A 144,179-nucleotide genomic window follows, 5' to 3' on the forward strand; every position below is an offset into this window, starting at 1 on the left:
TTTTTCTTCCCAATCCATTCCATTTGCTCTTCTTTTCACATAACTGCATGCTAATCGCAGCCATCCAGCAATTGGATAGTGCCCCAATAATTTACCACAGATCGAAAATAGCTCCCGCCTACTAATTTCTCCTCCCATCTCTGGGATCTCGTTGCCTCTCCTGAACATTAGTACACCCATCTTATTTTTCATAAGCTTAAGGCCCAGTGCCGCTCCTCCGTCCAAGGATTCCGGAGATTTTGCTGCTAACCCAAGCCCCTTCAAATGTTCCACAACTTCCTGTGTCGATATTTTCCTTACGTCTACCATTATATCATCAATGTATGAATCAGTGGCCTCTTTCGTCCTACTTCCTTTCTTTAATACTGTTTTTAAAATGGCTGCCATAATCTTTGGTGCGACATTAAGTCCGAATCCTAATCGTGTTAGGCAATAGGTTTTTCCTTTATAACAGACCAGCTGGTACTGCCATAGTTCCTTTGCCACATGTAGTTGCAGGTAGGCAGACTTAAGGTCCACTATTGCGGTCCCTCCTACCAACTGTCTCCACTTTCTTATCTTTTCATCACACACATCTATTATGTCGCTCCCTGTATGACACGCCACAAAACGGTTCAACTCACGAAAGTCGAACACTGGCCTAACTTTCCCTTTTGTGGCCTGAAATACTGCCATCAATGGCAACACGCCTTTTCTTTCTCCTTTCCATGGTAACAGAATATCATCCGATATCCATCTTTCCACCTCTTTCTCGAATTCTAATTTCTTATCGCCTTCCAGAGAGTTTTTATAATATTGGACTTGTTCTGCAATACTGGAGGCTCTCCCTTCCATGTCCATCTTACTGTCCATTTATCTCCATCGAAGTTTGCTTCAAAGTCTTTATCCTCGATTTTGCAAACATTCAGCTGATGGGCAGCCACGGCACTTTGTATATCTCCAAACTTCACTTTGGCTTTCTTTATAGTTACACCTCCCAGCTCATTAATCACGTCCATTCCAATTATGATGTCGATCCCATCAACGATGTGATTCATCAAGATTGACCTCACCTTTACGTGCATTCCACAGACTTTTATCTCCACTTGTCTGGCTCCTTTACATTCTATATTCCTCCCATCAACTGCTTTCACTGTACCGCTCCTTCCATATCCCTTCAAAAGTTTGGAATTGATTAAAGTAGTGGTGCACCCAGTATCGACAAGTGCAGTCATTACAGAATCATTCACCTCTACTTCTATTATAGGAAGAGGCCAGTATCGCGCCTTCATTTCATTGCTAGGGTAGCTTGCGGCGCAGAAGCTCCCCCTGCCCGTTTCCCTGAATCTGAGGACAATATCTCGCAATGTGGCCAAATTTTCCACAATTGTAGCATGTTGCCCTGGCCCTAGGGATCTCTGTGCAATTTTTTTTTAGGTGCGGTCCTTGACATCTAAAGCACTGAAGGCTTGATTCTTTCTTTCCCTTATTAGTCTCATTAGTTTGCGCACTTGTGGCCAATGTCCGAGTTTCTACGACCCTTTTGCTGACTAAAGCTGACACCCTCTCTCCCAAATACAGGCTTTTTATAGGACAAAACCGTCCAAAGTTATTTGCATACTCTTCCCATGATCTCTAGTCTATAAATAGACGCAGTGGCCATTCTCTTCTTCTTCTTTCTTCTTTCACTCTCTGAAGCGGGCGTTGCCAGTGGTAAAAGGTTTGCACGATTTTTTTTTTTTTTACTAGTAAGAAATTTGAAACAAAACAGAATAAACTTCTCATTAAAATGGAAAATATTAAGAAAATCCAAATCCTACAGCCCAGACTCTAAATACTGCCTGCTCTGCTCTGTAACGCAGAGGCGACCGAGATTATAACGGCACCTAATAAATTAAATACCCTCAACTCTAAACCAAAAATAATTTGCTGTTACAATTTCAAATACGGAAATACAAAATGTGGGGCGACTAGAATATAAACAAAGGGCAGATAACTTCTCTCTTAAAAGCACTTGGGAAGTGAAAAGAAAGAAGAAAAAATACCACAGAATAGCTTATAAAAAAATTAATAAATCAACAATATTTAATATATATATATATATATATATATATATATATATATATATATATATATATATATATATATATATATATGGTACTTGTACAGTTTTATCAAGACATTCAAAAATTAAAATACCGAAAAAAGATTATATTGTGCGTATCTGTTTTGGATTGAAGATCTCCGAAAAATATTTCATTTAATTTGATCGAGTAATTTTTTTTTTACAGCGGAAAAAGACGTTTTTATGAGAGCGCGTTGAAGTCAGCCATTATGGAATATTTTTTAACATGCCACGGGGAGGTAACTCAATGTAAAGCGCCAGCACTCTCTCCCATCTTTATTACTAGCTTTTCTTCCTAAAAATCAAACCTTTTGCTCGGTATCATAAAAAATTGTTTCTTCGCTGTAAAGTAAAAGCTACTAGATGAAATTAAGTATTTTTGTTCGAACTTTGTTCGATAATGGATATGTACAATATAACCTTTTTTTCGATATTTTCATTTTTTAATGTCTTGATTAAACTGTACAAATAGCATATATATATATGTGTGTGTGTGTGTGTGTGTGTGTATGAAAAAGGCATCTTAAAAGTTCTCCCCTTACAAGAAAATGGAATTTAGAAAAATGTACAATTACTTACAGGATTCTCTCTAATGCAAAATATCTTAGGATGAAATGACCCTGTATCCCTCAGTGTATATTTTTTGCGTTTTTTCGCCTGACGAAATTAAAAATGAAAAAAAACATTGTTTCAGATTTTTAATAGATATTGTCTTAAAATGATTTCTGATCTGTATTTTTATTTTTCTCAAGAAAGTCTAAAAGAAAGAAAACTTTTGAAACAAAACTATATTTCTGGAGTCATATTTCTCTCTACTGAAAACTCTTCATTTTAAAAGTCAATTAGTTTTTCTATATACCTGTCCAGCAATATCAGATTGAAAATTTTTAGGAATTCATTACTTTGAATTTTTATTGGCTTACATTTATTATAAAATTTAATGCTCTTAAATTATTATAAGTAGATACTATTATTAGTACTACTAATATGTATATATATATATATATATATATATATATATATATATATATATATATATAGCAGTGCAGTCAGGCACTATGTCTTGTTTATAGCTTGTCCTATGTGTGAATACCCTTTATGTAAAATTTCAAATGTTTAGACCAAATATTGTCTGAGTAATTTGGTAGAGACCGCAGAGGTAAAATTTTAACTTTGGCTCCAATTTTAGCATCTTAACATTTATCGTTTTGGTCCAAATCAAAATAAAACATTTCACCTATGTCCAACTTACCTACATCTAAAGTTTCAATTGTTTAGACCCAAAATTGGCAGAGGAGTTTGGTAGAATCTGCAAAGGTCAAGCCTTTCAACTTTGATCTTTTGGCAGCAAAATGTTCACCCCCCCCCCAAACTGATTAAAATGCCTGTTGCATGTCTGAATACCCTTTATGTAAAATTTCAAATGTTTAGATCAGAAATTGGCTTTATATATATATATATATATATATATATATATATATATATATATATATATATATATATTTATATATAAAAGTGAGAGTATCCGTCTGTCTGTCTGTCTGTCTGTCTGTGTACATTTCCTTACACAATAACTCTGTCAATTTTCAGCCTACTGACTCGAAATTTGATATACAGGGTAGTGAGATTTGGGAAAATCTTTGTACTTGGTTTTAGGACAGAAATTTGGCTGTTAAGCGGTCAAAGTTCAACGATATAACCTTTGAAAACTCTACCAAACTCCTCCGCCAATTTTGGGTCTAAACACTTGAAATTTTATATATAGGTTCCTTTGACATGGATCTAACTTAATAACTTGATTCGAGCGTAAAACAATAAGGCGACGGAATTTCACAAGATCAGCATCGTTTTGAAGCTCGCCCCTTCAGACGACAAATACCGAAAAATTGGCTAAAAACATTAATTTCTTCACCGTCAACTGGGCACTTTTCTACAGGGAGGGGTCGCCTTTTCGCCGATATTTTCGAAAGTCATACCCTCTTTTCGATTGTCTAGCCTTAATTTAAACCTACGTCACTTCCGGTTTGGCGATGTTCGTAACAGCAAAGACGTCATGTTTTTTTCCCATTATTTTCCTCCTTCGCGGTACGGGTTCGAGCCTGCCTTCCTACTACCACTTTGTTTTTTTGTTTTTTTGCTCAACACACACCTCCAAACACCCGGGCAATGCCGGCACCCTTGCTAGTATATATATAAAGTTTAACAAAAAGAGAACCATATACGTTCACTTTCACAATTGTCATAAAATTTATAGAAAATATCCAAATTTGCCTACATTTATATGTATAGTGTCTTAGCAAATCAGCTTTAGTTTAGCTGCTTTGGGATAAATTTTGCTTTTTTTTTTTTTTTTTGCTTAGTTGTCTCCCCTATGGCCTTGCCAGGCCAGTAATATGTATATCTATCTATTCTCCTATAAATTCGTTTTTCTTCGGTGTGTATTGATATTCATATTAAAAACCCTCTTTTCTATTTAATGTATTTATTTGCTTCCCCACCAAAGCAAATTAGGCACAAAGCCGTTTTTAATGTGGGATAAAAACCAGCTCCCCTAAAAGTAGGCAAAAAGGGAGCACTCTGGTTACCAAAATTAATAATTGTCCCAGTACAGAGGTCTTCCCCTCCATTGACTGGTACAAACTACCTCAAGGGCAGCACCTGCAGAACAGATACTACACTTTGATCCCAGCCCGAGGGCCAAGAACAACAGAAAAAAAGGGTGTTTATTTGCTCCCCTACCGAGCAAATTAGGCACAAGGCCGATTTTTAATGTGAGGAGTGAAGGGGAAATGGGGACCAACTCCCCAGGGAGTAGGGGAGTTGGATAGTGACAATTGGTATGAAGGGTTGCCCCTACATTGACCAAGGTCTTATATGTGGGGTTGCCCCCACATATGGTCTTTGCTTGCAGTATCTGCAGAACAGATACTACACTTTGATTCTGGTCCGAAGGCCAAGAATTATTTATTTGCTTCCCCACTGAGCAAATTAGGCACAAGGCCGATTTTTTATGTGAGGCGTGAAGGGGAAATGGGGACTGACTCCCCGAGGAGTAGGGGAGCTGGATAGTGACAATTGGTATGAAGGGTTGCCCCTATATTGACCAAGGTCTTATATGTGGGGTTGGTATTTATTTACTCCCCCACCGAGCAAATTAGGCACAAGGCCGATTTGTACTGTGAGGAGTGAAGGGGAAATGGGGACCAACTCCCCGGGGGGGGGGAGCTGAATAGTGACAATTGGTGTGAAGGGTTTCCCCTACATTGACCAAGGTATTATAATGGTCTTTGCTTGCAGTATCTGCCAGAACAGATACTGCACTTTGAACCCGACCCGAAGGCCAAGAAGTATTTATTTGCTTCCTCACTGAGCAAATTAGGCACAAGGCCGTTTTTTAATGTGGAGAGAGAGGGAGGGGGAGGGAAAAACGGACCAGCTCCCGATGGGTGGGAAATGGAAGCTGGATAGTGACAACTGGTATGAAGGGTTGCCTCTAAATTGACCAAGGTCTGATATGTGGGGTTACCACCACATATGGTCTTTGCTTGCAGTATGTATTTATTTATTTGCTTCCCCACTGAACAAATTAGGCACAAGGCCGTTTTTTAATGTGGAGAGAGATGGAGGGGGGGGAAAGGGGGGACCAGCTCCCGAGAGGTGGGAAATGGGAGCTGGATAGTAACTGTTGGTATGAAGGATTGCCCCTACATTGACCAAGGTCTGATATGTGGGGTTACCCCCACATATGGTCTTTGCTTGCAGTATCTGTCGGAACAGATACTACACTTTGAGGTATTTATTTGCTCCCCCACTGAGCAAATTAGGCACAAGGCTGATTTTTAAAGTGAGGAGTGAAGGGGAAATGGGAACCAACTCCCCAGGGAGTAGGGGAGCTGGATAGTGACAATTGGTATGAAGGGTTGCCCCTACATTGACCAAGGTCTTATATGTGGGTTCGCCCCCACATATGGTCTTTGCTTGCAGTATCTGCCGGAACAGATACTACACTTTGAGATATTAAATCATTTATTCATGTTAAAAATACATTGAAAATCAACAATAAACAAAAAACTTAGGCACATGGCCAACTCAAAAGGGGGGATTGTGGGTGTCGTTGGTCATCCTTGTCACTCCAGAACTAAACAAAATCAAAAGTTTCTCTCAGCTAGTACCTTTCACCATAATACCACATTCACCCTTTCATACTGGGGGACATCCTACTTAACTCCCAATTTTTAAAACATTTTTTATTGACGTGTAAAAACAAAAAAAGATAGCAATAAAAATGGTACAATAATTCATTCGTGTCGAGGGCGGGGGTGAGAAGAAGGGGGGGTGATTAGTACGCCCCTCCCAACCCCGTCTAGTTGATAGACTGCCCGTTCCACTAGGTTTGTAAAAGGAACCTGGCTTCTGCGGGTCAGTCTCTAAGTGGGGATGCCCTCTAGATGAGGGGGAATGGAGAAAAGAAAATTTTGTGGGTAAGGAATGGGGGTTAGTTTGTATTTCTTTCTCTCCAAGTTGAGTGAAATTTAGAGGAGGGGTGAAAACAAAAATTGCAAGAAAGAGGGGGGTGGGGATCTTGGAGGCTTCCTAATCAGGGAGGGATGGAACACACACTCAGCTAGCTGAGAGGCTATTTGTTAAATTTTACTTTACGGAACTGCGCATTCCACACCTAGGCGGGGAACACGTATTCAAATTTGGCTCCTCTTCGTACACACAGACTTGCTACATGTATCCATCTTCTGTCAAATGCCGCACGATGCAGCCTTCTTCTATCACATCTGATCTTCACCCGTAGTTGGTGTTTAAAGAAAGCAATCAGATCCTGATCAGAAAAAGACAACCCCCTCCCCCGGCAACCTTGCAGACGCGACGTCCAAATCATTATTCTCGCCACGGCCAGGATTGTAACATAGATCATTTGTCTTTCCCGGTCCCATGGTGGCCTCACATTGTCCACGACATTGGATATGGTAATTGGGCGAAGATGCTCAGGATCGATGTCAGCCGTCACCTCACTGACATATGACCAGTACCGGCGGAGTTCGCAGCAATCAAAGAAAGCACAATCAGTCGTTTCTACGGACATTGTCCCACAACGGGGACAATCAGGCGACTCCAAAAACCCAGAACTGCATTGTACGTTGTTGAGTGGAAGTGCATTTCGGGCCAATCGCCAGGTGAGAGAGAACTCCGAATTGTTTAGATGACTCGAACCTGGTGCCAACCCAAACGCGCGCATAGCGGGTCGTCAGCAGCCCCCCTCACTAGATCCCTGTGGAGTTCCCTACGGATAGCAGTCACAAGGTCGTTGGACCTTGGTAGTCGTTTTAGTGCACCTTGGCACTCTTTCATGTAGGCAGATTCTCCCCGTGGCCTGCAACGGCTCTCAATAGAAGGGTTAAGAACGAGGTCGGGGAAGGTGGCAGTAACCACGGGGTGCCCCGGTTGGTCATCTTGCATATAATGGCTCAGGAAGGTCAGCCTCTCAGCGTCTCGATGACACTTCAAGTCCGGCATTCCCAAGCCTCCCTCACATGGACGTTGAATACAGACCTGTCTGCTCACCCAGTGTCTTCCTCTGTGCCAAAGAAGTGAGGACAAGAGTTCGATGAGAGCTGTTAGGTGTTCTGCAGGCAGGGGAAGTATGGCCAGTCGGTAAAGGATGAGAGGAAAAACGTAAGTGGCGCACGCCTCAGCTCTACCCTTTAAGGAAAGTTTCCTAGGAAGCCATAAATTGACTGCAGCCTCCACCTTTGACCGTACCTCCAACCAATTTTGTCAAGCTGGAAACCCGGTCCGAACCACACGTCGAGGATCTGAACCGGGCCATCTGTCCAGCTGAAGGGCACCGGGAGGTTGGCGTTGCCATTCCAGGTGCCCAACCGCAGTCCTACCGACTTGCTGCGGTTTATCTGGGTCCCTGTAATTCTTTCATACTGAGTGTGTGCCTCCGACACGATCTCGATGTCTCTGAAGCTCGACAAAAAGACCGTGACATCATCGGCGAACGCGGATACCTTGGAGGCTGAGCCACCGGGTATTGCAATTCCACGCAGGGCCGAATTTGTCTCCCCACGTCTATGCTTGCAGAGCAGGGGCTCCAAAGCCAGGACATAGAGCAGGGGCGACAGCGGACAACCCTGACGAACCGACCGAGAGATAACAAAGGGTTTGAAGCACTTTCCGTTGACTTGCACGATGGCTGTGGGCTGTCAATACATCACAGAAATCCACTTGCAGAAGTCCAGTTTAAAACCGGCGGCCTCTAAGACAGATGCCAAGAAACGATGGTCGACCCTATCGAAAGCTTTGGACTGATCTAAGTTGATCAGCGCGGCTTCCATGTCGTCATCTATCCCTCCCTCTAGGATCGTGCGGATCAGGTGCAAGTTGTTCTGAATCGATCTCCCCTTCACAGTGTAGTTCTGTTCCGGTTCAACCAACTCGCCAATAACAACCTGCAGCCGATTCGACAGGACCTTGGCCAAAATCTTCAACTCTGTGTTTAGTAGAGTTATGGGCCTGTAATCGTCTAACTCTTCCCCACCATGCCCGTCACCTTTCCTCAGCAATGTGATCACTCCCTTGGTGACTTTCCCTGGGATCCCTGAGCAAACCAATGGTTGAATACATCTGTCAGAAGAGGCAGAAACATGGGCGACAACCTCAAATACAGTTTGTATAGCAGACCATCGAGTCCCGGCGATCTGTCACAGCTGACCTGCTTCAGCGCAGTAAAAACCTCCCGCTCTGTCACCCGACTCTCGCAACTAGCCGCTCTAGCCGCCTCGAGGTGGGGAGAGTCGGCCAAATAGTCACTAAACTCAAGGACCGGAAGATTGGGCTGCTGTATAAAACGCTCCTCAAAATGTTCTCGAAACCCCTCGCAGATCTCCCGAGTCGATTCAAGGGTGCGTCCCTCTGGATGTCTTACCTTTGCAATATACTTGTCCGAGTTATGCCTAGAGATTTCACGACGCACGTCAGTGTTGGAGTTGACTGCTTCATTGCCTACCTTTCTAAGCCTAGTTCTGACTACTTGACCTTCATAACGCTCGCTATTCTCAAGCAGAAGGTCTTGCTTAGCTAGTTCCTGACTAACCCTATCACCCTCCCCCGTAGCCCAGGCTAGTTTCTGCTCTAGCTTCTTCTTCGTCTTGGCCTTATCTAGTGCGAGGCGCTGGGCATACTTGACGTAGAAGGTTCTAATTTTGGCTTTTAGACCTACCCACCACTTACTCCCTGTAACCGCCCCCACTAGTGCTTTTTGAATTAATTCTATTAGCTTCTCTTGGAAGTCTTGTATCTCCAGAAGGGAAGTGTTTAACTTCCAGTGAGCCACTAACTTAGGACTATTTCCTAGCTTCAGCCGGGCCATAACTAGTTTATGATCCGTCTGGCCTAACCAAGTGAACATGGGACAAGATAAGAAGTCTACTTCGCCTCTCCTAACTAACATCCTGTCCAAGTAAGTGTTTGGATAGGAGGAAACACTATTGGTCCACGTCCACATCTCCCACCCCAGATGCTCGACCTGAAACCAGTCGACCAGACTACATCTAGCCATCAGATCGGCCAGGCTGGATTCGCACCTCTCCGATCCTCTAGCATCGCCTCCTACCTTATCTATCTCGGGGTCTAAGATGGCATTCCAATCTCCCATCAGCACTACCCGCTTCCGACAATCTACAAACGCATCAAGCTGACTGAAGAATGAGACTCTCCCATGAGCGGTGCTGGGCGCATAGACCGCAATTACCCGAAACACAGAATCTTTTATGGCAACATCGGCCACAACCAGCCTGCCCACCGCATCTCTATGGACAACGTCGACCACCGCCAACAGGGTACTTTTAACCAGCACGGAAACACCCTTCCTCCGCGGGCTGCCATATGCTGAGAAAACCTCAAAATCTCGGGCCAGCACTTGACAGTCCACAGAGGAAACAAAATGCGTCTCCTGAATCGCAGCCACATCCACTCCCAGGAACAAGAGGTCGTGCCGGAGGCGAGCCGCCCGGCCCGGTGATCTCAAGCCCCTCGCATTCAAACTAGCCAAATTCAAAGCCATGGTACCTACCTTAGGGTGTGTCACACTCAGCTCCGAAGTCAGCTGGGGAGAAGACGCCGACATTATGTGCCATGCTCAAGGTGGTCAGGTTTTTCATATCCTGATCTTCTCTCGCAATGCCGCCGACGTCCAAAGGATAAATTAATTTTATGGCCCTGTAGAGTGACGGATGGACCAACACTGGGACCTTTCCCTTGCATTGTTTTGACAGTTCGTCAAGAGAAGGGTCATTTTTTTTTCACCAGTTCGATTCCCGGAAACGCCCCTTGAGCGGCCTGCAGCCTTGTCCACAAGTTGGTCTTGCAGGCCTCTGGAGTTCTGACAAAAGTTATTAGGAGCGGGGCGTCCGGGAAATTTGAGGGGATATTTACATCTTTCCCCTCTATCTGTCTGTAATCGAGCAGAGGTTTTAAGTTTTTTGTCTGCCGATGGGAAATGTCTGTGGGCACAGATAGAGGGTCTACATAACATAGTTCCTCAGGGGCAAGGACTTTTAATCTGGTTGGTCTGCGAGAGGTAGAGGAGTCTCTCCCCTCCCTCGGTTCATTCTTTTCCTTTTCTTTTTGGGGTGGTGGCTCAGTTTGCATTGGTGTAGGGACGGGTGTTTGTGTGGTGCCTGGTGTTGGTGCTGGTGCGGTGTCTAGTGCTGGTGCGGTGTCTGGTGTTGGTGCGGTGTCTGGTGTTGGTGTTGGTGCCATGTTTGTTGCTGGTGCGGTGTCTGGTGTTGGTGTGGTGTCTGGTGTTGGTGCAGAGTGTGGTTTGGGGGTGGAAGTGGATTTTGTTGTTAGGGGTGGTGTATGTTCACAGGGAGTGGGGGCCACCTTCTCTTCCTCTTTTCTTCTTTTGTTTTTCTTTTTTATTCTTTCGAATGAACCGGGTAGAGGTGAGGTTGAGTTTCTCTCCTTCTCACTTGCGGATTCATCCTCAGAGGAGCAGTCTTTTCTCCGCTTGATCCCCGTCTCGATTGATGTGGGAACCGTTAGTTGTGTCTGCTCCTCTAATTGCTGCTGCAGCTGTTTTTGTTGCTGCTGCTCTCGCTGGTGTCGTTGCTGCTGCTGCTTCTGCTGCACTTGCTGCTTTTGCTGCTGCAGTAGTTGTTGCTGCAGTTGTTTCCACGGCATTGGCTGTGGTGGCTGTTGTTGTTGCTGCATTTGCAGAGACTGCTGCCTCGATTTTTGGGCTGGTTGTGGGACGGTGGCAGAAGGGATTATGTGCTTCCGTTTTTGTCTCACTACCGTGCTCCATTCTTCCCCCTTGGCCTCCTGGGTGGTTTGGGTTTTCCTTGGAGCTGGGGTTGGTGCTGTGGTTGCAGGGTTTGTTGCCGCCTGTTTTGGTGCAGACGCTGTCTCAGGGGTTGTGACCGCCTTTTGGGTTGTTTGACTAGGGGTTACCCTTTGGGGGCAGCTCCTAGCCATGTGGCCCTGCTTTTGGCAGAACCAGCAGTGTGGACGACGGCCCTCCACTACTACCATTATGCTGGCGTCTTTGTATGTCAGCAGCAGTGGTATCGCTCGAATACCCTCCCTCTTCAGCCTCATTGCTATTGTGTAGCAGCCCAGGTGAGTCCCAGTTTTTGACCGTACTGGGGTCATCTGTTCCACCTCACCGTACTGGCTGAAGAGGCATCCTAACACTTCCGCAGGTATTTGGGTTGGCACATTAAATACCTGCACGCGAGTCCGTCTCTTGCCCTGGTATTCGGGTATTAGTTTGACTCTCCAATGCTTTATTTTTTGGAGGGAGAGTCTCTCCGCATCGTCCTTGGTGGGTAGGAGGATGTCCCACATGGCGAAGCTCCTCTGGTACAGGTATAGTACCAGGATGTTAAGTTTGTGGAGGAACCCCACCATGTCTTCCTTCTTCATCCCCAGGAGGCGGTTTTCCGGTATATCGGAAATGGCAAAGGACAGGACTCTGCCCTCAATCGCCTCCCAGGCACCTGGTATGGGTTTTATATCTGCCCCCTCCATGTATTGTCTGTACTTTGTCAGGTACAGGTCTCTATGCTCTTGAGGTGACAGTTGTTTTTCTACAGTCTTCCCCCACGCAGACCCTCTTGGTGGTGTTGGTGTTGGTATGGGGTCTTTGATGGGGTTAGACCATTTTTGGTCTTTTATGGAGGTCGCCCCTGCCTGTTTATTGGTGACGCTTCCTACCTCCCCAGATTTCTTGGTCTGACCTTTTGTGGGAGTTTCGCATTTTTGGGGGGCGGCTCCCTTTTTTGTGTCTTTTAGGCCTGATTCTCCTTGGTTAGAGTCTTTTTCGGGAGCAGCTTCCCGTTTTGGGGAGTTGGCCTCTTGGGGAGCATGATCATTTTTGTTTACTTTGAGGCCATCTTCTCCTTCCTCGTTTTTGAGGTCCAGGCGGTATACCCCCTCATTTTCTTGATCTGCTCCCCTTTTGGGAGAGCAGCCCTCCTGGGGAGCGCTGTCCCCTTTCTTGTCCTTTTGGTCTGGCACCTCCTCCTTTTTGTGGTCGGAGTGAGATGCTACGACCGATTTTGGTTTTGCTCCCCTTTGATGGGAGTCGCCCTCGGGGGGAGCTGTTATTAAATTTTCCCCCTCCTGGGGAGCGTTCAATGCTGTCTTATCCGGGTGGTACGCCCCGTTAGCGGTTGTTTTTTCTCCTATTGGGGAGTCGTCCTCTTGGGGAGCAGTAGCCCCCTGGCTGGGGGTATCCATATTGGTGGGCCCCGGGCTGGGGGTGTCCGTTTTGGTTCCCTCTTTTAAAAAAATCACTGAAAAAAGTGACGTGGAGTCAGCATCTAAAGTGGGGAGCCGACTTTGCGCCAAAAAGAAGTGGCGCCAAAAGACGGCAAGAGGGGAGATAGAACTGAGAGAGGGAGTGGGAAGTTAGTGGAGGGAAGAGAGAAGGTGTTTCCGACCCTCCCTCGCGGGAAGGTCGTAATTTATCAGCTCGGATCCCCCCCCCCGTGGGGGGCGGAGCAGAGAAAGACAGACAAAGTGGGGTTGTGAACAGAACGCTACCCAACAAGCTCGTCAGGTGTTCCGCCACGAGAATGTGTCGCCAGAACAGCACTACCTCGCGCTGTGTATGTATCAGAACAGATACTATACTTTGATCCTGGCCAAGAACAACAGTTTATTTAGTACTTGGCCCCGGGCCTGGCATTATCTACTGCCAGGCCCTCATTTGGGGTCCAAAACACTTAGGCACCAGGGCCAGTAGGGGAAAGTGGGGGTCGAGGGTCATTTCTAACTACTTGCTAGGTCTTTTAAAGACTTTATTAAGTTTCCTACACTAAGACACTATCACCATAATACCTCATTCTTACCATGGAGTTTATCTACTTAAAATCTCCCCAGTGTATGCGTCGGCTTTATATACAAACTGAAAAACAAAACGAATATTTACATGTTTTAACAAAACAAAAAGTTATATATACAAACAATTTTTTTTTTTCTTTTTATAATAAATGAGGGATGAGATGATGGGGAGAGGGGCGAGCTAAGATACACCCAAAAGAAAGAAAAAATAAAACAACTAAACAAAATGCCTATGGGAGCAGGTTAGTAAGGGGTCCTCCCAACCTACTTCTAAATGTGGAACGCCCACTGTCTTCTGGTCCCGAAGGTCGAAAGCTAGCAGGTCATTCCCTAGTGGGGAGTGGGAGACCTAGGGACGATATTTTGAAAACAAATTAGATATGGATGGGTAACATAGGGAATAGATGGCGTCTTCCAAGATAAATGTATGTGTAGGGGCAACAGACCGGGAACAAAACAAAGGGTGGACTGGGCATCTTTGGAAGCTCTCCTAGTGCCAATGAAAAATAAAATCGGGGACAGGATCAACTATCATACTTGCCCTAGTCTAGCATCTAATAAAGTATTTTCCACTCGAAGTGTTTACAACCTAACTACTCCTACTCTATAAAACTTTGCTCGGGGCTGGGTTCCGTAGAACCTTAGCACCGCCTGACCAATACCACTAGGGTGGGAAAACAAACTTAAACCTAGCGCCTCGTCGGATGCACAAACTAGTGTTGTGCACCCATCTCCTATCAAAATGTATGCGATGTAATCTTTTCCAATTGCATCTGATCTTTATTCAACCCCATAGACAATGTTAAGACGTGTAACCCACGTCACTAACCTAGCTACAGCTAGGATCGTGAGAAACACCAACTGTTTCTCCCCAGTGAACGGCAGATTCATGTTGTTGACGACATACGCCAAATCAAGTGGCACCAACTGCTTGGGGTCGATGCAAGCCGTTACCTCTCCAACATACTCCCAGAGCCTCCGAACTCCACTACAAAGAAAAAAGGCTTGATCCCTTGTCTCATCCTCATCATCCTCGCAGCGGAGGAAAAAGGGAACGTATTCATCCCTTCTGCAGTCCCTGGCAAGCACTCCAAAAAGTGGCAGCACATTCCGGACAAGCCTCCATGTTATAGAAAACTCTGAATTGTTTAAGAAGCTTCTGGCTGCCGCCCAATTCCACTGAGAGAGAACCTCCTCCCTCGACATGTGTAACCATTCAACCAGCGGATCTTTTGCGGTCCCCACCACTGAATCCCGATATAGCCTCCTCCTAGGCCGTGCAAGGTCACTGGACCCCGACAATGCCCTAAGAGCGGCTCGGCATTCAGGGAGGAATTGCTGTTCCCCCACCGGTCTTCTGCGACCTTCAACGGCAGGGGAGGATAGGAGCTGTGGAAAAGCTTGCTCCACAACTGGTAACCAGTGCAATTTCTCAAGCAGTGTCCGACTCAGGAACGCCAATCTTTCGACGTACTTATGACTTACCAAGTCAGGCATTCCTAAGCCTCCCTCGCTGAGTTTCTGTGTACAGACCTGTCTATGGACATACGGCTTTCCTCCTTTCCAAAGAAGTTTGAAAAGGAGTCGCTCCAAAGCCTTACAGCGGTCCGCAGGCAGAGGAAGTACTGACAAGTGGTAAAGGATCAATGGAAAGATGTAAGTTTGACACGCCTCCGCATGACCCTTCAGGGATAAGCCCCTGCGAATCTAAGTCCTTACTGACGATTCGACCTTCGTCTGCACTTCCGACCAATTTTTGTCCAGCTGGAGTCCAGGCCCGAACCAGACTCCAAGAATCTTTATCGGGTCATCAGTCCAGCCGAACCCACCTGGAAGCGAGTTTACTGTGGGAACATGCCAACCGGATGCTAACGTCTCCAGCATAAGAGACGAAATAAAAAATCGTCGTTTGCACATGGCTCCGCACATCGTTTCCGTTTGGAAAAATAAAAATAAGAAACCATAAAAAGAATTATGAACCAATGGCAGAGCTCCCCGCCGAAAATAAAGGCCTAAATTACCACAGCCGCTGGGAGCCGGTTTACGACTATAAAAGGAGGGGACCAGAAAGAAAAGAGAGGAGAGATTCGCCTAGCTGCGTCAGTGAACGCACGGACAGTCTTCCACCCGACCTAAAGAAATGAAGAAGAAAAAGAAAAGAAAAGGAGATTCGCCTAGCTGCGTCAGTGAACGCACAGACATTCTTCCACCCGACCTAAAGAGATGAAGAAGAAGAAGAAGAAGAAGAAGAAGAAGAAGAAGAAATAAGGCACCAGTGAACTGAAGCCAACTCCGCTCTCACGTTATGAGCCGAGACGCCTTCAATTCCTCATTCGTTTCATTATTCTCTTGTAACGGGATTGGGGTATTTATATATATCCTAGTCTCCTACAAAAATGGTGACCCCGCCCCTTTATTTAAATGAGATGGATGAGGTTGAACGAAGCATGCATACACACCTACAAACATCCTAGGAACACTTTACCTCTTCTAAATAAAACTATCCAAAAAAAAAAAAACCCTCTGAGTCATAAATGGTGAACCAACCAACCCACCAACCAACGAACAAACCAACGAACAAACCAACGAACCAACCAACGAACCAACCAACCAACCAACAAACCAACCCAACCAACCAACGAACCAACCCACAAACGAACCGACCAACGAACCAACCCACCAATGAACCAACCCACACACGAACCAACCAACCAATCCACTAAAATCCTCACGGGCACTCTCGGAATAGCTCCGCTATTTCGGGTGGCGATGTGTGTGGGAACATGCCAACCGGATGCTAACGTCTCCAGCATAAGAGACGAAATAAAAAATCGTCGTTTGCACATGGCTCCGCACATCGTTTCCGTTTGGAAAAATAAAAATAAGAAACCATAAAAAGAATTATGAACCAATGGCAGAGCTCCCCGCCGAAAATAAAGGCCTAAATTACCACAGCCGCTGGGAGCCGGTTTACGACTATAAAAGGAGGGGACCAGAAAGAAAAGAGAGGAGAGATTCGCCTAGCTGCGTCAGTGAACGCACGGACAGTCTTCCACCCGACCTAAAGAAATGAAGAAGAAAAAGAAAAGAAAAGGAGATTCGCCTAGCTGCGTCAGTGAACGCACAGACATTCTTCCACCCGACCTAAAGAGATGAAGAAGAAGAAGAAGAAGAAGAAGAAGAAGAAATAAGGCACCAGTGAACTGAAGCCAACTCCGCTCTCACGTTATGAGCCGAGACGCCTTCAATTCTAACAATGCCTATCTTACACAAACCAAAGAAGAAAAAGAAGAAAAACACAGGAGGCAAAAACGCTGCGCCGCTAGGTTGATAAATGTAGTCGTCGCTCTCCAGTTAAAAGCCTGACACATATCACCGAAGTAGCGCGACTGGCCGCCACTTACCACCCCGTCGTCTGAAAAGATAAGTACGCTTTGTTTAATTATACTACCCTACTCAAGTTCGTTCCTTATCAATGCATACACACGCTGGACTATCATTCTCAATTTTCCTACAACAATTATTTCTCTTCCCACGCGCGAACAAACAATAGTGACCCGAACTTGAGATGAAAACACATTTCCTTTCTTGCTACAACACCAGTCCTGCAACGAACATTGGCCACATACGCGCGGACATATTGTAACTAAAACGTTCATTTCTTTCAATAGCAAATAAACCACGTTTATCTCATCCATTAACTGAGCCTTTGTTTCCTTCAATACCTCATTCGTTTCATTATTCTCTTGTAACGGGATTGGGGTATTTATATATATCCTAGTCCCCTACATTACCCCAGTCCAAGTGCCCAACCGCAGGCCAACGGACTTGCTTTGATTGACTACGGCCCCTGTGACACTTTCATACTCAGCGACCGCCTCCATCACCACTTTAATATCGATCCTTTGCCCTACAAAAACGGTGACATCATCAGCATACACAGACACCTTGGCAAACTTGCCGCCAGGTAGAGCTATGCCGCGCAGGACTGGTCTAGTCGCCTCGTCCCTTAATTTGCGAAGGAAGGGCTCCAACGCCAGGACATACAACAGAGGCGACAGCGGACAACCATGGCACACCGACCGAGAGACCCCAAAGGACTCCAACAACCTACTATTTACTTGTACCGCTACCGCAGGATTACGATACAGAACGGAAATCCACTTGCGGAAATCCGGACCAAAGCCGGCGGTCTCCATAACAGGTTCCAAGAAACCATGGTCGACCCTATCGAACGCTTTGGACTGATCTAAATTGATCAGCGTGGCTCCTGTGTCATCTTCTAACCCCTCTATGATCGTGCGCACCAAGTGCAAGTTGTTTTGAATCGATCTTCCCTTCACAGAACAAGTCTGATCCAGTTCGACCAAGTCTCCGATAACAACCTACAGTCGGTTTGCAAGAACTCGCGCCAAAATCTTCAACTCTGTGTTTAGCAGAGTGATGGGCCTATAATCATCTAAGTCCTTCCCACCATGCCACTCTCTTTTCTTCAGTAGTGTGACCACTCCTTTAGTTATCTGCCCAGGGATGGATCCCTGGGCAAACCAGTGGTTAAACACACCCGTCAGAAGATGAACAAACATGGACGACAGCCTCAAATACAGTTCGTAGGGCAGACCATCGAGCCCTGGAGATTTGTTATGGCCAACCTGCTTCAACACAGTAATGACTTCACGCTCCATAACCATCCCATCACAGCTAGCTGCTCAGGCCACAGTAAGGCAGGGTGAGCCGGCTAAATAGCTGCCAAACTCCTGGCCGCGGAGTCTGGGTAGTTGGGTAAAGCGTTCCTCCAGATGTTGACGAAACCCATTGCAAATCTCCCGAGTCGATACGAGGGTATGTCCTTCCAGGTTTTTCACCTTCTGAATAGACCCATCCGAGCCACGTCTTAAGGCAGCCTTATGCTCAACAGCGTCAATGTTCACGGCTTCGTTAGAGACTCTATTTAACTTAGGTCTAACTACTTGACCTTCATAACACTCGCTAGCCAAGCGCTGGAGGTCCCCCTTAACTACTGCTATCTCTAGGGGATCCCCACCAGCCACTGTCCGAGTCAGCCTATCATCTAGGTGCCTTTTGGTCCGTGCCTTAGTTAACGCAAGGCGTTGGCTATATTGGATGCAAAAGAGACTAATGGTAGCCTTAAGTCTAACCCACCAGCTACTCCCGGTAACCGCCCCCACTAACTCCCGCTGAATTAGTGCTGTCAGCTGTTCCCGGAAGTCGTTCATCTCCAGTAAGGAGGCGTTCAACTTCTAGTAGCCAGCCAACCTAGGCCTATTACCTACTCTCAAACGGACCATTACTAATTTATGGTCCAAATGACCTAGCCAGTGGAACGTGGGACAAGATAAGAAATCTATGTCGCCTCTTCTAACTAACATCCTATCCAAGTAGGTACTTGAACAGGAGGCCGCACTTTTTTGCCACGTCCATATCTCCCTCCCCGGGTGATCCAGACGGAATCTGTCGACCAGACCGCACGAGGCCATTAGGTCAGACAGGCTGCTTTCACACCTCTCCGACCCTCTATCCCCTCCGACCTTATCTATCTTGGGGTCCAGGATGGCATTCCAGTCCCCCATTAAAACTACCCGCTCCGGACCTGCCGATAGGAACACCTCCACCTGCCGAAAAAAGGAAACCCTCTCCCCAGCGATATTGGGTGCATAAACACCCCAAATCCGGAACTTACCACTTTTAATGGCAACATCGACCATGACCAGCCTTCCATGAGCGTCCGCATGGACTACAGTAACCGTCGCAGCTATGGTGCGACTCACTAGCACAGGAACCCCACGACTACGGGAATTGCCATATGCTGAGTAAACGTCAAAGTCGTTTACCAGCACATCGCAATCCCCAGGCCCAACAAAGTGGGTCTCCTGAATTGCACCTATATCTACCTCAAGGGCCACGAGATCCCTCAGCACGCGAGCAGCCTTGCTTCGGGATCTCATGCCCCTCGCATTTAAACTAGCTAGGTTTAAGGTTGTTGCCATGATTCCCTAACTAGTAATATTCGTCTATCACGGGTCTAAAGTGAGGACGCCAAAGGTCTGACCGATACTGCCAGTTAACAACTCCGTTGTGAACTGACCTCCTTAGACCAGACCTCCCATGTCCAGGGGAAATGTTAACTTTAAAACTCTATAAAGGGAGGGGTGAATATATAATGGGACCCTTCCCTCACACTTTGTGTCTATTGCTCTCAATGAAGGATGCTCCTCTTCTACAAGCTTCAGCCCTGGGATCGCTTCTTTGGCTTCTTTCAGCATCCTCCACATGGCTTTAACTCTTGCCCCCTTTTCTTTTCGGACAAAAGTTATTAATAGGGGAGCCTCGCAAAAGTTTCTCGGGTCTTTCACTTCTTTCCCCTCAACTTTAGTGAGTTTCTCCAACTGCTTTAAACTCCTTCTCTGGCTGTGCTCAGATCCATTTGCAGCTGTGCTATGTCCACTTCACATACTCTCTCTCCAGGCAAGAATGGCTGTTTTCTGGTCCTCTCGGTCCTGACCGGCTTTCCTGGAGGGGTAGTGGTCTCTCCTTTTTCCTCTTTTTCTGTCATTTCTATTTCAGGAGCCTCTTCCTCAGGTGTAGGTTTAGGAGTGGTACAACGGGGAGGGGTATTCTGCTCATCCGGAGGAGGGGATTGGAGTTGGGGTTGAGCAGAGTTTGTTTGGTCTTCTTTTACTTTTTTGTTTTGACCCATCTTTGTCTTGGTCTCGTCTGTGGCTTCTCCTGCCTCTTCTTCTGATTCCGAAGCCAGCTTTCGCTTTACTCCCCCCATTTTTCTTCTTTTGCTGCTTTACCGGCCGCTGTTTGCTTCTCCTTTCCTTTCCTTTCCCGACCACCGTGCTCCAGCTTGTGTCCTTATCCTTGGGGGTTTCCTTGTCTTTAGGAGTCTTTTCCCTTTTTTCCTCTGTCACTGTCTTTGGAGGAACAGTTGCTGGTGGAGGTACGGGATTCCTTTTAGGGTAGACTCTTGCTATGTGCCCCGGCAACATACAGTGCCAGCAATGTGGCCTCCTCCCTTCCATGATTATTGACATCACCCAGTTTTTGCATTTAAGTTGGTCTGGTATTGCATTAAACTCAGCCCGGGTTAATTTAATGATTATCTTGTAATCCCCGGTGGCGATGTTTCTCAGTCCTCGAACCAGGTTTATGGCCTCAGCATCTCCGTATTGTGAGAATATGGCACCAAGGTGTTCCTCACTGATACAGCATGGGACTCCCATAACTGACACCGGTGTCCTTCTCTGCTCTAAGTATTCAGGCTTACATCTCAGCCCTTTCCATACAATGTCTTCTTTTGCTATCTTTGCTGCGTCTTCTGCTGTTGGGAGGAGTAGATCACACATTGCATAGCTATGTCGCACTATATATGTTGCCGGGATATTCAACTCCACGAGCATGGCAAACATCTTTCCCTTGCTTACGCCCATTAGCCCTTTTTGTTTTTGGTCTAGCGTCACCAGCGAAATTATCCTGGTTCTCAGATTTTCCAATGTGCCTGGAACTAATTTAATTACATTTCCCCCGGTCAGGGGCTTGTATTTTTCCTGGAAAAGCCTGCGGTACTCTTCCGGGGATTTCTTTCCTTTCGGGCCCCAAGTACTGTTCTTCTTCGGGCTTTTCTCTTCTGCCGCCGCGACTGGTTCAGCCTGCTTCAGCTTGGGCCATTCTGCCTTCTGCTCTATTCTTCCAGCTTGGCCTTTCTGCCTGGACTCTACAAGGTTAAGAGATCTCCACTTCTTCAGTACCTGCTCACTTTTCTGTGGGCTGCTACCTGCTGATCTCACCACCCTCAGGTTCTCCTCGCCGTCTGGCAGTCTCGGAATCTTCCACGGACCTCCTGGCGTGTCTTTGACATACTTGGCCCATGCATTCCTGGTCTCCTCTTCTGTGTAGACTATCACCATGTCCTGTGATAGGTTGATGAAATCCTCCAATGGCTCTGCTTCCATTGCACTGCTAAGTGCCGTCCTCCTCCATGGACAGCTGACGTGTGCTATCACTGGATGTTGATGGCTGCGGGGTGTCACCGGGTGTGGCAATCTTCCCTTTGAACTTTGCTCCTGGGCCCACCACTTCTGGCTTGACTGTGGGAGCTGGTGAGTCATCAACCCTCAGTAAAGGGGTACACGGCTTGGATCCCTCCACGACATATACAGTTGGTGAGGGTGAATATTCATAGCTTGATGATGGGGCTCCCCTGGGTGTGGTTCTCCCATCTCATATACAAAGGCTGTGGGCGAAGTGGTTGCCCTCAGTACTGGGGTACCACTGGATGTGGTACCCGCTGAAACGATCTCTGGGGTACCACACCCGGTGGTACCCCCCGCCACGCACGCTCCTCAACAACGGCACTGGGATATCACCGAATGTGATACCTCCCGACAATGGCACTGGAGTGCCACAGGATGTGGTTCCCCCCAACAATGGCACTGGAGTGCCACCAGATGTGGCACTCCCCCTCAACGGCACTGGAGCACCACCAGGTGTGGTGCCCCCCGACACGGTCGCTACACCAGGGGCATCCCCCATGGTGAAGAGGCAGAGGACTTCCCCCCCCCTAGGTGTTGGCCCAGTGCCCTTCTCCGACCCGCCGATTTGGAAACTAGGGGGACCTTCACCTAAAGAGGTACGTCAGTTTCCCCTAGCCCGGCCGGCTGCTTAAGTCAGATCCAGACACTGGACTATCTGCAAAAAATAGAAAAAACAGTTAGTGGTAACAAAAACAATGCCCTAAGGACCACTCACCCAAAGAATGGGGGCGGTCCTTTGAGGCCAAACAAGAAAAAAAACCCTTGAACTTGACCAAAAGTTGGTCAAGTGGGCGGTCGCTGGTCTTTGAAAAAGAGAAAGCCTAGTATACTGCAAGAACAGATACTTTGATCTTGTTTCAAAAGGCCGAGAACAACAGTTTATGTACTGCTTGTCCCGGGGCCTGGCATTATCTACTGCCAAGGCCTCATTTGGGGTCCAAAAGCGCTTAGGCACTAGGGTCAGTAAGGGGGGTTGGGGAAGAAATCGGGTCTTTGCTAAAGCTATGCTAGACTTGTACGGAAGACAAGTACTTTATTAGTTTTTCTGCACTAGAGATCTATCACGCTAAATACACCTTCATTCTTGCCAGGACCTACTTTAAAATCATCTCCTCAGCTTACAGCATGGCAGGCGACTTCATGCATTTTGTTGAAAAAATATTTACAAAACAAAACAAAATATATATTTACAAACAAAAGTATTTTGTTTTTTTGTAATAAAATGGGGGTGAGATGATGAGGAGGGGGCAAACTAGAAAACACCCAAAAAAGAAAAAAGAAAACAAATAAACAAAATGCCTATGGGGGCGGGTCAGTAAGGGGACCCTTCCTTTCTACTTACTATTCGTCGATTGGAACGCCCACTGTCTTCCGGTCCCCTCCCCGTGGGAAGAGGTGAAAGCAAGCAGGTCGTTCCCTAGTGGGGAGTGGAGGGCTTGAAGGACTGCTCTTCTGCGAAAATAACTTGGGGTTGGGGTCAACAGGGATGGACAGTGTCTTCCAAGATAAAGGACGTAATGGGCAAAAACAGGCCGGGGACAAAACAAACAAGTGGACTGGGCATCTTTGGAAGTTCTCCTAGTGCCGATGAAAAATAAAGACTCGGGGACAGGATCGACACACTTACGTCCCTAGTCTAGGCCCTAATAAAGAACTTATCTTCCACTCTTGGTGGTTACTCAGCCTAACTAACCCTACTCCTACCCATATTACAAGGTAAACGTTGTATTAACCAAAGGGCTGGGTTCCGAGAAAAATATAGACCCCAGCACCTTAGGACCACTAGGGTGGAAACACGAACTCGAATCTAGCGCCTCGTTGGATGCACAAGCTAGCGTTGTGCACCCATCTCCTATCAAAGTCTATGCAGTGCAATATTTTCCAATCAAATCTGATCTTTATTTTAAGTTGATGCTTAAAATAAACAACCAGATCCTGATCCGAAAATGATCATAGACAATGCCCAGACGTGTAACCCACGTCACTAACCTAGCTACAGCTAGGATCGCAAGAAACACCGCCTGTTTCTCCCTGATAAACGGCAGGTCCACATTGTCAACAATGTATGCCAAATCAAGTGGCACCGACCGCTCAGGGTCGATGCGAGCCATTACCTCTCCGACATACTCCCAGAGACTCTGCACCCCGCTGCAATGAAAGAACACGTGTTCCCTCATCTCCTCCTCATCCTCCTCCTCCTCGTCGTTGCAGCGTGGGCTTGAGGGATAGTAATATTCTCTATCCCTACAATCCCTGGCTAGTCGGCCAAAGAGTGGCAGCGCATCCTGGACTAGCCTCCATGTGATGGAGTACTCTGAATTATTAATGTAGCTATTGGCAGGCGCCCAACTCCACAGCGAGAGAACTTCCCCCCTCGACAGGTGCAGCCACTCCACCAGTGGATCTTTCGCGGTATCCACCACTAACTCCTCATACAGTCTCCTCCTAGGCAGTGCAAGGTCACTGGACCCCGGCAATGCCTTAAGGGCGGCTCGGCATTCGGTCAGGAAACGCCGTTCCCCCACTGGTCTTCTGCGACCTTCTGCGGCAGGGTCGGATATGAGCTGTGGAAAAGCTTGTTCCACGACTGGTACCCAGTGCGTTTCCTCCATCAATGTCCGACTCAGGAACACTAGTCTTTCTGCATGCTTGTGACTTTGCACATCTGGCATTCCCATGCCTCCCTCACTAAGCTTCTGCGTACAGACCTGCCTGCAGACATATGCCTTTCCTCCTATCCAAAGAAGCTTGAAAAGGAGGTGCTCTAAAGCCTTACAGCAATCCGCAGGCAGGGGAAGAACAGATAACCGGTAAAGGATCAAAGGAAATATGTACGCAGCACATGCCTCCGCGCGACCCTTCAAGGACAATCTCCTACGAATCCAAGTCCCTACTGACGACTCCACCTTTGTCTGTACTTCCGACCAATTCTTGTCCAGCTGGAGGTCCGGCCCGAACCATACCCCGAGAATCTTTACCGGCCATCAGTCCAGCCGAACGCAGCTGGAAGTGAGTTTACCCCGGTCCAGGCGCCCAACCGCAGGCCAATGGACTTGCTGCGATTGATCACAGCCCCTGTGACAACTTCATACTCAGTGATCGCCTCTATCACCGCTTCAACATCGCTACTCCGCGCAGCGAACACATTGACGTACGCAGACACCCTGGCAAATTTGCTGCCAGGTAGAGCTATGCCACGTAGGACTGGTCTCGCCGCCTCATCCCTTAATTTGCGAAGGAAGGGCTCCAACGCCAGGACATATAACAGAGGCGACAGCGGGCAACCCTGCCGCACTGACTGGGAGACCCCAAAGGACTCCGGCAACCTACCTTATTTCTTTAATTAAACAATGCAATATTATTCCTTAATAATAAATTAAATACTAATTATCTCCCTTGCATTGTTTAATTAAAGAAATAAGATTATCTTCCCTTTCTTTCTTCAGTTTTAAATTTAGCGTTTTAATTAAATGTATGCTAACCGATATAAAATATTCCATTAGCGTTCTTTTTAAAAATTTATCATTTCATAAGTTGAATACTTTGACCTTAATTGCTGATTTCAAAAGGCGAAGAATTAAAAGGTAAATAATTATATATATTTATATATATATATATGTATGTCTCTGTATATATGCGTGTGTATGTATGTGTATATATATATATATGTGTATATATATATATGTATATGTATATATATGTATATGTGTGTGCCTATGAATTTTATTAGAAAGATATTATTATAATATTATATTTAAACCAAATTCAGATTCATAATTTTATTCTATTTTATTTCTATCTTTAACCCATACTAATTTGCTTATCAAGTAAATACATACCTTTTATTTTAATTTTTTTCCAGACACATCTGCCTTACTTTTAATGCTAGGTTTATTTATGGTGTCTTTTACATATATTAAAAACCCTTCCCAATACTTTTGCTGATGAAGAAACTTTGTTTTTTTAAAAATACTATATGTAAAAATTATTGTCCGTGGCTTAATGTCTATCACAATAAAAATATTGTTTTCCGAAACGATCGTACATTGACTTTGTTGTTGTTCCTTCTTGTGAAACGGATTTTTAATTTAATTCTAATTTGAATTTTAAATTATCAATCACATTACTGAGTATACTAAAAATTGAATAATTTGCAGGCACAAATTATTGACTGTGCACTAATCTCTTTTAAAATGTATTCTTAAAAACTCAAGGTTAGAGACATTATTTAATGCCTATATTTATCTATATTGTTATTAATTTTTATCGATAAAAGGTTAAGAACAAACTCTGTATTAAAAAGGTGATAATATGATCAATTACTTACAGGAGGTATCGCCTCATATCCACTAGTTGATGGCTCCTAAGAAATGTAGAAAAGACATAAAAAAAACTTTTCATTACCAATATTTAAAGTTCTGATATATTTTTTTAAAACTTGGTTTAGCTGCTTTGTGATAAATTTTGCTTCGTTTTTTTCTTAGTTGTCTCCCCTGTGTCTTGACCAGGGCAGTAATATATATATATATATATATATATATATATATATATATATATATATATATATATATATATATATATATATATATATATATATATATATATATATATATATATATATATATATATATATATATATATATATATATATATATATATATATATATATATATATATATATATATATATATATATATATATATATATATATATATATATATATATATATATATATATATATATATATATATATATATATATATATATATATATATATATATATATATATATATAGTAGCGTCCAAAAGTTAAGAAACGATCGATCATTTTTTTTTAATGGCTTCTAACTTTATCTATGAAAAAGAAAAAAAAACATTTTTGGTGAATTTTCCAATGTTTAATAATGGTAGTTAAAGAAAAAATTTTTTTGTAATTTTTGATTTTAATACATATTAGTTTTTTTTTACATATAAATAAATTTAATTAAACTACAGGCGTCCAAAAGTTTAGGAACGCGGAAAATTAATACAATCGTTAACAATTTTATCAACAACAACAAAATGTCGACTCCAAATATTCGAAAAAGGCTATCTGTACAAGAAAAACAGCTTATTTATGACCATTATGATGAAAAAAAAGTTCATAGGGGAGATTGCTAAAATATTAAAAAGGTCTAAAAGCGTTGTTTTTTTGGATTATTGAAAATAGAAAAAAAGGTTTACCATTGACTGGAAAGAAAAAATCGGGCCGACCCCGAATAACAACTAAAAGGGAGGATAGAAAAATCACTCGATCATCTCATTTTGATGCTTTAAAACTGCGGCTTCGATATCCCGGGATTTTACATCCGAAACTGGACACAAGATTTCCCGACAAACGATCTCACGAAGATTAAACGAAATTGGATTATTTTCAAGAAGTCCATGCTCAAAGCCTTTAATTTCTATTAAGAATAAAAAGGCCAGATTGTTATTCGCCGAAAAACATTTGTTTTGGGAAGAAAAAAAATAGGAAAAGTTCATTTTACTGATGAATCAGACAAAAGACCACATGTCAGAAGAAAAAATGGAGAAAGACTGTCCCCTAAGTGCGTTAAAAGTACAGTAAAATTTGGAGACGGCAGTATAATGGTATGGGGCATGATATCTTCGAAAGGAACTGGCCCCCTTGTGAGAATTCATGGAAAAGTTAATGCCCGAATGTACAGAAAATTGATTAGAGAACATGTGGTACCTAATCTTTCTAATTCTGATATCTTTATGCAAGACAACGCACCGTGCCATAAAGCAAAAATAGTTTTAGAAGAGCTAAATAGATCCAATATTTGCGTTATGGATTGGCCAGCTCAGAGCCCAGACCTGAATCCAATTGAAAATGTTTGGAAAATTATTGGTGATAAGATCACAGAAAAACCAAAAAAAATCTTGATGATTTATGGGAATGTATAAAAACATCCTTGAATAATATTTCACATATAACATGTGAACGATTCGTTCTGTCTTGGAGCAAAAGATGCCATAGTGTGATTGAAAACAAGGGGCTTTTCACTAAATACTGAAAGGATTCTTTATTTTTTCATAATGAATTTCCCTCGTTCCTTAACTTTTGGACGCCTGTAATTTAATTAAATTTATTTATATGTAAAAAAAACTAATATGTATTAAAATCAAAAATTAAAACATTTTTTTTCTTTAACTACCATTATTAAACATTGGAAAATTCACCAAAAATGTTTTTTTTTCTTTTTCATAGATAAAGTTAGAAGCCATTAAAAAAAAATGATCGATCGTTCCTTAACTTTTGGACGCTACTGTGTGTGTATAATATATATATATATATATATATATATAAGTTTACTAAAAATTGAATCATTTGCAGGCACAAATTATTGACTGTGCACTAATCTCTTTTAAAATGTATTCTTAAAAACTCAAGGTTAGAGACATTATTTAATGCCTATATTTATCTATATTGTTATTAATTTTTATCGATAAAAGGTTAAGAACAAACTCTGTATTAAAAAGGTGATAATATGATCAATTACTTACAGGAGGTATCGCCTCATATCCACTAGTTGATGGCTCCTAAGAAATGTAGAAAAGACATAAAAAAAAACTTTCCATTACCAATATTTAAAGTTCTGGTGTATTTTTTTAAAACTTGGTTTCCAAATAAAAAGGAATTTTGCTTTAGTGGAAAATATTAGTATTTTAACGAAGCACCATATCATGTTATGATTCCCTACAGGGATGAAACGCGGAAACTTTTGTATAACTTAATTGTTCTACAATACTTTCATGACTTAAATGTAATTCTTGGTTCGTTCAAAGTTGATACAACCATATTTCTACATTATCAATTTATTTGAAATTTTCAGACAACCCATCTTTAGAGTCGAGGGATTTTTCTATGTTATTAAAATAAATTTACATTGCCAATTATTAAAATATCAAATAAAATAAAAATATTTTTCGTAAGCCGTTAGTGTGAACCTGTTTTGTTGATAGAACTGAACTTCCGGTTTGATTCATTTCACATACCACGATTTGATGAAACGAATTAGAAGATTTAATTTTCTGTTTACTCGATAAGTAAAAAAAACAAAACATAATTCATTTGTTTATCTTCCAAATTTTTTAATTTAAACATTTTTTCTTTATTATATTACGCAAAAAAAAAGGTTGTTGCTTGCTTTTTGAGTCGAAGTCGTTTTTGTTTTTATATTTTTCGATATAAGAAAATATGAACTTTTTTTTATTATTAACACTATAAATTGTTTGGTAAAAGTACAGGTTGTTTTCGAATAAATTTTACGGATTGGTAACGTACTTAAATAATATTTGGTGCTAATGCAGAGAGTGATCCATGCTATTTTTTAAATCGTATTTCCACGTTTAATTAAAGTTTTATTATATGTTTTTTTTAAGGTTAAAATACAGATTAGGTACAAAACACCCTCCCCTCCCCATGTTAAGAATGTCTTTTAAAATAATAACATTATTATTTCAACACGGATCACTCTCTGCATGAGTACCTTACTTTCACCTAACAATTTAATAAACAAAACATGGTACTTACGCAGAGAAAGTACCATGCTAAAATAATAACGTTATTTAGAAAGCCATTCTTAACATGGGGAGGGCGTTTGTAACTATTCTATACTTTCACCTAACAATTTAATAAACAAAAGATAGTACTTATGCAGAGAAGGTACCGTGCTGAAATAATGCTATTAAGAAAGCCATTCTTAACATGGGAAAGGGAGGGTGTTCTGTAACTATTTTATACTTTCACCTAACAATTTAATAAACAAAAGATAGTACTTATGCAGAGAAGGTACCGTGCTGAAATAATACCGTTATTTAGAAAGCTATTCTTAATATGGGGAGGGAGTTTTGCATCTATTCTATACTTTCACCTAACAATTTAATAAACAAAAATAGATAGTACATATGCATAGAAAATGCCGTGCTGAAATAATGTTATTTAGAAAGACATTCTTAACAAGGGGATGGTATTTTGTAACTATTCTGTCCTTTCACCTAACAATTTAAAAATAAAACATGTAGTTATGCAGAGAAGCTACCCTGCTGAAATAATGACGTTATTATTTAGAAAGCCATTCTTAACATGGGAATAGGGGTGTTTTGTAACTATTCTGGACTTTCATCTAACAATTTAATAAACAAAAGTTAAACATAAGCAGACAAGGAACAGTATGGAAGCATTAACATTATTTAGAAAGCCATTCTTAACATGGGGAGGGAGGATGTTTTCTAACTATTCTGTACTTTCAGTGCTAATTCAGAGAGTGATCCGCGCTATTTTTTAAATCGTATTTCCACGTTTAATTAAAGTTTTATAATATGTTTTTTATTCAATTGTAAGGTTAAAGTACAGAATAGGTACAAAACCCCCTCCCCTCCCCATGTTAAGAATGGCTTTTTAAATAATAACATTATTATTTCAGCACGGATCACTCTTTGCATGAATACCGATTAATGTTTTGTTGTTTGCTTTTTTTTACCATATTTTTGGGTTTTTTTTTTAAGAAAACCTTTTTTAAGAAAACCTTTTTTAACAAAAATTTAAAGTACACGTTTTTTCTTTTTTTTTACAGAAGTTGTTTTTATATAAGAAAATATGAATGCTTTTTCTTTATTAAAGAAATTGGGTACTCGTGTACTTATTGATCCGTGCTGAAATAATAACGTTATTATTGAAAAACCCATTCTTAACATTGGGAGAAGAGGGTGTTTTGTACCTATTCTGTACTTTAACCTTACAATTGAATAAAAAAAACGGTAAATTTTTAGATTAGGTCCACCTCCACAATTTTCTTTTAAACAACAACTTTTGTAGGTTTTCGACTATGCTGAATATGGAAATTGCATTGAAATTTTGCAGAAATAAGTAGTTATCGAGATATAAAAAGTTGTATAATGCATTGTAATCTCTGGCGGCCATCTTTTTTACACGTTTGCACGCGTCATAAACAAATCTACGCGCATAACAAAGATGGCCGCCAAAGACTACAATGCATAAAACAACTATTTATATCTCGATAACTACTTATTTCTGCAAAATTTCAATATGATTTCCGTGTTCAGCATAGTTGGAAACCTCTAAAAGTCGTCATTTAAAAGAAAATTGTGGAGGTGGATCTAATAAAAAAAAAAACAAAAAAAACATAAAACTTTAATTAAACTTGGAAATACGATTTAAAAAATAGCGCGGATCAGTAAGTGCATTAGCACCCATTAATCGACTAACATGACCTTACTGCCAAATAAGCTCCGGCTACAATGTTGAACGTGCCGTTCACATTGTTTTGTTTTTTTTTTCAAGTTAAATTCAACTTTCACAATATCTTTTTATTTTTTTATAATTTCACAATATCTTTTTTTAATAATAAATTGTTAGTTAAAAGCACAGAATAGTTACAAAACACCATCCCCTCTCTATGGTAAGAATGGCTGAAAAAAATATTAGGTACTCATGTAGAGAGTGATCTGTGCTGAAATAATAACGTTATTATTTAAAAACCCATTCTTAACATGGGGAGGGGAGGGGTTTTGTATCTATTCTGCACTTTAACCTTACAATTGAATAAAAAAAACATATCATAATACTTTAATTAAACTTGGAAATACGATTTAAAAAATAGCGCAGATCAGTAAGTTCATTAGCACCAGAAATTGTTAGGTGAAATACAGAAAAGTTTCTACCAAGAAAACCATTATTTTTTTTTTGCTATTCTTACCAAGGGGAGGGGATGGTGTTTTGTCACTATTCTGTGCTTTCAAGTAACAATTTATTAAAAAAACAAAAGGTAAATTTTCACATTAGGTCCACCTCCACAATTTTTAACATGGGTAGGTTGGGGGTGTTTATTCTGAAAGCCGTTCTTAACATGGGGAGAATGGTGGTATTTATTCCAAAAGCCGTTTTTAAAAGACGAAAGACAGGTAAAAGGGTAAAACACGTGGTTAGGCATGGGTGTTGTTTATTCTGAAAGCCGTTCTTAATATGGGGAGGTTGGGAGTGTTTATTCATGGCCGTCAGTGAATTATAGTGCATAATACAGGTTTTATATCTCGAAAACTAATTGCCTCTGCAAATTTTAAATGAGATTTTCTTATTCAGCATAGTCGAAAATTGTGGAGGTGGACCTAATGTAAAAAAAATACCCTCCCCCCAAAAAGATATTGTGAAATTTAAATTTAAGCGCGGTACTAAAAATAAAATTAGACAGAAAAATACACCTTTGGGTTTGTACTTGCACAAAGACTTGAAAAAGTTGTCAACAAAAACAAATATATACCAAGTAAATATTTCCAAAGGCAAGATAAGCTACTTTTCTACCTAATTGGATAATTTTTAGTGTTTTTATTGGGTTTGTACTACTATACATATAGATTCGAAAAAGTTGTCAAAAAATAAATGTATAACAAATATTATCAAAGGCAAGATATGTTACTTTATTACAAAAATGAACAATTTTTTTTGTTTTTTTAATGTAAAATGTTTATTCGGCTCGAAAAACACAGCGTTTACTGCTATATTTGAAAATTACAAATAGCGGCAGACTGTGTTAAACACATTAGGTTTGTGAAAATGAGTTAAAACTAAAAAACTATCCAAAATCCTGTTAAAAACCACCGAATATATGTCTGCCTATGTCACGGTAACATATATTGAATGAGTTTCTGACAGTATTTTGAATAGTTTTTTAGTTTTAACTCATTTTCCCATACTTAATGTGTTCAACACAGTCTGCCGCCATTTGTATTTTTCAAATATACAGATAAACACTACATGTTTTCAAACCGATTAAACATTTTACACTAAATAAAAACATAAAATCTTATTCAATTAGGTAGAAAAGTAACTTATCTTGCCTTTGATAACATTTATTTGTTATATTTATTTTTCAACAACTTTTTCGTTTCTGTGTTTAGTAATACAAACCCGTTTTATTTACTATAACGTTTAGTCGGCTCGAAAAACAGTGTTTATGAGGGTATTTGAAAAATACAAGCGGTGACGGACACTGTTGATGATGTTAAGCTTTAGAAAATGATTTAAAACTAAAAAACTATACAAAATACTATCAGAAACCCACCGAATATGTCAGCCTATGTCACAATAACATATAATCAGTAGGTGTCTGACACTGTTTTGTATAGTTTTTAACTGATTTTCTCAAACTTAATGTATTCAACAGAGTCCGCGACCATTCGTCTTTTCCAAATACATAGATAAACACTGAGTTATTTTTAGCCGATTAAACATTTTACATTAAATAAAAACACTAAAAAATTATCCAGTTAGATAGAAACGTAATTTACCTTACCTTTGCTTTCATTCATTCGTTTTTGGACAACATTTTCGAATCTGTGTATAGTACACAAATATTAATTAAAAACTCACATTTTTTAATACAATAAAAAAGAAAACTATTTAGCCTTTCAACGTTTTAGCAACTTTCGGCTTAAATCACTAAATGTTGGTCGAGCCCAAGCCATGGTAACTCCTGAGGATCCGGATCCAATTCTACAAGAGTACCATTTTTTTTTCATTTTCGCCTTTTTTTTTTAACTTTTTGGAGTTGATTGCTGTACTAAGAATATAAGAAGCATGCATTTTCTCTTTTTATTAGAATTTTCCATTAAACGAAATTAGGCCACAGCAACGCATGGCAGGGTACAGCTATATATACATATATACATGTATATATATATATGTATATACATACATATACATATATATAAATATATATATATATATATATATATATATATATATATATATACAGGGTGACCCCCCCCAAAAAAAAAGGGGCCCCATGTACACTTTATGTGATATCTCCATTATTTATTCACCGATTGCCCTTATTTTACAGGACTGGGTGGACCACGTCGAGAAGTATGGGACCATGGAGAACCTCAACGCTGCCAGAGAGAACCATCCAAGCCACTCAGGACGTCCCAAGAAGCGAACAGCCGAGCTGCTCGAAAGAGTGAGAGAGTCTCTCCAGCAGAGTCCAAAACATAAGCGAAGTCAGTCCCTCGGTATGTCCCGTGAGACTTGTAGGACAGTGCTGGTGAACGATATCAGGGCTTACCCATACAGAATACAGACACTGTAGACCCTTACAACCTCAGACAAGAAGCTGAGGGGGGCTATGGCAGTCAAGATGCTCGAGAAGATCGAGAAGACACCAAGTTTCCTTAACCTCCTTTGGACCTTAGATGAAGCCCACTTCCATCTTGATGGAAAGGCGAACTTCAAGACAAATGTCTTCTGGGGGTCTTCCAGACCCAATGAAGTAGCCACCAAGCCCCTGCACTCTCCTAAGTGCATGGTGTGGGCTGCAATCTCCGCCAGAGGCATAATCGGACAAATTTTCATCAAAGAATCTGGCGCAGCAGTGACAGTCACCAAGGAGCGGTATGTGGAGGTCATCAAAACCTTCAAGAATGAGCTCCAGACCATCTACCCATCGCTCATGAGCAAGTTCTGATTCCAGCAGGACGGAGCAAGTTCTCACACCTCAAACCTGTCCCGAGATTGGCTGAAAGAGAACTTCGGAGGAGTGATCAGTCTCAAGACTGATTTTGAGTGGGCACACTATAGCCCGGATCTAAGCCCCCCAGATTTTTTTCTTTGGGGCTATCTTAAGGACAGAGTCTACGCAGGGAAACCCAGAACCATCACGGAACTCAAGGAAGCCATCAGAGACGAGATGAGAGCAATTACCAATTCGGTCTGTAAGAACGTCATGGACAACTTCGTGCTGCGCCTCAAGAAATGCACGGAGGAGGCCATCTAGAACATATGCTGTAGACCGGAGAAAAAAAGGCCAAAGACCCTAGTGTTTTGATGTGATGTTTTGAATATAATAAACTAGTTATGACCAAAGTTTCATTTCATTCGGACAAAACACTAAGAAACGGGGCCAAATTAAAGTTGGGGCCTGTTTTTTTGGGTCCCTCTACCTATACATATTTATACATATATTTTATACATATATATACATATTTTTTTTTTTACATATATATACATATATTTATGCATATATATATATACATATATATTACACGTATTATATATACATATATATATATATATACGCAAATATATATACATACATACATATATATATATACATATACATATATACACAGGCGGCAAAACGAAAGTATCAATTTTACAATTTTTCTTTTACTGAGCTTTGCTCATGATATACTAGGACATTTAAAAATAATGATATACTAATGATATACTAGGACATTTAAAAATATATTTAGAAAAAATATATATATATATATGTAAAAAAAAATGTATATATATATGTAAAAAAACAACAACAACAATAACAAATATATATATATATATATATATATATAAATGATTATTAATTTATTATTTAAATCTTTTTATGTGCATAAAAGTAAATTATCCATAGACATGCATGTTTCGAAGTATCACTTCTCTTCAGTATGGCTAACTTTTTTGATATAGCCATACTGAAGAGAAGTGATGATTTGAAACATGCACGTCTATGGATAATTTACTTTTATGCACGTAAATATATTTAAATAAATATTTAAATAATAAATTAATAATCACAAATAATACGTCCCAAAATGTGGGGCGAGTAGAATATAAACAAAGGGCAGACAACTTCTCTCTTAAAAAGCACTTGGGAAATGAAAAGAAAGAAGAAAAAAATACGACAGAATCGCTTATAAAAAAATAAATCAATCAACAATATTTTATATATATATATACTCGTGCTGGTCAAAAAAATAGAACATCATGTTTTTGGCGCATAATTCTTATTGTGGACGATCTGTGAGATGTAATTGGTGCTAAAATATCCCTATTATGCTAAACTAACTGAAATAGTTGTTTTACGACACAATTTTTTTTTTTCATATCAATTGCAATGTCAGTTTTTGAATATTTCGTGTTTCAAAATAATAGAACAATGCAGATAAGTAAACAAAATAGTTTTTTTTATTAACACAAATACAAATAAAATTAATCAATATTTAGTAGCAGCACCTTTTGCCTTGATAACAGCATCAATTCGCCGAGGCATGGAATCAACAAGCTTCTCGCAATCCTGTGTAGACACTGAATCCCATGTGTTCTGGATTGCAATCTTCATGGCTGCAAAGGTAGTAGGTTTTTCTTTTCGGAGCTTCCTCTTCATCTGGTTCCACAAGGCTTCAATAACGTTCAAATCTGGCGAGTTTGCCGGCCATTTAAGAACAGGGATTGATCGTTCTCGCAGCCAGGAAGACGTGGTCTTGGCAGAGTGTGCCGGGCCAAGTCATGTTGAAAAATAATGTCTGTAACCTCCATGTCAAACTGGTTATCCAACACTGGCAGTAAATTAGATTCCAGTATATATTGGTACACTTTTGCGTTTACAGTTCTTTTGATGAAGCATAAATTACCAACACCTTTAGCACTCATACAGCCCCAAACAATGCAAGACTGCGGGAACTTCAGACTTCTTAACGCATTCTTGGTTATACCGTTCCGTGGTTCTTCGCCAAACACGTGGCCCTTGGTCGCCGAAGGAGATACAAAATCGAGACTCATCTGAAAAGATCACGCACCGCCATTCGTCTGCAGTCCAGGTTTGGTGAGCAGTTGCCCATCGCAGCCTCTTCAACATCTGCTTCTTGTTAAGGAGCGGTTTGGTGGCAGCTATACGATTTCGGTATCCTAGTTGCTGGAGCTTTCGGTAGGTAGTGCTTCACGTCAGCACCAGAAGCCTGTTTCCACGCTTCAGTGATGTGACTTGTTGATTGGAATCGACTGTTCTTTGCCACCTTGTCCAGTGCTCGCTCTTGTCTTTCGGTGGTGCCTTTCTGTCGTCCGCATTTCTTGCAATTGCTGTTGGAAACACCCTCAGCACCTTTCCGGAGCACTTTGGTCACCACTGATCTTGAACATCCTACCTTGATTGCGATTTCCATGTGCGTCTTTCCTTCTGCCCACAAATCAAAGATACTCTGCTTCTCAGGCAATGATATATCTTTAGAGCGACCCATAATGATAAAGTATTATTAAATCGCTTTCAAAATCTTTTTAAATGTGTAAAGCTCACGTAGAGCGAGTGCTTCTTTTTTTCTGACTTGGCAAAAAGCAAATGGCGGCCTCCAATGTTTCAACTTGTAAACAGACTCAGGGGAAGTCACCCTCATTGGTATCTTTCCAAGAGGAGTCCATGCTACTATCATGATGCTTAAGGGGGGGGGTAACTGGTTGGGCATCTACAAAACAATATTTGCATTTTTTTTTAGTTTAAGATTACTCAACGACAAAATGTTCTATTAAATTGAAACGTTGACTTTTCTAATGTGACAAAATACTCATTGTCTGCTATATGGACCTCCTCAAATTATTAAAAATAGTTGCAATTGTTATTTACATATAAGATATCTCGCCTGTACAGTTTACAAGTCGAAAATTATCCCAAACGGAATGATTTTACAGTTTTATACATATGTTCTATTTTTTTGACCAGCACGAGTATATATATGATATTGTACAGTTTTATTAAGACATTCAAAAAATTAAAATATCGAAGAAAGATTATATTGTACGTAATCGTTTTGAACTGAAGGTCTAAAAAAAAATTCATTTAATTGGATCGAGTAGAGTTTTTTTTGCAGTGGAAAAGACGTTTTTTTGAGAGAGCGTTGAAGTCAGCCATTATGGAATATTTTTGAATACGCCACTGGGAGATAACTTCAATATAAAGTGCAAGCACTTCCTCCCATCTTTATTACTAGCTTTCTTTCTTAAAAATCAAATCTTTTTCTCGGTATCATAACAAATTGTTCTTTCACTGTAAAGTAAAAACTACTAGATGAAATTAAGTACTTTTTTTTCGGAGAACATCGTTCCATAACGGATACGTACAATATAACTTTTTTCGATATTTTCATTTTTTAATGTCTTGATTAAACTGTACAATACCAATACCATATATATATATATATATATATATATATATATATATATACTAGCAAAAGTACCCGTCGTTGACTGGATTAAAAAATAGCCTACAGAAAATGGACTCTGATTTATGAAAGTACTAGCGGGGTACCCGGCGTTGCCCGGGTGTTTGTAGGTGTGTGTGGTGTTAAATAAAAAAAAAATCGGGGGGGGGGGGGTAGGATCGAACCCGAAGCCCTGAGGCGAAGTTTGAAAATAAAATCGGCCAGCCAGAATGAGTTACTGAAAGATGTTTGAATTTATTTAAGTAAGAACAAAATTGACAGATGTGCGCACGACGCCGACGCCGACGTCAATGACCAGGTTTGTTTGTTATAAGCGAAGTAAAAAAAGAAAACAACGTCTTAAGCGGGGGAGGGGGAAAATCAAAACATCGAGAAAAAAACACAAAAAAAACTAACGTAAGTCAAACGAAAAAAAGAAAACAGAAAAACGAACATGTGAAAAATGGCTTAACTAAGCCTGTTTCGATATTAACATTTAAAAAATCGGTGGGTACCCGGGTGTTTTTGGGTGTGTGGTCGGGGGTGGATAAGCGAAGTAAAAAAAAACAGAAAAACGAACGTTACGTGAAAACTGGTTCAATATTTAAATTTTAAAAATCGAAAAAAAAAAAGACATCTCACACCACGATTCGAACCCAAAACGTTCAGATAATGAACCAACGCGCTAATCAACTAAGCTAATGCGACGTATACGAAATTTGTTCGGTTTTTCAACTATTTAAAGTAAATCACGCCACGACGTCATCTGACACATGCGTAGAATCGGTCATTGTCATGAAAGGACCGTTTTTGTTGACACCCCCCCTGTCGAAAAGTGTCGATTTTGGGGTGAAAAGGTTAACGTTTTTGGCCAATTTTTCGATATTTTTCGAGCAAAGGATGGAGCTTCGATGTGATACCGAGTTTGTGAATTTTCGTCGCATCTGTCGAAAGTTTTTAGCAGACATCCATACATACATACATTTTCGCTTTTATATATATAGATGATAGGCTATGAAAAGGAAAGGTTGTAAAGAGATAGATTCGAATTTGGGTGTATCAAAAGCAAAGCAAAATATGATGAAAGTAAAAATAAAATAGATAAACCCCATAATTTATTATACCATACCTGTTCACACTGAAACACTTATCACAATATTCTGTGGATCTATATTAAAAAAAACTTGTAAAACTTTGTGACATATTTCCATTCTATGAAGGTCAGGCGTAAACGACCACCTCATAATTTTATTTTACCATATTTCTTCAAACTGAAACATAATTATCAAAGTATACTTACGCAGATAGATATGAAAAGTCTTTATTAAAGTTTGTGTCTATTTCCATTCTATGGAGGCCAGGTGCGAACGCAGACCCCCCAATTTTATTATACCATCCCTATTTAAGTTAAAACATACTTATCAAAGTATTATTATGTACATCTATATCAAAAACACTTGTAAACATTTTTTTTTAATTTAAACATTTTTTATTTCCATACTTTGTGGACCAGGCGCGTATGCAGACCTCATAATTTTAATGAATCATCATTATGCCAAACCAAACATACCTATTCCTGTATCTCGATACTATCTTCTATCATTATATGTGATCAGTTTTCTATAATAGTCAACCATATAGGAGCCTATTCGTGACCAGACACACACACAGACGTTCAGCTTTATATATATATATATATATATATATATATATATATATATATATATAATAGGATAACAAGAGAATGAAATGAAGACACAAAACTATATATATAGGTAGATATAGAATGGATCATTTATTGAATAATGGAATACAGGCAAAATTTGGGGGATAGAAGGGACTCTCTATGCCAGGGCATTTCGAAGCCTAATGCTTCTCATCAGAAGAGTAGAGAAGGTGCTAGGTAGCATGGTGGGGATGCGGCGTCTAGCATAAGGGTCGTTAGGGATGAAAAAGATTAAGAGGAATTATAGAGTGTTTGGGGAAGCTTCAATGAATTCTAAATAAATAAGGAGAAGCTTATTATATATAGTATGATATATAAGAATACAAATTGTCTTTAACATAGTATTGAGATTAAGGGGTAAATGTGTTATGGTTGAATAGGGGGTGTATTGCTGCTGTGTGGTGATTTATTTTAACGGTTTATGGGGTGTCTATTTTCTATGGAGCGCGTAATTTTTGATTAATTTGGTGGGGGGTATGTACGCTTGTAAAACTGGAAGGTAATATGCTGCAATATATTTATAAGTTTCTACTGTTATGATATATGGAGTATGATTATAAGGGGGCGGTTGGAGATTAGGGTGGCAGTGACTATGAGTGCGAATAACTTGATGTAAAAGTTAAGTATACATATTGATGTTAAAATGGGGGAGTAAGGGAACCATAGCTACTTATGAGAGTGGTAAAATATACCAAATAATAGTAGGGTAATTATAAGGAAAGATATTAATGTTTTTAGCCAATTTTTCGATATTTGTCGTATGAAAGGTCGAACTTTAAAATGACACTGATCTTGGTAAAATCCGTCGCCTCTATTGAAAGTTTAAGGCAGACATGCAAACAGACATGCATACATACATTTATATATTGGTAACTGAAAATTTTCGACCCAAACTGATGAAAAAGCTTGCGCTATCTCTGAATAATCTTTATGTAAAATTTCAAATATTTAGACCAGAAATTGTCTGAGTAATTTGGAAGAAACCGCAGATGTCAATTTTTTTTTTAAACTTTGACCCCTATTATGACCCCTTAAAATTTATTTTTGGAGCTCAAGTCAAGTTAAGTTAGATCCATGTCCAAGGAACCTATATCTAAAATCTCAAGTGCGCAGACCAAAAATTGTCGGAGGAGTTTGGTAGAGTTCTCAAAGGTCAAATCGTTGAACTTTGACCTCTTAATCGCAAAATTTCTGGCCAAAAACCGATCACATCGATTTTCGCAAATCTCAGTAAGCTGTATGTCAAATTTCGAGTCTGTAGACTAAAAATTGACAGAGTTATTGCAAAGGGAAATGTACACAGACACACAGACACACAGATACACAGACACACAGACACTTTCACTTTTATATGAAATTTATTTATACAAACATTGATTGCTACATATGTGCATACATGTTTCTGTAATCACCCGCGTTGGGGGATTATGTCTTCAGGCCAAGAATTATCGTCGACAACATGACGCGGGTGATTACAGAAACATGTATGCACATATGTAGCCATCAATATTTGTATAAATAAATTCCATATACCTGCTCTGTTTACTCATTGAGCACTCTTCGGTAGACACATGTTGTTTCATTGGATGTACTTCTAGGAAACTAAACTCTACTGGCTAAATATATATATATATATATATATATATATATATATATATGTATGTATGTATGTGTGTGTGTGCGTGTGTGTGTGTGTGTGTGTGCAAAAGGCATCTTAAAAGTTTTTCCCTTAAAAGAAAATGGAGTTTAGAAAAATGTACAATTACTTACAGGATTCTCTCTAATGCAAAGTTTCTTAGGATGAAATGACTCTGTATCCCTCAGTGTATATTTTTTGCGTTTTTTCGCCTGACAAAATTAAAAATGAAAAAAAAACATTGTTTCAGATTTTTAATAGATATTGTCTTAAAATGATTTCTGATCTGTATTTTTATTTTTCTCAAGAAAGACTGAAAGAAAGAAAACTTTTGAAACAAAACTATATTTCTGGAGTCATATTTCTCTCTACTGAAAACTCTTCATTTTAAAAGTCAATTAGTTTTTTTATATATCTGTCCAGCAAGATTAGATTGAAAGTTTATAGGAATTTATTACTTTGAATTTTTATTGGCTTACATTTATTATCAAATTTAATGCTCTTAAATTATTATCAGTAGATACTATTATTACTACTACTAATATATATATATATATATATATATATATATATATATATATATATCTTTCTATATATATATATATACTAGCAGTTCAGTCTGGCTTTGCTCAGGTCCTATGTACTGTTCATAATTTGCCCTATGAATATCCTTTAAGTAAAATTTCAAATGTTTAGACCAACAATTGTCCAAGTAATTTGGTAGAGACTGCAGAGGTAAAATTTTAACTTTGACCCCAATTTTAACCTTTTAACATTTATTGTTTTGGTCTCAAATACAAATAAAACGTTTCACCTATGTCCAACTTACCTACATCTAAAATTTCAAGTGTTTACACCCAAAATTGGCAGAGGAGTTTGGTAAAATATGTAAAGGTCAACTCTTCAAACGTTAATCTTTTGGCAGTGACATTTTCGTCCCCAAACTGATTCAAATGCCTGCTGCATGTCTGAATACCCTTTATGTAAAATTTCAAAGGTTAAGACCAGAAACTGGCTTTATATATATATATATTTTACAGTGTATAAAGATTATTTTACATATATATAAAGTTTAACAAAAAAAGAACCATATAGGTTCACTTTTACCGATTGTCATAAAATTTATAAAATATGCCCAAATTTGCCTAGATTTATATATATAGTCTTTGCAAACCAGCTTTAGTTTAGCTGTCTTGAGATAAATTTTGCTTCGTTTTTTTGTTTTTGCTTAGTTGTCTCCTCTTTGGCCTTGCCATAAATTTTATATATATATATATTTTATATATATATATATATATATATATATATATATATATATAAATTTTACCAAAAATTGCAGACTTTGCATGCTCAAATTATTGACTGTGCACTAATTTCTTTAAAAATATATTATTAAAATAACTCTAATAAGTTAGAGACATTTTTAATGTATATATTTATCTATATTATCATTAATTTTTATTGATAAAGGTTATAAACAAACTCTGTATTAAAAAGGTGATAATATGATCCATTACTTACAGGGGTTATCGCCTCATATCCACTAGTTGATGGCTCCTAAGAAATGTAGAAAAGAAATAAAAGAATTTCATTACTAACATTTAAAGTTCTGATGTTGTTTTTTTTAAAACTTGGTTTCCAAATAAAAAAGAATTTTGTTTTAGTTGAAAATATTAGTATTTTAACGAAACACCATGCCATGTTATGATTCCAAACAGGAATGAAACGTAGAAACCTTTGTATAATTAATTGTTCCATAATACTTTCATGACTTGATATATATATATATATATATATATATATATATATATATATATATATATATGTTATGAGAAAAATAGAAAAAAACGAATGAAATTATTAAAAAAATCAACGTTTCGTCCTTATTTCAGAGGACATCTTCAGGATAATTGAAATAAAAAATAAAAATGTAAGAAAAGAAAAAGTCATAGATCGTGCGAAAAAGACAGTTCTTGAATCCTACCAATGTAGGGAAGGACTAACATATGTGTGCGTATGGGAAGGTTGGGTTGTTCGATGTCTATATATACACTTTTAAAAATGCGTTAAAATAAATATGTACATTTTTTTTTCTGTAAACTTATTCATTTTGTTGAAATATTTAAGGAAAAACGGTTTAGCCAGGATCTGTTTTGATATTTTGTTCTTTGATTATTATTTTCCCTATGCTAGGGGTTAAATGGTAGAAGCCTTTTCTTTGCGTAATAGTATTAGTATTCAATATTAGTGCTGATTCTAAAAGTCTTCTTTTAGCTCTATCTATCACGTATTTAATAATTTTCGCTTGATCTAAATTAAATGAGTGATCGTGTTCTGCACAATGGCAAAAGAGTGCATTTAGGGCGTTACCATTCCTTATATCTCTTCTGTGCTCGTTAAGTCTTAATTTCAATTTTCGTTGTGTTTCACCTATGTACGCTTGTTGACAGTTGTTACATGGGATGGAATATATACCGGCATCGGATGTGAGGGTTTTGGGAGAGTGCTTGGTAGTTTTTAATGTCTGTTTTATGGTTGATGAAGTTGTTTGTATCAAGTGAAAACCAAGTCTATTAAGAGTGTCGTAGATTTTTGTATTTTTGGTGTGGGTGGGAATGAAAAGATGTCTGTTTAATAGTGAAGTATTTGTTTTATTTTTCTGTGTGTTTATGTTATAGTGTATTTTCGTAGCTTTTTTCTTTGCGTAAGAAATGAAATAGGATGGATACTGTAGTTTTCTTAAAACATTCGTAATATATTGAAATTCATCATTAAGATATTAGGGACTGCATATTCTAAAGGCACGCAAGAAAAAATCAATAATTCATTACTACTCGCACCACAATGATAAAATAAAGACGGGCATGATTATTGGTTTTTTCTTGCGTGAGCATAAACGAGAACTGTTAAATATGCATTCGCGTACCAAACTGCCTTGTCAAAAAAACCTTTAAGCCAATAAACACGAAAATAAATGCCCCTTCCTCAGGTGGCCAGAAAGTGGGTGCTCATTTTAAGTTAAATTTAGATGGAAAAGTGAATACCCACTTTTCGAAAAAAATTTTTTCTTCAGATCATGAAAACTATTTTGGTACTCCTTGGGCGTTGATTTCCATGGCGACCCGCAGAATTATTTAATGGTCGTTCCCTTAGTACCCCCCTAGTCAAGGCTAATGCATGCGCACGTAACATTTTTTATTTATTTACTTACGTGGTGGAGTTTATATACTGATAGGTTCTTTGAAATTTTTTCACTGGATTATTATTGATTGAACACTAACCAGATTATGAAAAAAAATTGAAAAAAAAAATCATTTCAACATTTGAAAGGGGTACTCACTTTTTAGTTACCACGTTCTGGTAAATCGGTCACTTTTTATGTATTTATTTTTTTTTTCTAAATACGGAAGTGTCTTCGGGAGATATAAAATGGTCGCATGTTGACGAAGCAATGTATCGGGAGGCGTACGGGATTAAAAATTATTGGTAAATTTTTAGATTAGGTCCACCTCCTCAATTTTCTTTTAAATGACGACTTGAAATGGTTTTCGACTATGCTGAATACGAAAATCGCATCGAAATTTTGCAGAAATAAGTAGTTATCAAGATATAAAAAGTTGTATTATGCATTGTAATCTTTGGCGGCTATCTTTTTTACGTGTGTGTATTTGTTTATGGCGCGTGTGCACGTAAAAAGATGGCCGCCGAAGAATACAATGCATAATACAACTATTTATTTCCGCAAAATTTCAATGCAATTTGCGTGTTCAGCATACTCGGAAACCTATAAATGTCGTCATTGAAAGGAAAATTGTGGAGGTGGACCTAATCTAAAAAAATACCAAATTATTAAACATTTCTCCAGCATGTTAGTGAAATTTATAATACTTTAAAAAAATTAAAAAGAAACAAAACAAAAGTTTTGAAAAAACTCACCTTTCACAAAAACAATTTAAAAACAACACAAACGGACTAAATAAGTAAAAAAAATAAAATAATTAAAAATCTCGAAACTTTATTTTCATGAAAACAATAAAAAAAGTCCTGTTCTCTCTATTTTTTTTCTTTGAGAAACAAATATATTTCTGACTTACAAATGCGGTAGAGACTCATTATTTTTACTTTCTATGGTTTTGATATACCGCGTTTTTATTGCTTACAAAATGGGTGACTGATTTATCAGAACGTTGTAACTAAAAAGTGAGCACCACTTTCAAATGTCGAAATAATTTCTTTTTTACATTTTTTTTTAATAATCTGTTTAATTAGTGTCCAATCAATAATAATCCAGTGAAAAAAAATTCCAAAAACCTATAAGTATAGAAATAAAGCATGGGAGTAATGGTTGTACAACGTCGCCTTTCGCACTTTTACAAACATTTTTTAAAAAAAGTAACTAAACCATTTATTGATAATTTGTCACGTGTACAAACATTTATTTATTTACGTAGGCTTAACTCCTTTCATGAATAAGAAAAGTTTTACTCTTTAAGAATAATAAAAGGAAAAAGTCACTGAACATTTATAAAAGGACTTCTTTGCATGAAGGCCAGAGGAATAGTTGGCCGAAAATTCGTGAAACAACAACTAATAAAGATGAGAATAATAGTCCGCAATAAATAAAAATGGTGCTAATGCAGAGAGCGATCCGCGCTATTTTTTAAAATCATATTTCCACGTTTAAATAACGTTTTACGATGTTTTTTGTTATTTATTTATTCAATTGTAAGGTTAAAGTACAGAATAGGTACAAAACATCCTTACCTCCCTATGTTAAGAATGACTTTTTAAATAATAACATTATTTCAGCACGGATCACTGTCTGCATGAGTAATCTTATATAGAAAAACAAAACAAAAAAAAAAACTCAAAAGCAAGCAACAAACTTTTTTTTGGCCTTATATAATAAAGAAAAGATGTGTAAATTAAAAAATTTGGAAGATAAACGAATGAAATATGTTTTTTTTTGTTTGTTTTTTTTTACTTATCGAGTTAACAGAAAATGAAACCTTTCGTCAATTCGTGGCTGTGAAATGAATCGAACCGGAAGTCCAGTTTTATCAACAGAACAGATTCGCAGAAACGATTAAATAAATATATTTATTTTATTTAATATTTTAATTTTAATTAGGTAAATTTATTTTAATAACATAAAAACATACCTCGACTCTAAAAATGGGTTGTCTGAAAATTTCAAATAAATTGGTGACGTATAAACATGGTTTTATTTGTTTAGAACGAACCAACTTTACATTTATATATATATATATATATATATATATATATATATATATATATATATATATATATATATATATATATTAGTGTTGAGACGATTAATCAGAATCGGACTCAGAAATCGCAAAAATCCGAAGATTTAGGGGTATCAGAATCGGTATCAGAAGCAGAAAAATTGATGCCTATTTTCCGATGCCAAAACGATTTTTTTATCGTCTTTTTTATTTTATTTTTATTAAAGTAAAACCTTACCTTGCTGGTAATAATGGTGAAATAATAAATATTTATTGATTTTAAAATACCAGTAAGCTAAAATCGATATATCATCCTCCACAAGTGTATTTTGACGTTTAGGAAAATATCTGCATATTTAACATGTGTATTATGAAAATCAGGGAAAATAACAATCTTATAGTTAAATAATTAGAAATGTATAAAGAATCTGAATCGCTAATTATATCGGAGTCGCGAATTACGCATGGAATCAGTAATTGTATTGGATCAGGAAAAATATTGGAATCGTCTCATCACTAAATATATACATATATATATATATATACATATGTATATTCTATAATTCCTCTTAATCTCTTTTGTCCCTAATGAACCTTACGCTAGACGACGCATCTTCACGATGCTACCTAGCACCTTCTCTACTCTTCTGATGAGAAGCATTAGGCTTCGAAATGCCCTGGCATAAAGAGTCCCTTCTATCCCCCAAATTTTGCCTTTATTCCATTTTTAAATAAATGATCCATTATATATCTACTAATATATAGTTTTGTGTCTTCATTTCATACTCTTGTTGTCTTATTGTTTTAGCTCCAATAATTATTGTTGAGATTGGCATTATCCGGATAAGTTTCCTTTATGGAATTGAACTTTCTCTATTCCTTTTACATTAAGATATATATATACATATATATATATACTTATCTATCTATATATATCTACATATATATTTATATATATATACATAGATATATACATATATACATACAGTATCGGCCATAATATAAGGAACGGAAAAAAAATTACAATTATTCATGTATATTTCAAAAATTAGTGCATGGATTTTTCTGAAATACTCAGAATAAACAAATAGAACCAATGTGTATAAACTAGTACCAAAAAAAAAATTACGATTCAATATTGAGAAATATTTTAGTTTTAAATTATATCTGTGGATTTCTCCTGGCCAAAAGTTAAGGAACGAAATAGAAAATTTATGTTTTTTTAATGCAAATGTTTTAAAAAATAAATTCATTAAATATTTAGTGAACATTCCTTTATTCTTTATGACCTCACTGCATCTTCGACCACAAGACTGGATTAGTTCCTTGCAAAATTCAGGATTTATCTTTTACCACTCTTCCTTCAATAAATCCCACAAATGATTTTGATTTTGGGGATTCCTCGTCTGTGCTCTTTCTCCAATCATTTTCCAAACATTTTCTATCGGATTCAGATCCGGACTCTCCGCTGGCCAGTCCATTACTCGTATTTCTTCTTTCTCGAGGTAACTTATCACTTTTTTGGCTTTATGGCAAGGGGCGTTATCTTGCATGAAACTGCTTGGCTGATTAGGTGAAAGGCGTAAGCTCTCAATGACATGTTGTTGAAGGAGCTGCGTATAAGTCTCCGCATCAACCCTACCATAGATTCGAACTAGAGGGCCAACTCCTTCCGAGGATATCATACCCCACACCATTACACTTCCCCCTCCGAATTTAAGTGTCTTTTTAACACATTTGGAGGATAATCGTTCACCTGCTTTACGCCGTACATGCTTCTTTCCATCAGATCCAAACAAATTGAACTTGGATTCATCGCTGAAGTGAACCTTAGCCCATTGTTCATCAGTCCAGACGACATGCTTATGGGCAAACTTCAAACGGCTATTTTTGTTCTTCTTGGAGATCAAGGGTTTAGATACTGGCACCCTGGCATGCAATCCGGCAGCTGCTAACCGTCGAGAAAGTTTTTCTAGATATATTTTTCCCAGTCTGTTCATTAAAATCACGAGAAATTGATGTTGCGGATTTGAATCGGTCACTAAGAGCCTGCCTTAGCATAATCCTATCTTCTCTTTGAGACGTTTTAAGGGGTCTGCCGGTTTTAGGGGATGCTTCTAATGTATTTTTATTCTTATATCGAGCTATCACACGATGAACAACACTTTTTGATCTTCGAACGATATTAGAAATTGTTGAAATTGATTTCTTTTCTTTGTAATTGTCTAAAATTAATTTTTTTTCTTGGAGAGACAGAGTTTTGCGAGTCGGTGACGCCATTTTTATTTGTTGGGCTTATCAGCAGTTCCAATATTAAAAACTAGCTATTTTTATGTAAAGTTTAGTCTCTTAAAAATAAATTTTCTATTTCGTTCCTTAACTTTTGGCCAGGAGAAATCCACAGATATAATTTTAAACTAAAATATTTCTCAATATTGAATCGTAATTGTTTTTGTTTTTTTGGTACTAGTTTATATACATTGGTTCTATTTGTTTATTCTGAGTATTTCAGAAAAATCCATGCACTAATTTTTTAAATATACATGACTAATTGTAAATTTTTTTCCGTTCCTTATATTATGGCCGATACTGTATATATATATATATATATATATATATATATATATATATATATATATATATATATATATATGTATATAATATAATTTAAAGGAGATTAGAATAATAGTCTAAAGAGCTAAGTGTATTTTAATGTAATAGTGAAATTACTAGTTTAATTAAAATACAGGAAATGCTCGTTGTAATTTAGATATATAATAAGCTCGATAGTTAAATGTCCTAGAGCTAATTCAATATTAAGTAATGTGATTTATAATTTAAAAATTAAAAAAAAATTTTTTTAATTTAAAAATCAAATTTTTATTAAATTAAAAATCAGTTTCATAAGAAGGAACAACAACAAAGTCAATTATCTGTACGATCGTTTCGGAAATCCGTGCTTTTTATTTGTGGTATACATGAAGTAACGTAGAACAATTATACATAGTTTTTTTGGTAAGCACGGTCTCCTCATCAGCAAATTTAGGAGGATTTCTATTGAATTGAAAAGACACCAAAAATAAACCTAGCATTAAAAGTAAGGCAGATGAATCTGAAAAATTGAAATAAAAGGTTTGGATTTAAAATTTATAAGAAAATTAGTATAGGTTAGAGATAGAAATGAGTAGAAAAATATATATTTTTTGAATTTACATAATAAATTTGATTTAAAAATATATAGAGATAGTTACCTTTAGTTTTTCTTTTTTTGAAATCAGGAACTGTGTTTAAAGTAGCCATTTAGATGTTTGCTATAGCTTTTTATTTTATTGAATGATGAATTTTAAAAGGACGACGCTCGTGCAGTAAATTGTTTCCGTTAGCGTATTTTGATTTAAAGACGCTACAGTTAATATATATAGAGAGAATATTTATTTTGCAAGTTTTTAAGGGGAGATAATTGTCATGTGTTATTGGCTTTATTTATTATTTGATTTACGAGTCTAAGGGCGGTAATTGGTCTAAGTTAATTTATTAAGAAAAAAAAAATTGTAATCTATTTTTACTAATGAGTAATTTTTAATGATTTAAGGTGGTTTATATTTATTAAATTTAAACCAACGTTTATGATTACATGATAGAAGCTCGTGTCTTGAATTTACTAGTTTGGTTGTGCTTTTTATATCTTCATATTTGAAAATTAAATCCAAACCTTTTATTTCAATTTTTCAGATTCATCTGCCTTACTTTTAATGCTAGGTTTATTTTTTGTTCTACGTTACTTCATGTATACCACAAATAAAAAGCACGGATTTCCGAAACGATCGTACAGATAATTGACTTTGTTTTTGTTCCTTCTTATGAAACTGATTTTTAATTTAATTAAAACTTTATTTTTAAATTAAAAATTTTTTTTTTTAATTTTTAAATTATAAATCACATTACTTAATATATATATATATATATATATATATATATATATATATTTATATATATTTATATATATGTATATATATATATATATATATATATATATATATATATATATTGAGTATGGTGATTGATAATTTTTAATTAAAATTAAAATTAAAAATCGGTTTCATAAGGAGGAACAAAACAAAATTAATAAATTGTACGATCGTTTCGGAAACGATGTTTTTATTGAGATGGACACTAAGTCATGGACAATAATTTTAACATATAGTTTTTACTAAATATCAATCATCTTACTAAATATCAAAATAGCTCTAGGATATATATGCCTATTGAGCTTATTATATATCTACATTACAACGAGCACTGTTTATCTTGTATTTTAATTACATTAGTGATTTTACTATTACATTAAAATACACTCTGCTCTTTAGACTGCGGTTGACTTTCGAAAATATCGGAGAAAAAAGCAACGCCTCCCTGTAGAAAAGTGCCCAGTTGAGGGTGAATAAATCAATGTTTTTAGCTAATTTTTTGGTATTTGTCGTCTGAAGGGTCGAGCTTTAAAACGATACTGATCTTGTGAAAATCCGTCGCCTCTGTCGAAAATTTTAGGCAGACATGCAAACATGCATACATAGATTTATATATTTGTAGCTCAAATCTTCGACTCAAACCGATTAAAAAGCGAGCCTTATCTCTGAATACTCTTTATGTAAACTTTCAAATGTTTAGACCAGAAATTGTCTTTAGTAATTTGGTAGAGACCGCAGAAGTCAAATTTTTTTAAACTTTGATCCCTATTATGACCCCTTAAAATTTATCTTTTGGGGCTCAAGTCAAGTTATTAAGTTGGATCCATGTCCAAGGAACCTATATCTAAAATTTCAAGTGCATAGACCAAAAATTGTCGGAGAAGTTTGGTAGAGTTCTCAAAGGTCACATCGTTGAACTTTGACCCCTTAATCGCCAAATTTCTAGGTTAAAACCGATCACATCGATTTTCGCAAATCTCAGTAACCTGTATATCAAATTTCGAGTCTGTAGACTACAAATTGACAGAGTTATTGCGTAGGGAAGTGTGCACAGACACACAGACACAAGGATACACAGATACATAGACACTTTATATTTTATATATATATATATATATATATATATATATATTTGTGCGTATGTGTGTGTGTGTGTGTGTGTGTGTGTGTGTGTGTGTGTGTGTGTGTGTGTGTGTGTGTGTGTGTGTGTGTGTGTGTGTGTGTGTGTGTGTGCAAAAGGCATCTTAAAAGTTCTTCCCTTAAAAGAAAATGGAGTTTAGAAAAATGTACAATTACTTACAGGATTCTCTCTAATGCAAAGTTTCTTAGGATGAAATGACTCTGTATCCCTCAGTGTATATTTTTTGCGTTTTTTCACCTGACAAAATTAAAAATGAAAAAAAAACATTGTTTCAGATTTTTAATAGATATTGTCTTTAAAATGATTTCTGATCTGTATTTTTATTTTTCTCAAGAAAGACTGAAAGAAAGAAAACTTTTGAAACAAAACTATATTTCTGGAGTCATATTTCTCTCTACTGAAAACTCTTCATTTTAAAAGTCAATTAGTTTTTCTATATACCTGTCCAGCAATATCGGATTGAAAATTTATAGGAATTTATTACTTTGAATTTTTATTGGCTTACATTTATTATCAAATTTAATGCTCTTAAATTATTATCAGTAGATACTATTATTACTACTACTAATATATATATATATATATATATATATATATATATATATATATATATATATATATATATATTTATATATCTTTCTATATATATATATACTAGCAGTTCAGTCTGGCTTTGCTCAGGTCCTATGTACTGTTCATAATTTGCCCTATGAATATCCTTTAAGTAAAATTTCAAATGTTTAGACCAAAAATTGTCCAAGTAATTTGGTAGAGACTGCAGAGGTAAAATTTTAACTTTGACCCCAATTTTAACCTTTTAACATTTATTGTTTTGGTCTCAAATACAAATAAAACGTTTCACCTATGTCCAACTTACCTACATCTAAAATTTCAAGTGTTTACACCCAAAATTGGCAGAGGAGTTTGGTAAAATATGTAAAGGTCAACTCTTCAAACGTTAATCTTTTGGCAGTGACATTTTCGCCCCGAAACTGATTCAAATGCCTGCTGCATGTCTGAATACCCTTTATGTAAAATTTCAAATGTTAAGACCAGAAACTGGCTTTATATATATATATTTTACAGTGTATAAAGATTATTTTACATATATATAAAGTTTAACAAAAAAAAGAACCATATAGGTTCACTTTTACTGATTGTCATAAAATTTATAAAATATGCCCAAATTTGCCGAGATTTATATATATAGTGTCTTAGCAAACCAGCTTTAGTTTAGCTGTCTTGAGATAAATTTTGCTTCGTTTTTTTGTTTTTGCTTAGTTGTCCCATCTTTGGCCTTGCCATGACAGTAATATATATATATATTTTACCAAAAATTGCAGACTTTGCATGCACAAATTATTGACTGTGCACTAATCTCTTTAAAAATATATTATTAAAATAACTCTAAGTTAGAGACATTTTTAATGTATATATTTATCTATATTATCATTAATTTTTATTGATAAATGTTATAAACCAACTCTGTATTAAAAAGGTGATAATATGATCCATTACTTACAGGGGGTATCGCCTCATATCCACTAGTTGATGGCTCCTAAGAAATGTAGAAAAGAAATAAAAAAAAATTTAATTACTAACATTTAAAGTTCTGATGTTGTTTTTTTTTAACTTGGTTTCCAAATAAAAAGAATTTTGTTTTAGTTGAAAATATTAGTATTTTTACGAAACACCATCCCATGTTATGATTCCAAACAGGAATGAAACGTAGAAACGTTTGTATAATTAATTGTTCTATAATACTTTCATGACTTGCCATATATATATATATATATATATATATATATTCGAACATTTAAAAATAAATTTTCAATAAATATACATAAATTTAGAAAAATATATAATAATTTATGGAATTCACTCTGATGGAAAATATGATTCCCGACCAAGACTAAATGCAGAACCCTCTATATATATCTATATATATATATATAAAAATGTAAAGTTGGTTCGTTCTAAAAGAATGAAACCATATTTCTACGTTACCAATTTATTTGAAATTTTCAGACAACCCATTTTTAGAGTCGAAGTATGTTTTTATGCTATTAAAATAAATTTACCTAATTAAAATTAAAATATTAAATAAAATAAATATATTTTTTTAACCGTTTCTGCGAATCTGTTCTGTTGATAAAACTGAACTTCCGGTTCGATTCATTTCACAGCCACGAATTGACGAAAGGTTTCATTTTCTGTTAACTCGATAAGTAAAAAAAACAAAACAAAAAAAAACATATTTCATTTGTTTATCTTCCAATTTATTAAATTTACACATCTTTTCTTTATTATATAAGGCCAAAAAAAAGTTTGTTGCTTGCTTTTGAGTTTTTTTTTGTTTTTTTACATAAGATTACTCATGCAGACAGTGATCCGTGCTGAAATAATGTTATTATTTAAAAAGTCATTCTTAACATAGGGAGGTAAGGATGTTTTGTACCTATTCTGTACTTTAACCTTACAATTGAATAAATAAATAACAAAAAACATCGTAAAACGTTATTTAAACGTGGAAATATGATTTTAAAAAATAGCGCGGATCGCTCTCTGCATTAGCACCATTTTTATTTATTGCGGACTATTATTCTCATCTTTATTAGTTGTTGTTTCACGAATTTTCGGCCAACTATTCCTCTGGCCTTCATGCAAAGAAGTCCTTTTATAAATGTTCAGTGACTTTTTCCTTTTATTATTCTTAAAGAGTAAAACTTTTCTTATTCATGAAAGGAGTTAAGCCTACGTAAATAAATAAATGTTTGTACACGTGACAAATTATCAATAAATGGTTTAGTTACTTTTTTTTTAAAATGTTTGTAAAAGTGCGAAAGGCGACGTTGTACAACCATTACTCCCATGCTTTATTTCTATACTTATAGGTTTTTGGAATTTTTTTTTTCACTGGATTATTATTGATTGGACACTAATTAAACAGATTATTAAAAAAAAATGTAAAAAAGAAATCATTATTTCGACATTTGAAAGTGGTGCTCACTTTTTAGTTACAACGTTCTGATAAATCAGTCACCCATTTTGTAAGCAATAAAAACGCGGTATATCAAAACCATAGAAAGTAAAAATAATGAGTCTCTACCGCATTTGTAAGTCAGAAATATATTTGTTTCTCAAAGAAAAAAAAATAGAGAGAACAGGACTTTTTTTTTATTGTTTTCATGAAAATAAAGTTTGGAGATTTTTAATTATTTTTTTTTTTACTTATTTAGTCCGTTTGTGTTTTTTTAAAATTGTTTCTTTGAAAGGTGAGTTTTTTTCAAAACTTTTGTTTTGTTTCTTTTTAATTTTTTTAAAGTATTATAAATTTCACTAACATGCTGGAGAAATGTTTAATAATTTGGTATTTTTTTAGATTAGGTCCACCTCCACAATTTTCCTTTCAATGACGACATTTATAGGTTTCCGAGTATGCTGAACACGCAAATTGCATTGAAATTTTGCGGAAATAAATAGTTGTATTATGCATTGTATTCTTCGGCGGCCATCTTTTTACGTGCACACGCGCCATAAACAAATACACACACGTAAAAAAGATGGCCGCCAAAGATTACAATGCATAATACAACTTTTTATATCTTGATAATTACTTATTTCTGCAAAATTTCGATGCGATTTTCGTATTCAGCATAGTCGAAAACCATTTCAAGTCGTCATTTAAAAGAAAATTGAGGAGGTGGACCTAATCTAAACATTTACCAATAATTTTTAATCCCGTACGCCTCCCGATACATTGCTTCGTCAACATGCGACCATTTTATATCTCCCGAAGACACTTCCGTATTTAGAAAAAAAAATAAATAAATAAAAAGTGACCGATTTACCAGAACGTGGTAACTAAAAAGTGAGTACCCCTTTCAAATGTTGAAATGATTTTTTTTTTTCAATTTTTTTTCATAATCTGGTTAGTGTTCAATCAATAATAATCCAGTGAAAAAATTTCAAAGAACCTATCAGTATAGAAACTCCACCACGTAAGTAAATAAATAAAAAATGTTACGTGCGCATGCGTTAGCCTTGACTAGGGGGGTACTAAGGGAACGACCATTAAATAATTCTACGGGTCGCCATGGAACTCAACGCCCAAGGAGTACCAAAATAGTTTTCATGATCTGAAGAAAAAATTTTTTTCGAAAAGTGGGTATTCACTTTTCCATCTAAATTTAACTTAAAATGAGCACCCACTTTCTGGCCACCTGAGGAAGGGGCATTTATTTTCGTGTTTATTGGCTTAAAGGTTTTTTTGACAAGGCAGTTTGGTACGCGAATGCATATTTAACAGTTTTCGTTTATGCTCACGCATAGCATAAACAAAGGCTACGTCTGTGAAATGGAAAATAGTCCCAGAGTTCAGGGGTTAATACCATGCAAAAGAAATCAAACAAAAAGACTTTTTAGCCAAGAAACACACAGAAAGAAAAATAAATAGCATCCATTTTTTTTCTATCGAATTCATTTGCTGTTTTTATTGAAAACTATTTTCCCCCGGATTTTTGATATAATTTTCCATTAAGGGCTGTGCGTCTCACGTTCGTAAATAGCAAAAAAATTTTTGTAGATTTTGGTGTGCTAAAAACGAATCTGCAAACCGTTTCCGTCGCAAAAAAATAGTTTTTATGATATGAAGAAATTACTTTTTCGAAAAAGTGGCGATCACTTTTCCATGTAAATTTAACTTAAAATGAGCACCCATTTTCTAGCCACCTGAGAGAGGGGGGATTTTTTCCCATGTTTATTGGCTAAACAGCTTTCGTTTATGCTTACGCATAGCGTAAACGAAGGCTACGGCTGTTAAATGGAAAATAGTCCCAGAGTTCAGGGGTTATTACCATGCAAAAGAAATCAAACAAAAAACTTTTTAGCCAAGAAACAGAAAAATGCCCGTCTCTCAGGTGGCCAGAAAGTGGGTGCTCATTCTAAGTTAAATTTACATTGAAAAGTGATCACCCACTTTTCGAAAAAGTAATTTCATGAATGTCATGAAAACTTTTTTTTTGCTACGTAAACGGTTTGCAGATTCGTTTTTAGCACACCGAAATCTACAATAAAATATTTCGTTATATATGAACGTGAAATGGGCCTTAAAGTAAAATAATACCGGATTCTTTGGAGCAGATTTGCCGTTTAGTTGTAAAAATATCCTCAAACCAGGTAATCACTAAAAGGGATTTTTAAAATTCGTCACCTGTATCGAGCAAAAGTTTAAAACCACCGATTATATGCCAGCCTACATCATGGTAACATATATTGAGTGAGTTCCTAACAGGATTTTATATAGTTTTTTAGTTTAAACTCATTTTCCCAAAATTTCCCCAAACTTAACGTGTTCGATACAGTCTGCCGCCATTTGTATTTTTCAGATATACCGATAAACATTGAATGTTTTTGAACCGATTATACATTACATAAAAATACTAAAATCTTATCCAGTTAGGTAGAACACTTACTTTTCTTGCCTTTGATAACATTTATTTGTTATATATTTATTTTTTGACAACTTCTTTGTATCTGTGTTTAGTAATATAAACCCTTTTCATTTAATGTAACGTTTGGTCGGCTCGAAAAACAGTGTTTATTGGTGTATTTGAAAGCTACAAATGGTGGTGGACACTGTTGATTACTTTAAGTTAGAGAAAGTGAGTTAAAACTAAAAAACTATACAAAATACTGTCAGAAACCTACCGATTATGTCAGCCTATGTCATGGTAACATATGTTCGGTGAGTTTCAGACACTGTTTTGTATAGTTTTTAGTTTTCAACTTACTTTCCCAAACTTAACGTATTCAACAGAATTCGCGACCATTTCTGTTTTTTGAGCCAATTAAACATTTTACATTACATAAAAACACTAAACAATTATCCAATTAGGTAGAAACGTAAATTACCTTACCTTTGCTTTCATTTATTTGTTTTTGGACGACTTTTTCGAATCTGTGTATAGTAACCCCCCTCCCGCCACCATCAACCAAATATTAATTACTAAATCACATTTTTTAAAACAACAACAAAAAAAAAGCATTTAGCGTTTCAACATTTTTGCTACGTTCGGCTTCATCCACTGATTGTTGGTCAAGTCCAAAACATGAATGATTGACAGAAACTCTCGAGGATCCAGATCAAATTCTGCAAGAGTACCATTTTTTTCAGTTTCGCCTTCTTTTTCACTTTTTGCAGTGGATTGCTGTACTAATATAAGAAACATGCATTTTCTCTTTTATTAAATTTTTCCATTACACCAAATTGAGCCACTGCAACGCGTGGCAGGGTACAGCTAGTATATATATATATATATATATATATATATATATATATATATATATATATATATATATATATATATATTAGTGTTGAGACGATTAATCAGAATCGGACTCAGAAATCGCAAAAATCTGAAGATTTAGGGGTATCAGAATCGGTATCAGAAGCAGAAAAATTGATGACTATTTTCCGATGCCAAAACGATTTTTTTTATCGTCTTTTTTATTTTATTTTTATTAAAGTAAAACCTTACATTGCTGGTAATAATGGTGAAATAATAAATATTTATTGATTTTAAAATACCAGTAAGCTAAAATCGATATATCATCCTCCACAAGTGTATTTTGACGTTTAGGAAAATATCTGCATATTTAACATGTGTATTATGAAAATCAGGGAAAATAACAATCTTATAGTTAAATAATTAGAAATGTATAAAGAATCTGAATCGCTAATTATATCGGAGTCGCGAATTACGCATGGAATCAGTAATTGTATTGGATCAGGAAATATATTGGAATCGTCTCATCACTAAATATATATATATATATATATATATATATATATATATATATATACATATGTATATTCTATAATTCCCCTTAATCTCTTTTGTCCCTAATGAACCTTACGCTAGACGACGCATCTTCACGATGCTACCTAGCACCTTCTCTACTCTTCTGATGAGAAGCATTAGGCTTCGAAATGCCCTGGCATAAAGAGTCCCTTCTATCCCCCAAATTTTGCCTTTATTCCATTTTTAAATAAATGATCCATTATATATCTACTAATATATAGTTTTGTGTCTTCATTTCATACTCTTGTTGTCTTATTGTTTTAGCTCCAATAATTATTGTTGAGATTGGCATTATCCGGATAAGTTTCCTTTATGGAATTGAACTTTCTCTATTCCTTTTACATTAAGATATATATATACATATATATATATACTTATCTATCTATATATATCTACATATATATTTATATATATATACATAGATATATACATATATACATACAGTATCGGCCATAATATAAGGAACGGAAAAAAAATTACAATTATTCATGTATATTTCAAAAATTAGTGCATGGATTTTTCTGAAATACTCAGAATAAACAAATAGAACCAATGTGTATAAACTAGTACCAAAAAAAAAATTACGATTCAATATTGAGAAATATTTTAGTTTTAAATTATATCTGTGGATTTCTCCTGGCCAAAAGTTAAGGAACGAAATAGAAAATTTATGTTTTTTTAATGCAAATGTTTTAAAAAATAAATTCATTAAATATTTAGTGAACATTCCTTTATTCTTTATGACCTCACTGCATCTTCGACCACAAGACTGGATTAGTTTCTTGCAAAATTCAGGATTTATCTTTTCCCACTCTTCCTTCAATAAATCCCACAAATGATTTTGATTTTGGGGATTCCTCGTCTGTGCTCTTTCTCCAATCATTTTCCAAACATTTTCTATCGGATTCAGATCCGGACTCTCCGCTGGCCAGTCCATTACTCGTATTTCTTCTTCCTCGAGGTAACTTATCACTTTTTTGGCTTTATGGCAAGGGGCGTTATCTTGCATGAAACTGCTTGGCTGATTAGGTGAAAGGCGTAAGCTCTCAATGACATGTTGTTGAAGGAGCTGCTTATAAGTCTCCGCATCAACCCTACCATAGATTCGAACTAGAGGGCCAACTCCTTCCGAGGATATCATACCCCACACCATTACACTTCCCCCTCCGAATTTAAGTGTCTTTTTAACACATTTGGAGGATAATCGTTCACCTGCTTTACGCCGTACATGCTTCTTTCCATCAGATCCAAACAAATTGAACTTGGATTCATCGCTGAAGTGAACCTTAGCCCATTGTTCATCAGTCCAGACGACATGCTTATGGGCAAACTTCAAACGGCTATTTTTGTTCTTCTTGGAGATCAAGGGTTTAGATACTGGCACCCTGGCATGCAATCCGGCAGCTGCTAACCGTCGAGAAAGTTTTTCTAGATATATTTTTCCCAGTCTGTTCATTAAAATCACGAGAAATTGATGTTGCGGATTTGAATCGGTCACTAAGAGCCTGCCTTACCATAATCCTATCTTCTCTTTGAGACGTTTTAAGGGGTCTGCCGGTTTCAGGGGATGCTTCGAATGTATTTTTATTCTTATATCGAGCTATCACACGATGAACAACACTTTTTGATCTTCGAACGATATTAGAAATTGTTGAAATTGATTTCTTTTCTTTGTAATTGTCTAAAATTAATTTTTTTTCTTGGAGAGACAGAGTTTTGCGAGTCGGTGACGCCATTTTTATTTGTTGGGCTTATCAGCAGTTCCAATATTAAAAACTAGCTATTTTTATGTAAAGTTTAGTCTCTTAAAAATAAATTTTCTATTTCGTTCCTTAACTTTTAGCCAGGATAAATCCACAGATATAATTTTAAACTAAAACATTTCTCAATATTGAATCGTAATTGTTTTTTTTTTTTTTTTGTTACTAGTTTATACACATTGGTTCTATTTGTTTATTCTGAGTATTTCAGAAAAATCCATGCTCTAATTTTTGAAATATACATGACTAATTGTAAATTTTTTTCCGTTCCTTATATTATGGCCGATACTGTATATATATATATATATATATATATATATATATATATATATATATATATATATATATATATATATATATATATATACATATAAATATATATATATATATATTTATATATATTTATATATATGTATATATATATATTGAGTATGGTGATTGATAATTTTTAATTAAAATTAAAATTAAAAATTGGTTTCATAAGGAGGAACAAAACAAAATTAATAAATTGTACGATCATTTCGGAAACGATGTTTTTATTGAGATAGCCACTAAGTCATGGACAATAATTTTAACATATAGTTTTTACTAAATATCAATCATCTTACTAAATATCAAAATAGCTCTAGGATATATATGCCTATTGAGCTTATTATATATCTACATTACAACGAGCACTGTTTATCTTGTATTTTAATTACATTAGTGATTTTACTATTACATTAAAATACACTCTGCTCTTTAGACTGCGGTTGATTTTCGAAAATATCGGAGAAAAAAGCAACGCCTCCCTGTAGAAAAGTGCCCTGTTGAGGGTGAATAAATCAATGTTTTTAGCTAATTTTTTGGTATTTGTCGTCTGAAGGGTCGAGCTTTAAAACGATACTGATCTTGTGAAAATCCGTCGCCTCTGTCGAAAATTTTAGGCAGACATGCAAACATGCATACATAGATTTATATATTTGTAGCTCAAATCTTCGACTCAAACCGATTAAAAAGCGAGCCTTATCTCTGAATACTCTTTATGTAAACTTTCAAATGTTTAGACCAGAAATTGTCTTTAGTAATTTGGTAGAGACCGCAGAAGTCAAATTTTTTTAAACTTTGATCCCTATTATGACCCCTTAAAATTTATCTTTTGGGGCTCAAGTCAAGTTATTAAGTTGGATCCATGTCCAAGGAACCTATATCTAAAATTTCAAGTGCATAGACCAAAAATTGTCGGAGAAGTTTGGTAGAGTTCTCAAAGGTCACATCGTTGAACTTTGACCCCTTAATCGCCAAATTTCTAGGTTAAAACCGATCACATCGATTTTCCCAAATCTCAGTAACCTGTATATCAAATTTCGAGTCTGTAGACTACAAATTGACAGAGTTATTGCGTAGGGAAGTGTGCACAGACACACAGACACACAGATATATAGACACTTTCACTTTTATATATATATATATATATATATATATATATATATATATATATATATATATATACATATGTGTGTGTGTGTGTGTGTGTGTGTGTGTGTGTGTGTGTGTGTGTGTGTGCGTGCGTGCGTGCGTGCGTGCGTGTGTGTGTGTGTGTGTGTGTGTGTGTGTGTGTGTGTGTGTGTGTGTGTGTGTGTGTGTGTGTGTGTGTGTGTGTGTGTGTGTGCGCAAAAGGCATCTTAAAAGTTCTTCCCTTAAAAGAAAATGGAGTTTAGAAAAATGTACAATTACTTACAGGATTCTCTCTAATGCAAAGTTTCTTAGGATGAAATGACTCTGTATCCCTCAGTGTATACCTTTTGCGTTTTTTCACCTGACAAAATTAAAAATGAAAAAAAAACATTGTTTCAGATTTTTAATAGATATTGTCTTTAAAATGATTTCTGATCTGTATTTTTATTTTTCTCAAGAAAGACTGAAAGAAAGAAAACTTTTGAAACAAAACTATATTTCTGGAGTCATATTTCTCTCTACTGAAAACTCTTCATTTTAAAAGTCAATTACTTTTTCTATATACCTGTCCAGCAATATCGGATTGAAAATTTATAGGAATTTATTACTTTGAATTTTTATTGGCTTACATTTATTATCAAATTTAATGCTCTTAAATTATTATCAGTAGATACTATTATTACTACTACTAATATATATATATATATATATATATATATATATATATATATATTTATATATCTTTCTATATATATATATACTAGCAGTTCAGTCTGGCTTTGCTCAGGTCCTATGTACTGTTCATAATTTGCCCTATGAATATCCTTTAAGTAAAATTTCAAATGTTTAGACCAAAAATTGTCCAAGTAATTTGGTAGAGACTGCAGAGGTAAAATTTTAACTTTGACCCCAATTTTAACCTTTTAACATTTATTGTTTTGGTCTCAAATACAAATAAAACGTTTCACCTATGTCCAACTTACCTACATCTAAAATTTCAAGTGTTTACACCCAAAATTGGCAGAGGAGTTTGGTAAAATATGTAAAGGTCAACTCTTCAAACGTTAATCTTTTGGCAGTGACATTTTCGCCCCGAAACTGATTCAAATGCCTGCTGCATGTCTGAATACCCTTTATGTAAAATTTCAAATGTTAAGACCAGAAACTGGCTTTATATATATATATTTTACAGTGTATAAAGATTATTTTATATATATATAAAGTTTAACAAAAAAAGAACCATATAGGTTCACTTTTGCCGATTGTCATAAAATTTATAAAATATGCCCAAATTTGCCGAGATTTATATATATAGTGTCTTAGCAAACCAGCTTTAGTTTAGCTGTCTTGAGATAAATTTTGCTTCGTTTTTTTGTTTTTGCTTAGTTGTCTCCTCTTTGACCTTGCCATGCCAGTAATATATATATATATATAATATATATATATATATATATATTACCAAAAATTGCAGACTTTGCATGCACAAATTATTGACTGTACACTAATCTCTTTAAAAATATATTATTAAAATTACTCTGAGTTAGAGACATTTTTTAATGCCTATATTTATCTATATTATCATTAATTTTTATTGATAAAGGTAATAAACAAACTCTGCATTAAAAAGGTAATAATATGATCCATTACTTACAGGGGGTATCGCCTCATATCCACTAGTTGATGGCTCCTAAGAAATGTAGAAAAGAAATAAAAAAAAACTTTTCATTACTAACAAAATTAATAAATTCTACGATCGTTTTTTATGTTTTTATTGAGATAGACACTAAGTCATGGACAATAATTTTAACATATAGTTTTTACTAAATATCAATCATCTTACTAAATATTAAAATAGCTCTAGGATATATATGCCTATTGAGCTTATTATATATCTACATTACAACGAGCACTGTTTATCTTGTATTTTAATTACATTAGTGATTTTACTATTACATTAAAATACACTCTGCTCTTTAGACTGCGGTTCTAATCCTCTTTATATATATATATATATATATATATATATATATATATATATATATATATATATATAGTAGGAAGGCAGGCTCGAACCCCTACTGCAAAGGCAGAAAAGAATGTAAAAAAAAACGTGATATCTTTGTTGTTACGACCACCACCAAACCAGAAGTGACGTAGGTTTAAATTAAAGCTAGACAATCGAAAATAGGGGATGACTTTCGAAAATATCGGCGAAAAAAGCAACGCCTCCCTGTAGAAAAGTGCCCAGTTGAGGGTGAATAAATCAATGTTTTTAGCTAATTTTTTTATATTTGTCGTCTGAAGGGTCGAGCTTTAAAACGATACTGATCTTGTGAAAATCCGTCGCCTCTGTCGAAAATTTTAGGCAGACATGCAAACATACATACATAGATTTATATATTTGTAGCTCAAATCTTCGACCCAAACCGATTAAATATCTTGCCCTATCTCTGAATACGCTTTATGTAAAATTTCAAATGTTTAGACCAAAAATTGTCTTTAGTAATTTGGTAGAGACCGCAGAGGTCAAAAAAATTTTTTTAACTTTGACCCCTATTATGACCCCTTAAAATTTATTCTTTTGGGCTCAAATCAAGTTATTAAATTAGATTCATGTCCAAGGATCCTATATCTAAAATTTCAAGTGTTTAGACCATAAATTGTCGGAGGAGTTTGGTAGAGTTCTCAAAGGTCAAACAACCAGTAAGCACGGCAATGCCCATTCACTTTGGTTCTGCTCTATTATCTCATGCTTTAGCATGTAATCTATTTCTGTTTGCATTATTTTTAATTTCTACGGGCTTAAGCGATATGGGTGTTGTCTAATTGGTTTGGTTTCCCTTAAGATCAACGCCGTGCATTACTGTTTTTTGTGTGTGTTGGTGCGTTGGTAGATGGGTCGCTATATTCCATTAGTATTTCTTGTAACCCCTGCCCTTCTTCTCTTGGTAAATGTGCAAGTTTGCACCCCAAGTTTCCTAGCATCTCAGAATTCTTCAACTTGATAGGCGGGTCTTTCTCTATGTGAAGGTTTCCTTCAAGATACTCTTCGTCTGTAGCTTTGTTGTGGCTTATTGCTGCCAGTACTGCTTTTTCTCCCACTCTCCTGGAATATTTCTTCATCATGTTGATGTGACATATTTGTGATTTGTTTCTATGCTTAGGAGTAGATATTCGGTAGTTTAGGGACTTATTTTCTCAGAGATCGAGAATGGTCCTAGGTACTTCACTTTGAATGGTTGACCATTTATGGGTAGGAGGATTAACACCTCTTCCTCTTCCTCAAATTCTCTATTTACTGCCTTTCAGTCATATGTGACCGTTTGGCGTGTAACTGATCCCCTATGTGCTTGGTGTATACTGATTCTTTGGGCGAGCTCCCATGTAACAGTTTTTGGTACTAGTCCAGGGGTTTGACATATATTGGTATCCCGGGTTGAGGAATGGGGTGTCTGCTTAACTAATACATACATTTATTATGACATAAAAAGAAGGGGGTGTATAGTCTTTTCTTATAACTATATAGATATACATATATATATATATATATATATATATATATACATATATATATATATATATATATATATATACATAGGAGGGGCGTGCAATAAGTAATGCCCCTGACCCATTTCCCATAGGAGTAGAGCAACAAAACTTGGCACAATTTTTAGTCTTTCTCTACATAGGAACCACCCAGAGTTATGCATTTCTCCTATCGGTTGGTGCAGCTCTAGAGACCGTTTTTGTAGAACACCTCAGGTTGGTCCTCCAACCATGACGTGACTTCAGAAATCAAGGCTGCATCATCTGGGAAATGCTTTCCTTTCAAAAATAACTTCATGGCTGGGAAGAGGTGAAAGTCAGAGGGTGCAAGGTCAGAAGAGTAGGGAGGATGGGTGAGGATTTCATAACCATATGTCTGTGCTTCTGATCTGGCGACATGCAAAGTGTGGACTGGAGCATTGTCCTGCAGGAGGAGGGTACCTTTGCTGATCTTGCCCGGCCTCTTGATTTTGATAGCTTCCCTTAATTTCCTCAGAAGTGAAGCATAATAGGCTCCTGTAATTGCGGTACCCTTTGCCAGGAAATCTGTCATCACTACTTCGTCCTAGTACCAGAAGACTGTGAGCATGACCTTGCCAATGGAGGGCTGCACCCTTGCCTTCTTTGGAGGTGGTGAGTCCAAGTGCTTCCACTGCATTGATTGGGCTTTGGTCTCTTGATCATAGTGATGGACCCAGGTTTCATCCTGTGTAATCAGTCTTTTGAAAAACTTTGACTCTTCTTGGCACATCTCCAAATTCATCCTCGAGCACTTGACACATTCTCGCTTCTGGAATGGTGTGAGCAACCTGGGAATCCATCTGGTAGACACCTTATGCATATGCAAATGGTCATGAATGATAGTTTCCACAGACCCTGTACTAATCTTGACATCTTGGGCTATTTGGCGAATAGTAATGCGCTGATCTACCAAAATGGCAGCCTCAACTTGACAGACAGATTCCTCATCAATGGCAGAAGTAGGGCGACCAGGTCTGGCAGTTGTTTCCACAGACTTCCGGCCATGTTTAAATTCACAATGCCAGCATTTCACAAGGTCATTATGATGGAGCATTATCACCATAAGTTTCATTTCATCAAAAGTCTCCTGTGGTGTGTGTCCTTTCAAATACAAAAACTGGATCACTGCTCGACATTCAACAGGCTCCATTTCACACCTGACTCAGTTCAAACACTGTAAAACAGAAACCACAATTAGTTCAGATGTGTAATTTGCCACATAACCCGTAGAGATATGAATCATTGCACATGCAAAATTTCAGCTAGATCAGACAACTGGAAGTGGATCAGGGGCATTACTTATTGCACGCCCCTCGTACATATATATGCATATATATATAAATTATATACATATATATATATGCATATATACAGATATATATGCATATATATATATATACATATATATATACATAGATATATATATATATATACATATATATATACATAGATATATATATACATATATACATATATATAAATGTAAATATATACATATATATTTTTTATTTTTTATTTTTATATTTTATTATTTATTTATTTATTTATTTATTATTTATTTATTTAAAAAAATTTTTTTTTCCATTTAGTGTTTTTTAATAACTCTTGCTGACATTTTCTTAAGTAATAACCTGTACATTTTAATTGACCTAGATATTTTTTTTGGCCCTATATTTTTTCCGCTCCTTTTAACATCCTTTTTGTCTGGGTCATTTTGACATTTGCTTTTCTATCTTATATTTAATTCTATCACCATTTAATTTTTTTTTTTCCTTGATCTTTCTTATTATATCTCGGCAACCGTGTGAAAAGCATATCTTATTTTTCTTTTATTAATATTATTGAAATTTTTCCCTTTTCTTTTCTTTGTACATATTTGTGTATTATTCCATGGATTTTAGCCTTTTGGATTATTTTGGACCATCTTCCAATTAGGTGAGTTCCTTGGATTTTACTTATGCAAATGGAAACTCAATTAATTTTCTTGGAGTTATATTTTTGGATTTTACCGTCATTGGATTATTTACCTTTCACCAGACTATCCATGCACGTGTAATCACTTTTTTCTTCACCATATTCCCTCTGCTTCACTTTTTGTTATCAAGTAAGATCTTTGACTTACTTGTAGTTTCATCAAATACTATTGTATGCAATATCCGATCCCGCATTTTGTTAATTCCTACCCTCTGATGAGAAGGAAAGTATTTCTTCGAAACTCTGCGGATTAAGGACTATCCACCTCTCAAGTGTTTCCTTTTCAGATTAAATATGTTTTTAACTCTTTTTCAAAGTGTTTTAACATGTTTTATTAACTGTTTGCTCTTATATATATATATATATATATATATATATATATATATATATATATATATATATATATATATATATATATATATGAAAATAGAATGAAAATTTATGCTCGTCAATGACCATCCCTCAGGAAAAAGCTCGCATAAATTGGGCCAAACTTTGAGTATTCAGGTCCTTCCACCTCCATTTTATTTTCATATTGTCGGATTTAATTCAGCTTATTAACAATCATACATATATATAACTTACTAACTAGCTCTACCTACGTATTGAGCACTCTTGAAGTAAATACTTAAAGTTTATGTATAAATTTATACTTTCGTATATTAATTTTATATGAGTAAATGAAAAGAGTTTATTTGTGGTACAGAATTTACAAATGACAGAAAAAAAAATTCTTTTGGACCCTAGACGTCTTCCGCCATCCTCATCAGGGGCAAATGATGGCATTGTAAATCTTTTTTAAAAAAGAAAATATGGGGAAGAAATTAAAATTAATGATGAAATGAGAACGACTTCTTTACAATTATAATAAAATATATGAAGAGGGAAAGGGAAAGGATAAAATAAAATGGATTAACGTATGTGTATATAATGGATATTCACAAACTGTTTCTGTCTGCAAAGAGAAGGTTTGAGGCGTGCAATGGAGACGGATTCGAGAGTTTTCAAATGTCTACTCGATCGGCCTCAAAATAAAACTGAAAAAAAAGTCGTCCTTATATGTCTGCCCACATTCTAGGTTATCCAATAAATGATTTCCAATTTGGGAATCTAAATTACTGTGGGTGGGGGTGAGGAGAATTTTATTTTTATTTTTGTTTTCATTTCGAAAACCTGAAGGAACATGTTGTCTAATTCTTGTTTCAAAATGAACGCTGGTTCGCTCGACATAGACAGCATCACACTGACATTGGAATTTATATATAATATTGCTAATTTCTTTTTGAAAGAAGAAAATGCAGGTTTCGTATTGAAAATAACCCGAGATAAAACAGACAGAAAACAATTGCTGATAGTCTGTTTAAGTTAATTAATGAGAGGGACACATTTTTCCCCAACCCATGGCAACTTAAGATATACAGAACACTTTGAAGGGTCAAAGGTTACATCTTTATTAAATTGGTTGATTTTAAATTTAATACATTTATCAATTGAGAGTTCTGGGTAGCCATTATCGATTAGAATTTCCTTAATTTTAGTAATTTCAGTATCTAGTCGACAGGGGGAACAAATAACCAAAGTCGATGTACCAATGTATAAATTAACGTCAACTTCGTGGTTTTAGGAGTAGGAGAACACCATTTAATATAAAGACCGGTAAAGGTAGGTTTTCTATATATAGCAGTTCCAGAAATAGGAGAGAGTTGTCCCTCTCTATCTCCATAGTAAAAGACAAAACATGATGTAAGGCATTAAGACGTTTAAAGAAATCTAAAGCCAGGTCCTGAGAAGGAAAAGCCGCAAACGTATCATCCACATAACAAAAATATAAAGCAGGGGTGTTATGTGGTGATTTGAAAAGTTTTAATTCATAAACTCCAACAAAAATGCCGGCAAGAATAGAATCTAAGGGGTTGCCCATAGAAACCCCATCAATTTGTTGGTACATCACGTTATCGAAACTGAACTCGACGGATTTTTTGCAAAGAGAAAGGAGTTTGATAAAATATTTTTCCGGTAAAGAAGGAGGAACTAGTTCACTACGATAAAGTGCATCGCAGCAAATAGTAATAGTCTCATCGATAGGCACATTAGTAAGTAAATTTTAAATATCAAACGAGCAAAAGAAAGAATTGTTTTGATTGGGAGTACTATCTCTAATGATTTTAGAGAAAGTAAATCAATCAGAAACACAGAAAGTAGAATAGAGTGTGAAGACAGGTGAAAGTAGCTCAGTGAGCCATTGGGCAAGGGCATGTGGAGCAGAGCCAACCATGGATAAAATCGGTCTGCAGGGAACGTTATCTTTATGAACTTCAGAGACACCATAAAGTCGAGGTCTCAAGGATCCAGTGGGTCAGAGTTCTGATAAATCTCTTTGGGGAGATAATTCTTTTTTAATAAGAAGTGCAAGCGTTTTTGTAATTTATTTTCAATATTTAAAGTATTATCGTATGTGTCGACTGGACCGAGTTTAAGAAATTTCATAGTATCATCTCAAATATTTAACATTTTATTAATATAATCAGTTCGGTTCAGAACGACTACGTCGGCACCTTTATCAGGTCTGGAAAGATAAATATCTTTATTTTTCTTTAAATTAAGAACGATAGAAAAATGGGATTTTTTCCAGACAAAATTCCTTGAATCGATCGACGAGTTGCTATAGAAATGTGCGATAATCGACGCATTAGCTTTCATAGCTAAAAGAGTATCTGAGGAAAGAGGAGTATGATGTTTAAGCTGAGAAAACAAAAGTTCAAATTCAGTAAGAACCTCAATATCACTGATGCATTTGGGAGGAACACAAAAATTTAAACCATTTGATAAAACAAGTTTCTCAAAATCAGAAAAGACCACGCTAGAGAAATTAAACAAGTGTTTATCCAGGTTGGTGTTGTCTGAGCCAAATCTATTCCTAATTAGTAATGATAGATGCTTGTTGAATCTCTTAGTAAGTGATTTCGCATTATTCTCGTCAAGATTTGCGAGAAAACGAGAAAAACGAACGAAATCAAAGACAAAAAACTATAGGTAGAGTGCCATAAACGATGTAGATTAGACAAAAGGTTTTCAAGTTGCTGTGAAAAATTTTTAATATCGTCGGTAAGAAAGGCACGCTCAATAATAAAACTATGGGACAATTTTGCATAAGTGATATGTTTAGAAATATATTGAGAAGTTACATTATTTTCTAAACAAGATTTAAGAAAGGGGATAAAATATTTAAGACGAGAAATTTTCTTTTTTAAACCAGAAAGCCGGTTGAGGGTATTTATCTGGGATCAGGTGTACCTTTTTCAAAAATAGTAAAAGAGTTTATTTGTGGTACAGAATTTACAAATGACATGATAAATTTCTTATTTCATCTGACTTTCCGATGGAAAAAGTGGCGGATGCTAATAAGGAAACAAAAGGAAAACTGCTGTGAAAACTTCATCTGATAAAGAATAAGTGGTGGGCCGAGTTTCCGCTGAAATACAAAAGGATTCTGATTGCAAAGATGCAAAAACTTTCTATAGCAAAATCAAACAAACTTATGGACTACAATCTTCATCTATAGTTACTTTAAAATCTAAAGATGGCTCTGTTTTGATTAAAGCTACAGACGGTATCATTGCATGATAGGAGGAGCATTTTAATTATCTGTTCGATAATCCACCTGTTATAGATGAAGCAGTGATTTCTAGTTTGCCCCAACACAAAATTATTGATGAAATGATGGTGAACCCCACCCATCTTGAGATTAAATGCACTATCAAGGAAAATAATACTGGAAAAGCACCAGGTTTGGATGAGATATAAGTAGAGTTGTTGATATTTGGCAGTGAAAATATTTCTGGCCAAAGCTTTTGACACGATCAATCGTGATGCACTCTGGATTATTTTAGGCAAACTTGTATGTCTTGTTTTGTGGAAAAGCTGAAGGAGTTACATCAGAACATTAAGGTCCAATTTAACATTAACGGTATATTGTCTGAACATTAAATCAATAAACAATGGAGTCAAACAACGTGACTTACCAGCATGCACATCTTTTTCAATTTAATTTGCAACAATGCTAGTTTATGCTTTAAGAGACAGTGATATTGGGTTATCTTTGTGTTATTGGGCTTCCGATGGACTGTTTAGCCATCGACGTTTGAGTGTGAATTCAAAAACATTCCACACAATCATTTGTGAGTTGTTGTACGCAGACGATGCAGTTCTTGTTGCACATGCAGAAGAGAACATGCAGTTAGCAATGGATGAATTCTTTAATGCTTGCAGAGCTTTCAGTCTGATTATTAGTTTGAAGCAAATCGTAGTTATGGATTTACCTCCAAATGGTGTGCCAATGATGGAATCAAATATTCTGGCTGATGGGAGGAGATTGAAAGTCACTGATACTTTAAAATATTTTGGTAGTATGCTGAGTAGAGATATAACCTTAGATGCTGAAATAGTCCACAGGATAGTCCAGGCTAGTGCTGCTTTTAAGAAATATGAAAAACGTGTATGAAACTTTGATTACATATCGGAGGCATCTTAAAGCTCTGGAAAGGTTTCATCAAAAGTGCATCCGTAGAATTGTGAACATCAGTTGGAGGTCCTACACTTCTGATACTGCTGTTCTTGAACAATCCAACTGCTGTAGCATAGAAATGAGCATCATTCAAAATCAAATGCGTTGGATTGGACACTTACTGAGAATGAGAGATAATAGGATACCAAAAAAACTGGTTTATGCTGAGCTTTCTATTGGAAACATACCGAAACATAAACCTACGTAAAGGTTTAAGGGAATATTGATGGGAAACATCAAGTTGCTAAAGATTGTTACAAACGTCTGGGAAGTTCAAACTGCAGATGGAAAAAAATGGACAAAAACAATCACAGAATGATGCAGAAAATTTGAGGAAAAGCATTTTTAGCAGGTATTATTGAAACGTGGTCTTATGCAGTATTGAAACGTGCTCTTAGAAAGCAGGATGAATCTGCAATTCCTACCTAATTGCAACAAGAACTGAAATGCACAGTTTGTGGCAGATTCGCAAAGGTGCATAATGAAATCCCACCACTAACAACACCAAATACTTCCAAGTTCCTCTGTCACCTTTGTGAACGATTTTGCAAGGGTGTAGTTGGTTTGAAAATCCATCTACATGAACATTATGCTCTATATCTATCTGAAGAGATAGTAAACTTCTGTCAAAAGGTAGCAATCATATATATATATATATATATATATATAGGAATAAATAGTTAATAAAACATGTTAAAAAACACTTTGAAAAGAGTTAAAATATATTTAATTTTTAAAAGGAAACACTAATAGGAAATAAGTGGTTAGTCCTTAATCCGCGGAGTCTGAAAGAAATACTTTCCTTCTAATCAAAGGGTAGGATTTAGCAAAATGTGGGATCGGATTTTGCTAGCAAAAGTATTTGATGAAACTATAAGTAAGTCATAGATCTTACTTGATAACAAAAGTGAAGCAGAGGGAATAGTGTGAATAAAAAAGTGATTTCACATGAATGGATAGTCTGGTGAAGGCTAAAATATCCCATGACGGTAAAATCCAAAAATGTAGAATCCAAGAAAGTTAATTAAATTTCCATTCGCACAAGTAAAATCCAAGGGAATCGCGTAATTGGAAGATGATCCAATATAATCCAAAAAGCAGAAATCCGTGGAATAATTCACAGATAAATACAAGTAAAAAGGGAATGAATTCCAATAATATTATTAAAAGAAAGATAAAATGTGCGTAAAAAAATGGATGGAAGAAATTTAAAATTCGGCTGTCAAGGCAGGCTCAATTAAGAAAAAAAAAAAATATATATATATATATATATATATATATATATATATATATATATATACAGAAAACAATATGGCTGACGAGAGCCTAACATTACTTAGGTCAGCTTTTTTTTAACTTTAACCCCAATTATAAATATATATATATATATATATATATATATATATATATATATATATATATATATATATATATATATATATATATATATAATTTTTAATTTAAATATTTATTTAAATATTTTTTCGTGCATATAAGTAAATTATCATGGACATGCATGTTTCGAAGTATCACTTCTCTTCAGTATGGCTAACTTTGTTGATATAGCTATACTGAAGATAAGTGATGATTTGAAACATGCATGTCTATAGATAATTTACTTTTATGCACGTAAATATATTTAAATAAGTATCTAAATAATAAATTAATAATCACAAGTAATGCGTCCCAAAATGTGAGGCGACTAGAATATAAACAAAGGGCAGATAACTTCTCTCTTAAAAAGAACTTGGGAAGTGAAAAAAAAGAAAAAATACCACAGATGCGCTTATAAAGAAAGAAATAAATCAACAATCTTATATGCAAAAGGCATCTTTAAAGTTTTCCACTTAAAAGAAAATGGAATTTAGAAAAATGTAAAATTACTTACAGGATTTTCTTTGCAAAGTTTCTTATATTGAAATGACTCTGTATCCCCTGCTGGATGCCTTTTGCGTTTTTTCACCTGACGAAAGTAGAAATGAGAAACAACATTGTTTCAGATTTTTAATAGATATTGTCTTTAAAATGATTTCTGATCTGTATTTTTATTTTTCTCAAGAAAGACTGAAAGAAAGAAAACTTTTGGAACAAAACTGTATTTCTGGAGTCATGCTTCTTTCTACTGAAAACTCTTCATTGAAAAATCCAATTGTTTTTTTTATATACCTGTCCAGCAATGGTGGATTGAAATTTAATAGAAATTTATTTCCTTGAATTTTTATTGGCTTACATTTATTATCAAATTTAATGCTCTTAAATTATTATTAGTGGATACTATTATTACTAGTACTACTATTAATATATATATATATAGTAGCAGTTCAGTATGGCTTTGCTCAGACCCAATATGCTGTTCATAACTTGCCCTATGTGGGAATATCCTTTTTTGTAAAATTTCAAATGTTTAGACAAAAAATTGTCTGAGTAATTTGGTAGAGACCGCAGATTTAAAATTTTAACTTTGACCCCAATTTTAACCTTTATTGCTTTGGTCTCAAATCAAAATAAAACGTTTCACCTATGTCCGACTTACCTACATCTAAAATTTTAAGTGTTAATACACAAAATTGGCAGAGGAGTTTGGTAGAAATTGTAAAGGTCAACTCTTCCAACCTGGACCTTTTAGCAGCGAAATTTTCGCCCCCAATCTGAAATAATCGCCTGCTGCATGTCTGAATTCCCTTTATGTAAAATTTCAAATATTAAGACCAGAAACTGGCTTTTTATATATATATATATATATATATTTTACAGTGTATAAAGATTATTTTACATATATATAAATTTTAACAAAAAATTAACCATATAGGTTCACTTTTACCAATTGTCATAAAATTTATAAAATATGCCCAAATTTGCCTAGATTTATATACATAGTGTCTTAGCAAATCAGCTTTAGTTTAGCTGTCTTGAGATAAATTTTGCTTCGTTTTGTTTTTTTCTGCTTAGTTGTCTCCTCTTTGGCCCTGCCATGCCAACATTTTACCAAATATTGAATACTTTGAATGCACAAATTATTGACTGTGCAATAATCTCTTTAAAAATATATTATTAAAATAAGTCTATGCTAGAGACATTTTTTAATTGATGCGTATATTTATCTATATTATTATTAATTTTTATTGATAAAAGGTTAAGAACAAACTCTGTATTAAAAAAGTGATAATATGATCCATTACTTACAGGGGGTATCGCTTCATATCCACTAGTTGACGGCCCCTAAAAAATGTAGAAAAGAAATTTAAAAAAATTTTCATTACCAATATTTAAAGTTCTGATGTTTTTTTTTAATTGGTTTTCAAATAAAAAAGAATTTTGTTTTAGTTGAAAATATTAGTATTTTAACGAAACACCATATCATGTTATGATTCCTTACAAGGATGAAACGTGGAAACCTTTGTATAACTTAATTGTTCTATAATACTTTTATGACTAGACTTGTATGTAATATACTGAGTTCGTGTAATTCAGTAAATTTGCATATACCAATGAGTTTTAAGCCAAAAACAGTTGTCTTAAGGAGTAAGCTACAAAATTGTCATATTCCATAATTGAGCATTAATATACTGTGAAAGCAAAATCAAGACTTCAAAAAAGGTGTTGATGCCAACAAAAGGTGTATTTCGTTTTATGTTACAATTGTTTCCATGTCCGGTCGACAATTTTAAACATTATATCGTTTGAAAATTTTCAAAAACCAGCATTTCTTCAGACTTTATGAATAAAAACACTTTTGACCATAGAGCATTTTTGAAGAGAAAGAAAAAAGAAAAAGGAAAAATTCCCTTAACGGGAAAAGAATGTGAGAAACATTTACCTTTGCGGTAGCTACGGAAAAGCTCATATCTCCAGTATCAAAAAATCTTTATACACTGTAAATTTACTTTATGTATTAAAACCAAAAAAGGGGAGATATAACATGAAAAATATTTAGAATCAAGTCTCCCCTTGCTATTTTAAGAGATCATTTGTAACCATGACGGCAAGTTTTAGTCCCCTCTCCATCAAGGCCAGAGGTTTTGAGGAAATATCAGATATTTTTTAATTCATATATATATATATATGCACATCGCCTACAAAAAAAGGACCCCCCCTCAAAGAGGTGGCCATAAAGTGGGTCGTTATTTTATGTTCGTTAATATAGAAAAGTACTCCCCACTTTTGAAACAAAAATGTGCCATCCTTAGGCCAAATGTCACATAGCTGATTACACAATTAAGGCCATTAGCTTTAAAATGACCCTTCATTTGTTCAATTCTAATCAATAGTCGCAAGAGATTTTGAAATTTTAAAATTGTCTCAAAAAGTGGTATATCCATCTATATGTATATATCGATGGATATATCTATACTGGTAGCCGAATCAAATATCAAAATGCTCATATTTTGGGTTTTATGGGATGAAACTACATGAAAATTTGCAAGTTTTTGACTATTATAATTTTATTCTATGGTTAACATTTTATAATAATTTACAAAAGAGAACCATGTAGGTTCACTTTTACTTATTGTCATAAAATTCATAAAATATGTCCAAATTTGCCTACACTTATATATATAGTGTCCAAGCAAGCCAGCTTTAGTTTAGCTGCTTTGGGATAAATTTTACTTCGTTTTTATCTTAGTTTTCTCCACTGGCCTTAGATAGATAGATAAAGTTTACTAAAAATTACATACTTTGCAGGCACAAATTATTGACTGTGCTCTAATCTATTTTAAGATGTATTATTAAAGTAACTCAAAGTTAGAGACATGATTTAATGTCTATATTTATTTATATTATTATTAATTTTTATAGATAAAAGGTTAAGGACAAACTCCGTATAAAAAATATGAAAATATGATCAATTACTTACAGGATTTTCTACATTCGGCACAGGAGGTATTGCCTGAATCCCGCTAGTTGAGGGCTCCTAAGAAACGTGGAAAAGAAATATAAAAAACTTTTCATTTCCAATCGTTTCAGTTCTGACGTTTTTTTTAACTTGGTTTCTCAAAAAAAAAAAAAACAATTTCATTTTAGTTGAAATGATATGATTCCCTACAGGGATAAAATGCGGAAAACTTTGTATAACTTGATTGTTCTATAATGCATTCATGACTTGCCATTTATGCAAATGGATATTTTTGTTCTAACTTCGTAGTTTTCAATGAAATTTGTCTACTTTAGCACGTTATATGGCAACACTAACACAAGCGCAGATCTAAATTTTAAGCTAATCTGGACCTCTGGCATTCCAAATTTTGCAATCGTCTTCAGGATTCGGCAACGCGTAGATTTGGGCACATCAGGAATGCCAGCTTTTTCAAGAACTTGTTTGCTAGTTTCAAGTGGGTTACGGCGAACTTCTCTCTTGATCTTGCTCATTGTTCGATGTGACAGATATGATTTCCTACGAATTATTCCTTTGTCAGAATGTCCATTGCAAAGTTGAGTACAATATTTTTGATTGTACGATGATCACAGTGTAATTATTTGACAATTTCTAAGGTGAAAATCTTATTATGGAGCCTTTTAACAAGTGTAGACTTCTCAGCTTGACTTAAAGCACTTTTATGTTCCATTTTGTATATAAAGTTAGCATGCTGAAAAAAACTGTAAGTCACCAAAATGGCTGCACTTTGCTCGCTAGTGCACAGATCAACTTAAAATTTTATATCTGTGCATGCGTTATTGTTGTTATATAACGTCAAATTTCACGATTTTTTATTGAAAACTATCGGAGTTAGAACAAAAATATCGATTTGCATAACCAGATGTCATTTAACCTGACGAAATGGAAAAAAATTCCTTTGACATTTTTAATATATAGTCTTTAAAATGGTATTCGACCCCTATTCTTATTTTCTTAAAAAAAAAAAAAACAACTAAAAGAAAGAAAATATTTAGAGCAAAACTGTATTTCTGGAGTCATGCTTCTATGTACTGAAAACTCTTCATTTTAAAGGCCAATTAGTTTTTATATGTACTTTTCTAATCATGGCGGATTGAAATTTCATAGAAATAGAATGAATATTCGATTAAAAATTGGTGCATGAATAATGTTTCTAGGTTCATTCAGGCTTGCACCAGGTGATGGCTATTGACACAAGTAGAATAAGAGGCTAAAAAACATTTCATTACCAATCGTTAAATGTTAAATAATTTTTTTTATTAAATTATTAGAATTTAAACACACAAGTTTTATTTGCATTAGATAGTTTTTAAGATTTAAAATTCTATTTTATAATCTAATATTTTGATTTGAACTTTGCCTCATGGTTTGTTTGCTATCATGGTTCTTGTGAGCTGTGACGTTGTCTGGCAGTGGAAATAATAATATATTCTCTCATATTCTGAAAATTTCTTTTGCTGATTGCTTGCTAGGTAAGCTTGTCGTGATGGCATCATCCTAGCGAGTATAAAATTTATTCTTGTGGGACATCGGCTTTGGTTATAGCTGTTTGCGATGACTATGTCCCTCGTTCGAGAAGAAGTAGATTCTTTTCATTGTCGGATTTCGCCACAGTTTGCTTGATCCGTGTTATTTGGCAGACATTCTTGTGTGTGGCATGTTTGCTCAGTTATTAGAGTGCTGACATACAAGAGGTTTCGGTTTCGAATCCAGAGTTCGGATGTGTTTAATTGATGAGCCCAAATGAGGGCTAAGCTTAAGTTTTTGACTTCCAATTTGTTTGTCTGTCACGGCTCTTTTTGTGAAAATAATTATATATATATATGAAACATTTCCCGTACTCTCAACAGGTATTGTACAACATATATGAACGAATTTCTCTTCCCACCAAAGCCATCATAATTTTAAGAAAAGCAAATTCACTATTAGAAGATGAATCATTAGAATTTCCAAATAAATACAGAAATACATTGTATTGGTTAGTTATTAGGCAATGCTTGCTCCAACAGACAATTCGTCATTATTATGTTTCTTTTCCCACCACAGCCACCACCGGCACTATAATTTTAAGCCAAATAATATAATTTCTAGAATAGAACTCAGTAGATTTTCTTATATTTTGGGTTTTATGGGATGAAACTACATGAAAATTTGCAAGCTTTTTGACTATTATAATTTTATTCTATGGTTAACATTTTATAATAATTAACAAAAGAGAACCATATAGGTTCACTTTTACTTATTGTCATAGAATTCATAACATATGCCCAAATTTGCCTACACTTATATATATATAGTGTCCAAGCAAGCCAGCTTTAGTTTAGCTGCTTTGGGATAAATTTTAATTCGTTTTTATCTTAGTTTTTTCTCACTGGCCTTAGATAGATAGATAAAGTTTACTAAAAATTGCATACTTTGCAGGCACAAATTATTGACTGTGCTCTAATCTATTTTAAGATGTATTATTAAAGTAACTCAAAGTTAGAGACATGATTTAATGTCTATATTTATTCATATTATTATTAATTTTTATAGATAAAAGGTTAAGGACAAACTCTGTATAAAAAATATGAAAATATGATCAATTACTTACAGGATTTTCTACATTCGGCACAGGAGGTATTGCCTGAATCCCGCTAGTTGAGGGCTCCTAAGAAACGTGGAAAAGAAATATAAAAAACTTTTCATTACCAAAGAGGCTAAAAAACATTTCATTACCAATCGTTAAATGTTAAATAATTTTTTTTATTAAATTATTAGAATTTAAACACACAAGTTTTATTTGCATTAGATAGTTTTTAAGATTTAAAATTCTATTTTATAATCTAATATTTTGATTTGAACTTTGCCTCATGGTTTGTTTGCTATCATGGTTCTTGTGAGCTGTGACGTTGTCTGGCAGTGGAAATAATAATATATTCTCTCATATTCTGAAAATTTCTTTTGCTGATTGCTTGCTAGGTAAGCTTGTCGTGATGGCATCATCCTAGCGAGTATAAAATTTATTCTTGTGGGACATCGGCTTTGGTTATAGCTGTTTGCGATGATTATGTCCCTCGTTCGATGGTGAGCCCAAATGAGGGCTAAGCTTAAGTTTTTGACTTCCAATTTGTTTGTCTGTCACGGCTCTTTATGCGGAAATAATTATATATATATATATGAAACATTTCCCGTACTCTCAACAGGTATTGTACAACATATATGAACGAATTTCTCTTCCCACCAAAGCCATCATAATTTTAAGAAAAGCAAATTCACTATTAGAAGATGAATCATTAGAATTTCCAAATAAATACAGAAATACATTGTATTGGTTAGTTATTAGGAAATGCTTGCTCCAACAGAAAATTCGTCATTATTGTGTTTCTTTTCCCACCACAGCCACCACCGGCACTATAATTTTAAGCCAAATAATATAATTTCTAGAATAGGACTCAGCAGATTTTCTTATATTTTGGGTTTTATGGGATGAAACTACATGAAAATTTGCAAGCTTTTTGACTATTATAATTTTATTCTATGGTTAACATTTTATAATAATTAACAAAAGAGAACCATACAGGTTCACTTTTACTTATTGTCATAGAATTCATAACATATGCCCAAATTTGCCTACACTTATATATATATAGTGTCCAAGCAAGCCAGCTTTAGTTTAGCTGCTTTGGGATAAATTTTAATTCGTTTTTATCTTAGTTTTTTCTCACTGGCCTTAGATAGATAGATAAAGTTTACTAAAAATTGCATACTTTGCAGGCACAAATTATTGACTGTGCTCTAATCTATTTTAAGATGTATTATTAAAGTAACTCAAAGTTAGAGACATGATTTAATGTCTATATTTATTCATATTATTATTAATTTTTATAGATAAAAGGTTAAGGACAAACTCTGTATAAAAAATATGAAAATATGATCAATTACTTACAGGATTTTCTACATTCGTCACAGGAGGTATTGCCTGAATCCCGCTAGTTGAGGGCTCCTAAGAAACGTGGAAAAGAAATATAAAAAACTTTTCATTTCCAATCGTTTCAGTTCTGACGTTTTTTTTAACTTGGTTTCTCAAAAAAAAAAAAAACAATTTCATTTTAGTTGAAATCATATGATTCCCTACAGGGATAAAATGCGGAAAACTTTGTATAACTTGATTGTTCTATAATGCATTCATGACTTGCCATTTATGCAAATAGATATTTTTGTTTTAACTCCGATAGTTTTCAATGAAAATTTGTCTAATTAAGCACGTTATGGCAACACTAACACACGCGTAGATCTAAAATTTTAAGCTAATCTGGACTTTAATAAACAAGTGGCAGCCATTTGGATGATTTGCCTTTTTTTCAGTGTGCCAACTTTATATACAAACCAATGTTAAAATATGGTGAAGTGCTAAAAGATCATCGAAACATTGATTATTCTATGAATTTGTAAATTAAGAACAAGAATAATAAAGAACAAATAACTTCAATATGGTTTCATAGTACAATCAATATCTTATATAATTGCCACTTTTATTGACAAGAGCAAAAAGCCTTTGATCCATTGAAGATGTCAAACTTTCGATTTCATTTGATGAAATGTCTGTGTCAGCAGTCAGAATAGGATTCCAGAGGTCATCCTTTGAGTTGTACTGTCTTTCACCGGAGTAAATATTTTGTTTCAAGATGCTCCACAGATTTGCGATGGGATTTAAATCTGGAGAACAGGCTGACCATCGCATTATTTTCCCATGTCTGACAAAAACGCTCTCCAAATATTCCGTGGTTACTCTTGCAGAATGAGACGGTGCATTATCATGCATTAATACCATCTTTTTCTGTAATGCCAAATTCTTTTTCTTGTACCAGGGTTCCAAGTGTTCCTTAATGAAGTCAATGTAGAGTTTGGCGGTAATTTTCAATCCATCTGCGACTCTGAATGGTCCTACCAGCTCATTGCCAATGATTGCAACCCAGAATATCACACCATCCTCTCCTTGTTGACGCCTGATCCTTTGGGGATGTAGACCCTTATTATGGTACCATCTTCTCCTTTACCCATCGGGTCCATCAAGGGTCGCTCGACACTCATCGGTGAACAAAACAGTTTGAAAATTCACCTTCATGTGATCTCTTTCCCTCTCCATCATCTTTTTCTTGTGGATATCCTTCAATTGAGGGTGGACCTCTGGCATTCCAAATTTTGCAATCGTCTTCAGGATACGGCAACGAGTTGATTTGGGCACATCAGGAATGCCAGCTTTTTCAAAAACTTGTTTGCTAGTTTCAAGTGGGTTATGGCAAACTTCTCTCTTGATCTTGCTCATTGTTCGACGTGACAGATATAATTTCCTACGAATTTTCCCTTTGTCAGAATGTCCATTGCAAAGTTAAGGAGTAGTACAATATTTTTGATCACAGTGTAATTATTTGGCAATTTCTAAGGTGAAAATCTTATTATGGAGCCTTTGAACAATTTTAGACCTCTCAGCTTGACTTAAAGCACCTTTATGTCCCATTTTGCATATAAAGTTAGCATGCTGAAAAAAACTGCAAGTCACCAAAATTACTGCCATTTGCTCGCTATTGCACGGATCAACTTAAAATTTTATATCTGCGCATGCATTAGTATTGCTGTATAACGTCAAAGTTTCACAAATTTTCATTTAAAACTATCAGAGTTAGAACAAAAATATCGATTTGTATATAATTTTGGCACGGGGTGTATAATTCTGACACAGAGTGTATATATTTGGACATATAAATTTAAAATAAATTTTCAATATATATATATATTTCTAAATAAATATATAAATATTATTACAGCATGGCCCGTATTCCGTATGTCAGTTTATTATTTAATGAATTGTGTGGTGAAGGTGCAGAATAATTTTTTAAAAATACCTTCTTCACCAATAGTTAGAATAACTTTCTAAACATTAACGTTATTATTTCAGCATGGTCTGTATTCCGTATGGCAGACATTTCGGTAATTAAACCAGCCTCTAATTTTCAACATTGACATTAAACAAAACTTGATTTGAAATATATATCATATGTTATACCTCTTCTCTTTTGAATATAGTGTACGATTATGAATATCTGTAGTATTACATAATCTTTATACACTGTAAAATTTACTTTATGTATGAAAAGCAAAAAAGGAGAGATATAACATGATAAATATTTAGAATCAAGTCTCCCCTTGTTGTTATTTCAGATCATTTAAAACCATAGCAGCAAGTTTTAGTCCTCTCTCCATCAAGGCCAGGGATTTTGGGAAAATATCAGATATTTTTTAATTCATATATATATGTATTTAAAATTTCATGGATTTTTATTCACACGTTCCTTAAATATTTAAAAAAATGTAAACTCGTTAATAATTTTATATGCAGTACTACGTATCAAATTATTAACGAGTTTACATTTAAAAAAATTTTTTTTAAATACTTTAGGAACGAGGGAATAAAAATCCATGAAACTTTAAAAAAGTGCTTACAATACTATTCAGCTATGTCAGTCAGAATATAAAAGTATTTAAAGCAGTATTAGCGAAACTATTGCAGAAGATAGGAATATCTATTTATTTCAGTGTGTCAAGTTATTAATGAGGCTGAGAAAAAAACTCAATATACCCATAACTTGTTTCTTGAAATAATTTTCAAACATTAAATGAACTAGGAAAAATCCTTAGAGCACAATAACTACATAGCAATTTCTACATTGACATAATTAGTAGGGGATATGCGATTCTTTTTTATGAATGACTTGTAGAAGACGTCGGTCTACAGAATTAGTCAAATTTGTGATTTCGTCAACAGTTATTCCTCATGATACCTCTTGGAGAGCATCCCACAACACATCTTTGCTCTTAATTTGGCGTCCACTTGCATAGAGGCGTCGCTTCATGATACTCTAACGGTTCTCAATTGGATTCAAATATGGTGAAGTCGCAGACCACTCCATCTTCCGTAGCCTAGAGAACTCCAGTTGTTGCAAATACTCTTTGCTTTTGTTTGCTGCATGCAAGGGAGCATTATCCTGCATAAAAATAATGGTTCTTCCGAACGTCACCCATTGCTTCTTCAGCCATGGTTCAAAGTGCTCCTTCAGAAAAGCTATGTAAGCATTTGACGTCATTTTTACACCTTCTGCGACTCTCCATGGGCCAACTAAAGCGCCTCCGATAATCCCAGACCAAATCATTATCCCACCACCACCTTGTTGGCGCTTTAAACGCTGATGACAATGTCCTTCAAGAAGGACCTTGCTATAGCCATCTGGGCTATTAAGAGTGACACACACTTCATCCGTGAGCAAAACTTTGGAAAAATCCGTTTTCATGTTGTCCTCTGCCCATTTCAATCGGTTTTGTATGTGATGTTGCTTTAATGGAGACTTTGTCACGGGCTTAACAGACCTTGCTACTTCTTTCAGAAGGCGACATCAAGTACTTTCTGAGGCATTCTTAAATCCGACTTGGTCAAAGATTTCTCGACTTGTCTGCCCAGGGTTCTTAACAACTTCACATTTAATTTGGAAGAGAGGACGGTATGAAACAACTCTAGATTTACCTTTATCAGCTCTCTTACATACCTTTGTAGAGTCCTTGACAAAGTTCTTCACAGTTTGATAGAGTTTTCCTATAATTTTCGATATTCCGACGGTAGTTTTACCCTTTACTAGCTGTTCTGTAATAGTACTCTTTTCAGAACTACTCAAACCACCTTTAAGACCCATTTTATTGATGAAACGAACTGCCTCGTTAATAATTTGACACACCTCAAATACTGTGGATTCAGCAATTACGATGACAAGTTGTTTACATTGTGCAGAACAGTACCGAAAATTTCACAGAACGTGCAGCTCAGCATTGCCAAAGTGATCATTTTATGTGAGTTAATATTGAAAAGTGAGGATCACTTTTCAAGCTATAATGTGCTAACTTCAGGGCTTATGTTACATGGCTGATTACACAATTAAGGCTATTAGCTTTCTAATGACCCTTCATTTGTTCAATTCTGATCAATAGTCGCAGAGATTTCGTTTAGTTTAACTGCTTTGGGATAAATTTTGCTTCTTTTTTTTTTTAGTTGTTTTCCCTGTGGCTTTGCCAGGCCAGTATAAGTTTATATATTGTCGGATTTGATCCAGCATAACAACCATGAAGTTTACTAAAAATCGCATACTTTGCAGGCACAAATAATTGACTGTGCACTAATCTCTTTAAAAATTTATTATTAAAATAACTCTAAGTTAGAGACATTTTTAATGCCTATATTTATCTATATTGTTATTAATTTTTATTGATAAATGGTTATAAACAAAGTCTGTATTAAAAAAGTAATAATATGATCCATTACTTACAGGGGGTATCGCCTCATATCCACTAGTTGATGGCTCCTAAGAAATGTAGAAAAGAAATTAAAAAAAAACTTATCATTACCAATATTTAAAGTTCTGATTTTTTTTTAAACTTTGTTTCCAAATAAAAAAGTATTTTGTTTTAAGTGGAAAATATTAGTATTTTAACAAAACACCATATCATGTTATGATTCCCTACAAGGATGAAATGTAGAAACCTTTGTATAACTTAATTGTTCTATAATACTTTCATGACTTGCCATATATATATATATATATGTATATTTGGACATTTAAAAATAAATTTTCAATATATATACATGGTATTTAGAAAAATGTATAATTATTTATGGTATTCACTCTGATTCAACATATGATTCCCTACGTAGAATAAATGCAGAACCCTCTGTATAGTTTAATTGTACTACAATATTTTTATTAAATGCTACATTATATATATATGCAACATTTTTTTCCCATCCTGATCACCCACTTCCTGCCTTGAGTCATTGACTTCCGAATTGTTGGCTGTCATGGGTCTTTTGAGATGTGGAAATAATTATATGCCCATACACACACACACACACACACACACACACACACACACACACACACACACACAAATTCTCACGATGATAAAAAGCGGGATATTCTGTGGAGCTTAATTGCCATATATATGTTCATTACTTACTACTTAGCTCTATTCATGTATTGAGCACTTTTGAAGTAAATACTGAAAATTTATACATAAAATTATATCTTTGTATATTAATATGTGATTAAATAAAATAGTAATATATATATATCTATATAATACTAAAACTCTGTCATTCTTGGTTGTTTGCTTGCGCAATATCCTCTTCCTACTACTACTGCTACTACTACTACTATGCCCCCTCTTCTTGCTACTACTATTACTTCTTCTCTTTACAACTACAAGGTACGTCCAAGGATGGAATACTGTTGCCACATCTGGGCAGGAGCTGCTAGAAAGGACTTGTCCTGCCTTGATAGAGTTCAAAATAGACTTCGTAGCCTCGTAGGAGATGTCCTTTTCTCCTCCTTACAACCTTTATCTCACAGAAGAGATGTTGCGAGTTTGTCTCTGATGTATCGTTATTTTCATGGAAAGTGTTCAACTGAGCTTCAATCTATGGTCCCCCCTCGCCAAACTTTCACAAGAAACACTCGTCTAGCTGTAAACACTATCAATAATTTCCCCCACTCTTTATCTGTGCCTAAACCTAAACATAGATTCCATGAACAAAGCTTCTTTCTTAGAACTGCACGCCTGTGGAATTGTCTTCCGTTTTCCTGCTTTCCGGCTGACTACAATATGGTTGTGTTCAAGTCTAAGGTAAATAAGTTCTTGATGAGCCGTTCCATATAAGTTATTAAATTTACCAAATTTTCATTACTAATGATTACTATATTGACCAACTTCTACTGTACACTCTTTAACCCTTATCCTTGAGTGGCCTCTGGGCCTTGATAATGTGGTGATGCCTTTGTAAAAAAAAAAAAAAAAAAAAAAACAACTACTACTACACCTCCTCATCCTCCTCTTACTACTACTATTACTATTACTACTACTACGCCTGCTCTTCCTCATCTTACTATTACTACTACTGGTTGACATATATTTTCCCTACTACTGCTTTCATAGAAATGTTTCTGTTATGTCACAAAAAAACTATTTTCTTTACGTCACAAGTGTCATGCTCATACATTAATTCTATAGCTAATATAACATACTGACCCCTTAGGGGATGTTTTGCAACTATTCTATATTACAACTATACTGTCGCAATTTTCTTACAAATAAATCAACTTTGACCTGTTGACAACATATTTTTCTTTTTTACTGTGTACGTTTTCAGCGGCCTAATTTTTTTTTTTTTTTTGCGTTTTAAATTATCCAAATAAACAATTGTTAATACTTTCTGCATTTTTTTTTACATCGTTCATTTCCATATTACGTTTAAGTTATTTTAACGCAACTTATAATTCAATGGCTGTAAGTTTGTTTTGTTTTTTTTCAAAAATAAACAATTATAAACAGAATGACTCATAGAAATCTATCTATATTCTTTTTTCATTTTATTATACTTTCATAGAAATGTTTCTGTTATGTCACAAAAAAACTATTTTCTTTACGTCACAAGTGTCATGCTCATACATTAATTCTATAGCTAATATAACATACTGACCCCTTAGGGGATGTTTTGTAACTATTCTGTATTACAAACTATTCTGTATTACAACTATACTGTCGCAATTTTCTCACAAATAAATCAAGTTTGACCTGTTGACAACATATTTTTTTTGCTGTGTACGTTTTCAGCGGCCTAATTTTTTTTTACGTTTTAAATTATCCAAATAAACAATTGTTAATACTTTCTGCATTTTTTTACATCATTCATTTCCGTATTATGTTTAAGTTATTTTAACGCAATTTTCTTACAAATAAATCTACTATTTTACAATGTGTTGTTTTACTGTGTACGTTTTCAGCGACCCAATTTTTTTATTTTTTATTTTTTCCACGTTTACATTAATAGATATTTCAAAATTTGAATTTAACTTTAAGTATTATGGTATCTGCTCAGTGCACATTTACCTATAAGTATGGCAAACCACTTATAATTCAATGGCTGTAAGTATTTTTTTTCAAGATTAAACAATTATAAACAGAACGACTCATAGAAATCTATCTATATTCTTTTCTCATTTTAATATACTTTCATAGAAATGTTTCTGTTATGTCACAAAAAACTATTTTCTTTACATCACAAGTGTTACGCTCATACATGAATTCCATAGCTAATATAACATACTGACCCAACGGGTCACGGGTAGTCTAGTATATATATATATATATATATATATATATATATATATATATATATATATAAATTATTAATATTGTTTAACCAAATTCTTATGCATCAAAATTCCTGTAATCTTCATATACCAATAAAATCAAAGTCAATGGCGTGTATTCTAATTCCTGCCGTAGCTGTTCATTTGAACCTAAAATAAAAAATGGTCAGTCATTTCATAAATGTATAATCAATAAAATACTGAATTTTCAAGAATCTACGATCATTTTAAGTTCCTGCACAAAAAACACCTGGAAACTTATTTAAGGCACCTCATATATATATATAAAGTTTACCAAAAACTGCATACTATGCACGCACAAATTTTTGCTGTGCACTAATCTCTTTAAAAATGCATTCTTTAATATAACTCGAAATTAGAGACATTATTTAATGCCTATATTTATCTGGATTATTAATTTTTATTGATAAAACGTTAAGAAAAAACTATGTATGAAAGAGGTGATGATATGATCAATTACTTAGAGGATTTTCCTCTCTTGGTGGAGGTTGACTATGATGGTCCCCACTTGGTGGTAGCCCCTAAGAAACATGGAAAAGAGGGTAAAAATCTTTTCATTACCAATTGTCAACATTCTGCTTATTTTTTTAAAGTTGGTTTCCCCCCAAAAAATTTTATAATTCAAGGAAAATATTAGTATTTGAATAAATTCCATGTCATGTTTACCTACAGGGATAAAATATAGAATGCGGAAGTCTCTGTATAGCCTAATTTAAAAAAAATATATTTTGAACTTTCCCTCGTAATCTTCCCTTAATATACCCTAAGCTAGATGTCACATCCTGTTATATGTAACCTACTCCCTTCTCTCTTCTTCTAATGAGAAGCATTGGGTTTTAAAATTCCTAGGTATAAAGAACATCTATAAATCTGCTTTCTCTTTTCCTTATCTGAACTGATAATTAAATCTATATACACTAGTATATATTTTCTTTTGTTAATAATTCTTCTTAATATATATATATGTATATAGTAAGAAGGTTACCATAATGAAATTTGGAATATAGACTCTTGTCATTTTGTTTGTTTGTTATATGTTCTGTATTTACATTGAGCTTCATAAATTAAGGATTAGTATATAAAAAAGGTGAAATATAATTGAAAAAATCATATTTCCACAGATACAATTTATATTATTATTATTATTATTATTATTATTATTATTATTATTATTTTATGTATCTAAATAAAATGTTATAAGGAAATATAATATCAATGTATTGATTTTCAGTATTTACTTCAACAGTGCTCAGTACATGAGTATAGCTAGGTATTAATTTATGAAAGTACGTTTATGGCAATTAAGCTATACAGAGTCTTCCCATTTACACCATTTACAATCGTTAGGCTATGATTCCTTATGAGGATGAAACCAGGAAGCTTTTGTGTAGCTTAATTGTTATAAATATATTTTCTTAAATGAATAAATGACAACGTCTATAATCCAAATTTCATGAAGTTGACCATCTTACAATTTATTCCTTTAATTCAGTTAACATTTACAATTTTTGACAGTATCTGTTTCATTGCACAAAAATCATTAACTTAAGTATTACATCAATCGATGAATCTATTTTGCCCTTAACTCATCAGAAGAAATAGCAACAATTAATCTACCAAAAGGGAAATAAAATGCGTTTGAGCCTGATTAAAAATCCGAAAATTGAAAGAGAGGCTGCAATTACCTTATTGTTTGCTTACATTATTCCATTTTGAACTTTGAAATCGGGTCAATGCAAAGGGTTTTGCTGATTAAAAATATTATCCCGAAATTGAAAATTTGTGGGTTTTTGAACCTCTTATAAATGCGTGTATTGTAAAAGTCTTTTGATGTTGATCTGAAATATGAGTCAACTTAAATCCTTTCTCTCGTCTAAATGGTTTTGTAATCATCAAAATAAGTGATAGTCCGATGGATCTACGTTAGGAGAATATAAAGGATGAGGCAAGATTTCCAAACCAAATCTATATGAAAAAAGTGACGATATGATTAGTTACTGACAGCATTTCTATCTGTTGAAGGGAGGTTCTTGAGCACCCTCTGATGTGGACCAGATGATCGCACCAAACAAATGTAAAAAAGGAAAAAAATTTCAGAAACTTTTCATATATATATATATATATATATATATATATATATATATATAGTAGAAGTAAAAATAAAGACGGAAAATAAAGGTATAAAAACTATATATAAATATATAGAGATTTATTCATTTATTCAATAAGGGTATACATCAATTAGGGGTGTTGGGTAAGTGAGTATTCTTTATACCATGGTATTTCAAAGCCTAATACTTCTCATGTATATATATTAATGTAGAAAATGTGTAAGGAAAGTCCTTTAAAATTGCTGCGCCCTCTGTAGATGTATAAGGAAAATCCTTTAAAAGTACTACGCCCTCTGTAGATGTGTAATGTTGCAGCAACGTAAAGCAATTCAATAACCAGTAAACACTGGTTCTGCACGGAATCCAACTAGCAAGGTACCTAGACGGACGCGAACAGTTACTCAGAACGGACCCAACAATCGGTTACTTGGAACGGTCCCAATAACGGTAAGATATGCTCACACCCACACGGCACGAGAAGCAACAGCAACACGATTCCCGACCAAGTCAATCATCGCTCTCCCAACATCTTTCCATCACCCGCCTTTATGGCCGTTGCAGGACGGCTAAATTTGCATATTGCGAGAATTCATGTGACTTTGCGAGATATCATCCTTTACAAAAGACGGCGGCCGCCATCTTGATCTTTCTTTCTCTATTTTCGGTCGGCGACGCTGAGCCGGTCCCGAGGTAAGTCTTTCCTTTTCGTCCGTCTCTCTTACGTACTCACACAACACACAAACACGCAGGCGCTTGTCTCCTGGATGCACATTACAATCAATATGCATAAATATTATATTTTCTTTCATTATAATATTACTTAGGGTCCATCAGCTAGAATCGAAACCAAAACGTTTAGTGCTTCAGTCTAATTCATTATTTAGTCCTCCAGCATTGTTACAATTTGAGCTATCGACAGATAGATAAGACATGTTAAAAATTAAGCGACTTTAAGCTATGTATGTTTGTTTTTACACATGCACAGAAGTAACCGCTTTATTTGACATACTCATGCCAAGGTCAACTGCTTGTTTTTTTCAATTCTAATCCCTTATCAGCTAATATTACAGGCTAAAACCTAAAACAAAATAGTTCCACAGGTCCAAATCCCCTATATATCAAGTTTCAAATCTTTTGTTTGGTGGAGATTTTCTACACACACACACACACACACACACACACACACACACACAAGGTCATTTTTATATATCATAAAAGATGCATAAATATTGTATTTTAATTCATGCAGATTCTCTATTCATTATTATATTGTACCTAATACATAGTAGTGATTTCCAAAGTAATAAAAAAAATATAACTTAGGTCTCCAGTCATGTCCTAGATCCATAGGAACAAAAAAATTGCAAAAAGTAATATTGTTTCACCTATAACTTTTAATTAACACATGTACAGAATGAAACAGGTATAGTCGATTTATCCCAGGACGAGGTTAATTTTTTTTTATTTTGACCTGTTAGCAGCTATTTTACCAGCTAAAAAACAAATCTAAAGTGTTACACAGGTTTAAATCTCCTATATATTAAATTTCAAGTCTGGAGACCAAAAATTCAGAGAGGAGTTTATATATATGAACATGTGTGTTTTCTAGAATGTTTTTATTCTAAATGCTATGCAATTATACACAATGTAGAAATTATGCACGAATAGAACTGGACATAATAATTAAATGAAATCAACAGTCAATAAGAAACCATAAAAAAAGTTAATAATTAATTAATTAAAGTACGTTTTTCAAAGAATATACAAATTAGTTAATCTATATGTGGTCTCTCGTACATGCATGAAGAAGTTTGGTTTTAATAATTTTTAAATAAAAAAGTAGAGTTTTAATATTAATGTCAGAGCAAGAAAAAATCTCAAATAACTACTTCATTTACTCACATAAAATTAATATACGAAAGTATAAATTTATGTGTAAACTTTAAGTATTTACTTCAACAGTGCTCAATACGTAGGTAGAGCTAGTTAGTAAGTTATAAAATATATATGGCGATTAAGCTACACTGAATATTCCGCGTTTCATCCACTCTACGATTCATCAGGCTTATGCGCGAATTTTGTGATTACCTCACGTTTTTACATACGCACCTTCTATTGAGTATTTAGTTAGCCAATCAGCTTTCTAGTATCCACCGCGCCCTTCCTAATCAGCCAATAAGCAGGCACCTACAGGACAAAGGCCCGTTTGACCTCCGTTTGACCTGTTCCTTTGTGTGTGCTATTTAGCATTGATATCTAGTGTCTTTACCTGTTTTAAATCTAGGTTAAGTTGGGTTTTTTTATATGTTATATGTATATATATATATATGTGTATGTGTGATAGTTTATGTATATGCATGTTTATTTATTTTATTTATTTATTTGTTTATTTTCTATTGTTTTTGTTAATTTTAAAACTATTTTGTATCTCTATCCTAGAGTAAATTTTATCCTGTGAGCACAGTTGTTCGCTATTTCTCTCCTACAGTTTAATAGATGTTGGGGTTCTTTAAAGTACATGAAGGCATAATCTACATGAATCGTCTAGGTCTCTACATATGTTTGCTTGTCTTACTATGATCTCATTAAGGCCTTCGGTCATGTGGCCAGAAACAGCCTATTCCAGGTTCTGGACAGAATCGAATGTTCATCAAATTATTTCACGTGAGCATGAAGGATATTGTTCATCTAATGGAGCAATATCATTACCTTTTGACGTGAGAAGCGTGAAGCAAGGCTGTGTGCTTGTCCTGACCTGTTTGGTATCTACTTTGCCATTATGCTCAACTAGGCCTTTGGTGACTATACAGAGAGAATCTACTTCCACAAACATTCAGATGGTAAATTCTATATTGCCAGACTGAAGACCAAAACAAGATCCGGAAGGTCCTAATTCATAACCTTCTGTTAGCAGACAATGCTGCACTGGTTGTCCATAGCATTGTGGAACTTCAACTCCTCATGCATTACTTCTTCAAGACCTATGGTTTCTTTCAAGTGACCCTCAGTTTGACAAAGACTAATATCATGAACCAGGACATTGCCCTCCCCTCTTCAATCACCATCAACAAATACCAACTTGAAGCCATGGAAGTGTTTACTTAGCTGGGGTTAACTGTAACAGTCTTGACATGGGACTAGAGGTCAATCGATGCATAGGCCATGCAACTTCCACATTCGTCACTATTGGCCCCAGAGTGTGTACAAGTTAACAATCAATACCAAAATGGCGGTGTATAAGACTTGCATGCTGCTGTATGGCAGTGAGTCCTGGATGCTGGAAGCACATCAGGAAAAGCACCTTCACATCTTTCACATGCACAACCTGAGGAGGATCCAAATGTTCAGACTTCATCACTAATACAGAGGTCCTTGAACATATCGATGTGCCCAGTACATACTGTTGCATCAGCTTCAACTTGGACATGTTTGCTACATGCAAAATTGCAGGATCCCAAAAGACTACAGAGAACTGACAAGCGAAACAGGAGTCACCCTCGGCCTCAATTCAAAGACTTGTGTAAAAGAGACGAAAGAGTTTGGCAAAGACCTTGGAAATTGTGAGTAACTTGCTGATCAGTGTGATATGTAGAAGCACCAGATCACCAGTGGCGTCAAAAGACGCGAGGATAAACTTCATCAGTCATGGCAGGAGAAGCGAGCTCGATGCAAAGAACAACTGCAACGCCCACCACCAGCCCCCCCCTTCAGTGAAGACCAAGATCAGACATGATCAATGGATGCCAATGACGAAAGTACTGGCTGCTGCTGTTTTTAAACAAGCATTAATGACCACAGCTTTTAGCAACTACCATTCATTCTCTATGACGTCACACTGTTTTTTGCTGACTACCATTCATGCAAAGTTTAGCGATTTTTTTTTTTTTTTGTATTTTGGGTATCACAGCTGCCGTAGATTAAATAAAGGGTATTTGTGCATATTAGAACCGGGCGTATCTCAGCATTCACTCAACTTTGCCCCGAACATGCCATCATCCTCTGGATTATGTTAAGCATTGCCGAAAAAATATTAACAATTGTATCAAACAAAAACATAGCAAAATAAATTAATGGAAATCATAGAAAAAAAAAAAGACAACAACCTACCGTAATTTTGTTTTTTAATCATTTTTTTGTTAAAAAATAAATAAATAACAAACATTTTTTATGCCGGGGCGGGTTAGGGTCAGGAGTTGCTTTTATTTTCAAAACAAATTATGCATTTATTTTATATATTTTTTCAAGTATGTTTTTCCAAAAAAATTTTTTTTTTCAAAGAAAATTGTTAGAAAAGGTTTTAAAAAAGTATAAATCATTGTAAGAACTTTTTTTTCAAAGAAAACATAGAAAAATAATTTTTTTCAAGTATTTAATATTTTTATCTTTTGCAAACAAAATGTAAAAATAATTTTTAAAAAAGAAAGTTCATGAAAGTCAAAATTTTCTTTTTAAAGTATCTTTTATAAGTATTTTTTCCCAAAATGTTGCAAGAATGTAATATTTACATGTTTTTTAAAATTTGTTTCTGTGAGGATGAGATAAACAACAGTATATTTATTTTTTTCTTTTATTATTATTTGTTTGTTGAGGAGGAAACTGTTAGGAGGAGGTCGGACTATTCCCTTAGGAATATATTCTGTCGATTGTTGGTCAACAGACGCTGGCAAAATAGGCTGAGAAAAGGTTGTGAAAATGGAAGGAAGCTCCCCAATATTCTTGTATTAGGTTTTCCTACGTAGTCATATTGTAGGCCGATAGGTATATATTTTTAGGATGGTTGCAATGGTGATTTTGGCTTGATGAGAGAAAGTTCCACTTCTTTTAGATGTCCACTTCCTGCAACTTGCATTTGTGCATCTCCACCAACATACATGATGCAAAGAGACTCTCCTCGCCAAGATGTAATTAACACAATATGTGCAATTCATTTTCCTTGATATCAAGTTTTTTTTCCTGACAAAAATCAATCACTTTCATCAGGGTTTCAAGCTGTTTTTTAATGTTGAGAAAGCCATATTGTTACTCTTACTAATTTCCAAGTAACAACTAGTTTTTTCTTTCCAATTTTTACATCTACTACTTTACTGAATGTTGTGATTGACTGATCGGCATCTTACGTCAGATTATTGGAAAAAAAGCTGAGCGGTGACATCATGTTATAAGAAAAGCCGAGCAGATGCAGAGGTATATCTGGTTCTTAACATGCACGAGTACCAAATAAAAGGGTTTGTTTTATATTTTGTGAACATTCCCAAGTTTGATTGGAAGGTTTCTGCGTTTGACAAGATACACCTGAAGAAAGTTGGAACTTACATCGACTGAAACATTGTACGAATAACACTGAAGATGGGAGGATTAGTACAAATAATCCAAATAATACGAATTACTAATTCTCATCTAAAAAATTCAGAAACATGAGAAATCCTTGTTGCACAAAAAGATTCTAACATCGGTCTAAAACTTTGAAGGAATTCTTCTTTAGAAAACACCAGAATAAACGTTTTCCCAACTGCATGTATCTCTTTCTCCTCTCGTTGCATCTATCAAGTAGTATGATATCATCTTTTACAACATTGCCACTTGGACTAAGGGTTAGTGATAATAAATATTTGACACTCTTGTAATCGTTATAATTGTGCTGAGGGAGATAGTTCCTTTTTCATCTTAGAATTTGTGACACTATTAAACAAAATATGTAAAATGAGAAGATATTGTAATTTTTATTAAACAAAACAACTTCATTTTCTTTAATTTACAATTATAAATGCATTTTGAAATAGTTGCAACGTTTTTCTTACAATTCTTTGAAGTTGCGTTTTCTTAACTTTTTGTTTTTCATATTTTTTGCAATGTTAAAACTTTGTTACATTAAATAAAGTAGTTGAAAAAAAATCATTTTTTCTTCTTTTTGTGCGCATTTAAACATTGTCTTACTTTTTTCTCTTGTCTTTCATTGGCTCAGAATTTTTCAGCATATTCCAGCAGTTTACATGATATGCCAGAAAATGCCCGTAATTTAAATAAGTGCCATTTTTCTTGTTTGCTTGTTTTCTATTTTTAACGGGGAAAGTAAGTTTTTTTAATACATTTTAAGGAAATTAATGGTACATAAGGTGTCTGACTAAAACATAATTTCATCTAGAAAACTCATTTTACAATAAAAGAAGTCAATATATTTGCTTTTTAAATCATGAAAATTGTTGGTTAATGATTGAATCCACAAATTTACTTACCTTCGGTCTGCTATATGGCTTTTTGTTTCTTTTTTTTAAGTGTATTTTACCCATCTTAATATAATTATTATATAGAACTTGAAAATCACTATTCACAAGACAAAAAACAAATCTTAATATAAATATTAATTATATACAAATTGATAATCACTATTCACAAGATAAAAAACAAATCTTAGATAAATATTAATTATATAGAACTTGAAAAACGTCTGTAATATTCGCAAGAGAAAAAGCAAATGCCAATGGCACACATGGATGACGTCATAGTCATTACTAATATCGTTTAGGATGACGTCATAAAGCGAAACTCTTTTCATTGATTTCTCGTTAGCAAAGGCCATATGCCTTCACTGGAATTTGGGAGACAACAAGCCTTCTCATGATCTGAATCATCTTTGCACTCATCCAGTGGAGGTCTGGTTAGTGCTTTTTCTGACCCTTCAAAATTGTTTGGTGTGGTGCCAGTTGGTGCCACCACTATAATTTCTTATTTTTTGGTGGAGGGAGGAGTTAATTTACGATTATACAGTTTCAGTTTTCTTGGCTCATCTGTATTAGTTTTCACATACAAGGGTTTTCCTTAATATTTTAGCTGATTTCATTATTGTTATCCACTGTATCTTCTCAGCCATCTCTCTCATTTCATTCCAATTTCTTCCATTCGTTTTTCGAGTTTTTTTTTTGGTATTGTTCCTAGTGTTCTTAGGATTATTGGTATTATCTTGACTTCATTTTCTATATCCCTTTCAGCTCTCTAACCAGTTCTGTGTCTTTTCTTTGCTTCTAGATCTCCTTCACACGATTTTCTGCTTGAATGGATTTATTTGTTTGCGCATCCATCTCCAATAGGATTTTTTGTTTTCAGTGTTTCTGCTAAGCCTGCTGCGAAAAGCTTTTTGTTGAACTCCTGAATCGTATCGCTTCCAGCAGATCCTCAGCATAACCCAATATAATTTTCCACAACATTTGACTGTCACAGAGTCTTTTTATCAACCATAGAAATGAGATGCAAGGACTGTCGACACTCATGATTAAGAGAGCACTTGTTCCAAGGTAACTGCTATGCCTCTCTCATGTACGTGCCCCTGGTTCAAAGTCAGAAAGGCATTCTGGTGTTTTCCTTCCAGAATTAACCGTTTCCCTCAAAACGTCTACACATTCAGTCTAGGTAGATTAGGCAAAGCATATGTTGATGATTTTCAATGGTTGGCATCTCCAGACTGACTTCAGACGGATGTAGATAACACCTTCTGACAGACCATAGTCTGCTTTCCTAGCCATAAGAATTTAAAAAGTGCCCGCACTAATGCAAGTAGAATGATTATTGGGAGTTGAAGTATTAAAAAATTGTAAAGAATGAAAGGATAAATGTGGGAAGTACACATCTCAACTCTTCACTTCAAAGATTTCTCAAACACTACAGTTGAACTACGACCTTTGTTTTCAATACTTCGAACACTGTTTTATCCAACTAGAGATCAGGACCAAACCAGACACTGAGAAATTTGCAAGGACCATCCGTCTAACCAAAGAACCCCTGGAGGATACCAACATACAGGCACGAATATGTAGGCCAACAGATTTGTCAAAGTTAATTTTGGCTCCTGTAACCTGTTCATGCATTCTTATTTCCATGTTGACGACTTTGATATTTGCATTGCCCATTACAAACACTGTAGCATCATTGGCATAGGTGGATTACTTAATCATGATGCAAGCATCAAAGTAATCCCTTGGAAGACTGGACATCCCTGACAAATAGATCTGAACAAATTGAAAAACTTTGATCTTATACTATTCACCTCCATCAGTTCATAGGGGTTGCAAACAAGAGTCGAATGCAGAAGCGAAACTGAAAACCAAATCTAACTGAAGACAGAAAGCCTTCAAGTAGCGATGGTCAATTGCACTGAATGCTTTGAACTGATCTAAATTGATCATCATAGTTTCAGTGTCGACTTTTTCTATGATCAGGCATAAGTTATCTTGGATCATCTGGCCTTTAACAGCACAAGTCTGTTCAGGGCTTACTAGGCGATGCAAGATAATAAGTTGAAATTTTGGTCAAAATCTTTAACTCTATATTTAGGCCTGCAAAGTTCCTATATGTCATCCACTATTTTTATCAAAAATACAAAAACTAAAATAATAAAACATAAAAAATAATAAAATACAAAAAAATATCCAAGACAGACAATACAAAAAATATGAAAGATAAATGAAAAAAAAAAATGAAAGATAAAAAATATATTATTGTAATTTAATATTTTTTATTTTTATGGGCTCGATATAAATCTCTCGGCTTCTTTCTCTTCTCTATTATTATCTCCTTCTTATCTTGGCTATTGTAACATTTCCTTCCTAAGCTAGGAAGCTTTTTCCTGTATTTGTAACGTCGATCCTTTCTCTTCTGATAAGAAGTATTAGGCTTCAAAATGCATAGCTATAAACAGTATTTATAATCCCTACTTCCTGAGGATGTTTTTTCTTATTGAACTGACAAATAAATTCGTAAGCATCGATGTATATTTTGTTTTGTCTAATATATATGAGTGGGGTCACCAACAATTATACTTATTTTATTATTTCATATTTTCATTTTTTAAATAATGGAAATAATTTAGTGCGTTTCGGACGTTCTCATGTTTTTTAAAGTGTCCTCTCCAGAATGTTTGTAAAATATTCAAAATATGCAAAATGTAGAATAGCGTTTTCACTGCCCATTTTAATGACAGGAAATATTCCTAAGAGTTGGAAATGAAATGAATATTATAAAAAGTGAACAATTAATATTCTTTTTTACAAAAAAAAAATGAAACATTAAAATAAGAAAAGAGAAAAAATAATTTAAATACTGTTCTTCACAGAACAGTATTTAAGAAGAGAAGTATTTCACAGAACAGTATTCAAGAAGAACAGTATTTAAGAAGAGAAAAAAAGAACAGTATTTAAATTATTTTTTTCTCTTTTCTTATTTTGATGTTTCATTTTTTCTTTTTGTAAAAAAATATTAATTGTTCACTTTAGATCTAAAGAAAATGAGATTTCACTTTAGATCTAGAGAAAATGAGATTTCCCAAATCTAATCATTGTTTCAGCAAACAGATGTTATGACATTTGCAAATGGAGTCAAAATCACAAAAGGGGACAAATGTGGCACAATGATAAGATCCCTTTTCATGGAGTTGGGGCTTCCCGAATTAATAAAAAATGTACCAGACTTGTACTTGTGGGGAGACGAGAAGACTGCTTATTGAAAAATCATGGCAACTTCAGTAACTGTTGTCAATCAGATATGATCCGAGCCAAGAGTGACAGTCGTTTACAAAACGCATGCCCTCGGAGTTGGTTTCAAAGGTCAAACCAAACAAACTCATCAGCTGAAGCCTGTAAAACTAAACAATATCCCTACGTTAGGTATGCATGTCCCTTCTTCTCTCTCTTTCTTTCTCGAAGTCTTTTTTTTTAATTACATTTTCACCCCAAACAAGGCACATTGCCACTTTGGTGTAGGGGGCTACTATCAGGGGCAACAACTACTGGGGTACTATGTAGGGATTTGGGCAGCAAGATGTCGGTTCACGTTACACTTGAACTTCTGCACGTCAGTACATTTGGGGAAGCAGGGACCTGGAATGGAATTCCAAAGTCTAGCGCTTCTGGAGTAGAAAGATCTTTTACATCTAGGGATCTCTACAGTGTGGAGGTGGGATTTAGCAACCTGTCGGGTATGTCTCTTTCTTTCTCTCGTTTTCACAATGAGGGAGAGATTAATCAGTTGAGGTTTGGATTCCATCCACAGCTGACGTGAAGAGTTGGGTGACTGAATGCCATTGCAGATGCACACGGATCAACTTATAAATGCTCCTTCAGTTTTTTTTTCTTACATAGACATCACCACTTATCAAAGCCCAGACGCAACTCGAGGATAAGGATTAAAGAGTGTACAGTAGTCAATTGGACAATATAGTAATTGTTAGTAATGGAAATTTGGTAAATTTGTTAACTTAAGTGTAACAGCTTATCAAGAACTTATTTACGTTGGACTTGAAGACAACCATATTGTAGTCAGCTGGAAAGCAGGCAAACGGAAAACAGTTCCACATTCATGCAATTCTAAGAAAGAAGCTTTGTTCATGGAATCTATATTTAGGTTTAGGCACAGATAAAGAGTGGGGGAAATTATTGATAGTGTTTTCAGCTAGACAAGTATTTCTCGTGAAAGTTTGGCGAGGGGGGGCCATAGACTGGAGCTCAGACGAGCACTTGCCATGAAAATAACGATAAAACAGAGATAGATTCGCAACATCTCTTCTGTTAGAAAGAGGTTTCAGGGAAGAGAAAAGGGCATCCTCTATGAGGCTACAAAGTCTATTTTGAACTCTACCAAGGCAGGATGTCCTTTCTAGTAGTTCCTGGCCAGATATGGCAAGAGTACTCCATCCTTGGGCGTACCGGGCTCTTATATAGATAGAGAATTGCATCAGCAGTGAGATATCTACTGGATCGATAGAAGGATCCCACCATTTTTTCAGCAGCCTTGGCAACGGATTTGATGTCTGTGTCCCATTTCAAATCAGGAGTAAAGGTCAAGCTCAAAAGCTTGTCAAAACATGAAACCTCCCATGTCACTAATAAGGTTATTTTTTGCTAAGATAGTTAAAATTGTTAAAATAAAAAAAAATTCTATTTTCAAGCATTTAATTTTAGCGCAAGATCCTGCAAGTAAAGATGACGACATAATGCTCGAAGAAAAAGTAGCTGGTGTATTAACCCCTCCATTGATAGGTATGATTAGCCGTTCCAGAAACGTCTTCATGACACAGACAAACCAAGCCACTCTTCTTGAATTCCCGACTTATTGTATCATACTAATACTTATATTATTTGTTGTTATTATGAGCATTGTTATTAGTAAAGCTACTACTGAAAATATGACAGTCCTATTTATTTTAGCAGTGCCTAGGTGGAAAGCAAAAACAAATTTTTACAACCGTTCTATACTTTCACCTTACAATTTACAAAATGTTGTATCTTTTATCATTTTTATTCATTCTAAAAACTGTGAGTTTTATTTTTTTAAAAGTGCTTAGTTGGAAAACTGAACATGAATTTTCATGACTATTCAGTATTTTCACCTAACAATTTAATAAAAAGATATTGTAGCATTATTATTATTATTATTAGTAGTAGTAGTAGTAGTAGTAGTAGTAGTAGTAGTAGTAGTAGTAGTAGTAGTAGTAGGAGGAGGAGGAGGAGGAGGAGGAGGAGGAGGAGGAGCAATAGTATACCATATAAAGTTACATTTAACTTGAACATTAAAAAAATAGCATGGTTCGTGTTCCTCAAAGCAGCAGTAACAGCCTAAAAACAGCAGTATCTACCAGTGCTCATTCCTGCCATGAAGTGACAGTAACTAACTTAAAGGAGCAATGGCCACCATGTATGACAGTGCCTGACATTTGAAAACATGTGATTTGCCTGCCAGTGCCTGCCCGTCAAAATGTGACAGTAACCATAGCCTATTTCATTTCAGAGCTGTCCAATAGGGCCCGACACTGATTATGATCAAGAGTTGTAAAGGAAACCAGTGCTCCTCAGTACTCAGCAGTAAATGCAAATAACTGCCTCAATTTCATTTAAGAGCAGTCCATGGCTGGCAGTGACCAACAGAGTATGTTGGGAACGGACCGTGGCAGTTGTAAAAGCAACCAACATCCACCAGTAAATGCCAACAAAGGTCAGTACTCACAAATAACCACCATAAACTAGCACTAATCTTCAGTAACCATCAGTATTGACAATTACAGCCAGTGGCTTCTGCTACCTACCACTGCCAAACAATGTCCGACATTGGAAGCTAAATGATTTCATTTTGGCCATAGCCAACAGTGCCCGCAATTTTTCAGGTTTGACAGTATCCCTCTTCCCGACTAACAACTGTATTTTAATGTATTTTCAGGAGGGGGGATCCTTTAACAAATGTGTTCTGACTTTGTGTCATATTTTCACTGGGCAACATTAATGTACACTCCTGCTAGTATATATTTACTGACTGCTGCTGCTTTCAAACAAACATCTTTTAGCAACTACAATTAACCATTTCCTATTAACTGTTACAGTTTTGGGGCAACTACTGTTCATCTTTTATGAGGTCACGCAAAATTTAGCATACATTTTGATCCCTCTCTCCACATTTTTAAGTGAAGAGAAGGATCAAAATGTACGCTAATTTCACCAAAAAATGTATGCTAATTTCACCAAAAAATGTATGCTAATTTCACCAAAAAATGTATGCTAATTTCACCAAAAAATGTATGCTAATTTCACCAAAAAATGTATGCTAATTTCACCAAAAAATGTATGCTAATTTCACCAAAAAATGTATGCTAATTTCACCAAAAAATGTATGCTAATTTCACCAAAAAATGTATGCTAATTTCACCAAAAAATGTACGCTAATTTCACCAAAAAATGTATGCTAATTTCACCAAAAAATGTACGCTAATTTCACCAAAAAATGTATGCTAATTTCACCAAAAAATGTATGCTAATTTCACCAAAAAATGTATGCTAATTTCACCAAAAAATGTATGCTAATTTCACCAAAAAATGTATGCTAATTTCACCAAAAAATGTATGCTAATTTCACCAAAAAATGTACGCTAATTTCACCAAAAAATGTATGCTAATTTCACCAAAAAATGTATGCTAATTTCACCAAAAAATGTATGCTAATTTCACCAAAAAATGTATGCTAATTTCACCAAAAAATGTACGCTAATTTCACCAAAAAATGTATGCTAATTTCACCAAAAAATGTATGCTAATTTCACCAAAAAATGTATGCTGATTTCACCAAAAAATGTACGCTAATTTCACCAAAAAATGTATGCTAATTTCACCAAAAAATGTATGCTAATTTCACCAAAAAATGTATGCTAATTTCACCAAAAAATGTACGCTAATTTCACCAAAAAATGTATGCTAATTTCACCAAAAAATGTATGCTAATTTCACCAAAAAATGTATGCTAATTTCACCAAAAAATGTACGCTAATTTCACCAAAATTTAGGAAACCCACTACTTTTAACAAAATTTTCAGTATTTATTAATTAACGATCAGAAAATGTAAAGAACTTAATATTTTTAATATAGGACAAAATGTATTATTACGTGTAAACAAAATACCTTTGCTAAAGCTATAATTTTAAGGCTTAAAAAATACACATAAAATTATTTTTGCTATTTTTTATGAAATTAAAGCACCATAATGTTGTTAACAATAAAAAAAATCATATATTTACGAAACGTTATGAAATAAACCCATAAAGTTAATGTTAATGAGATCAATATGAAGAAATAACAAATGAAGCATGCATGGTGCCCCGTGAGTGCACAGTGAATAAAGCATAAAAAATTACTAAATTCAGCATTTGCCCCCTTCTCCACCATTTTGCCCCCAATTGTTCACGAGCCCACCTGTGTTCTCGATTCTGACAGCCAGTATGCAAGTCTCCTAGACCTCTTTCTCACAACTTACCCTGAACTGTGTTCAGCTTCTGTTCTGTCTCCACTTGGATCTTCCGACCACTCAGTTGTATCCGTTAAGATAAAAATGAAATGTAATAAATCCCCAGATGTACCTCTCCATCGTACAGTATATCGATACTCTACATTTATATCAGATCGATCTCTGCGTTCCATGTTTAAAAAGGATGTGTCCTCTATAGTATCAGACCTGACGGAATGGTTAATTGTAGGTATAGACCGTTTCATACCCTCGAAAAAATTCCAGCAAAAACCTAACAGCCAGCCGTGGTTCATTACAGAATGTGCTGCTGCCATTGCGCACAGAAATCACTTTTTCCATTGCTTCCAACGTAATAGATGTACTAAAACTAAAGCTGCTTTCAGAACTGCCAGCAACCACTGTAAAAAAGTAATAAAGAACGCAAGAGAGTTGTATGCTCAGTCCGTCAAGTCCAAAGTAGCTGAGCAGCGGCTTGGTTCCCACCAGTTTTGGCAAATAGCAAACAGAATCCTGAACAGAAGCATGTGCTCTATCCCAACTCTCATAAATCGACCTGAGGTAATCTTGTCAGCATCAAACAAAGCCAAACTCTTTGCCAAGAACTTTGCAGCTCATTCTAACCTTTGCGACCAAGGCTGCCAACCTCCAATATTTCCTCCTCTATCAGAAAATATGCTATGTGATATATAAATATCTGTACGTGATGTTACCAAGCTAATCAAAAACCTTGATTCCAGTAAAGCAACCGGCCCTGACGGTATTCCAATTATAATACTCAAAAGTCTTCAACCAGAACTTGCGCCCATCCTTACAAAACTGTTTAAACGTTGTCTTAAGGAGAATTGCTTCCCCACCCTGGAAAATCTCATCAGTATTCCCCGTATTTAAGAATTCAGGTGATCAGTCATCTCCCTCACAGTACAGGCCAATAAGTCTCCTGTGCGTCATGAGTAAGTTGCTGGAATCTGTGTTAAATACAGAAGTAATCAACCATCTTAGTAAAAAAAAACCTTCTTAGTGACACGTAATATAGTTTTCGTTCTGCTAGATTTACAGCAGATGTGCTTACAGTTATATCTCATAGGATTAGCGAATCTCTCGACGGAGGCTACGTTTCTAGGGCAATTGCTCTTGACATATCAAAGGCCTTTGATAGAGTATGGCATAAAGGTTTACTTCACAAGATCTCCAGCTATGGTATAGCTGGAAATGTCTTCTCAGTTATTAAATCATTTCTCTCTGATAGGTTCATAAGAGTAGTGGTTGATGGGCAGAAATCAGAAGCTCTTAGTATTAATGCTGGAGTCCCTCTTCCTACCCTCTTCCTGATCTATATTAATGATCTTCCAAATGCCTATGTAAAAAAAAAAAAAAAAATCCTGGTGAAAATGAACAAACGGTGCAGTTTTAGGCCTTAACATATGTAAATTTGAGTTCTGCATCTTGCAGAAAAAGAAATGACCAAGTCCATCATTTGCCACGCCCCATTTACCTCCAAAATCACCAAGGTCTTAACATATTTAAATTTGAGTTCAGCATATGCCAAACTGCTAAATAGCATACACAGAAAATTTTTGACAAATATAGTCAAATAGTCCCAAAATTAGAGTGTTTTATTAGCTCTAAAGAGCCCATGGGTTATCGCGAAGTATAGACAAATAAAATGATATAGAAATCAATTCCAAGGTGTAATTATTGAGAAAAGTGCGAACAGACGAACGGATGAGGGATCAAAAATTAATTTCTCGAATTAACGATATTATTATTGAATTACGCATTTGTGAGGTCGATAATTGTTTTTACACCGCACAATATAGATCAGAATTAATGCTCACAATAAATCAAAACACACATGGATGACGTCATAATGAAGAACGTTGCTAAGGTCTCCTCCATTAACTTATCCTCTATAATATCATGTCATATTTAACAAAGTTCACTTAAACTCTTAATCTGGCCGTCTCGGGGCTAACTTTCTAGGACCAGACCCTTTATTTTTTTGCCAGATGAAGTATGGTTCTGTAGATGTTTACTCTCCCAGGCATTATCTCTTTAAGGAAAAGTTTTGTTTATTGCCTATAGCCTGAGGCACCCATATCCGGAAATGCTGAGAGGTCTGTCTGTTCATGGCTTTTTTTGCAGATCCATAGTTCACCTTAGGAATCGCAAGTTTTTAACCCCACCTTCGGACCTTTTGTCACATCTTCCTTGGTAAGAAGAAAGTAATGACATTTACAATTGATTTGCGAATAGGGTTTTTAATTTATTAAATTTTTACAAAACTTCTTGAAATTGTCCAACTTTTAACTTTTCCTTATATTCATCTATTTACGTGTATTATTAAAAAATACATATATATAATCTAAATATAGACAGCGCGTTCATTAAAAATTGTGGAACTCTCGGTCAACATTTTCTGGTTATTTCCGTCTGCTGTTGAGACAGCCCAAGTCACCTTTGTTAAAATCAACGCGAGAAAATTATTTCATCTTAAAACCTTTTTTTATAGTAAAAACAGTAGATATATTTGCTTTTAAATCATAAAAACTCTTGTTTAATGATTGAAATCGATTCGAAAATATAAGAAGAACGATATAATTTTTCTTTTTCTTGAATCCATGATTTTACTTACCCTTCGACGACTGTAAGGAGATTTTCGACTTTTTTTTGATTTTTCTCTGGATGGTCGCTTGTCCATTTTCAAAATATTTATAACACAAAACTATAACAATAACAAAAACTATAACAACTTAATGTAACAATAACTATAATAAAAAAAAAACTGTATACAGATAAAAATGAATATGAGAGATCGATAGATAGGTAAGTAGTATATAGGTAAGTTTGCGCTTTTGATAATCGTTGTGAACACTGCCAAGAAATATATTGGAATGAAAATCGCACAATAAATTGAAACAAACATGCATTGCATGACGTCATAATGTAAATTGTTGCTAAGATATTATTTCAATGATTCTCTATAATATTATTATTGACGACGTCAAAAATGCGAAAAGACCCGACTGTCCATCCGATGAATCAGGGATCATTGTGGCGGTTTTAGGAATTCTTCTGGTGGAATGAAGTATTGTCTGGTTCAGCCATAGAAAGGATCATCAAAGTTTCAGAAATCAGGGTCTCTAAGTTTCTTTGTCATTTTTTTTTAATTAATAAATTGATAAATTCACATCGATTTTTATTATTATTATTATTATTATTAGTAGTAGTAGTAGTAGTAGTAGTAGTAGTATTAGTATTTTTATTATTATTATTATTATTATCATTATTATTATTATTATTATTAGTATTATTATTATTATTTTTATTATTATTATTATTATTATTAGTAGTAGTAGTATTTTTATTATTATTATTATTATTAGTATTTTTATTATTATTATTATTAGTAGTAGTATTTTTATTATTATTATTATTATTATTATTATTATTATTATTATTATTATTTACTCACTAGAAATAGTCAGAGAGGCCATCATCAAATATTTCTCTTTGAGAACAACTTGTGGTGTTCTCTGAAGTCTGAGTTACAACAAGTCTCCCCAGATTTCCAGTAATCTCAACCTTTGTCGATAACCTATGAAAATAGATTTGCGTTATCGTAGCTGGAGCTTATGATTGATTTCATGTTGGTGATTACCATTGGTCTTCACTAGAATTTGAATGGCAACAAGTCTTCCCAAGCTCCCAGTCCTCATTAAACTCGTCCAGCGGATGTCTGGCTAGTTGCTTTCTCTTCTCAATCTTTATCAATGGTGATTTTTCACATAATTTGTCCTGAGTGCTTATTCCTGCGCGATACATATAAAGGCTTCTGTCCCAACCTTCAAATCACATTTTGACAACCATCACCAGATTTTTCCTTGTCAACTGTCTCTGGTAGATTTCTACTTAACTAACCACGCATTTTCTTCTTAATCCACTTGTCTTTCATTTTTAGTTCATTTATTGCCTTAAATTCCTTGCTTCTTACTAATTTGCTCTCTTGCAGTTTTTTAAATTTTGATACACACTTTAGAAACTTTTCCTTACAGTTTGGGACATAAACTTTCAAGTTATTTATCTTCTTTTACACATCGTTTTACACATAGTCCTCGCCTTCCTCTTTTCTTTTCACATATAACTTATTGATATCGCTCTTTGGGTGAAGAGCCCCATTTATTATCATTATTTTCCTTGTTTTCCTGTCTATATCTTTCAATTTATTTTCTTCTAGGATATAGCAGAAGTGGCTGATAAAAGATCATGGCAATGGTTTAGAGCTGGGTATCTGGCTAAAAGTATTGAAGCTTTTGTTTCTGCAGCACAAGAACAGGCATTAGGAACACGATTGTTCAAAAAGTGGTTCTAGGAGAGAAAGTTGCTGCAGAATGCCGGATTTGTGGTAAGACCTCATAGTGACTTGCGCACCTTGCAGCAGGGTGTAGTGGATTAGCCCAGAGAGAGTACCACAAAAGACTCGGGATATATTGGGACGTCTGTAAAAAGATTGGGGTGAACTGTGCTGGAAAGTGGTTTGAGGAGGTACCTGATGAAGTTAGAACAAGTGAGGATGGAAATGTAACGGTATGGTGGGACAAAAGTGTCATAATGACCAAGCAATTGGAACATAATCGTCCGGATTTGGTCGTCATTGACAAGGTTTCAAAAAAGTGGCAGATTGTAGACTTCTCAGTACCCTGGGACAGGAATATGAGAGAGAAGGAAAACGAAGTGGAGCAATTATGCTTCATTGGCCTTGGAGATAAGGCATATACACGGGGTATAAAAACAAATAACCCCGATCGCAGTAGGGGTAGTATCAAGTCGTCTGGAAGGACAATTAAAAAGACTACGAATCCCCGATGTTTTAAGCGACCTTCAGACTTCTGCTATTGTAGGTACCACCAACATTTTTAGGAAAACTCTTGATCTTTGAAGCTCCTGGTTTGAAGCCGGAATTGAGAGAAATCCTCTGGAAATGAATGTCATCCCTTTCCAGGGATACGTTGATAAACGAAATCAGAATCATTATTATTATTATTTATTATTGCCATCATCATCATCATCATCATCATCATCATCATCATCATCATCATCATCATCATCATCATCCAGTGCCAGACAAAGTGTCTCTTCCAATTACAACGCAAGCCAGTGTCTTGTACTAAGCCTGCCTCTCCCATACAATGTAACACTGGCGTCAGAAGTAATAAATACGATTGCTGCCAGATAGTCTCAATATAATATACAGGTATAATTTAATAATCAACATTGGTTGATGAACAGCAGCAGCAGCAGCCGGCAGTTACTAACTGCTGCTGCTGTTGCTGCTTTTAAACAAATATACACATCTACAGCTTTTAGCAACTAACATTCATCGTTTATGACGTCAACTGATTTTGGTAGCTGCCAATCATTTTTCTGAATTCACACGACTTTTAACAGCTATCATTTTTTTTACTACGGAGTCACTTACTTATCAAGGCCCAAAGGCCACTCGAGGATAATGGTTAGTGAATATAAGGTAGTAGTCTAGTAATCGTTAATGGTACAAGTTGGATAGAATTTGATTATTTAAGGGGACGGTTCAACAACAACTTGTTTACATTCGACTTAAAGGCTACAATTTTGTAGATGGTCACAAAGCATGCCAGCGGAAGAGTGTTTCATAGGCGGGCAGTTCTAGTAAAGAAGCATTGTTCATGAAATCTACGTTTAGGTTTAGGCATAGATACAGAGTTGGGGAAATTGTTGGATCGTAGATATACCCAGTTGAATGTTTTTTTCTGAATGTCTGGCAAGGAGATAACATAGAGCACTTCTCATGAAAATAACGATAGATCAGAGACAGGCTCCCAACGTTTCTTCTGTCTGAAAGAGACCACGGGGAAGAGGAAAGCATTACCTACTAGATTTCAAAGCCGAGTTTGAAATCTATCACGGCAACTCCTGCCCAGATATAGCACCAGTACATATAGTACATAGAACGTGCTTGACTCTTATACAGAGTTCTTTTACAGATAGAGGATTGTATCAGCAGTGAGATACGTATTGGAGGAGTAGAATGATCAAACCATTTTTCCAGCGATTTTGGCAACAGATTTTATGTATGTGTTCCATTACAAATCTAGAGTGAAGGTCAATCCCAGGCGCTTGTCAGGACATGTCACTTCCTCAAGATGACAGCCATTCATTTCAATTGGAGCCTGATGGAAGTCAGAGCGATTATAATGAAAAGAGATAAGCTTGGTTTTTATGCATTACAATAAACCAGCCACTTTTTTTTCCAATTGCACCACGTGCTCAAGATCAGAAGAGAGAGAATCAGAAAGATATTGGTTATCACTGGCCTTGATTTTTTTGCTATGGATTGTGGTGTCGTCTGCATAAATGCCTATGAATGATCTAAGAATATGATTAGAGAGATCATTGATGAAGATCAGGAAGAGTGTTATTTTTTTCGTATTGTTTATTCGCCATAAAAAGTTTAAATTGTTTGTTACTTTAGTATACATTTATAAAGTGTAAATGTATACATTTAAAATATAACTATATATCAAATCAATGTTGTTAAATATAAGTTCATAAAGGTTCCATAAGAAACTATTTCGTATCATCATCATCTATAATATAAATTTCATCTGCATTTAAATGAATGTATGCATGTATGTTTGTATGTCTGCCAAAAACTTTTAACAGAGGCAACTGATTTTCATAGATCGGTATCATTTTGAAGCTCCATTCTTTCGGACGAAAAATATCGAAAAATTAGCTAAAAAACATTAATCCCTTCATCATCAACGATGGACGCAACAGCAAAGACCTCACTTTTTTTTCCATGCTCTTTTCCACCTTTGCGATACAGGTTCGAGCCTACCTGCCTGCCTACTTCCACTTTTTTTTTTTTGGTCAATACACACCTCCAAACATCCTTGAGCCGCCGAACACCCAGGCTAGTAGAGGATAAATGTTTAACCAGAATTATTGGTAAATATGCTGAGCCAAAAGGGACACAATTTAATTAGAAGTTTTCTCAATTGTCTGCCTTGTACATTAAGTGATAATTGCATACATACAGTTTTTTTGTTTTGTTTTTTTCCATGAATGGTCCTTATGATTACTAACATATTTTTATTTTATCATTTCATACTATCTTGGGATAGGGCATCCTACTAAATTCCAGACATTTAATCACTATCTCATACATTTTAAACAAGATGTCTTTTTTAAGATTCAAACCACCTTCTTAAGTCTATTTGCTTGTATCTCTCTTGCACTTGCTTCAACAGGTATATTTTCCAGGTAGGTTTTGAAATACATTTTCCTTACTCTGGTTACTTTTATAATTACTGGAATGATGGAAATCTCCACACGACTCCATTATCCTTTCACATCGCACACAAGACCTTCGTATTTCATTATATTTTCTCTCTTCTCTCCTTTTTACCCACCATCATTAGGGACACCAACTTTTAATAAAGTTTTTTTCTCCTTGTTGTCCCATATTACTATGTCAGGTTTAATAACTGTGTTTCCTAAGTACGTACCTGTACGAATTACATAGTCATAGTGGATAGTGGATAATTGATTTATTTTTCTAATAATTATAATAATCGACCTGATTAAGTGGCATTGTCTGGTCAATATCTAAAAGTATGACTTATTATCAACTACGCAACTCAGCGTTCCCAGAACGTTTACCACAACAAATTGTATATGAATATGGTGTCTCATAAAATAAAATTCTTATCATTTCTTCAAGCTGGCTATGAGACATTCTAGACATTCACTTGTTAACTCATATATTCCAACTAAGAGATCTTTGTAAGAGTTTAATCGTCAGTTTAAGTCCATTTGTATGAGTCTCTTTTGAACATGATTTACTGGATATGTTTGCTAAGTAGTTTTTGAATTTCTTTTTAGTGAATCTAGTTGCTTTCATAATTACTTGAATGATGGAGATCGTCATCAGATTCCCGTTTCTTATCATGTCTATACAAGGCCTTGGTATTTTGTAATCTTCTTCCTCTCACCTCTGTTAAAGCCAGCATCGTTAGAAACACATACTACAACAAGGGTTGCAACTTTCTCTCATTTATTCCATTTCAATATATTAGGCTTAACTGGTTTTCTAGGTATGTAGCTGTAGGAATTTCATAGTCATAATGGACGGTGTATGACTTATTTTCAACTGTTCTTTCTAGTATATGTTCCCAAGATTTGCTGCTACACTGAATATGCAGATTTTAGTAGGTGGTGGATAATTGATTTATTTTTTTAATAATAATACTAATAATCGACCAGGTTACCCGGCGTTGCCTGGTCAATAATTAAAAGTATGACTTATTTCCAACTATGCAACGCGGAGCTTCCAGAATATTGATCATCATAAACTGTATATCTCATTAAAAAAATCTTAGCATTTTATTCAAGTTGGGTATGAGGCATTCTACCGGATGTTAAACATTCACTTGCAACTTATATATTACAACTAAGAGATCTTTGTAAGATTCTAATCGCCAAAGATTCTAATAGTACATTTGTATGAATCTCCATGGTACATGGTTTACTGGCTATATTTGTCAAGTAGTTTTTTAAATACTTTTTAGTGAATCTAGTTGCTCTCATAATTACTTAAATGACGGAGATCGTCATCAGATTCCTGTTTCTTATCATGTCTACACACGGCCTTGGTATTTCGTAATCATCTCCCACTCACCTCTGTTAAACCAGCATCATTATAGAAACTTACTACAACAAGGGTTGCTACTTACTCTCACATATCTCATATCAATATATCCGGCTTAACAGCTCCGTTTTCTAGGTATGTAGCTGTAGAAATTTCATAGTTATAATGGATGGTGTATGATTTATTTTCAACTGTTCTTTCTGGTATATGTTCCCAAGATTTGCTGCTACATCGGATATGCAGATTTTTACAGATTTTCACTTGAATATATTTACACGCTCTATTGTAGCACATTGTATAATAGCACTCACACAGCAGCTCACACTCTCTACTTCTGTGTAGAAGAACCTGCACTTGTTGTCATTACTGAGACCGCTTATCTTTTTAAAAACATTGGACATCAGACCTTGAATTTGGGCAACCATTATCATTACCTCCTGAACATAGTTATTACCTTACAGGAGTCACAAGTCCTGGATCACGACACTAAATATGACCTAGTAAGGGTTACATTCTAATAAGGACATCAAATATGGCTTGGTAGAGGTTACGTCTTTGAAAGTAGCCCCACTTAGTAACAGAGTTTTTCAAATATATACACTCGAGTTCGAATACATATTGAAATTGCAACGACCTCTCGAGGACACTGGTCGCTGAGTCTAAGAAGACCCAAAATTCTCTCAACCATTGTCAGTCGTTTCTATGACTAAAATTATCACTCAAACACGTTGCGTTGTGTTGCGCCTCTATTGTAAAAAGGATCACTTCTCTACACGGTATGAGTTGTGTTTCTGTTGTCTAAAGAATCACTCGCCCATGCTGATTGTGTTGCATCTCTGTTGTATTCAAGATCGCTGGAAAAGATCTCTACCAAACGGATATTTTAAAACAGAAGGAAAGAAAAAAAAAGAGAAGTCCCTTTGTAGCGGAACATGCAAAGGAAATAAGCAACGCTCGTTACTTAAAATACCCATGATTATTATATGTGACGGCAAAGATACAGCAACAAAACATTAGTGATTGTGTATTAAAGTTTATATGCGTGTTATTTTCCCTTAGTAAGTCTTTGTGCAAATATCTGTGGCAAGATAAAATGGTCCGTGTTGCTTTGAGAGACTTTTTATGTGCGTTGTATACATTTTGGGGAGCTGAATCAAAAGCGTCTACTTATGTCAGCCTCAGGCGAGGAGGAGAGAGAGAGAGAGAAAAATGAGAGGAAGAGAGATATAGAAAAGGCTGATGTTGGTCTCGGCACCTGTATTAGAAAATATAACTGATTAAATAAAGGGGAGACATCTGAGCCAGCTAGGAACAATTCAGTGAAATGAAGGCATAGATGTAGATGTAGGTTAACAAAAGGAGAAACATGTTCAGGAAGTGTCAAAGTCTGCGTACTTGCGAGAAAAATATAGACGACGGACACTACGAGCCGTGCAAGGAGTGGGTATAACTAAAGGAGCAGGAAAGTGTACATTACAGTCACCACCAGGTGTCTGAGGAGTAGGTTTAAGTGCAGGAGCAAATACAGATTTTGGAGTAGGTACGATAGCAAGTTCTGTATCGGGCGTGATGACAGGTCCTGAATCATACACCTTAATAGGGTCTGGATCAGAAAAACTAGTTTCCGTAGGTACTGAATCTGATGTGCTCTCACTAAAAGCTGGTTTGATACGATTTATCGCGACCGAGTCACGTTTGCCATTTCAGTAAATAACGAAATATTTACCAGACGAATTTAACACTAGGTATGTACCGTCATAAAGCGACTAATCTGAAAACAATTTGCATAAAGTGTAGAAAAAAATAAACAAAAAATACCATGTACTAAAAAGAAAACTATCATAAATGTTTTTTGCCACTTTTCTTTATCGTCACTATTCTTAAAATCAACTGCACACGACTAATAGACAGCATATTTATTTTTAACGAAAAAAAGGGGGAAGTTTCATCTCTATAGTATCTTCCTTCCTTTCGTTTTGAGTGACGTTGGTACGAAGTGTGAGTTTTGAGCTATGGTCTTGATCTTTTTATAAGGATTAATTATCTGGTCAACTTATCGCCTTTGTAATTTTCTCCAGCTATTTCTCTATTACTCCGATCTTTCTGTTTCTTGTCAGTGACTCTGTTGTCAGAATTGCAAATTTGAGCTATGACTTTAGTTCTTTGATAGGGCGAAATATCTCGTTGGCCCAACTGCCTGCAACTTGTTCTGACTTTTCTTAACTCATTTCAAAAACTTTGCCAGACTCGTAAAATCGTTCGTGCAGCTTTTTTTAAATCAAGGATAAGTAGGTGGGGCGATGGCCACAGTCCCCACTCAAAGCTAGCAACGAAATGACAATATCAAGGTCACTAAAGATTAGCCATGTTTTTAGCCAAACCGGATGACATGATGCCAACAATAAAATTTCCATGGACAAGCGTCGTCTGCAAGTACATAGGCTCTCAACTGAAAACAAACAATTGTATTCCATGGGAACCAATGACCACATTTATTCAAATCAGAAAACAGTAAATAAAAATGGAGAAACTGTTATAGCCTATTGATTTGGGTAAGCTTTCCTCGTCAAATTCATGACTGGATAGAGTATACACTTCGCTTTATTCTGTTTTCTCTGCAATACCTCTTGTTGGCTACTCTGGCTTGGGTGATCATGTCACGTAGTGAAGTGAAGAAGAGGCAACATTGAAACAGATGGAAGCAATACAAAACACACAAAGTGCGTCGCAGATGCCCATGCAATAAAGCCTGGGAGAAAGTGCTATAACAACTGCTAATTTTGTGGAAAAAAAAAAGCCATTAAAGAAGCGAGTATCCAGCAAAAGGAAAACATGTGGCAGGGATATCTCCAGAGAAGATCCTAATTTACCTTATATGTGCTTCCGGGTTGCACTTGCTTACACCACTGCATTTATATTTGCCCTCTATCGACCCCACAACAGCGGAATTACTATCTTTAAGAGCATATCTGAGAAAATAGACCACATCCTGTCTGCACACCCCTCGGCTAACATCCACATCTGTGGTGACTTCAACGTCCATAATGTGGAATGGCTGACCCACTCAAATAAGACGGACGATGAGAGGAGGTTCTGTCATGATTTTGCCATTGCTTATGACCTCACTGAGATTGTTCGCGAGCCCACCCGTGTGCCTGATACTACAGGTCAATATGCAAGCCTTCAAGACCTTTTTCTCTCAACTTCCCCTGAGCTATGTTCATGTTCCGTTCTTTCTCCTCTAGGATCCTCCGACCACTCAGTTAAGATAAAAATGAAATGTAATAAGTCCCCAGACGTACCCCTTCACCGTACTGTATACCGATACTCCATGGCTGATTGGGATAGCTTCCGTACATTTATATCTGATCTACCTCTGCATTCCATGTTTAAAAATGATGTCCTCTATAGTATCAGACCTGACCGAATGGGTAATCGTAGGCATAGACCGATTCATACCATCTAAAACATTCCAACAAAAACCTACCAGCCAGCCATGGTTCTCCCCAGAATGTGCTGCTGCTATCGTGCACAGAAATCACTTTTTCCATAGCTACCAACGTAATAGATGCACTGAGACTAAAGCTGCTTTCAGGAACGCCAGCAACCACTGTAAAAGAGTAATAAAAAATGCAAGAGAGCTATATGCCCAGTCTGTTAAATCCAAAGTAGCTGATCAGTGGCTTGGTTTCCACTAGTTTTGGCAAATAACAAATAGGATCCTGAACAGAAGTGGGCGTTCTATCCCAACCATTATCAACAGACCAAAGGTCATCTCCTCAGCTTCAGTCAAGGCCAAACTATTTGCCATTAACTTTGCAGCAAATTCTACCCTATGCGACGAAGGCCATCAACTCCCCATATTTCCTCCTATAACACAGAACACGCTAGGTAACATAAAAATATCTGTGCATGAGGTCGCCAAGCTAATCAAGAACCTTGATTCCAGTAAAGCTACTGGCCCTGACGGCATCCCAATTATAGTGTTAAAAAAGCTTCAACCAGAACTTGCTCCCATACTTACGAAACTGTTTAAACGTTGCCTTAAGGAGAAGTGCTTTCCAACACCCTAGAGTCTCATCAGTATGTCCTGTATTTAAGAACTCAGGTGATAAGTCATCTCCCTTTCAGTACAGACCAATAAGTCTCCTGTGTGTCATGAGTAAATTGCTGGAATCCATATTAAATAGAGAAATAGTCAACCACCTCAGTAGAAATAACCTTCTTAGTGACACGCAATATGGTTTCCGTTCTGCAAGATCAACCGCAGATGTGCTAACGGTTATATCTCATAGGATTAGCGAATCTCTTGACAAAGGCTTCCTTTCCAGGGCAATTGCTCTTGACATATCAAAGGCCTTCGACAAGGTATGGCATAAAGGCCTACTTCACAAGATCTCCAGCTACGGTATAACTGGAAATATTCTCTCTATCATTAAATCATTTCTCTCTGATAGGCTCATAAGAGTAGTGGTTGATGGACAAAAATCAGAGGCCTGCAGTATTAATGTTGGACTCCCTCAAGGGTCCATCCTGGGCCCAACTCTCTTCCTGATCTACATCAATGACCTCCCTAAACACATGCTTAAATCATTTTTTGACATCTATGCTGATGACATGACCATCTACAACAACACATCAAAGGCTGTAAATAACAAAGCTCTCTCTGATTCTCTCTCCTCTGATCTCGAACGAGTGGTTCGGTGGGGGAAGACGTGGCTGGTTACCTTTAATGCATCTAAAACCAAACTCCTATCTTTACATCATCAACGCTTTGATCCCCCATCTGGCATCAATTGAAATGGATGGCTCTCGTCTAGGAGAAGCCCCATGTTTTGACAAGCTTCTGGGCTTGACCTTCACTCCTGATCTGAAATGGAACACGTACATCAAGTTTGTTGCCAAGGTCGCTGGAAAGATGGTTGGATCCTTCTACCGCTCTAGAAGATATCTCACTACTGATGCAATTCTCTATCTGTATACAAGCCAAGTACGTCCAAGGATAGAATACTGCTGCCATATCGGGGCAGGAGCTGCTAAAAATAGCCTATCCTGCCTTAACAGAATACAAAATAGACTTTGTGGCTTAGTGGGGTATGCCCTTTTCTCTTCCCTGCAACCTCTCTCCCACAGACGAGACGTTGCAAGCCTATCTTTGTCTTATCGTTATTTCCATGGCAGGTGCTCGTCTGAACTCCAATCTCTGGTCCCCCCTCGACAATCTTTTACAAAAAACACCCGTCTAGATGAATCCACTGTCAAAAACTTTCCCCACTCTTTATCTATGCCTTAATCAAAACGTGGATTCCATGAACAAAGCTTCTTTCTTAGACCTGCACGCCTGTGGAACTCTGTTCCCTCTGCCTGCTTCCCTCCTGACTACAACTTGGATGTCTTCAAGTCCAACGTAAACAAATTCTTGATGAACCGCCCCCTTAAGTAGACACTCTAAAATATCCACACTAACGTACTGTACTTGATCACCTTGTAAAAAAAAAAAAAAACAGGCATGAAGTTTGGGAGGACAAGGCATTTTGCAGTTGCTTGCCACACCAGAAACACGAAGAACTTTACTCATAAACGAGATGGGCCTCCAAGATCAACAAAAATCGAAAAGAAATAGAAACGACTACTATATAGCAACACACAGCAATGGGGAAAACGACCACTCACTAACAGAGGCATACTGCTATTCCCTACCTAGGCCCAAAATAGCAAAATGCCATACCTCAGCAGAGGCAAGAGAGGCATATGCAGAAATTTAGAGTAGGGGACAAAATGTCCTAAATAGAAATAAATGCGAAAGTAGACACAGATCCTGTGAGTAAACTTATTCCCTGGGAATGTCTCAAACAATTCAAACTTGTCCGACTATATTTTTGAGGGGGGGGTCACAATTGACCAAGTGGGTATCTGTCACCTAGTGGTCAGACATGGCGATAAATTTACAAGTGCCAGTTTCATGTGGTGAAAATCAATGGACCCGTCTAACTTGGCCTCCAGACCTCAAGAAACTGGAACTAATGACCCTTACTTTTACAATAGGGATCAATATATATCAACAAAATAACACCAGTTCAACTGCAGCAACACAATCAAAATCAGAATGAAATGTAAAAGAAAGAGAGGGAATACTCAAGGAATTTTCTGATATGTTTAAAAATATTGAATACCTACCAGGAGAATACAGCACTAAGATTGACTCGTCAGCATCCCCAGTAATACACCCACCTCGTAGGGTACCAATAGTATTGAAAGAGAAATTTAAAGCAGAGCTAGACTCCTTTGTAGACCAAAACATAATAATCCCATTCAACAAACCAGGCGTCCTGGGGCATCTTTTTTTGTATGCCCCACAAGAAAACCAATGGATCTGTCAGGCTTTGCCTGGATCTTAAGGATTTGAACAGAACAGTGTTGCGGCAATATATTGTTAAACCATTTGCGGAAATCTTCTCCAAACTTCATGGAGCAAATTGATTCTCAATAGTTGATGTAAAATCTGGCTATTGGAACAGGAATCAAGATGATAAATCAAAACAATGACTACATTCACCCTTGAGGGACGCTATATATTTAAGCGCTTCCCAATTGGAGTTAAGAATACTTAAGACGAATTGCAGCAAGCTATGTTTAAGACCTTTAGGGATATCAAGAATACCCTCTCAATATCTGATGACATTGTTATAGTTAGATTTGAGGATGATGGCAGCGACCATGAAAATGCACTCAAAGAACTCTTAGAAAAGGATTACACTAAGAACTGCAAGTTCAAACCAGGCAAATTAGTTGTCCGTGTATAAGATATTTTTTTTGTTATATCATATCAAGGGATAGAGTGAAACCAGCTCAAATGGAGATAGAGGCGACTGTCCAGATGAAGCCACCAAAAGACGTATAACAACTTGGCCTAGAAAATTACTTAAAACAAATTTTCACCACAACTGAGAATGTTGACCATATCATTCCGAGACCTTCTGTCGACGAAAACGCAGTTCACCTGGACAGAACAGAGATAGATGATATTCAACAATGTAAAAAAAAGAAAATACCAAATGCAATTGTGTTTAAATATTTTGACACAAAAGCACCAATCAATATACAACTAGATGTACCATCAGCTGGACTAGACGCTACCTTAACCCAGAATAAAATGTCAGTCAATCTAGCAAGAAAAACACTGTTAAGGTAAGAGAAGGATACTCGAATATAGAGAGATAAGATGGTGAAGTAAATCAAATCGCTGAAAAATCAATGCAGTCACGATTTCAAGTAGTAAGTAATTCTTGGTAACAAAGATGGCGGCGAAGAACCAATACAGTCCCGATCTTGAGTCATTTCAAGACGGAAGCAATGGCGAACTGATTGAATCCCAAACTCGACATTTTTTATAATAATTTGAAGCTTCTGATTGACTGATTATTATAACTGATTATAAAAACGATTGTCGAAATCATTGCAGTCATATCCTCATTATACTCAAAAATATTTTAACACACACCCTTTTTTGATATAATGAAAAAAGATTTTGGATTCAATTTGGTGTAACCTAAGAAAAGAAAAAATAAATAAATAAACAAATAAACAAATACATAAACATATAACGTAACATCAGTTTTTGTTTTTGTGTTTTGGTTTTTGGGTTTTTTGTTTTTTTTTAATTTGTCTTATTCTCATCAGTCAAAAATATATCAATATATTGGTATAATGCATGTAAAAAGAAGCCATTTTAACATCCCATTAAGTTTTTTGTTTAAGTTTTTATTTTTATTTTTTTTTTTTTTTTAATACATATAAAATACACATCTACCTACTTTTCAAATAACAAATAGATACATATATAACTGGAAACGTTCTGTTAGGTCTTAGTTGGTTAATTTGGTTAGTAAGACAAAAATAGTCGCAGTTTTACGTCATGCCTGGGACAATTTACAATCTATTATTATTATTATTATTTATTGTTGTAGACCCATGCTAGGAGTCGCAAATGAAATAAACCACAAGTAGTGCAAAGTGTATAAATATAATATGTATTTATCATAAAAAATACAGGAGCTACTAAAGTGGTATTAGAGGAACGTGTTCATAGCATGTGGTTAAACATGGTATGAATGTCTGTATCTAGTCTTTGAAACCAGTGATATTTATAGAACTGGTTAATTCCATTTAGTTCTCAAATAGGTGTGATTTGTACCCAAAACACCCACTTCTCAAGCTTTTCATTTTCCTGGAATGATCGTATAGCTCTTTCTCCTGGGATTGATCTCTATTGGGTCGATCATTTTCCTTTTTCTGGAGGACCAGCATTGTCCGGCTGCTTGTGGTGTTACCAGGTCAAACGTGTCATATATATGGTCCATTACCACTTCTTGTTCAGCAGGAGGCTGTCTTTCGTCAACTGTGATACGTTTCCGAATTTGGTTCAAATACTTCTTGTGAGTAAATCTTGGACCTTTGATAATTTAAACAATCTGCCTGATCCTTTTCTGGACCTTTCCTAGTTCCCATACCCTGCTATTATTTTTGTGTCTTTGGAAAGATGCCTTTTCATCAGGTAAGTACCTCGTTTTAGGAAATGTAGTATTCGGCAGTTTCACCTGTTTTGGCAAATGTTTCTCAAAGACTGGCCTAATTTTCTTTGTGAACATTAACTCTACTGGCAACATCTTCGATGGAGCGCTTTCATTTACGTATTTCGGTAAACTTTTAAAAACTGCTGGAGCTGCTTTTCTGGAGACGTTCCTTTTGCCCTCTTTAGGGCTCTTTTCAGTGTGTCTACAAACCTCTCTACCTGACCATTCGATTGGGGATGATAGGTTGGCGTCGTTATATCGTTAACCTGGAAATCCTTGCAGCTTTTAAAATCTTCTGAAATGAATTGTGTGCCATTGTTTGACACTAGACAATCGATCACACCAAACCTATTCGTGAAGAGCACTGATTGTAAAATCCGTCGTTGGACTTTTACATCAGAATACCTCAGGCCATTTTGAAAAACTGTCTACCACTATTAAATAATAGTTTCCCTCTAGTGGACCTGTGTAATCTACGTATATCCTTGACCATGGGTAATCAACTTTAGGCCTAGGGCTAAATTACATTGGAGGCGCTTTTGTAGCCAATGCACATCGCTTACACGACTTTACTGTACCTTCTATATCAGTGTCCATGCTCTCCCAGTACACATAGGACCTTATGAGGCTCTTCATTCGAGTAACCTCAAGGTGCCCCATATGAAAATCCTTTAGGATTTTCATTTGCAGTGTAGTTGGGATTACCACCTTTTTTCGGTACAACAGTACCTCATTGCACATAGAATAAACTTCCGCTGCTAATTCGCTTGATTTAATTTTTTGTTTCGTTTCTTTGGTGAAACTATCTTCTTCAGCTTCCCTTTTTATATCTTCCAAAGTCACTGGTAGTTCCTTGATCGTATAACACAGTATTTGTGTATAGTCCTTTTCACTTTGTGGTGACGCTATTACTGTGTCTTCCAGCAGTTCCCTTGATTTCGGGATTAATCGCAACAATTTGTCTGTGTGACCTAACATCGCAGGTGTAAGAAATTCCATACTGAAGTCGTAATTCAGTAAAATGGCTCCCTATCTTTATAGTTTGTTTGTTGTGTAAGTTGGCAGACCTTTTTTAGAGCCAAAGATGGCTTATGGTCAGTTTGTAATTTAAATTTACAACCATGTAAAAATCGGTGGAATTTTGTAACCCCGAATATGATCCCCCAGTGCTTCCTTTTCGATTTGGGAGTAATTCTTCTCGGCAGGTAGTAAAGTTCTCTACACATGGGCGATCGGCTTAGTGAATCCATCAGGCATCTTGTGTAGAATGCATGTCCCGATCCCATAAGAACTTGCGTCGGTTGTGACAATAATCTCTTGTTCCGGATTAAAGTGAGTGAGGGATAAATCTGATGTTAATACATCTTTTAACTTGTTAAACGCTGACTGGCACTCAGGGGTCGAGTCCCATGTTTTGTCCTTTTTTGATAGTACATTCAATGGTGCATGTAATTTATGCATGTTCTTAATGAATGTTTGATAATAGTTCGCGAGCCATAAAAAACTCTGCAATGTAGTTACATTATGAGGCTCTGGCATGTCTTTTATAGCTTTGAACCTATCCGGATCGAGTTTTCTCCCGTCCTTATCTATTATATGATCCAGGTATTTTATTTGTTCAAAAAAAATTCGCATTTTGCTTCCTTGAATATGAAGTCGTATTCTTTTATTCTGTCAAACACTTGAAATACATGATCTCTATGTTGTTCAACATTTTGACTACGCATAAGAATATCATCCAATAGCCTATTGAAAAATCCAAACCAATTACCGAAGTATAGATTACCTGTTGCAAAATTGCAGGGGCTACTTTTATACCAAATGCTAATTTATTGAATATAAAAGGTCCTTTATGCGTTGTGATATACAGAAGTTTCAAGCTATCTTCCTCCACTGGTATTTGTAGGTACTCCCCACTTAAGACTATTTTGGAAAAATAAATTTCCGCCATTTAACTTAGGGAATACTTCGTTTAGGTTTGGTAGTGAATAGTGATGGTCCTTTAGTGCTACATTCAATTTGGTAGAGAAATCAGCGCATACTCTAATCTCTTTAGATTTTTTTCATGTATATGGTGGAGGCTGCCCACTCACTATAGTTAATAGGGGTCAAAATCCCAGTGTTAACTAGTTTTTCCAATTCTTCTTCAATTTTTCCCCTCTAAGTGAATGGTATGCCCCATAGCTTTTTGAATATTGGTTTTGCTTCATCCAGCAATTCGAATCTCGCTTTTATTTTTGTGCAGCATCCGAGCTTTTAAGACAAGACACTTGGGAAAATTTTTTGAGATCTTTTTTTGCGTTTGTCGACTTCAGTCGTTAGGTTTCCGACCTTGTGACAAAAATCACTCATTGGAGAGTCACATAATTCAAATTCCTGAATCCCATCAGTCCTGAATAAATTTGTTGCATTCCTTAGAATGTTAGAATTATTTGTACTCAAACTTTGTAAGGTAATTTGCATAAAGCCACTTATGCAAATTACCCACTATTACTTGGAGTTGCTTGCAACAATAAAAAAAGAAAAAAAGATTAACAGCGAGCACTTCTCAGAAATTACTCTCTTTTTCTGCAACAAACAGAAACTCCTCCAGAACAACTGTTTTGGAAACTTTAACCTTTACTTGTAAATATACGTTATTTTAAATACAAGATTTTATTGTGTTATTCTTTCTCAAAATTAACCAAGTTGTTTGGATAACAAGGAACCAAGAGAAGAGAGGTGCGTTAGAAATAAAAAAAAATTTCTAACAAGAATGAACACTTTTAGCTTTTTTATCGTTCTTTTTAGTGACACATTAATAACTACACCCTCAAAATTTATTTTTTTCACCAGTTACCGATCTTGCGACTTTATTCGTCTTTGTCATCGTGGGTTTTCCTATTCCCTCGATGTGTGAAAATTTATAATCGATAAACCCGACCCTGAATCGAATTGCAGTTGTTTCACTTTTTTATTTCTGATTCTCACCGTAACATATTTCTTTATATTTTCTGTTGTGTGAAGGGTCCATTTCCACAGTTTTTACGTAGCTCTTTTTTGTTACTTTTTCTCTGCAATATAAGGCCTTGTGCCCTGCTTGCTTGCATAGGTGACACGTTATTTTCCTTTGGTACTGAAATGCATTGTACCCATGAGGTCCTCCACATTTGCTACAAGGGATCCTAGGATTTTGTCTATCCTGATAATTTTGTGAGAGGTTCTTTTTGCCTCTAGGTTGGTAATTGCTGGCAGGCGGGTGTATTTACTGTGAGCGATACCTGCTTCCTCTATACTTCAATCTTGCTTCACTACCACAAACCGCTGACAATATTTAGCCAGTTTCTAAAGCATCAAATCAGGCTCTAATTCCAATTTATTTAGAGCACAGTGTCTTATATCAGCGTCTTTTGTGGCTATCAAACCTTGTGTGAATATTAGGCATTTTAAATTGTCTGTAGTTAATGACAATAACTTGAAATCGTCACAGTGCTTATTAACTATAGACGCAAAAGTCGTATAGTCCTGCCTCTCCTTATGTGTAAGAGTAATGCATTTCCATTTTTTATATAAAGGCTTGTCTTTGAACAGTATAACTCCATTAACAGTTTGACTGCCTCGTCAAACGATAATTCGTTGGTTTTTCTTGGTAAAATATAGTCCACGAATTTACTATGTTCGGATGAACCTAACTTCCATAGCAATAAACGAACCTTCTTTTGATCCGTCCATGACTCGCAATCACTCTTGAAAAGGTTTTTAAATCTTCTGAAATATGCCTCAAACGTTAGGTCATCCTCAGGAGCAGAGTGAAATGTATCAATAGTGTACCAGATCGCATTTTGGGGAAAAGCCGTGCTGGTTTCCTCTCTGCTGTCGTTATACATTAAAATTTGTGTTATCAAATACATTTTCTTATCTGACTGGTTTTGTTGCTCTAAATGTAATTTTTTCAATTTCAATATTTGTTCGATCATTTCTTTCTTTTCTTTTTCCTTTTTTTCCTCGAAGTATTACATTAAATTTAACTGCTTCTCATCCATCTGTTTTGTTTTTTTATTTTCAGTTGGTTCTTGTCATTTTGTTTCAGTCTGCCAATTTTTCTTCTTGGAACTTTCTTTCAAGTTCTAGTTGTTGACTTGGTTAAAATTTCTCAATTTCCCAAATCTGTTTTGCAAAATCGTCCATTTTGTTTTTCGGAAGATTTAGAATTACTTAATGAGTTTTTTCAGAAACAACACAATTCGTTGATTTACGTTTTCTATAGAACTAGGTCTACAGAAAAAAAAAACCTTTACAAAATTCGTACTAGGTTATTTAACGAATATATCTTTCATTTATTTATATTCTCATGTAGCAATTTTCCTGAGAAAATAATTCAGCGTTTGCGTTTATACAGAAAATAGTAGATTGAATTTGCTTTTTTCCAACTTTCGTAACGTGTATGTACTGGGTTCATTTCCTTGTTGATCCTACACATTTTTTCTGTTACTTGAAAAGAATTAGTTATTTATCTGTGAAATAGAGTTTATAGTATTTAATATTGTCTATACCTTTCGATTTCTGTGCGAAGAAAATATTATATTTTATCGTTAATACTTTATTTGTGTTGTGTTTAGTGAAATCGTCTTTTTTTCCTCTTTTCTTCTCCGTCTTGCAGTCAGTCGATCAGAGAAATGTTTATTTTAATTGGATTTAAATCCGACTTCCTTTTAATTGTGTGCATACTCGCTTTAGCCAATAAAATATACTATCATTTACTTGCTGTATTTGCGTGAGTTTTTTCCAATGCTGATGCCTTTTAACTATAAAATATATTAGCGAGACATGCGTTTTAGAACAGCAATTTTTTCCAACATTACTTGTATCTATAGAGATGGAAAAAAAGATTTTCTTACTGAAATCATTGATTCAGTAATAGTAATTCTCAACGCAGTTGTTTTATGAGTTCTGTTTTAGCTCGTAGTTACACTTGTTGTAGTTTTTTTAACAGCAAGATAAGGCTTTTGGCAACGTCTTTGTAAAATCTTTTTTCAGTAAAAATTGTTGTCTTTTGTCGAATCTTTTTTATCCCGTATTTGTTGATTTTACGATCGAATGTTGTTGTTTTTTTTCCAAACGTTAGCAAGTAGTTTTTCCCGTTCTTCACCGAACTTTAGCAAAGAAAATAATTTTGAAGTTTCCAATTTTCCCCGAGTGTAGGAAAAATTTATTTCGAATTTCCGTGTGTTTACTTTTTTTAATCTTTTTAGTCGTCAAATGTTGTTTTCCAATGACTGTTTTTTAGAGTGAGTCCTTGCCCGAATATTCGTCATCCAGTTGTTGTAAACAGTCGTTGTAGATTGATCCTGGAAAGTTTTGAATCATCCTCGTCAGCCAGTTGTTGTAGACCCGTGATAGGGGTCACAAAAGAAACCACAAGTAGTGTAAAGTGTATAAATATAATATGTATTTATCATAAAGAATACAGGAGCCACTAAAGTGGTATGAGAGGAATATGTTCGTAGCATGCGATCAAACATGGTATGAATGTCTACATCTAGTCTCTGAAACCTGTGGTATTTGTAGGACTGGTTAATTCCGCTTTGTTCTCAAATAGGGGTGATTTGTACCCCTACAACATTTATTCATTTTCCCCTTTGTGTTGTTTTGACTTCTCATGCTTATCTTTTTGGGTTTCTGAAAATATATTTTTTTATGATTAAATTCCAAAAAGTTCAGCTATAAAATGTTTTCATTTTATCTTTTTTATAAGTTTAGTGAAAATGTGAGCTATATTATTCTCAGATGCAACATAACTAAGAGTAACAGATTTTTTACTTATTTCATCCCTTATGAAATGATATCTGATATCAATATGCTTCGACCTTTGATGAATCATAGAATTATTTTCTAATAAGATACTACTCTGGTTGTCACAATAAATTACTATTAGTTTTTTTTTACTTAGATCTGGTTTTAAGATAGATTTTAAAAAGGTCCTTAGAAAAATTGCCTCCTGTGCCGAATGCATAATGGTCAACTTTTTTTTTTGTTTTTAACTTTACCAGGAGATCATAGGTCCAGTCTTTGACAGTCTAAAACAGTATCCCATTATACTTTTTCTATCCTCAGAGTTACCCTAATCTGAATCTGAAAATCCTTCTAAATTTAGAGGATATGTCGACTTTTTAAATATTAAAGATTGTTCCTTGGTTCCTTTTAGATAACGAAGGACTTGTTCTGCATGAGTAATTTCCTTAATTGTCAGTTTTGTTCAGTTTTGAGATAGCTTTGTTACAGTGTAACGTATTTCAGCCCTAGTGGCGGTCATCAAACAGATGAGACTTCCAATAATTTCTCTGTATAATCGATCGTTTATTAATTTGTTTCGGTATCTGTATTTTTATTTATATCATCTCAACGGGGGTTGTACGCGATTTGCAGTCTTGCATTCCGAACTTGAACTGAATTTTTTCAATGTACCGTGGTTGGTTCATTGTTATGTTATAGTTTCATTTTCACAGGTAAACTTTATACCGAGGAAACAATTGTCCAAGATCGATCATTTTAAATTTTTTATTAATTATATATTTTTGACATCTTTTAAAAGATGTCAAAAATATATAATTAATTTGAGACGAGTAATATATCGTCAACTAAAAAATCAAAATCAACAATTTCTTGCCTATATATTTGGTATTTCTATTAAATAATTATGGAGTGTTAGCACCAATTGTGAGCACTTTGTTTTAGACCGTACAGCGATTTATTCACTTTCCATAAGAAATTTTTATTTTTCATTTAAAATCCCTCTGGAGGGTAATTATAGATTTCATAGTCAATTGGAGTATATTAAAATACATTTTTTTACATCCATTTGATGTATTTTTAAATTGTATTGAGCGGCAAATTATAATAAAATTCTAATTGTCATTAAATTTTCCGTTGGTTAAAATGTGGCAAAATATTCCACTTCAGAAATTTGTGAAAAACTTTCTGCAACAAATTTTGCTTTAAAAGTTTCACTGACAGAGGCTGTGATTTTTTTTGGAAAAACCCCGGCGAGAAGAAATTATATTCTTATCTTTTAGTTCTGCCACCATTTCGTATGTATTATTTACAGATAAAGCTTTCAATATATGAAATTAATATGGACTTAATCCTTATCTTTCAAGAATCAACTCTATTTTCTCTATTAAATGGTCCAAATATGGCACAAATTTAAGGGAAATAACTGTATGAAAATATAAAAATTCAAAGAATCAGCTTTCGTTCCTCTATTAAACGAACCAAATATGTCATTAAGTTAAGGACACAAACTGTATGAACTAAATCTTAATCTTAAAACAATCAGCTATATTTTCTCTATTAAACGAACCAAATTTACTATAAAGTCAAAAGAAAAAAGCGTATGAACTTAATCTTAATCTTCAATGTATCAGCTCTATTGTCTATATTAAACGATCAAATATGAGATAAGCTTCAGTTAAATAACTGTATGAACTTAATCTTTAAATTCAACGAACAGGCTCTTCTTTCTCTATTAAACGAAACAAATATGTCACAAAATCAAGGGAAATATCCATATGAACCTTATCTTTATCTTCGAATAATCAGCTCTATTTTTTTCTATTAAACGAACCAAATATGTGATAAAATAAAGGGAAATAAGTCTATTAACATAATATAAATCTTAAAAGTATCAGCTCTATTTAATCTATTAAACGAACAAATATGTTATACAATCAAGGGAAATAATTGTACGAACTTAATCTGAATCTTAAATGTAACTGACATATTTTCTCAATTAAACGAACCAAATATGTCACAAAATAAAGGGAAATACCTGCATGAACTTAATATGAATCTAAAAAGTATCAGCTCTATTTTATCTGTTAAACAAAGAAAATACGCCATAAAACCAAAGGAAATTACTGTATGAACTTAATCTATATCGTCAAAGAATCACCTCTGTTTTTTTTTCTATTAAACGAACAAAGAATCAGCTATATTTTCTCTATTAAACAAACCCAATCTACTATAAATATAGGAAAATAAGTTTAGTAACTTAATCTTAATAAAAAAAAACAAAAAAAAACAGCTCTATTGTCTCTATTAAACGATCCAAATATAAAATAAAATCAAGGAAAATAAATGTATGAACTTTATCTTAATCTCTAAGAATCAGCCCTGTTTCCTCTATTAAAAGAACCAAATATGTAACAACATCAGGGAAATAACCATATGAACTTAATATTAATCTTAAAAGTATCAGCTCTATTTTCTCTGTTAAACTAACAAATGTGGCATAAAATCAAGAGAAATAATTGTATTAACTTAATCTTAATCTTAAAAGTATCAGATCTATTTTCTCTATTAAACGAATCAAATATGGCATAAAATCAAGGGAAATAACTCTATGTACATAATATGAATCTTAAAAGTATCAGCTCTACTTAATCTATTAAACGAACAAAATATGATATAAAATCAAGGGAAATAACTGTATGAACTTATCTTAATCTTAAAAGTATCAGCTCTATTTCCTCTATTAAACGAACCAAATATGGCATAAAATTAAGTGAGACAACTAGATGAATTTAAGATAAATCTTCAAAGAATCACCTCTATTTTTTCTATTAAACGAACTTAATACAGCAATACAGCATAACATCAAGAGACATCACTGTATTACCTTAATCAAAATCTTAATAGAATCAGCTTAATTTTCTCTATTAAACAGACCAAATATGGCATAAGATAAAGGTAAATTACTCTATGGACAATCTAAATCTTAAAGTATCAGTTCTAATTTCTCTATCAAACAACCTAAATATGTCATTAAATCAAGAGAAATAACTGCATGAACTTTATCTAAATCTTTAAAGAATCAGCTCTATTTTCTCTGTTAAACAAACTAAATATGTTATAAAATCAAGGAAAATAACTGCATGAACGTAATATAAATCTTACAAGTATAAGCTCTATTTTCTTTGTAAAACAAACTAAATATAGCATAAAATCAAGTATAATTACTGCATGAACTTAATATGAATCTAAAAAGTATCAGCTCTTTTCTCTCTAATAAACAAACAAATTTGGAATAAAATCAAGGGAGATAACTGTATGACCTTAATCTGAATCTTCAAAGAATCAGCACTATTTTCTCCATTAAACGGACCCAATATGCTATAAAATTAAGGGAAATAACTGTATGAACTTAATCTTAATATCGAAGAATCATCCCTATTTTCTCTATTAAAAAAAACAAAACAAATATGGCACTAAATCAAGGGAAATAACCATATGAACTTAATATTAATCTTAAACGTATCAGCTTTCCTCTGTTAAACCAACAAATATGGCATAAAATCAAAGGAATAACTCTATGAACCTCATATAAATCATATAAGTATCAGCTATATTTTCTCTGTTAAACGAACCAAATGTGGCATAAAATCCAGGAAAATAATGGTATGACTTAATCTTAATCTTAAAATTACAGCTCTATTTTCTCTATACTTACGAACCAAATATGGCATGAATTCAAGGGAAATTGTTGTATCAACATTATCTTAGTCTTAAAAGTATCAGCTCTATTTTCTCTATTAAACGAGTCAAATATAGCATTAAATCAGGGAAATAACTGAGAGAAATTAATATACAGATTCAAAGAATCAGCTCTTATAAATGAAAAAATATGGCATAAAATCAATGGAAATAACTGTATGAACTGAACCAAGATCTTCACAGAATCAGCTCTATTTTCTCTATTAAACAAACCAAATATATCATAAAATCAAGGAAAATAACTCCATGTATTACATATGAATCTTAAAAGTATCAGCTCTATTTTCTCTATTAAACGAACCAAATATGGCATAAAATCAAGGGAGCTAACTGTATGAACTTAATCTTAATCTTTCAAGAATCAATCTATTTTCTCTATTAAATGGGCCAAATATGGCACAAATTTAAGGGAAATAACTGTATGAAAATATAAAAATTCAAAGAATCAGCTTTCGTTCCTCTATTAAACGAACCAAATATGTCATTAAGTTAAGGACACAAACTGTATGAACTAAATCTTAATCTTAAAACAATCAGCTATATTTTCTCTATTAAACGAGCTAAATTTACTATAAAGTCAAAGGAAATAAGTGTATGAACTTAATCTTAATCTTCAAAGTATCAGCTCTATTGTCTCTATTAAACGATAAAATATGAGATAAGCTCCAGTTAAATAACTGTATGAACTTAATCTTTAAATTCAACGAACAGGCTCTTCTTTCTCTATTAAACGAAACAAATATGTCACAAAATCAAGGGAAATATCCATATGAACCTTATCTTTATCTTCGAATAATCAGCTCTATTTTTTCTATTAAACGAACCAAATGTGTGATAAAATAAAGGGAAATAAGTCTATGAACATAATATAAATCTTAAAAGTATCAGCTCTATTTAATCTATTAAACGAACAAATATGTCATACAATCAAGGGAAATAATTGTACGAACTTAATCTGAATCTTAAATGTAACTGTCACATTTTCTTAATTAAACGAACCAAATATGTCACAAAATAAAGGGAAATACCTGCATGAACTTAATATGAATCTAAAAAGTATCAGCTCTATTTTATCTGTTAAACAAAGAAAATACGTCATAAAACCAAAATCAGCTCTATTTTCTCTATTAAACGAACAAAATATGTGATAAAATCAAGGAAAATAAGTCCATGAACTAAATCTTAATCTTAAAACAATCAGCTATATTTTCTCTATTAAACGAACCAAATTTACTATACAATAAAGGGAAATAACTGTATGAACTTAATCTAAATCTAATAAGTATAAACTCTATTTTCTCTATTAAACGAACAAATATGGCATAAAACGAACAAAATATGTCATTAAGTCAAGGACACAAACTGTATGAACTAAATCTTAATCTTAAAACAATCAGCTATATTTTCTCTATTAAACGAACCAAATTTACTACACAATAAAGCGAAATAACTGTATGAACTTTATCTAAATCTTAAATGTAACTGTCATATTTTCTCAATTAAACGAACCAAATATGTCACAAAATAAAGGGAAATACCTGCATGAACTTAATATGAATCTAAAAAGTATCAGCTCTATTTTCTCTATTAAACAAAGAACATATGTCATAAAACCAAGGGAAATTACTGTATGAACTTAATCTATATATTCAAAGAATCAGCTCTGTTTTAAACAAACAAAGAATCAGCTATATTTTCTCTATTAAACGAACCAAATCTACTATAATTATAGGGGAATAAGTTTAGTAACTTAATCTTAATTTAAAAAAATCAGCTCTATTGTCTCTATTAAACGAACCAAATATAGAATAAAATCAAGGGAAATAAATGTATGAACTTTATTCTGATCTCTAAGAATCAGCCCTGTTTCCTCTATTAAAAGAACCAAATATGTAACAACATCAGGGAAATAACAATATGAACTTAATATTAATCTTACAAGTATCAGCTCTATTTTCTCTGTTAAACGAACCAAATGTGGCATAAAATCAAGAGAAATAATTGTATGAACTTAATCTTAATCTTAAAAGTATCAGCTCTATTTTCTCTATTAAACGAATCAAATATGGCATAAAATCAAGTGAGACAACTAGATGGACTTAAGATAAATCTTCAAAGAATCACTTCTTTTTTTTTCTATTGAACGAACTTAATATAGCATAACATCAAGAGACATCACTGTATTACCTTAATCAAAATCTTAATAGAATCAGCTTAATTTTCTCTATTAAACAGACCAAATATGGCATAAGATAAAGGTAAATTACTCTATGGACAATCTAAATCTTAAAGTATCAGTTCTAATTTCTCTATCAAACAACCTAAATATGTCATTAAATCAAGAGAAATAACTGCATGAACTTTATCTAAATCTTTAAAGAATCAGCTCTATTTTCTCTGTTAAACGAACTAAATATGTTATAAAATCAAGGAAAATAACTGCATGAACTTAATATAAATCTTAAAAGTATCTGCTCTTGTTTCTCTATTAAACGAACAAATTTGGAATAAAATCAAGGGAGATAACTATACAGTTACCTTAATCTAAATCTTTAAAGAATCAGCTCTATTTAAACGGACCAAATATTCTATAAAATTTAGGGAAATAACTGTATGAACTTAGTATAAAAATGCAAAGAATCAGCTGTCTTTCCTCTATAAAACGAACCAAATATATCACAAAGTCACAGGAACAAACTGTATGAACTTAATCTTAATCTTAAAAACATCAGCTATATTTTCTCTATTAAACGAACAAATCTACTATAAAATCAAGGGGAACAACTGTATGAACTTAATCTTAATCTAAAAAGAATCAGCTCTATTATCTCTATTAAACGAACCAAATATAGAATAAAATCAAGGGAAATAACTGTAGGAACTAAATCTAAATCTTAAAAGTATCACTTCTAATTTCTCTATTAAAAACAACTAAATATGTCATTAAATCAAGGGAACAAACTGCATGAACTTAATAAAATCCAAAAAGTATCAGCTCTATTTTCTCTATTAAAAGAACCAAATATGTTATGAAATCAAGGGAACAAACTGTAGGAACTTCATTTTAATCTTAAAATAACCAGTTTTTTTTAAATCTAGTAAACGAACCACATCTACCATAAAATCAGGGAAAATAAGTGCATGAACTTTATCCTAATATTAAAAGAATCAGCTCTATCTTCTCTATTAAAGGAGTCAATATCGCATAAAACCAAAGGAAATAACTGTATGAACTTAACTTTATCTTAAAGGAATAAACTATACTTTCTCTATTAAACGAAGAAAATATGACATAGCATGACATAGGGAAATAACTGTATGAACTTAATCTTAAAAGAATAACCTCTACTTTCTCTATTAAACGAACCAAATATGGCATAAAATTAAGGAAAATAATCATATGACATTATCTAAATCTAAAAAAAAATCAGCTCTATTTCTTCCATTAAACAAAATAAATATGGCATAAAATGAACGGAAGAAATGCATGAACAGAATCTTTATCTTCACAAAATCAGCTTTCCTTTGTCTATTAAACGAAGAAAATATTGCGTAAAATTAAGGAAAATAACCCTATGACCTTTATCTAAATCTGAAAAGAATCAGATCTATTTTCCCTATTACACGAACAAAATATGTTATAAATTCAAGGGAAATAACTGTATTAACTCAATCTCTATCTTAATTAGACGAACAAAATATCTCATAAAATAAAGAAAAAAAACTGTATAAAGTTAATCTTTATCTTCAAAAAATCAGCTTTGTTTTATGTATTAAATGAACCAAATATGGCATCAAATAAAGGAAAATAACCGTATGAACTTAATATAAGCATCCAAAGAATCAGCTCTATTGTCTATTAAACAAACGAAATATGGCATAAAATCAAGGGAGTAACTGTCTAAACTTAATCTTAATCTTAAAAGAATCAGCTCTTTTTTCTCTATTATCAATTTAAGAAAGTAAATATTCTGTGAAATCAATGGAAATAACTGTATAAACTTAATCTTAATCTTCAAAAAATGAGCTTTATTGTCTTTATTGAACTCACTTAAAATGGCATAAAATCAAAGGAAATAACTATATGAACTCAATCTAAACTTTGAAGACATCACCTCTATTTTCTCCATAAAACTCCTCCCAAAATGGCATAAAATCAAGGGAAATAACTGTATGAACTTAATCTACACTTGGAAAAATGCCTTAATTTTATCTATTAAACTCACCAAAAACGGCATAAAATCAAGGCAAATAGATGTATTTATTTAATGAAAATCTTCAAATAAATTGCTCTATTTTCCCTCTTAAACTCACTTAAAATGAAATAAAAGTAAGGGAAATAACTGTATAAAACTTTTCTCTATTAAACTAACCAAACATCACCAAAATGGCATAAAATGAAAGGAAAAAATGTATTAACTCAATCTAAACTTTGGAAGAATAACCCCGTTTTTCATTTATTAAACTCAGCAAAAATGAAGTATGAACCTAATCTAAATCTTGAAAGACTCACCTAAACTTTCTCTATTAAACTCACTTGAAATTGCATAAAATAAAAGGAAATAACTGTATGAACTTAATCTAAATCTTGAAAGAATCACCTATATTTTATCTATTAAACTCAACAAAAAATAGCATTAAATCAAGGGTAATAATTGTTTAAATCTAATCTAAATCCGGAAAAAATCACCACCATTCTCTCTAATAAAGTCACCAAAAATAATATAAAATCAACGGAAATAACTGTATAAACTTAATCTAAATCTTGAAAGAATCACCTTTAGTTTATCTATTAAACACAGTAAAAATGGCATAAAATCAAAGGAAAAACTGTATAAACTAAATATAAATCTTGAAAGGATCACCTCAATTTTTACTATTAAACTCACTTAAAATGGCATATAATAAAGGGTAATAAGTTATCTTAATCTTGAAAAAATCACCACTATTTTCGCTAATATACTCACTAAGATTAGCATGAAATAGAGGGAAAAAACTATATGAACGTAATCAAAATCTTAAAAAATTACGCTCTATTTTCTCTAATAATCTTATAATAATTTTAATGGCATAAAATACATAATAACCTCTATTTTCTCTATTAAACTCACTAAAATGGCATAAAATCAAAGGAAACAACTGTATTAACTTAATCTAATATAAACTTTGGAAGAATCACCTCTATTTTCTCTATAACTATTATAAAACTCACCAAAAATGGCATAAAATCCAGGGACGGCATTCGGGTCAAGATCAAAGTGTAGTATCTTTTCTTCGGATACTACACCTCAATTTCTTGTTATCTGTCAGTGGAGGAGAAATCCTTAACGACTGAAACGATTTTTATTTTTGTTGCTTACCCTGGGGTCTAACTCTGTCCCATGGGATGGCATTGTAAATAGGAACTGTATGAACTTAATCATATTTTCTCTATTAAACACACCAAAAATGGCATAAAATCAAGGAAATAACTGTATGGACTTAATCTAAATTTGGAGAAATCACCTCTATTTTATCTATAAAACTAAAAAATTGCATAAAATCAAGGGAAATAACGGTATGAACTTAATCTAAACTTTGGAAGAATCACTCTCATTTTTTCTGTTAAACCCAGTAAAAATGGCATCAAATTAAGAGAAATAACTGTATGAAGTTAATCTAAAGTTTAAAAGAATCACACCTATTTTCTCTTTTAAATTCATCAAGAAATCGCATAAAAGTATGGGAAATAGATGTATTTACTTAATCAAAATCTTCAAAGAATCAGCTCTATTTTCTCTATTTAACTTACTTAAAATCGCATAAAATCAAGGGAAATAACTGTATGAACCTAATCTAAATCATGAAAGAATCACCTAAACGTTCTCTATTAAACTCACGTAAGATGGCATAAAATAAAGGGAAATAAGTGTATGAACTTAATCTAAATCTTGAAAGAGTCACTTATATTTTATCTATTAAATTCAACAAAAAATAGCATTCAATCAAGGAAAATAATTGTTTGAATCTAATCTACATCCGAAAAGGAGCACCAGCACCTCTATGCTCTCTATTAAAGTCACCAAAAATAACATAAAATCAAGGGAATAAATTGTATTAACTTAATCTAAATCTTGAAAGAATCACCTCTACGTTCTCTATTAAACTCACCAAAAATGGTATAAAATCAAGGAAAAAACTTTATCTAGATCTTGGAAGTGACACCTCAATTTTCTGTATAAAACTCACTTAAAATGGCATATAATCAAGGGAAATAACTGTACCAACTTTATCTTAATCTTGAAAAAAAAACTTCTATATTCTCTATTAAACTCACTAAGAATAGCATGAAATAGAGAGAAAAGAACCGTATGAACTTAATTAAAATCTTCAAAATATACGCTCTATTTTTTATATTAATCTCACTAAAATGGCATAAAATCAAGGGAAATAACTGTATGTACTTTATCTAAATCTTAAAAAATCAGCTCTATTTTCTCTATAAAGCGCACTAAATGTGTCATAAAATCAAGGGAAATAACTGTATGACCTGAATCTAAATCTTTAAAGAATCACCCCTATTTTCTCTGTTAAACTCACAAACAATGGCATAAAATCATAGGGAATTACTGTACAAACTTAATCAAACCGTTTAAAGAATTATCTTTATTTTCTCTATTAAACTAAAAAAAAAAAAACAGCATGACATCAAAGCAAATAACCGTACGAACTTAATCTAAACTTTTGAAGAATAACCCCATATTATCTCTTTTAAACTAACCAAAAAATGGCATAAAATCAAGGGTAACTAAAAAAGATTCCAAAGAATCAGCTCTTTTTTCTCTATTATACTCACTAAAGAAAGGGCATGAAAACAAGGGAATTAAGTGTATATACTTAATCTAAACTTTCAATGAATCACCCTAATTTTCTCTATTAAGCTATTCAAACTGGCACAAAATCAAGGAAATAACTGTATTAACTTTATCTAAACTTTGAAAGAATCACGTCTATTTTCTCTATTAAAATCATTTAAAATGGCATAAAATCAAAGTGTATGAATTTTATCAAAATCCTCAAAGAATCAGCTATATGTTCTATATTAACTCACCACAAATCGCATAACATCAATAAAAATCTTCAAAGAATCAGCTTTATTTTCTTTATTACGCAAAGCAAAAATTGCATAAAATCAAGAGAAATAACTTATGAACTTTATCTAAACTTTGGAGAAAGCACCCCTATTTTCTCTAAGAAAACTCACCGAAAATGGCATAAAAGCAAGAGAAATCACTGTATGTATTTAATCTAAACTTTGGAAGGATTACCTCTATTTTCTCTATTAAACTCACTAAAAATGGCATAAAATCAAGGGAAATAACTGTATTAACTTAAACTTAATCTTGACTTTGGAAGAATCACCTGTATTTTCTTAATTAACCACACCAAAAGTATAATAAAAGCAAAGAAAATAAATGTATAAACTTGATCACAACTTTGAAAGAATCATCTCTATATTCTCTATTAAATCATGAAACATTGTATAAAAGCAAGGGAAATAACTGTATGAACTTAATCTAAACTTTGGAAGAATCACTTCTTTTTTCTCTATTAAACTCACAAAAAATTGCATAAAATCAAGGAAAATAAATGCATTTATTTAATGAAAATCTTAAGCGAATCAGCTCTATTTTCTCTATTAAACTCACAAAATATGGCATAAAATTAAGGGAAATAACTGTATGAAAATACCAATATTTAAAGAATCAGCTCTCTGTTCACTATTTAATGAATGAAATATTTTATAAAGTCGAGGGAACAAACTGTATGAACTACATATTAATCTTCAAAATATGGCATAAAATTAAGGGAAACAACTGTATGAAAAAATAAAAATTCAAATAATCAGATCTCTGTCCTCTATTTAACGAACAAAATATGTCACAAAGTCAAGGGAACAAACTGTATGAACTATATCTTAATCTTCAAAACATCATCTATATTTTCTCTATTAAACGAACAAAATCTACTATAAAATTAATGGAAATAATGTATAAACTTAATCTTAATCTTTAAAGAATCAGCTCTATTGTCTCTATTAAACGTACCAAATATGGCATAAAATAAAGAGAAATAACTGTATGAACTTAATCTTTAACTTCGAAGAATCATCCCAATTTCTCTATTAAACAAACCAAATATATCAAAAAATCAAGGGAAATAACCATATGAACTTAATCTAAACTTTAAAAGAATCAGCTCTATTTTCTCTATTAAACGAACCAAATATGGCATTAAATCAGGGAAATACCTATATGAACTTAATACAAAGATGCAAAGAATGTGCTCTATTTTCTTAAGTAAACGAACCAAATATGGTATTAAATACGGGAAATAACCGTATGAACATTATCTAAATCTTCAAAAAATCAGCTCTATTTTCTCTATTAAACAAGCCAAATATGTCATAAAAAGGGAAATATCTCTATGAACTTAATATAAATATTACAAGTATCAGCACTATTTACTCTAATCAAGAAACAAAAACTATGACATAAAATCAAGGGAAATAACTGTATGAACTTAATATAAATCTTATAAGTATCACCTCTATTTTCTCTATAAAACGAAGAAAATATGTCATCAAACCAAGGGAAATAATTGTATGAACTTAATCTAAATCTTCAAAGAATCAGCTCGATTTTTGCTAATAATCGGAACAAATATAGCATAAATTAGGGGAAACAACCGTATGAACTTAATCTAAATCTTCAAAGAATCTGTTCTATTATCTCTATTAAATGAACCAAATATAGAATAAAATCAAGAGAAATAACTGTATGAACTTTATCTAAAGCTTAAAAGTATTAGTTCTAATTTCTCTATTAAACAAACTAAATGTGCCATTAAATCAAGGGAAATAACTGCATAAACATTATCTAAAGCTTTAAAAGATGTGCTGACGGTTATATCCCACAGGATTAGTGAATCTCTTGACAAAGGCTTCCTTTCTAGGGCAATTGCTCTTGACATATCAAAGGCCTTCGACAAGGTATGGCATAAGGGTCTACTTCACAAGATTTCCAGCTACGGTATAACTGGAAATATTCTCTCTATCATTAAATCATTTCTCTCTGATAAGCTCATAAGAGTAGTGGTAGATGAACAAAAATTGGAGGCCTGCAATATAAATGCTGGAGTCCATCAGGCGTCAATCCTGGGCCCAACTCTCTTCCTGATCTACATCAATGGCCTCCCTAAACACATACTTAAATCATTCGTTGACATCTATGCTGATGACACGATCATCTACGGCAACACATCTAAGGCTGTAAATGACAAAGTTCTCTCTGATTCTCTCTCCTCTGATCTTGAGAGCGTGGTTCAGTGGGGGAAGACGTGGGTGGTTACCTTTAATGCATCCCAAAACCAAACTCCTATCCTTACATCATCAACGCTCTGATCCCCATCTGGCATCAATTGTGATGGATGGCTCTCGTCTGGGTGAGGCCTCGTGTTTTGACAAGCTTCTCGGTTGGACCTTTACTCCTGATCTGAAATGGAACACATACATCAAGTCTGTTGCCAAGGTCGCTGGAAAGATGGTGGGATCCTTCTACCGCTCCAGAAGATATCTCACTACTGATGCAATTCTCTATCTATATAAAAGCCAAGTACGTCCAAGGATGGAATACTGTTGCAATATCTGGGCAGGAGCTGCTAAAAACAGCCTATCCTGCCTTGAGAGAGTACAAAATAGACTTCGTGGCTTAGTGGGGGATGCCCTTTTCTCTACCCTGCAACCTCTCTCCTACAGAAGAGACATTGCGAGCCTATCCTTGTTTTATCGTTATTTCCATCGCAGGTGCTCGTCTGAACTCCAATCTCTGGTCCCCCCTCGCCAATCTTTCACGAAAAGCACCCGTCTAGCTGAATCCACTGTAAAAAATTTCCCCACTCTTTATCTATGCCTAAATCAAAACGTGGATTCCATGAAAAAAGCTTTTTTTTTAGAACTGCACGCCTGTGGAACTCTGTTCCGTCTGTCTGCTTCCCACCTGACTACAACTTGGATGTGTTCAAGTCCAACGTTAACAAATTCCTAATGAACCGCCCTCTTATGTAAACACTTCATCAAATCTCCACACTAACGTAATGTACTTGCAATAACCCTTATCCCTGAGTGGCTTCCGGGCCTTGATAAGTGGTGATCACTGTGTAAAAAAAATCTAAACTTTGGAAGAATCACCACTGTTTTCTCTATTAAACTCACAAAATATGGCATACAATCAAAGAAAATAACTGTATGAACTTAATCTTGAAAGAATCACCTTTATTTTCTGTATGAAACTCACAAAAAACTGGAATAATATCAATGGATATAATTTTATGAAATTAATCAAAATCTTCAAAGAATAAGCTCTTTCTTCTTTTTTAATACTCACTAAAAATGACATAAAATCAAGGGAAATAACCGTGTGAACTTAATCTAAACTTTGAAAGAATCACCTCGATTGACTTTATTAAACCCACCAAACATCTCATAAAATCGAGGAAATTACTGCATTAACTTAATCACAACTTTGGAGACATCACCTCTATCTTCTCTATAAAACTCACCAAAAATGGCTTAAAATCAAGGGAGATTACTGTATTTGCTTAACAAAAATATTAAAAGAAACAGCTTTATTTTTTCTATTAAACTCACTTCAAAGAGCAAAAATAAAAGGGAAATAAGTGTATGAACTTAATCTAAACATTGGAAGAATACCCCTATTTAATCTATTAACCCCATGTAAAATAGAATAAAATCAAGGGAAATAACTGTATGAACTTAATTAAACTTTGAAAGAATCACCTCTACTTTCTCAATTAAACTCACTAAAAATGGCATAAAATCAAGGGAATAACTGTATGAACTTAATCCAAACCTTCAAAGAATTAGCAATATTTTTCTATTATGAACTCACTTAAAATGGCATAAAATCAAGGGAAATAACTGAATGAACTTAATCTAAACTTTGAAATGGCCACCTTTATTTTCTGTATTAAACTCACCAAACATAGCATAAAATCAAGGGAAATAGCTGTATGAACTTAATAAATATCTTCAAAGAATCAGTTCTATTTTGTTCATTAAACTCACCAAAAATGGCATAAAATCAAGGAAAATAACGGTATGAACTTAATCAAAACTTCGAGAAATCACCTCTTTTTTTTACTCTATAAAACTCACTAAAATCGCATAAAAGCAAGGCAAATAGCTATGTTCTCTATTACACTCAGTAAAATTGGCATAAAAAACAAGGAAATTATTGTAGTAACTTAATCTAACCTTTGGAGAAATCACACCGATCTTCTCTATAGAAAATCACTTAAAAATGGCATAAAAGCAAGAGAAATCACTGTATGAACTAAATCTAAACCTTGCAATAAACACTTTGATTTCTCTAATAAACTCACTTAAAATGGCATATAATGAAGGGAAATAACTTTATGAACTTTAAACTTTGGAAAGAATCACATCTATGTTCCCTATTAAACTCACCAAAGATGGCATGGAATCAAAGGAAATCTTCAAAATTAGCATAAAATCAAGGGAAATAACTGTATAAACTTAATCTAAATATTTAAAGAATTACCTCTATTTTTTTTTTTTTGTTTGTTTAAACTCACTAAAATGGCATAAAATCAAGGGAAATAATTGTATAAACTTACTCTAACCTTTAGAAAAATCACCTCTTTTTTCGCTATAAAATTCACCAAAAATCGCATAAAAGCAAGGGAAATTAATGTATAATTTGATCAAAACTTTGGAAGCATCACCTTTATCTTCTCTATTTACTCACAAAATATGACATAAAATCAAGGGAATAACTTTATGAACTTAATCTAAATCTTGAAAGAATCACCTCTATTTTCTCTATTAAACACACAAAATATTGCAGAAAAAAAAGAGGGAAATAACTGTATGAACTTAATCTGAATCTTTAAAGAATCGCCTTTATTTTCTGTATTGAACTCACCGAAAATGGCAAAATATCAAGCTGTATTAACTTAATCAAAATCTTCAAGGAATCATCTTTTTTTATATATAAAACTAAGTAAAAATGGCATAATATAAAGGGAAATCACTGTATTAACTTGATCAAAACTTTAAAAGAATCATCCCTATGTTCACTAATTAACTACATTAACATAAAATAAAGGGAAATTTAACTTAACTTTATATAATCTTTAAAGAATCAGCTCTTTTTTCTCTATTAAACTCATTTAAAATAACATAAAATAAAGGGAAATTACTGTATGAACTTAATCTAAAATTTAAAAGAATCACCATTATTTCCTCTAATAAACTCATTAAATGTGGCATAAAATCCAGGGAAATTACTGTATAAACTGAATAAAAATCTTCAAAGAATTAATTCTATTTTCTCTATTAAACTCACTTAAATAGAATAAAATCAAGGAAAATAACTGTATGAACTTAAGCTAAACTTTGGAAGAATCAGCTTTACTTTTTCTAAAACCTCATTAAAATGGCATAAAATCTAAGGAAATAACTGTATGAAATTAATCTACAATTTGGAGAAAGCACCTCTATTTTCTCTAAAAAATAACTCACAAAAATGGCATAAAAGCAAGGGAAATAACTGTATGAATTTAATCTAAACTTTGAAAGAATCACCTCTAGTTTCTCTATTACACTCACAAAATATTGCATTATATCAAGAGAAATGACTGTATTAACTTAATAAAAATCTGCAAAGAATCACCTCTATTTTCCTTATTAAAATCATTAAGAATTGCATAAAATCAAGGGAAATAACTGTGTTAATTTAATCTAAATTTTGGGAGAATCGCCTTCATTTACTTTATTAATCCCACCAAAAATAGAATAGAATCAAGGAAATTACCGTATTAAAAATTTCTACACTTTGGAGAAATCACCTCGGTCTTCTCTATAACAGTCACCAAAATGGCATAAAAGCAAGGGAAATCACTGTATGAACTTAATCTAAACCCTGGGAAAATAACCTCTATTTTCCCTATTATACTCACTAAAAGTGGCATAATATTAAGAGAGATAACTGTATGAACGTTATTAAAATTTTGTGAGCATCACCCTATGTTCTCTATTAAATGTACGTAAAATGGTTCGGAATCAAAGGAAATAATTGTATTTACTTAATAAAAATATTAAAAGAGTCAGCTGTATTTTCTCACTTTTTAATCACTTCAAACAACATAAAAATCAAGGGAAATAACTGTATAAACTTAATCTAAACTTCGAAAGAATAACCCCTACTGTCTCTAGTAAACCCACATATGCACACATACATTCAAGGGAAATAAGGGTAAGAACTTAATCTAAACTTTGAAAGAATCACCTGTAGTTTTTCTATTAAACTTATAAAAAAAAAAATGGAATTATTCAAGGGAAGTAACTGTATTTGTATTATCAAAATCTTCAATGTATCATCTCTATGTTCTCTATAAAACTCAATAAAAATAGCATGAAATAAAGGGAAATAACTGTATGAACCTCATCTAAACTTTGAAAGAATTACCTCTATTTGCTCTATAAAACTCAAAAAACTCCAAAAAATTGCATAAAATCAAGTAACTGCATTTACTTAATAAAAATCTTAAAAGACTCCGCTTTATTTTGTCAATTAAATTCACTTAATAACATAAAATCAAGGGAAATAAATAAATCTAAAGTTTTAAATAATCACCCTTATTTTCTCTATCATAGTTAGGAGTCCCAAAAATTTTGCAAATGTTTTGATACACCTTAATCATCATTAGTTTCTCTAATAAACTTACCGAAAATGGTATGAAATCAAGGGAAACAACTGTATGAACATCATCCAAATCTTGAAAGAAACACCTCTATTTTCTCTATTAAACTCACTAAAAATTGCATAAAAA

The 144,179-nt window shown here is 34.6% G+C and overlaps 1 protein-coding gene and 1 long non-coding RNA gene across 2 annotated transcripts in view; both read right to left on the minus strand.

Moving 5' to 3' along the window:
- Positions 1–2,828, minus strand: part of LOC145296280 (uncharacterized) — an 8,809-nt gene extending 5,981 nt beyond the window's left edge. The window contains exon 1 of the long non-coding RNA XR_013869993.1: positions 2,684–2,828. This is a non-coding gene — a long non-coding RNA (uncharacterized LOC145296280). The remainder of the gene's footprint in view (positions 1–2,683) is intronic.
- Positions 2,829–51,381: 48,553 nt separating this feature from the next.
- LOC145296281 (uncharacterized) lies at positions 51,382–106,331 on the minus strand. The gene is made up of 10 exons (XM_080142478.1): positions 106,105–106,331; positions 84,690–84,725; positions 80,267–80,323; positions 78,932–78,988; positions 74,628–74,663; positions 73,333–73,407; positions 62,991–63,026; positions 61,623–61,700; positions 52,802–52,837; positions 51,382–51,516 (listed from the first exon to the last, which is right to left on the minus strand). The coding sequence occupies exons 1-10, from the start codon at positions 106,168–106,170 to the stop codon at positions 51,415–51,417; spliced, it is 579 nt and encodes a 192-aa protein (XP_079998604.1). The 5' UTR covers positions 106,171–106,331; the 3' UTR covers positions 51,382–51,414.
- Positions 106,332–144,179: the final 37,848 nt, after the last annotated feature.

The sequence above is a fragment of the Euprymna scolopes genome, chromosome 16 (genome assembly GCF_053919585.1).
Source record: "Euprymna scolopes isolate OS-2025 chromosome 16, ASM5391958v1, whole genome shotgun sequence".
Classification (NCBI taxonomy): Eukaryota; Metazoa; Mollusca; class Cephalopoda; order Sepiida; family Sepiolidae; genus Euprymna; species Euprymna scolopes.

Bases quoted from the DNA above. Each gene is read 5' to 3' on its own strand.
- LOC145296281 (XM_080142478.1), bottom strand. From the start codon at position 106,170: ATGGACAAGCGACCATCCAGAGAAAAATCAAAAAAAAGTCGAAAATCT. The intron at 78,989-80,266 runs GTAAGTAATTGA...CACGTTTCTTAG, and splicing joins TGACGAATGTAGAAAATCCT to GAGCCCTCAACTAGCGGGAT. The intron at 63,027-73,332 runs GTAAGTAATTTT...TACATTTCTTAG, and splicing joins AACTTTGCAAAGAAAATCCT to GAGCCATCAACTAGTGGATA.